The following is a 141,780-nucleotide window of genomic DNA, read 5'->3' as shown; positions in this document are numbered from 1 at the left end:
GCAAATGATCAATACACTAGACTGAATGAAGAAGAAAACATTAAATCCCAGTGGTTAATTAAACCCAGCATTCCTCACTAAAGTAAGCATATTAACATAAACCCTGAATGGAAGGAGCTAGCCACAAAAGACACATACGCTGTGTGGTTCCATTGATGTGAAATGTCCAGAATAGGCAGATCCACAGAGATAGGAATTACATTTGTGGTTTCCAGGGGTCAGGGGTCGGTCAGGGAGAAAGACTGGGGAGAAATCACTAATGGACGCAGGGTTTCTTTGGGGGCTGATGAAACTATTCTAAAATTGGATTGTGGTGAAGGTTGCACAATCCTGTGAATATATTCTAATAAAAGCTATTAAATTTTACATTGTAAGTGGGTGCATTTGATGGCATGTGAATTAAAGCTCCATGAAGTGATTGAAACAAAGAACAAACACAATAAAAACAAAAGCCTGGCCTAGTGTTAGAAACCAATCATCTGCCAAGGCTCTGAGATGAAGGCCTGGTTTGCCATGTCACAAAGGGAGATAACAGCGGGGCAGCCAGGAAAGGGAATGTGGCCAGGGTGGAGGCAGCCTCTTGGGCTTCTCTCCTGGAGAGCATCAGCAGGATTCAGAGAAATGGAAAAGGGATGGGCTGATTCATTATGGGATTCAGTGCCATTTAATGCCTGGCCTGGTTTCAGATGATCATGAGCACCCTAAAAGTCATCACAGCAACTGGCAGAGGAGAAACATACCAGCAGCCTGCAGAACTCCTAGAGGCCAGCAGGTGGCAGAACTGAAACCTCAAATTCCAGGTGTCGAGGGGTCCTCAGCAGAGGGAAGGATCCCTGAGTTTGGAGGCCATGGGTCCCAGCCCCCTCTGACAGTGGATCTGAATCTCTCACAGTGGAAGAGGGGCTCATGTCACCCCACAGGGGAGGGCGACACTCTGGTGCCCTGGACCCAGAGGCTCCAGTCCCGGCAGGAGGGCCCTCAGCCCTCCCTGGGAGCAGAAGAAGCCAGTGGAATGGACTAACCGTAGGCACTGGGTGCAGTGTAAATGCTTCCTCTCTGAGCCTGGGTTTCCCCAGCTCTACAAGACTGCCCTGTCTTGCCCCCAGAAAGTCTCTCCCACTCCAACCTGCCACTCCTGGGACGCCCCCTTGCTCCCTGTCTGTTCCACTGCCCCTCCTGTATTGCTGAGGTCTTCCAATGCCAAGACCCAGGGAAGGGCAGTGGGGAACAGGAACCTCATGAGCACACCCCCAAGGTCCCCTCGCCCCCGCCCCCATCCTGACCCAAAGCCTGGCTCCCCCACGGAAACTCACAGCCTGCTGCTGGTTTTGTCTTTGGCACAAAGCTTAGACAGTGGGGCCTTCGCATCTCCCGGGGAGGGAGGGGACCCGCTCTGTGGCAGCTCTGGGACCATCCAGCCAGCATCTGGAAGACCTTGGCTGTCACTCAAGTGAAGATTCTTGGAGGGTTCATGGCTACATTTTGGGATCTGGGTGAAGATAGTCCTCTGTACCCAGTGGGGAACCCCAGCTTGTAGTGGACTCTGCCTGGGCTGAGGATCCTGAATCTGGGTTAGTGAGCTTCCTGGGAGACTAGTTCGGCTCATTTGGGGTCTCCTGGACTGACCTCTGCGCTGCGGTTTTCCCTCCCACCCCCACTCCCCACCCCACCACATCCCCCACCCCCTGGTAGTGGAACACTCTGCTCTCTGAAGTGAACTACCTTCTGGCCTCGGTGGGCACGGAGGCAGCACTGTCTGTCCGAAGCTTGGGCGAGGGCTTCATCACCATTAGGAGCAGGGACCCAGGAGCCAGGGCCCCAGGTGACTCAGGCAGCAGCTGCTCCCGTCCTGTAGAGCTGAGTCAGAGCCGTTAGGCGATAGGAGATGAATTTACATTTTGAATTAACTCGGATCATCAGAGTGCTTCCTCTCGACCCGGGGAAATTAAACATAAAGTCAGAGGGAGCTGTGGACTGGGAGCAGGGGCTCAGCCAAGCGTGCCAGATCAGTGTTTCTTTTTATTTTTTTTTCAACAGGCTGCAGGCGAAAGGGGACAAGAGGACACTGCCTGCCGCAGAGTCAGCTCAGGAGAGAGAAGATGGAAAGCTGAGATATTCTTTCTCTCTTCTTCCTTGGGCAGAAGCACAATAAATCCACATGGCAGAATTAAATTCTGATCTGTCTGATTTCCTCCATCTCTTCCTCCTCTAATAATGGTTATTTATTGAGTTCTTATTATGTGCCCGGCAGTTAGCTAAACACTTTAGAGATAAGGCAGAAGTGAATTTGTACCTTCCCTCTCCCCGGATCCCTTTCTTTATTTCCTGGCAGGGAGGGAGTCTGAGGGAAGAAGAAAAGAGATAGTTTTATTAACAACACAAGGCTCAGTGACTTATGTTGGGAAGTTTTCTTTGTTTTTTCAGATGGATCACTGGGAGGCCAGAGGCCCACAGACCCCCTCCCACAATGAAGTGCACTGAAACCCACCCTCCTCCCCCCGAGTCACTGTGAAGGGTGCCCCCTGGGGTTGTGCAGTGTAACCTTCTCTCAGGTGCCCGGACAAGAGTCTGTAAGACTGTCCAAGTCAGAACAGACCTCAGCGGGCAAGCTGAGGAGTCTGTACCTTCCTGGGACCTCTGAGCCTGTCTCCAATCAGCACCCATGGAGGTTTATCCTCCCAGAAAGGAGCTCCTCACTTTGTGTGGAGGAGGCCTGTTGTCACTCTGTGCCACGATCACTCCATAGGGTGGCCCTTTATCTATGGGGTCTTCCAGGCTTCACAAGCAGATTGACTCCTGAAAACAGTTTATAACTCAAGTTGCCTTGAATTGACTTGGCCCAACCTCAGGTCCTTCATGTCTGAACCCAGATGGTCAGAGCTTCAACCTCCTGAAACTGCGGATGTTGGTTCTCTTTGAGAGGCAAGTGCCCCAGAGCCCCTCTGACACATTGGTTACAGTCACTGCACAGATGTGGGGGCAATAACTGAAAACTGGGGTCTGGGCTGGTTGCTGCAGGACAAGACTTTCCCGCCACTCAGAGTGAGGAAACGAGCTCCGATGGGCTGTTTCCAGCTGGCTGCCCCGCCTCGATGGCAGGTCTCCAAGATCAATTCGTCACTTTCCAATGAGCAGTTATTGAACGCCCTTTGACTCTCTGGCACTTAGAGTCAGCCCAAGTGCTTAGAGGAGCTGATCAGGATGGTCCTTCCTAATGAATTGGTCCCATGGGAGGCCTTGTCCTTTCCCCAGGGTCACCGAAAGACTTCAAGCCTCAAGTTATCAGGAGCATTATTTTCTGTGAAAAAGAATCCACAGGTTTGTTTTCTTCTCCGTTCAGAATTCCTGGGTAGTCAGCCTCCTAGGCTGTCCCTCAGACTTTGTAAATCTTCCTGGAAGCTGGGTTCATCTTCGGCCCTTCTTCCCTCTTTCCCTTCCTTCCTTTCACCAATCCAGCCCTACCCTTCCATTTAATCACCCACTCGCATCTTCCATCTATGACCCCATAGACCTTCCATCTGAACACCCATCCAATAGACCATCCAACCTCCACTCAGGGGCTCACCTAATCTCACGGTCAACCAGCCGTAAACTCAGCCTCCATCCCTGAGCCACTCTTCCATCTTCTCACCAAAGCCATACAGCTATGACGCTGTGAGAGCCAGGATTTGAATCAACTCAGCCTGAATTCTCTCTAGATGGCATGCCTCCAGGCCAGAACAGCTGCTCAGCTGGATGGAGAAGAAGAGCCAGGTGCCCTGTGGGTTGAAGACAGGTTGCTACAAAGGTTCAGAGAGAGGGGAGGGGTGAAGAAGGAGGTCTAGAAGAAGCGGCATTTGAGCAGTGTTCCTAGGTCAAACCAATCAACCCTAAAGGAAATCAACCCTGAATATTCATTGGAAGGACTGATACTGAAGCTGAAGCTCCAATAATTTGACCACCTGAAGCAAAGAGTTGATTCATTAGAAAAGACCCTGAGGCTGGGATAGATTGAGGGCAGGAAGAGAAGGGGATGACAGAGGATGAGTTGGTTGGATGACATCATCGACTCAATGGACATGAGTTTGAAAAAACTCTAGGAGGCAGTGAAGGACAGGGAAGCCTGGTGTGCTGCAGTTCATGGGGTCACAAAGAGTAGGATATGACTGAGCAACTGAAGGTTTTCCTAGACTCCTGTCAGATTTGGAAAACCAAGATCTAAAGGGCAAATTGAGGAAATCCAGGTGGAGTGAGGAGTGTTAGTGAATGTCAGGTTGGGTCAAGGGTGGAATATGTTTGCCGATGGGTGGAGGGTGAAGAGAAGGTAGATACTATGTGGATGGTTAAAGGTGGAATGGATGGAGTGTGGCCTGGGTGTAGTGAAGGGTATGGATGGTGGAAGGAGGGAAAGGCAGGGTAGGTCCCAGGCTGGTGCAGACTACAGAAAGCCAGGCCGTGGAGTTGGCTGGGGTTCATTTGTTGGCACAGGGAGGTGGGAAGCCTCTGGTGATGGGGAACATCCAGTGAGAGGAACCCAGACCAACAGTAGACTCTGAAATTGTGCACTATCCCCTTTGGGGAGGGGTGTACCGGTGGCACTAGCCTTCTCAACCTGGGAAGATGGGCGCAGGTTGTCAAGGAGTACAGTCCTAGACCATCCAGCCAAGGCTGAAGAGGGGCCGGGGGTGAGGGTCTCTCCATTCAGCTCTCACAGGATGTGAAGCAACTTGAGCCAGAAAACAAGTTGCTGTCAGGAGCTTGGCTGCCTGCAGTTCAGAAGACGACGTCTCTGTGTCATTTCATAATGGCCTGGTTTTTCACCAAGAACAAAGTGGCAGAGGAACCCAAACAACTTGCCAGGGTCTTGCCTCTGGCAGGGGAGAAATCCATCTTTTATGGTTTCTGACATAAGTGCTAGCCTGCTGTTATGCTAAAAATCTCAGCATCTGAAAAGTTTCAAGCTAATTTTGAGGGGGGAAATTAGATGCCAAGCGGCTTTTAAAACCCAGAGGATCTTGGGTTTAAAAACTTGGTTGTCAAGGAAACCCTTTCTCTGATACTTCCTTGCCACCACGTTATAAATTAATCCCCCTAACTGAAGGGTAATTCAGGTGATTGGTGGCACAGCTGCAGACAGAGGAGATGGCAAGGGGGCCCCCAACATTTCAGGAGACCCCCACCTTGGCCCTGGGGAACTTGGACCTATTAGTGCCCTGGGGGCTTGAAGGCACCTTTGGAGGAGAACGCAAGCCAGCAAACAGCTGCACACCATGTTCTGTGAAAGGCGCACAAGTGATTGCTGAAAGGAAACCTTAAATGTCACGCTGCTACCCCGTTGGCTTGGAATAGGCGAAAAGCTTTGTGAGCCAGTTAATGAGCAGATTGTGCAGGCTGAGGTGTTCCGGCCCCTGTGGCCTTGTTCATGGCTGTGGTGCCAGGCATTAGCTGAAGCAATTGTTATCTCCACCTTCCAGGGGGAGGCAATTTAAGTGTTCGCTTGTGGTCCCAGCCATCCAGCAAGTTATCTGCCCATTCATCTCTCTCTTCATCTGTTCATTCATCTAATTGTCCATCGGAATGTCCATCCACCCTTCCTCTATCCACCCACCAAACCAGATATCCACCCATGCATTTATTCATCTACGCATCCATCTGTCTACCTGTCCATCCACTTTCTGCCCCCACAACCGAGAGTTGGATGGAAGAATGCATGGATGGATGGATGCAGGGATGGGTAGCGAATAAGTGCATATTCACCCTCCCAACCATCTACCTCCAATTACTTATCTAGGGGTCTACTTGCTTATACATTCATCCATCTATCCTCAGCCCACCCTGTCATCCACCCACCCATCTACTTAGTAAACATTTACTGAGCGTTCATGGTCCAACAACAGTAGCTTCTATGGAGTGCTTAAGCATGCCGAGCACTTGCAAAGCACTGCGTCTTTGGTTCCTTTGCTCAGTGCTGAGGCTGGGAAGTTAATGTTGTCCCCATTACATAGATGAGGCACTAGAATGGCTAGCCAGGATGGGACTTGGATTTTAACTCTTCTCTCCTCCCTGGGGGCAAATCCCCAGAGAGGAGGGTGGTGGGTTTGGCATCATCCATTCACCAGCATTTCAGCCCTAAGTGCAAGACGTGAAGGATAAGGGGACCAGAGAAGGTGAAGCATCAAGAGAAAAACCACAGCCAAAGTTCCAGGGCCCAGAGGCTCTCAGGCAGGGTCCCGAGACTGGCTGCCCTGGCTCTGATCTCCTGCCCCAGTGGGTGTGTGTGCGTGTGTGTGCACACACACACACACACTCGCCCCCCATATCTGGCCTTTCCCACAAGGTAAACACTGCCAGCGTGGTCAGGGAGCTGGTGCCAAGGTGAAAAGTCCACGGGTCAGAAACCTTAGAGGCTGAGGCCAAGCCCCCCGGGAAGTGTTCCCAGAAGCGGAGACCTTTCTCCCCGTGAGCTCTGCCCTGTTTCGGAGGATGCCCAGTAGACAAACTGGTGCCCTTGGCTCTGGCCTCTGCCTCTTCCTTCCCTCCTTGCGTGGTACCCCATCCTCAGAATCAGTTTGGTGGTTGGTGGACTCCTCGGCCCCCTGACACCTGACGCATGGGGAAGGGGATTCTGGTCCACAGCAGAGGAAGGGGGAGGGGCGGACATGCTGGTCAAGTGGCCCCCGCAACCCAGGATTGTCCTGGGGGCTCCTACTGCCTCTTGGTTAAACTGCCAACACCCTGACATGGGGCTGGCCTGAAGCGGCTCAGAAAGCCCACACCTCCGAGAGGCCTTGGCAGGGCACTGGAAGGGTTGGTGATCCTCAGTCGGGCGACAGGTCACTGTCCCAGGAGAGGCAGCCTCATTGCAGAGACCACTGGGAGCCGGCACTTGGGGAGGGGGGCCCCCCTCAGCCTGTCCTCGGGCACAGGTATTATGAATATTTTGTGATCCAGAGGGATGCGTGAATATTTGTTGAGTGACCCGCAGAGGAACAGACCCCCAACTCGGCACCCAGTACAGCCTGGTGTCAGGAAGACAGTGAGCAGATATTCCCAAGGGCTCGTGGGGTGGTGGGGGCACTGACAACAGGCTGCCTCTCCGAGCCCCCCAACAACCCTCTGAGGAAACTGTGACCCCAGTGTCTGGCTTTTGAGGCTGGGATGGGGGTCAGGCAGTGCCAGACAACCCTTGAGGGTTGCTGGATGCTGAGGGGCAGACCAGCTTTGAACCCTGGCGTGTCTGGGTTCAGAGGGGTTCATCCACCATTCTGCCTCCCAGCTACCTGCGGACCAGGATGGAGCCAGGCAGGGGCTGATCCCAATGCTTCTGCACATGTCACCAACGTCTTGCTTGTTGGTGAAGGTTTGCTCAGCCCTGGGACCACTTGCCAAGTCTTGTCCCCATGGCAAGTGCTGGGGGTCCTGGGTGAGCCAGACTGGCTAAGGCATGGGTAGCATAATTCAGGGCCAGGAGTTCCTGCCTAGGAGTCAGCTCTGCAAACCCTTGGGGTTGCTTCTGGAGCCCAGAGCTAAGTCTGTGAGATTTGTTCCTTCCTGGACAAACATCATCACCTTTACTCCCTATGGACAGGGGCGGGGGGGCCCACCTGGAGGCCTCCGAAGTCCTGGAGGGAGATGCTCCCTTGGTTCCCACTCTGTTGATAAGAACACCTAGGGGAGCTTGCTGCGAGGACCACCACCTCTCTCCTTCGGTGAGAATCTTCAAGTCAAATCATAGCAAGCATCTTGCGTTCGCCTGGGTTTGCCCACCCGGCTGCCTGCCTCAGCCCCCTGCCCAGGTGAGCAGACAGAGGTGATGCTGAGCCCCCTCTGCATCTCTGCAGGCAGGGAAACTGGGGTTGGGAGCTGGGAAGGGGCTTCTCTGAGGGCCCCCGAGTTTCTCTTCCTGACTGCAGACAGGCTGAGGGAGTCATCCAAGGTCGCCCGAGCTGCCAGGCGAGGCGGCAGCAGTGTTTTGACTTCTGGTCAGGTCCTTCTCCACCACGACGCGACGCTTGGGGGAGGGAGGTGTGGGGGCCGCCAGGGGCCTCTTTAATTCATGAGTTACTGGCAGCAGCACAGTCTCGGGGGAAGATTGATGACCGGCTGCAGGTACTGGTGGGCGGATTCATAAAGCTGTCGGCAGCCGGCCGTAAATCAGATGAATATTCAAGATTCCGCCTGGGGAGCAGTTCTCAGGCTCCGGCAATAACAGGATGGATGTGGCGCAGGCAGGCAGGCGCGGTGGCCTCAGGAGCCCTCGGCCCTGGAGTGAGGCACTTTCCACCTGCTCAGAACTTCCGCCTTCTGTCTGGGAAACTTGGGCAGCTTGGAAGAGAGAGAGGAGGGGCAGGTGTGGATCCCAAACCCACCTGCAAACCTGCAGACCGGGTCTGCTGTTTACTCAAGCATATTTTACCTGCAGCAACACTCACAGGTCTTAAGTCGGAAGTGGGAGCAGCTTGGACCCCTGTGTGTACCCACCACCCAGATCAAGATCCAGAACATTCGATCTTCACCCCTGAAAGTTCCCTAGTGCCCTTCTCTATTAACCCTCACCCCCCCAAGCCCTAGGGAACCACTGATCCTTCTGTCACTAGAAACAAGGTTCTCCTTATCCATGGCAGACAGAGTCCCGGGTCGACCTGGGTTCACCCTCCGTGTGCAGTTTTGTTTTCTGCCTGTTTTGTCCTGAGTCCTCACCGGACTGCACTTCCAGAAGCCCACCCTGGTGCTTGGTCCCAGGAGAGGCAACCTCATTGCAGAGACTGCTGGTAGCTGGCTGTGTGGTTCTCCACTGGGAGCAATGAGCACAGTTGGTTGAGACATTCCCCTCTCCATGGCTGCCTTGTCTGTTTCCAGTGCTGCCTGTTTAGGATAAGGCTGCTATGAATGCCTGTCCTGGTCCTTCCTTCAGGGCATTTTCTCTTGGGTAGGCACACACAGCTTTAACTTTTTAAGGAACTGTCAGGCATACTTCCAAGTGGACAAGAGGTTGGCACCCTGGCCAGCACTCAGAGTGGTCTGCTATGTCTGTCCCCTCCCCTAGCAGATGTGTGATGGTGGCATCTGCCATAGGGCTCCCCTTTATTTAATCCACAAAGTCTCCATTGGTCTGCAGGAGGGTTGGCTTTCTGGGCTCCCTCTCCCCACATCTCGGGCCACTGTCCCACCTGTTAACCAGATCTGGTCCTACGCCAGGGCCTTTGCACTGGCTGCTCCTTCTGCCCCAAGAGTGAGGGGCCTCCCTTGGAGATGTCTGTTTTCTCCTCTCTCACCCCTGTATCCTCTGTAGCTGCTCCATCCTGGGGTCCCACAGGCTCACTGGGGGTTAAGCACAGTCTGCAGAGAAGCCCCTGCCACCTTCCCATCTGCCAGCTCCATCTGTCAGTGGACGCATGTCCAGGGGGAGTCACCACTGTTTTCTGCAGCGAGGGGCTTGCTTGCAGGATTAGGTGCCAGGCAAGGTCACTGCTAGTGGGCCCCTTGTGAACAAGCCCATCAGACAGACCAGGACACTGAAGTCTCCACCATGTCCACAACCCACTCCGTCTCTAGCCCATGGAATCTGGCTTCCCTCAGGGAGGAGACCCTGAGCAGTCTGGGCTGGCTGTGGGCAGAGACTACACTTGATGAAATGCCTTCCTCTTGGGATTCACTTCCTCCCAGTAGGGCAAAAGCAAAGTTCTCGCCTTTTCTCTTCAGAGAGCATTTCGCATCTCCTGATTCTCATGAGATGAACTTGTTTGCTAACTCTGGGCTCTATCTTTGCTGCTGCCAGCCAGCATGGTAGGTGAATGTTCTGTGGATTAGGAACCTTTATTTTTTTTCTTTTTTTTTTTAAATTTTTTTATTAGTTGGAGGCTAATTACTTCACAACATTTCAGTGGGTTTTGTCATACATTGATATGAATCAGCCATGGATTTACACGTCTTCCCCATCCCAATCCCCGCTCCCACCTCCCTCTCCACCCGATTCCTCTCGAAACATCCCACCCTCGCCTTCTCCCACAGAGTTCAAAAGTCTGTTCTGTGTTTCTGTGTCTCTTTTTCTGTTTTGCATATAGGGTTATCGTTACCATCTTTCTAAATTCCATATATATGTGTTAGTATGCTGTAATGTTCTTTATCTTTCTGGCTTACTTCACTCTGTATAAGGGGCTCCAGTTTCATCCATCTCATTAGGACTGGTTCAAATGAATTCTTTTTAATGGCTGAGTAATATTCCATGGTGTATATGTACCACAGCTTCCTTATCCATTCATCTGCTGATGGGCATCTAGGTTGCTTCCATGTCCTGGCTATTATAAACAGTGCTGCAATGAACATTGGGGTGCACGTGTCTCTTTCAGATCTGGTTTCCTCAGTGTGTATGCCCAGGAGTGGGACAGTAGTACCTGCAAGACCTTCTCTGCCCCAGGGTCACCTCTACCTGTCTAGTGCTCCCCTTGGCTATCCTGGTATAATGTCAGCCCCAGGACTCATCAGCATGCCAGGTCAGAGCCTCCAGAAACTCAGAACAAACTTTGCCCCTGGGAACTGCACCCCTCTGTCTCCTTATTCCATGCTGCAGGGGGAGGCTCTGCCCCAGGTAGCTCTCTTACCTCCCCACAGCTGAGAGAACTAAAACCACCCCAGTCCTTAAAGAAAGAAAACTGTCCCCAGGTTATCTCTTGGGGGTCCTATAGCAGTTTTGATTTCTATTAATGAATATTGGTGCCAGACATCAGCCCCTAAAAATCAACTCCCCAAAAGGCAGTCACTCCAGATGTCCCCCCACTGAGATGAGTCTTCTGTCTTATACTCTCAAAGTCAGAGGAAGAGCCTTAGCAACACAGTCACGTCTGCTGGCAGACACGTCCGTCATGGAAAACTTAGAGGCAGCTGATTGGCCCACTTCTGCCGCAGCGCGTCAAGTCCCCGAGCACTTGAAAAACAACATAATGTATTCCTGTCTGTAGCTCTGAGCAAAAGCTCATTTCATGTCTTGTGTTTCCATTTCCTGAGGATTAATAAGTGTGGAAGGGGGACTCGGGCTTCGTGCCGAATATTTATTTAGTCAATATACACATCAATTTAGCAAATTAGAGATTGCAAGCCATTTCTAAGCAATGCTGTAAAAATAATAGCTGTACTTTAAACTCGTAATGGATTTTGGTATGGGGGGGGGGCGCGGGGAGGGTGATGGGGGAAGTGGCAAATACGTGCCTGGCACTTTATAAGCAAAAGTTTATTTCTCCCTAAACTACAGTGAATGTCTGAGTCGTCACTGAAGTGGGTGTTTGTTGAGAAAGCAGACACCTAAACCCCATTGTCTGAAGGACACAGAAGGGGTCTGGGGTGGGGATTCTGAAACCCATCAGGAGAAGACAGAGTGGACTTTGGATGAAGTGTCCCTGCATTTAGACCCTGACTCTGTTCCTTCTGGCCAGGTGACTGCAGAGAGTGGGGTTTCTCAGACTCAGCATTGCTGACTTTTGGGGTTCATGATTCTCTCTTGTAGAGGGCTGTTCTGAGCATTGCAGGATGTTTCTGGTCTCCATTCACTGGATGCCATTCACAGCAGGCCCCCCCGCCCCCCGCCCCGCTCAGCTGTAAGCACCAGGAATGGCTCCAGACATGTTCCCTAGGGTACAACCCCCCTCCAGTTGAGAACTACTGGTCTAGAACCAGGTTCTTTGGTCTCTGTAAGCTTCATTTCTTCATGGAGATCCAGTTCTGTGAGCAAGATTCCACCCTACAACCCAGTGAGAGAGTGGCTACTCTTCACTTCACAGAGGAGAAAAGATAGGCTCAGAGAGCTATTGGGACTTGCCCAGGGCTGCACAGCAGGCGCACGGCCCAGTGGAGGCATGCAAGGCATCTCCTGCTTCTTTGAATGGTCAGTAGCTCCATTCAAATGTCTCCTTTTCAGAAAGGCCCACTCTGTGTTCCTCGGCTTGGGTAGGTTTCCACCCCCTCACTCCCCCAAATTTGCTGCTCCTTCTCATCACTGTTATTCTCTTCACAGGGCTTCACTGCCACCAGCTCATGTGTGTGCTGACCTGATTCTTGTCTGTCCCATTCTCTGGAGTGTGGGTCCCATCGGTCAGTAAGCAGGGCTTTCTTCATCTTGCCCCCTGCTGTTTTATCCATGACTGATAAATGTGCAATCACATGCTGGCCAATGAGTTATAAGCAGAAGTCTTATGTGTGGCATTCTGGGAGGTGTCCATATTGGGAGAGAGCAAGCTTTTCTTCATCTCTTTCTTTTAACTGATGGTTGGAATGCAGACACGATGGCTGGAGCACAAGCCACTATCTTGGACTATGAAGTAGAAGATCTGTGTTGAGGAGAGAGGGGTAACAAGGCAGGAAGGACCAGGCTTTGTTGGCTTTTGCAAGGTGCCTTACTCACCCCAGACATCCTTCCTCTGAGCTTCTCCTACAGGAGGGTAAATAATCTGTTGCTACTCTTTAAGCTGCTTTTACCTTGGTTTCTCTGCTCTGAATTCTAACTCATACTCTACTAGGCTTTTGGGAGTGCCCAGGACAGAGGAGGAAACACATGTTTTTGGCCCTGTCCAGGTTGTCCTCAGATCTATGGGTCTCACCCTTGCAGGAGGAGTCCCCCCTACATAGTCATGGTCAATGCCCCCACGTCCCACAGTGAGGGGTATTAGTGATCTCATGAGACAAGCAATACACTGAGGGTCAGAGGGAGGACACAGGGGTGAGGAATGAGCTGAGATTCAAGCCTTTCGGTGCCAGCTCAGGAAGCCAGTTTCCTTAGATGACACTGCTGATTCTCTGCCTCTGAGGCAAGTACTTCTAGTCATTTATTCACCTAGTAAAGGCCATTCTGTGCTTGCTAGAGTCTGGGGACAGAATGGTAAACATGACTTTCTGGAATTCAGGGTGAGGTAGATAGACAGTTGTCTCCAGTGGGAGACAGACTATGAACCAATAAACAAGGAAATGGATGTGGAGGTTCTGGAGTAGGTGGGCTAGGCTGGGAGTGAAAGGGGAATGGGAATTGAGAGGGATGTGTTGGTGGTGGTGGGCTTTACAGGAGAAGTAGGGAGGCACTCCCCGAGCAGGGGATGGTGTTGAGATGCAGGGAGGAGGGGAGAGGGGCCATGGGAGCTGGGAATGATGCTCTGGGCGGAGGGTGCCGCCAGGGCAAGGGCTCTCAGGCTGGGCATGTCGGGGGAGCAGGAAGCTGGCCAGTGGGGGGCTGGCATGCGGGCAGCAAGCTTGGAAGGTGATTCAATTAGGGCTCAGTTCAGGGGGTGGTTACAAGGGGAGCTGGAACTCCATGAGCTCTTCCCCATGCCCTGTCTGCCGAGGCTGGTATTTTCAGGATGTCCTCATGTGCCCCCAGCTCTCTCCCAGCGGCAGCTGTGACTCTGTGTGCTGGGGGCTTTCTGGGGCCATGGGGCTGCTCTTCCCACTGTGGGGCAGGCTGGTTACTCTGCCCTACATCCTGCTGGGGGCAGCCATCAACCCACAGCTCCTCCTGTTGAATAAACTCCATCTCACAGTTACCAACAGTGTGTCTTGCCCGGGCTCCTGGAGCCCCACCCCCCACCATAGGGCCAAGCCCAAGCTGCCCCTGAGGATGACCTATCCCGTCCAAGCCCCTGCACTGCCTACCTCCTGCTTCCAGTCTCCTTTCCCTACTCCTCCCCCGGGGCTTCCAGAGTCACTCCCATCCTTGTCTCTAGTCTGCTCATGGAAGAACCCAACCCAGACACAATGCTAGCTCATTCAATCCTCACAAAACCCTGGGAAGGAGATGCTATTATTGCCCCCATTTTGCAGAGAAGAAAACTGAGCTGAAACACAGAGATGTTAAATCATTTGATCGACACACAGAAAGTGGCCGAGCCAGGACTTGAATCCAGACAGTTTGGTTCCCGAGTCTGTGCGCTAACCACTGCCCAGGCGGGTATTGGACGTGTGATTCTGATTTTGGTTTGAGGTCAGCACAGAGCACTTGGGAACTCGTTACGAAGGCAGCCTTGGGAGACCCACTCCGGACATGCTGAATCAGAGACTAGGGGTGGGGCCCAGGACCACTCCCCCCATTCAGACTCTGGCCCACACTCAAGTCTGAGACCCACTCCCAGGTGGTGCTAGTGGTAAAGAACCCTCCTGCCAATGCCAACCCAAAGGACTCTGGTTTAACAGAACAGGCTTCCCTGGTGGCTCAGAAGGTAAAGAATCTGTCTGCAACGCAGGAGACCCGGGCTTGATCCTTGGGTCAGGAAGATGCCTGGAGAAGGGAATACTGGGCAACCTATGGCAGTATTCTTGGAGAATTCCATGGACAGAGGAGCCTGGTGGGCTACAGCCCATAGGGTCGTAAAGAGTCAGACATGACTGAAGCGACTTAGCACACACAGTGCAGACAGTAGTGTAGACGGTTTTAAAATGTTCCTTCTGGCTGTCATGTGGGAGGTGGGTGAGGGGGACAGCAAGGGTCTCCATCCTGTGAAGGAGGGGCTTCAGCAGAGAGAGGAGGGTAGAAAGAACGTGTCAGATTCAGGCGACATTTAGGGTTGGACCGCCAGCCTGGAGATGGATAGGCTGGTGGCAGAGCACCAAGAAAGACCAAGGATGCTCCCTAGATTTTTGGCTTCAGCCAGGCTGTGGTATAAGTTCTAGAGTGGAGAACGCTGCAGGTGAGGCTGGCTGTACCCCTGCTCAGAAAAAAACTCAACAGCCATGTCGCACAGTTGCATTCCAAGCTTTAAAGTGGTGATTGTCCACCTAAACGTGGAGCCCTCCAAGGAGGACCACATCCTGGCAGTCCCAAGGTATGAAGGGGGCTTTGTCTGGGACACCGATGGGCTCACCGTGAGTGTCCACGTCAGAGAACAGAGTTATCCTGATGCCAGAGCCAACGTAAAAACCAGACGATTACTTTTATTAAGTGCTGAAAAATAATTCCATTATCTTCATGCTCAGGAAAACAATGTCTGATGTGGCCTAAGGGTGTTCATCCAGAATAGAGAGGAAGGAAGAAATGAGCATATTTGGGACTTGCAGAAATCTGGAATTAAGTGGAGAGCGGTGACAAAAGGCAGATGTGCAGGAGGAAGCAAGGTGGGAAGGACCACATTTGGGGACCGACAGGCCTGGTGGCACCCTGAGCTCAGAAGATGCCTGGGGATGGGCTGCAAAGGGAAGTTCAGGTTCCCTGAACACAGAAGCTCAGAAATGTCAGGCAGAGGATGAAAACAGATGCTCATCTCTGGACAAGGCTTTGATTGTACATAACCTGATCCAACACATATTAACTGAGCACCCACAAACTTTATCCATGTGTAGATAAAATGGGGGAGCAGACAGACACAGCCCTGTCCCCATAGAGCACAAGGTCCAGTGGGGTGGCCTAGCTAGGGTCATCATACGAGGTCATCCTTGAGAAATGACTCCCTGGGAGCAGGTTGAGGGCACCCCAGGGGCCTCCAATGTCCGCTGGGACAGCTGGGAGGCATCTCAAGCAAAGAGGACTGAACGGTACACCTTGTGGATTCTTCCAAAAGACACATTCTTGCTGCCATAAGGGACATGTTTGCCTCCCTGCCTCTTTCTCCATCCAGGAGGAGGCTTCTCAATTTGGGACTGACTCTTGGAGAGACAGAGGACAGCAGGCCCACAGAACTCCTCCTTGGGTGTCCTTGTGCCTGTTTCCTATGTTAAGAGTGAGAAGGTGATGGACAGGATTTAACCTTCCTTTTTGGTTGGAGCAATTCCGCTTCAGCTCCAAAGTGCAAGTGAAAGTGTTAGCCACTCAGTCTTGTCTGACTCTTTGTGACCCCATAGCTGGTACATAGGATTGTATACATAGAACTGTAGCCCGCCAGGCTCCTCAGTCCATGGAATTCTCCAGGCAAGAATACTGGAGTGGGTTGCCGTTCCCTTCTCCAGGAGATCTTTCCGACCCAGGGATCGAACCTGGGTCTCCTGCACTGCAGGCAGATTCTTTACCTTCTGAGCCACCATGGAAGCCCTGCTCTGTTAAACCAGTCCTTTGGAGCCACGGCTGCACCTCTTTAGAAGCAGCTGTAGGGGGCGCTTTTATCATCCAAACGCATCTTTGGAAAAGAGTCTCATCTTCAGATCAGTCAGTCTTGAGATTTCTTGCAATCACAAACACATTCTTCCTGAGAGGAGCCCTAATAAATAGGAATTTCTCCAATCTGTCACATTCCCACAGATGTTCTAGCAACTGGGGAGTTGTGGCTCAGAGATGTGTCTCAACTCATTCCTTAATTGGTTTCTAACTTAAACCTAAATCCTTCAGCATTTTCTCCCCTGACGTCTCTTCACCACGCTATGCACTTGGTCATATGTATCAATACAAAGGGCTTCCCAGGTGGCTCAGTAGTAAAGAACCCACCTGCCAATGCAGGAGACATAAGAGACACAGGTTCGATCCCTGGGTGATCCCTTGGAGGAGGGCATGGCAACCCACTCCAGTATTCTTGCTTGGAGAATCCCCATGGACAGAGGAGCCTGGTGGACTACAGTTCATATGGTTGCAAAGAGTCGGACATGACTGAGGCTGCTTACATAGAACATATCAATACAAAGTCATAGACTTGTGCAATTTAGGCCAGGAAGGGACCTCTAAGGAACAACCAGCACATGCAGGGTGCTGCCTGAGGGAACCATCAGTTCACCTTCTTACCCAGGCAAGCCACTGCAGGACCATAGACAATGGTGTGTACATTCCTTGCTTGATTTCCTCCCAGGATGGGAAGCTCCCTCTCTCCCAAGTAGCTGCAGAATGGGGCTGATCCAATGGGGTCAACAACCAGAAGCTTCTCTGCATCCTCAAGGGCTTTGTGTCTACGTCCCAGAAAACACTCCGGTGGTAAAAACAACCATTAATGAGCCCTGTGGTCCCTCCTTAGATCCTGCGGTCGCTCCTTAGATCCTGGTGTGGGTGGCCCCGCCCTTGTTTACCTAACACAGTGCCTGAAACAGACCCGGTCTTCCAAGGCAACTTCTGGGGTTTAGCCTGCAGCATCCCTGGGTTGCTTCACATCAGTCAGGGAGTAGGAAGAGGCAACAGAGGGAGAAGGGCACCTACCTCAGTGGGCTTAGACCCTCGGGCTGAGGACACTGGTATGTCCTGGGGTGGGTGGAGGAGATAAGTAAAATCTATGGTCTCACCTTGGGAATAGTGACCCGGGCGCCCATGCAAGGCACTCTCTGTTGCCAGGAGTGTTTTAGCCTCTTAGAAGGACTAAGCCACATGCTCTTCTCCCATGCCTGGGGAGGTGTGGCCCTCCCTCCCCACACCTGCACTCACTAGATTGTGGTGAGAATTAAATGAGATAATACACTCTTGAGAGTCCCTCGGACTGCAAGGAGATCAAACCAGTCAATCCTAAAGGAAATCAACCCTGAATATTCATTGGAAGGACTGATGCTGAAGCCCCAATACTTTGACCACCTGATGCCAAGAACCGACTCATTGGAAAAGACCCTGATGCTGGGAAAGATTCAGGGCAGAAGAAGGGGACGGCAGAGAAAGAGATGGTTGGATGGCATCACTGACTCAATGGACATGAACTTGGGCAAACTCTGGGAGATAGTGAGAGACAGGGAGGCCTGGCGTGCTACAGTCCATGAGATGGAAAGGAGTCGGACATGACTGAGTGACTGAACAGCAACAAATATACGTGAACAGTTTAGAACAGGGCCTGGTAACTTCTAAGCACTTGAGGAGTGCTGACTATTACTATTTCTGTCTAACAGAAGAGGAAACCAAGGCCAGAAAGCACAAGTGGTTTATGATCAATATTCCTGAGCCCTGGGCTGAACCCTAGATATTAACTCTGGACACTAACCCAGACCTTCCAAGGAATCGCAAGCACATGAATGGTGAAAATGAGGATGCTTCTGGGGACTGGCCCCAGAGTTGCTTTCAGAGCAACCCCCATAAGAGGAGCTGTCATTGTCCTCATTGCAAACGGGGACACCATGACAGGGGAGACTAGACCTGCTTGAGGCCATATAGGGAGGCAGGATTTGAACTCAGGTCCCAGGAGGTGCTAGTGATAAAGATCCCGCCTGCCAATGCAGGAGACATAAGAGACAAGACTTCAGTCCCTGGGTTGGGAAGATCCCTTGGAGGAGGACACGGCAAGCCACTCCAGTATTCTTGCCTGGAGAATCCCATTTACAGGGGAGCCTGGCGGTCTACAGTCCACAGGGCGTCAAAGAATCAGACAGGACTGAAGTGGCTTAGCACAAGCATGCACTTCCAAATAGCAGAGTTCCTGTAATTAACAACCACACAGTGCTATCCTTACTACTTCCTCCTCATGGACAGAAAAAGCAGGCTCCACCCTGAGCCAGCATCCTTTACACTGACACCAAGGGCATGCCTAGAGGTGGCTGTAATGCAGACAGCATCTGCAGGAGGGCAGAGCTTCTGGTGATGGCCGGGGCGGGGCGGGGGTTCATGGACAGATATGTGGACAGCATTCCTGCAGGGCTGTTCCCCAGCTGCGTGATCCGTGACTAGTGGTCTCCCTGTTCTGAGTGCAGCTCCCTGAGTTGGATTATTGCCCATTTTTTAGAGACCACCATGGCACAGCTGGGGTTGGACCCAGCCGGGAGAGGCTCCCAGTCTGCTTTGGCTCCTCCCTACCACCCTGCTCTTCCCCTAGGGCTGTGGGGAGGAGGAACTGGGGTAGATCCCAGCTGGGCACACAGCAGGCCTGGCCCAACCTGGCACTCTGAATCAGGACTGTGGCCTCAGGGGAGAGCTCAGAGGTGGGCTTCCCAGTGCAGAGGGCTGAGTTGGGGGAGCCAGGGGTCCCAGCCTGCAAATGAGCTACCCCTCCCCAGGAATGGCTCCAGGTTCAAAGCTAGTCAAGGAGCACAGTCAGGACAAAGGATTTGAGGACACAGTCTCCCTGCCCCGCTGCCCCTTGGATGCCACCAATTCTGAGGAGTTCTGCTTTCCTGGCAGGTAGGGGGAGGTTCCCTCCTCCGGTGTCCCCTGCACTGCCCTCTGCCCTGCTAAGACAGGGCTTTGCATGCCTGATTTTGCTTTACCAAAGTCCTGGGCAGTGGGGGGCAGACCTGCTAGGGTGGGTGCGGGCTGCCACAGCTAATCCAAACCACTGTCTCCAAGAGCTTGGATGTTTCCAGCCAGAGATCCAACCCCAGCCGGCTCCATTAATCATTCCCTGTCCATTGGAGTCCTGCCTGAAGAACTTTCCAGGCCCCAGGTGGCCCAGGCTCCAGCATCATGCCTGGTTGTGATCAGTGCCGTGGGGTGTTTTGTGACCTGCCCGAGGAAGGGGGATCTTTGGGGTCCGTGGGGAAGGCCTGAGTTCCTGTGGCTGGGGTCACACCGCTTCACACTCCTTCCAGAGCCAACAGGCAATAGGATGAGATTAGATGAGAAACAGGGGCTGGGGCACAGGAGCTGGGCAGCCCCAGAGACCGCGCCCCCCACTTCCTGTCACAGCCTGTAAAGAGGGCCAGGGTCTCCTTGGAGCCCTGGGGACCATTGTTTATTCACTAAACACCTGCAGAACACCGGGTGGTATGAGACACCAGGTGCAGACATAAATATGAAAATAAAATCTTGGTAAAAGCATCCTTCCTGAAATTAACAAGGAAATGCTCACATTTATTGAGCTTTTACTACACATCAGGCTTATTTCCAGGCTCTCAACAACTGCCCAGCTCACACTGGGCCCCTGGGTGGGGGGATCACCATCAGCTCCACTCCAGGGCAGCCTGAGGCTCAGAGGGGTCAGCCCCCTGCCGGGAAATGGCAGAGCAGGTAAGCTCTGAGCCCCTCATCACCTGTGAGCCAGTTGTGGGCAGGCCTGGGATGGATATGGACATGGACATGTTCCCTTGGCCGACGGCCAGCTCCCCAGGAGGTGGTGTGGGGGTGGCTGGGGACTCGCTGACTCGCAGACCCAGAGGGGTCACCGGGGGCAGGGCTGAGACCCACTACCATCAGCTGGAGTGAAGAGCTGAGCAGGGGGCACTTCACTGGAAGGGAGGACTTCGCTGGGAGGGGACCTGAGCAGCAGATGGAATATGTCCCCATGAGCCCCTGGCAGGAACTGGATCCACCCACTCTGCTCTGTCCTGGGGACACCCACAGCCTCTGGTCACCCCAGGCCCACTCAGCGAAACACAGCTGCCTCCAGTGGAGACTGGAGGCCTAGTGCCAGTCCCAGGGCCACATGCAGCGCCAAGACAGCACCTCTGCAGGGAGAGTGACAGGAGCCTCCTGTCTGTAAAGAGACATCTGAGCTGAGCCACATGAAGTGGGAAGGGCGTCCCATGAGAGGGAATAGCCTTGTGCAGAGTCTTGGAGGCCAGGGTGAGGCTGAGGCATATGGGGAAGAGAAGTGATAGCTGGGGGTGACTTGCAAAGCTGGGGGTTAAGCAGTGGGAAGAAGAGGCAGGGGGGTTGGACGACTGGTTCTGGCTGGCCTGAGGGCCAAGTTCGAGGGGGCAATCGAGAGCCACTGAGGGCTGCAGCGGAGGAGGAGCAGAACAGGAGTGGCATTTTCCAAGTCTCCTGGATGCAGGGTGGAGAAGGGGCAGAGAGGTGAGAGAGGGGAGGTCAGTGAGGAGACTTCTGGAGTGTCTGTAGAAAGATGGTGGCATCTGGCTCAGATGGCTTTGGAAGCAGGGGGGTCTGGTGGGTTTGAAGGCTCTACTGGGTGAATGTTGTCAGGACCCTCCCTTGGGGAGACTGCTCAAGAGAGATCTGTGGGGTCCTGGGAAGGATGTGATGAGCAGGGGTTGGGGATGCCCAGAGCCGCCTGGCCAGGCCCTCCCCTACTCCCAGCGAACTGGGAGGTGGAGATCCAGAGTGCCAGTCCTCACCTTCCAGGGACTTCTGTCTCACCCAGGAGGAGCCAGGACCACCTCAGAGCAGTGGGAGGGGCAGGGAGGCCTGGCTCAGCGCCCCCCCCCATCCTTCACAGGGAAAGGGCAGGCTGGAAGAGGGGGTGGGGGGTCAGCCTGGAGGAGGGCAACAGGGTCAGAGGAGTGGGGGCAAGAGGGAGGGCAGCTTGGCGCCAAGGGCAGAGAGGAGGTTTGGTCTGGGCTTTGAAAGCCAGAAAAGGAGAAGTTGGGTCTGGGGTGGGAGGGCAGCCCCCACCTCGAGTGGAAAAATTCTGAACTATTTCGGTCATGTCTAGCCCCAGCAGTTCCCTCAGGTGTCCCCTGTCCAAAGCCGGAATCAGCCAGGACCATCAATGCTTAACCCAATGGGGACATCGGCCCCGGTGTCAGCACTTGGACCAGGCCCGGGGTCTCTGTAAACATCCCAGCCCAGAGCGAAGTCCCAGCCCAAAGTCCTGGCCCACCAGTGGGGTTCAAGTCCACCTGCTCGACTCTGTGGGGTGCTTAGCAGCCAGGGCCCAAAGAGTGGCAGGTGCAGAGACTGTGGGGTTCCCAGGGCACCCAACCTTCCTGCAGTCTGACCGTGGTCCCCTGGGGAATCTGAGATGCAGTCCTGCTGGGACGGACTCCCCTCATAGGGTGAGGGGACAGGATCGTCTGGGACTGTGCGTGGGGACAGGGCCCCAAATGATGGCACAGCGGCTGTCCTCAGGATCTCACTGTCCAGTGGAGGGAACAGGCACTGAGCTAAGTCCCTCCCTGCCGTCCAGGGGGGAGGTGGACGGATGAGGGTCCCTGTTACGACCTCAGAGGGTCACCAGCACACCCGCCTCTCTGCCTTGTGTGTCATACGGGGACCGGAAGAGTTGCCCACTCTTCGGACGGACTCTTTCTTCTTCAGTAAACGCTCTCGCTTCTCTGAGTCAGGCTGGTTCAAGAGCGTCCGGTGTCTGGGCTCTCTGAACCACCACAGCCGCCTGTGAGCTCGGTGCAGGCTGGAGACCGGCACAGAGAGGGTGTGCATTTGCCCAGGGCTGCACAGCCTGGGAGAGCGTTTGCACTGCCGAGGTGGCTCCGGGACAGAGCGCCTGACCGTGGGACAAGGTGGGCAAGGAGGCCTCGATTTCCCCTACTGCCCTGGGTCCTGCAGAGGGCAAAGGGCAGAGAGCAGAGGGCAAGAGCTGCTCCTTCTGGGTTCGGGCTCCTGGCTTGAGAAGACATGAGTCACTGAGGTTAGCCAACCACAGCCCACACCAGATCCCGGGAAGCAGGCTGCTGATGCTGATTCCCAGGCCACACTCATCCTGTCCCTCTTCTTCAGGGGCCCTGGAGCCAGCATTTCTATGGAACCAACACAGGGGTCTGAGGATGGTCAATATAGGCCAGGTGCCTGGCGGGGGGTGGGGGGTGCTGCTCCTGGAGAAAACAGCAAAAGCCCTGAGAAACCCATAAAGCATAGGGTGGAGTTTATGGGACAGAAAGATAAATATTGACTAAAGGAACAGTCCAGGAAGGCTTCTTGGTGGAGTCGGAGGTTGGGTGGGGCCTTAACAGTGAGTTCTATGGGCAGAGTTGAGAGAGCACCCAGGTGGGGGGCGCTGCCCAAGCCAAGGCTTGGGGGCTGCAAAGGGTGACCCTGGAGTGGAGTGATCAGGTCTGGGGAGCACCTGGGGGAAAATGCAGGGAGTGAAGCCCTTCAAAGGCCCTGAAAGGCGGGCTAATTGACCAGGTCCCAGCCCTCACTGGGCATCAGTCACCTGGGGGTGTTCACTCATTCATTCATGAATTGCAAACATATTATGTCCCTATTTGAAAGTCAGATATAGTTCTTGATGCTGAGAGGATCACAGACAAACTGAGACCCGGAAGGAGAGCCAGTCGGAAGACACAGACAGGAAGCTGGAGGGAGTGTTTGTGCAAAGGCCCTGGGGCAGGAGGTCTGGGGTAAATTCAAGGCTGTGCGATTTGGGGCCAGAGAAGGAGAAAGAGGAGGAGAGGAGGGCGAGGGGCTGGCAGGGCCAGGTCAGACCCGCATCCCAGGCTGGCAGGGATCTTGAGCAGTGAGCTCACCATAAAGGTTCTCAGCTGATGGGATTGGCATGAAATGCTGATTCCAGGGTCCACCCAGACCTGCTCGCCTGATTTCTCAGGGTGAGGTCTGGTAGTCTGCCTATGCAGACACTGGACTTTGTTGGACAGTAAGATTTCATGTGGTAGGACTGGATGCTGAGAGAGAGAGACAGAGAGAGGAAATCAGACAGAGATGCAGAGAGAGACAGGCAGCCGAAGACAAGAGCTGGTGGGACTTCAGGCGTGTACGGGGTGTGACACTGACCAGAATGAGGGGGTCAGTGAGGGCTGGGAAGGGGCTGGGACAGGTGGGGTCCCTACAGGGACTGAACACAAGGTCACCTGAAGGTCACTTTGAGGACACACACACCTCTGGGCAGAGGGAAGAGATGTGCAGGGTGGTCGCCTTGCTCTACGGAAGAACTGCTGACTTGGGTGTGGCGAGTCCATAGAGACCCCCCTACCCACGTCTTAGAGTCTGAAGCTCCGAATCTCAGGACCCAATCCCGACCCTCAGTGTCCTGGGCTCACTAGAGGCAGAAAATTGGATCCCATGAGCACTTGCCCCACTGCCCCATTAATTCCAACCTTGGGCTCAATTTGCAAAAGAAGATCAGGGGCGCCACCTCGTGGTCAGAGCCCTGGCCATGGCCCACCTCAGGGCCCACAGGGTCGGGGGCCCAGGAGGCCCTATGACAGATGTTTCCTTTCCTGTAAGACCCTCGGTCGTGTCCAACTCTTTGCAACCCTATGGACTGTAGCTGGCCAGGCTCCTTTCTCCATGGGATTCTCCAGGCAAGAATAATGGAGTGGGTTGCCATGCCCTCCTCCAGGGGATCTTTCCAACTCAGGGATTGAACCCGCATTTCGCGTGTCTCCTGCATTGTAGGCAGATTTTTGACCACTAGTGCCACTTGGGAAGCCCATGTTTATATCTACCCAATTAATGCACTCGCCCTGCAGGTAAATCTGAAGACCCAGGTAAAGCAGAAATAAACCAGGCACCTGGAGTTTCAGCCAAGGAGAGCCTTTCTTCATGTATGCATGTACACTGACTTTCTTCTGTCTCTTTCCCACGCATCCAGAAACTTTTTATCCAAAAAGTGCATCACCCCTGACACGGAGCTCTGGGACCTGCTGGGATTGTCCCCACACACTGTGAGATACTGGGTCTCCTTCTGTGTCACTGAAGGTTCTTTCACAACATAATCTGAGCAGCTGCACATGCCCTCTGGGTGTGGCCAGGGGGTGATTCGGGCTGGCTGAGCACTGTAGGTTGGATTTATTACAGCAAAGTGAGTTTTTCAGAGTTTCTTGTCCCTGGAGGAAGATTGAAACTTCAAAGCCCTCAGCTCTGTGATGAGAAGGGAGTTTTGACAAATCCACATTTGGACACACATCTCATGGCTCTGGGGATCAGGTCCACCCAGCCTCCCAGGGTCAGCTACGAGTCACCCCATGACCTGCCCCTGCTCTGCCTATAGTTGGAGGGTCCTGACCCACCATGGGGGCCGGTCAGACCGGGATTTGACCTTGCTTTCCTGGGTCTCAGTTTCCGTATCTGTGAAACGGGCAAAATTTCTTTGTGCATTTCTTAGGGCTGGTGTGAGGGCTGAATAGGTGACGTCTGTGTGGAGGGACAGCTCAGCGGTCAAACGCAGATTCACAGGTTATGGGATGAGGCCTGGCCTGCTCTCGTCCTCTGCAGACGGGGTCAGGATACCTCCTAGGAGGGGCCTGAGCAGCAGATGGCATTAAGTCAGAGCGGCTTAGGCTCACCTCTTGCTGTCACTGTGGCCACGGCTGTGGGGGAAGCTGTGGGCACAGGATCACAGCAGCCACATCCACAAATGTCCACGGAATGCTCACTGCACACTGGACGCTGCCACGGAGTGTGTGCTAACCCTCTGCTTTGCAGATGGGGAACCCGAAGCTCAGATAGACTACATAGCATTTCCAGGGCCAAGCCTCTGCTAAGACTATGAGCCCTGATGGTCCCAGGCCTGGTTGCCCCTGGGTAGGCAGGAGGAAGTGATGTTGCCCAGGGACACCGAAGTGTAATGTGTGTGTGCGTGTGTGTGTGCTGGTGGGAGTGGGCTTCCCTGTCGGGAGGGGCACCCCTTCTGTCCTGGGCACTGAGCTGTGTGTGCAATGGGGAGTTGAGGTGCTGAGACCCAAGGTAGCAGACCACTCAGGGTGAGTCACAGCCCAGAGGGTGAAGCTTCTGACTGCTGGGCCTGACGGGGCTCACTAGGGGTGGTGAGGCTTCTGACCATCCTATCCACACTGATGTCGGAATAAAACCAGGGGCTATACCAGCATTCGGAGCAGGATGGAGGCCTGTGGGGCAACTGGGACACATGTTGCCGGTGTGGGGCAACGTGGAAAGGGGTGGCCTCTGAGATGTGGGTCGTTTAGGGGGCTGTGTGGGAGGGCCACACTTATCAACAGCACTGCCACAGGGGCTCCTGGTTCCTAAGAACCAGACACTGATTTCATCCTGCAAACCATCTTGTGAAGGAAGAGCTATGATTAGCCCATCTCACACATATGGAATCTAAGGCATAGACAGACTAGACATCTGCCCAAGATCACACAGCAGGAGAGGGAGTGGCTGAACTTAGAAACGGGGTGGCCCTGAGCTTGTTCTCTTCAGCCCTATACTGTTGCAGAGACATGGGCGCATTCACCTGTGTGTGCCTGTCTGAGGACAGGTGGCCTGACTGCACTCAGGTGGGGGGAAGGTGGGAGCCACCCTCACCTCCCAGACCAAGGCATTGCCCAAGCATGTGGGCCTTCCACGTACAGAAGTTTTATTTCACACCCAAGGGGCAGTTTTTACCCACTTTGTCCCCTGGATTGGATGCTGGCTGTGTGACCATGGGCAAGTAGCTTAACCTCTCTGTGACTCAGTATTCCCACCATGTGAAATGGGATGAGAATCCCTTTCTTCACAGGCTGGATGGAAGGATGAAGTGAGTTAGTACAAGTAGGAGTTCCACCAACATCAGGACTCAGGGCTGTGATGCTACAGACCAGGTCCCTGGAATTCCTGCAGAAGTTGGGCTGGGGCCTTCTGGGGTGGAGGGGGGAGGGTGGGTCCCCAAACTTATAGGGGTATTCCTCTTGAGGAAAGAGAATCCGCTTTTGCGGGCACTGGGTTGATTTTTGGGGTGCTGGCATCTGGGGGAAGGGAGGGCAGTGCAGGGACTTAATATGGGGGTCTGTGGACAAGTTTACAGTGTGAGGCAGAGCCCTGGATGTAGGTCTGGCTACTTTAAAGGGAGGGAATGGTCCCAGCCCACCTCACCCCAGACTAGGACCCTCGAAGTTCACAAACCCAGCTTGGTGGGGGCTGCAGCCGGCCGTGGCCAAGTTGTCTATGGCCAGCAGGTGGCGCTCAAACCAAAGCAATGAAAGGCTGAACCCGACTCCTCCACAGCTAGCGCTCAGGCTGAGGGCCACCTGGGACCTGGGACCTGGGACCCTGAACCTGGCTGGGACGTAGCTTGGGGTTCCTCTCCCTCTAGATGCTCTTCTGCCACAAGCCAGAAGGTGGTGCTGGGTGAGGGGTTTCTGCGGTCCTAACAGCTGTGGTCTGTTGGCATGCTGGGTTTGTCCAACTAGAGCCTGGCAGAGATATCTCAGCCCCCAAGGGGCTCCTTGGGATCACAGAGGAGCTTTAAAAAACACACCCCAGCCCAGGCCTCTCTCCGAGAAACTGTCATCAGTCGATTTGGGGTGGACTGGGACTCAGCATTTGTTAGATGCTCTGAGAGCTGAGAATCACTGTGCATGATACCCTTTCATCCTCGCGGGGTGTGGAGGTAATAAAGGACCTTGAGGGCAGATTATCGTGGATGGGCAGAGTAATCACAAGGTTCTTAGAAGAGGTGGAAAGAGGAGGGAGGGCAGCAAATGGAAGACATGATGCTGCTCAATCTGAGGATAGAGGGAGGGGCCGTGAGCCAGGAGAGCAGGTGCCCCTGGAAGCTGGGAGAGGCAAGAGAACGGGTATCTGCGGAATCTCCGGAGGAACCGGCTTTGCTCACACCATGACTTTCACCCAGTCTGCCTCCAGGACCTGATGCTGAGTTTGTGTTGTTTTAAACCCCTCACATGCGGCCGTTTGTTACAGCAGCAATGGGAACCTGCTCCCCCTGCCCGAGACAACCAAGTGTCCAGGTGAGTAGCCACCCCTGCGCCGACCACGACACATAACTGCCATTTCCTTTCAAAACTAAAACTAGAGCTACCTTTCGACCCCACGATCCCACTCCTGGGCACATATCTGGAGAAAAACAAGATCGGAAAGGATACATGCACCCTAACGTTCATTGCAGCACTGTTTACAGTAGCCAAGACCTAGGTGCAGCGTAAATGTCCACTGACATGGGAATGGATACAGAAGATATGGTACATATGCACGATGGAATATTACTTAGCCATGTATGCAATGGGATATTACTCAGCAAAATAATGCCACTTGCAGTAACATGGATGGACCTAGAGTTTCTCATACTGAGTGAAATAAGAAAGAGAAAAAGACAAATATGTAACATCGCTTACACTTGTGATCTAAAAGAAGGGAACAAATGAACTTATCCACAGAACAGAAGTAGAGTTACAAATGTAGAAAACAAGCTAATGGTTACCAGGGAGTAAGGAGGGTGGGGAAGAAATGAATTGGGAGGCTGAGATTTACATATAAACGGCACTATACATAAAATAGATAACTAAAAAGGACCCACTGTATAGCACAGGGAACTCTGCTCAATATATTTTAATGGCCTATATTGGAAAATAATCTAAAAAAGAGTGGATATGTGTTTATGTGTAACTGATTCACTTTGCTGTACAACAGAAACTAAAACGACATTGTAAATCAACACTAATAACATTTTTTTACAAAGAAGGAAAATAGAATTGTGTGTGAGCAGGTCATGGTGATTTTGGAAAATCACTTTTAACTCAAGTAGGAAATTCTTCCTTCCCCATCCCAACCCCCACCCTATCCCACTCCAGAGGCTTCAAGTTCTGTGTGCACACGAATCATTGCAGAAGCTGGGGCGATGGGTGAGCTAGTGAGAGCAAAAGGCTGGGGGATAGATGGACTTAATCATTCTTTGCATTAATGGTAGCTAGTTAATTTCGTTCCTGAAGAGACCAGCTTTGACCTTCACCTCCAGCCCCAATTAACTGCCAACAATGCTCTGTCAGCGTGTTTACGACAAATTAATCACACAGAGAGGTGAAATCTTGCAGGAAAATTGAGTGCTCTGACTTGGGCTGCAGGTGGGAGCTGAGGTTGACCTCTGAGATGATTTTGATCACCCGCCGATACAGGCCTGGTTAACCACAGACGCCGGGCAAACTTTGAGGCAAGCACTTAGTTTTTAGCTCACTGCAGAGGGAAGACAATGCCAGAAGCAAGGCCCCAAACCTGATTTCATGGCCCTGACATCCTGGTGGCATGTTTGCAAACTGGTTATCCCAGGCAGGAATGATTTGGGGGCCCCAGATCACCAGACAAAACCCTGCCTTCCTTGTAATGAAGCCAACTTCCTTGTTCTCTCTGAATGTTTGTGCAGGTGGAGCAGTGCTTGTCCAGAGCTCAGCATCAAGTCCAGATTCCTCTCCAGCTGATCTTCCAGTTGTGTTTTCTTTGCATTGGGTTTTTCAGCAACACTCACACTGCTGTGCTGCTCTAAGTTGTCTTGTTCTGAGCATCGTATCTTTGCTCAGGCTGAGCCCTTGCCTAGAACATCATTCCCTTCCCAACCCCCTCCTTCTGCCAGGTGCTGAAGAATGAGTTCCAGAGCTATCTCCTTCAAAGCCTCCTAGCCCTGCAGATGGTGTCTGGGACCCTCTTCTGCACCCCCTTTATTCTACATGGTCATTCCTGCTCAGGACTCACTGCCCAGGCCTGGGCTGCCTCTCCTGCTGACTGTGAACTGCTCCCCAAGAGCAGGGGCTTGGTCTTCCTGTCTCTGCAGCCCAAGGGTGTGGTACGCAGGAAACGGTCAGTGTGGTGGGAGGCGGGGGCCTGTCTAGCATCTATTGGAAGTTCAAGAGCGAAAAGACAGGGCCTCTGTGCCTAGTGAGTTCACCGGCTGGTGCTGGGGAAGATGCAACTGGCTTCTGAGGTTCTCATCTGTCTTGTTCAGTCACTCAGTCGTGTCTGACTCTTTGCAACCCCATGGACTGCAGCACATCAGGTTTCCCTGTCCTTCACTCTCTCCCGGAGTTTACCCAAATTCATGCCCATTGAGTCGATGATCTGGGAGTTTACCCTTTTCTGGTAACATTAGGGACTGACCCATCCCTAGCCTTCAAGGTCAAGGTGGGAAGGTTCTAGAAAGGTGAGTTGGTAAAACCATCAGGGGGCCACGATAGGCCTTGAGGAAGTCAAGTCTTACACGAAGAGCAGAGTGGGTGGTTCTGATGTTCAGTGGACCCAGGAAGGCGCCCCCTGGCAGGCTGCTCCTGGCCACCAGAGGCCCTGTCTGTTGAGTCCTGCCCCCAAGGCCACAGAAGTGGGGCCCAGAACCAAGGTCACCTCAGAAGCTGACTGAGTCCCTTTGTAACTTTGCGGAAAGTCTCCGATCATCATTAACAAATTTCCTGACTACCAGCTAGGCAAAAATACCCACTGCAGTAAATACCCTATAGTATCCCAAGCAATCACCTGGTGAAAACCATCCAGCAGGAATTTTCTTTGTCTTGAGGCTATAAAAATCGGCTATTAACCCACAAAAACTGTCAGCTCTCCCTGGCCTGTCGGGAGTTGTCGGCCTGCTGCCAGCGGCCACTTTATCTCTGCTCTTTGTTCTCAATAGGGCTCAGCTGGTAAAGAATCCGCTGGCAATGCAGGAGACCCCGGTTCAATTCCTGGGTCAGGAAGATCCTCTGGAGAGAGGATACGCTACCCACTGCAATATTCTTTGGCTTCCATTGTGGCTTAGCTGGTAAAGAATCTGCCTGCAATGTGGGAGACCTGGATTCGATCCCTGGGTTGGAAAGATACCCCGGAGAAGGGAACGGCTACCCTTCTCAGCAGCCGAAGGAGGCCCCACGGGGTGGGAAGCCAGCACCGTCCAGGCAAGTCCATTTTTTTTTTCCCTACTGCTGCCACACGACTTTATCTGTGAAACCCCAGGCACAGCCCAGATACACACAGAGTACACGGGAAAAGCACTATGTGTCACAGGGCGCCTCCAGCCCAGCCCAGCCCACGCCCCACCACCAGTCCTCAGGCATGATCGGACCCTGTCCCTGCCCTCCCCGGCTGGACATCCAGCTTTGTCCTGCCCAGATGCCCCCTCCAGCACGGCTCGCAGACATCTCAGCAGCCAGAGGGGGCCCCGTGGGGAGCGGAGCCAGCACTGTCCAGGCCAAGTCCAGCTTCCAGACCCTAGTGTCTGCCCCCTGGCTTCTCTTCCTGTCCACACGCTGTGGGTGCCAGTCGTGCCTTCTGCCCCCCACCTCGTGGCCCCAAGCAGAGCAGTCTCTGCTCATCAGGCTGAGGGGTCACACAGCGGGGATGGATGGTAGGGGCAGGGGTGGCTGGAAGAACTGGGCCTGGTGACAGGAAGCAGAGCAGCCATCGAGCCAGCAGCCCCAGCCAGGGCAGGACAAACCCGGCCACAACACAGGGAGGGGACGGCACTGGGACAGCAGCTGCCCAGGCCTGTCGGGACTTGTCGGCCCACTGTGATCGCAGTGCCCACTTTATTTCTGCTGTCTCTTCTTAATAGACAGTACTTTCTGCAGAACTCTGTGTCTGGAAATTCTATTCCAAGCTGCACTTGGACTGCCGCGATGCTGCCTTCACCCCACGTCGGGTCCAGCCCAAATGCTGACCCACACTGGTCATGTGTCCGGAAGCAAGAAGGTAAAAAGTGACATTTATGGCAGCAGAGAGCTCACCCGCCCCCAGACTCTTTCTGTGTGAGTCTGCCTGCAGGCTGTTTGCTCTGAGTCCCACCCCCCGGGGACATGGGCTCTGCAGTTCCATCACTCAGCAGGTGTCTTCTGTGCTTTCAGAGTCATGCTTCTCAAGGGTCATAGCTGCCAGCTCTTCTGAGATGAGCGTCTCAGTGCTGACGGGGTCGGCCTGACTGCCAACAGGAGGGACCTCGCTTTTGAATGGTGCGTCTCGGTGGGGAGGCTCTGGGGAAGAGAGGGGACCCCAGGAACATGTCAGCCACCTCCCCATGAACAACTGATCAACCAAAGTGACCTGGTCCATGGGTGATGAAGCCGCTGCCTGGGGTGCAGGCTTCACGGGTGGGTGACCTCATGTTGCCATCTGCGAAGCCCTATCCTTTCTCCCCCAGACCAGTGCTCCCACTTCCTCCGCCCCCTTTGATTCCAGATTATCTTTGGTCAGACTTTTAAATTGTGCCCCACTTCATGTTGCCCCCTGCTCCAGCCCCCAAGGCCTTCCCAGCTCACTTCAGATATGACCCAGACCTTTTTCCTGGGCTTCCCAGCAGGGAGAGACCCAGCCTTGCCCATTGGATCACATCCCTCTGCTCCCTGGGCTCATGTGTGTGGTTCTGGACCTTGTTCCCATCTCAGGGCCTTCGCACTTGCTGTTCCCTCTACCTGCAGCGCTCTTCCCACATCTGTGCTTGTCCGGTTCCTCCCTTCCTGTAGGCCTGGTCTCAGATGCCACCTCATCCTGAGCTTCTCTGTCGGCCTGGCTAAGGCACGTCTACTAGGTCACAACACTGCCTACCTGCCGCCTCCCCTTTAATAGTTCTTTTTAGTGCTAGTCTCAAAAGGCTAGTCTCTAGTCACTACTGGACTCTGATCTCATGAATGGGGTGTATTTGTCTCTTTGTGCTCTTAGCTGTATCTCCAGGGATGGGAGGGTTTGAGTGCAGGAGTGGGGCCAAAGTGGGAGAATGAATGAATGAACGACTTCTTCCTAACAATTAAAGACGTGGAAGAAGCATAAGGTGGCTACAGCATTATTGGTGGGGAAGAATTAGTGAGCTGGGTTTCTAAGAATAGAGGAGGGATCGTGTTCCAGAAGGTTCCAAGGCAGCCCAGCCTCATGGTATGTGGCTTGGGTGGTCACACAGGCCCTGCAGATGGGCCTGCGTTCAGCTTACTGCTCTCCTGTCTTTGTCTTGAAATTCTTCCTAAGTTTTGAATAAGAAGCCTTGCTTTTTCTTGTCTCACTGGGCCCCACAGACATGTCACTGGTCTGGTCCAGGTGTCGCAGCAGTGAACGGGGTGTAGCCAATCCTCCCCACAGCCCGGGGGCCATGGGCTCCTCTAACCCTCAACTTATAGATGGGGAAGCAGAGGCTGCCAGCTGAGTATGGGTTAGGTGGACTCTACTTCTGCCATGACTCTCCTGCTTCCCAGACTCCAGGAAACGGGAGATTCATGACTATTGAGTGAATGAGAGAGAGAGCATGGGGGCCCTGCCCTGCCCCCCACCCCGCCCCAGGCTCACCTACGTCCCCTCCGGGCTCCCTAGGCTTTTTGACTCCCTTGACATCAGCTGCCCCTGGGTGGGCCATCATCCTGTTGCTGTTGCCGACGGTGGTGTCCTCGAGGAAGCAGGAGCGAATGTGGACTCTCTGGGACGTGACCCCTTCAGACTGAGGTCCTGGTTCAGGGATTTGAATTTCGATGGAAGCTTCTGGGCTGGTACCCAGGACAGAGGCTGCAGGTCGGTCATAGAAAGGGATTTGGGGAGGGAAGTGTGAGCAGCTGGACAGCAGGCCTGACCTCCAACCTGGCTCCCAGGTCCTCCATGGCTGACCATCCTCCTGGAACCTCCCTGCAGTGGTCCATGCTCTGCTCTATCGTTGGCAGATACGTGGCCTCACGTGGTATCTCTGCATGTTCCTTTCACGTGCCTGGGCTGCCAGCTCTCTCGGCCCCTGGGTCTGCCAGCTTGAGTTCCCCTCTTCCTGCTGCCCATCCCCGCTGACCTGGTCCTCTGTGCCTCCCCGGGGACTCACCCACTGCCCCCGCGGACCCCTGCTCCCTGTCTCTCTGTGGCTGCCTTCTGGCAGCTCTGGAACACCATCTCCATCTCCACTTAGAATCTTCACATGGCCCCGGTCCAGTCCCCAGCTCCTGCCATCTTGCTGCTGCCTCCCCTGCCAAACTTCAGAAGAGAGCTGTCCACACTCTGTCTCACCTCCTTCCACTGCCCTCGCTCCTTCTGTCCCTTCAGGTCACTGCAGATCCCTTGCTGCCAGACCCCGTGACCCTCCCTTGATCTCACAGCCTCTTCTCCTCTGGACATTGTACCCTGGCATCCCCAGGGCTCCTCCTCTCCCAGGCCTCTCTGCTGCCTCTCCTCCAGCCTGTCTCTGGATGCTCAGTGCCAGGGAGGACATAGCCTCAGCCCTCTGGTCAACAGCACCTAGGTGGCTCCTTAGATGCCTTTCCAGTCCAGCCATCTCCTTTGTCTCTGCTTCATCTGACCCAGGAAATGATGCCTGCCCATTGTAGAGATGAGAACATCGAGGTTTCCTAGGTGGGTAGTAGGAATGGGAACCCTCGTGCTAACTCTGCCAGACCCCCTTGCTCTACTCTGTGGACAGCCTCCTGGTGGGATGGGAAAGAATTTCTCCCCACAAGGACTGGCTCAAGTCCCATGTATTGAGGAGGCCAGATGGAGTGGGGTGGGGGCAGGATGGCAGCCCACTGTCGCATTACCTGGGGGACTGTCACAGCCACCGCGGGCAGAGCCCTTGGCTGGGTTGCTGTGAAGTCTCATCTCATTGCCGTGTCCCATCTGAACTCGCCTGAGCACAGACTTCTCCATCCGGATGTCCTGGGGCCCCCAGGATCCAGCCAGGGAATCCAGAGTTGAGGGATCAGCAGGAGCCATTGGAGAGAGGCAGCAGGGAGCCGTGGAGCCTGGTAGAGGACATGGAAACATGACCCTTAACCCCCACCCTCTGATACTGCTCTTCCCATCCCCTCCTCACCACGCACACAGATAAATCCTAGCCAGACAGAGGAGACAGGACTCTGAATTCTTTCTGGACACCAGCAGACTGGGAGTGACTACTTTAGGCTCTGGATTGAAGAGCAGGAGGATCGGCAGAACAATTAGCGTGGGTTTCCAGGGTTTTATAACTGGGATGCCTGGGGTGTCAATGGGGCATTGCAGACCCAAATACTGAGCATGCCCTCTGTTTCCCAGCCATTCTCACCCCTCTGGGCCCATTGGGAAAAAGTCTCCTTGGGGGTTAACTTGGTGTTGACCCAGAGCCCTCTGAGACTCTGGCATTGTTTTATTTTCTCAGCATTTCTTTTCATGGTGACCTTTGCGGTTTTCAAGGTAATGCTGTAAAAGTTTACTTTAAAATGAATTTGAGTAGAGTAAAAGGTAAACCATTTAGCAACACTGAGTAAACAGTCAGCCAGGGACTCAGCCAAAATTATGGAGGTGGAGCTCAGAGGACTGAAGGTGGTGAAAGGTTGATTTAGATTCTAGAACAAAGTTCTTCCTTTCACAATTAGGGAAACTGTGGCCCAGAGCGGGGTAGGGCTCTCTCGAGGGTCACAGGGGGTGTCCCAAATTTGGGGTCAATGCATTCACTCATGTCTCATAGCTGGACTGAGAGGTGGCCCTGTCCCCTCTCCCCACAGTGCCTGGCGTGGAGGAGGCACTCATTTGCTTCCTGTTATTTCATCAAAGCTAAGATGCACCCAGTAAGAGGGATCCCAGTTTATGAAATGTTAACATGAGGGAAGAAATAGTGTCTTGGAACAAACACAATGTTACAATGACACCTTGTGACATCTTAGTGAGAGAGAATGAATGAAGTTATTTCTTGTAGAAAATGTGGCAAAAGATGGCAGGGTAAAAGGAATGCAGGAGGGGTTTGATCCAGGCACAAGGAGAGACAGCCTCATTTTTGGGAAAGCCAGAAAGGACCTTGGAAATCTGATAGCTGCCCTTTCTCCCTGGAGAAACGTCCCCCCACCCCCACTCTTTACCCCACCCAGATGGACAGGTCCCCTCTCCTAGGCATCTCAGAGGACTCACCGTTTTCCCCAGAGCCCATTTGTCTCACTAGGAGATTCCCGTGTCCAATCTGGATATCTTCACAGTGCTGGATGGAAATGTGGCTGTTTGGTCCCTTCTGACAGATCATGTTGACTGGATTGTGCTGGTAAATAACTGGGGTGGACTGATTTCTAGAACCTTCTGCAAAATAATATTCTGCTCAATCCCTTTGTGCCTCTCAAGGGGTTGGAAGTTCCAAATACTAGTCCACAGCACCAGAATCTCCTGGGCGGGGTGGGGGCTGGTTAAAACATGAATTCCTGGGGGCCCACCCTGGGGTTCTGAGTCAGTAGGCCCAGGTGGGCCCCAGGAGCCAGAGTGTTTACCAAATGCTGCAGGTAAACTTGTACTTTGCCCTGCAGGCCACCCTACCCGTGTGTCCTCTGCCTCCGAGGGAGGGCGGCAGGTGCCTCGCTGCTTGCACCCTCTGCCCCCTCCCACTGCGAGGAAACCACAGTCCTAACCTCTGCTTTCCTTTAGGGACCTTTCCTCGCTCCTTTTAGGGAGCTGTCCACGGGCTGCTTCTAACCATGGGGAAAGCTTTGTTTGGTTCACAAGGCATTTTAAAGAATTTGGAGTAGTGACCACTGTTTAACGTCCAGCATTTAAGATGCTGAGGCCCTCCTTTGGTGCCATAAGCAGGGGTATCAGCTCCACATGGGCTCCACACAAAGGGCCATATTCCCAACTTCGTGGGCCCTTGGCTCTTGTGTCTTTGTGAGCCCCCAACTCCGTAAAAACTATTTAAAATGGCATTTTATGACTGTGTTGGGGTAAAGACAAATATAATCTCAGCTGAAATCATTATTAGATATTCATTCTTACTATGATATCCATTTTTTTCTTCCAATTTAAAGAGAAATTGGAGCATTTGGTGACCCCCTAAAAGTATTGGAGGCTCTAGGCCTTGGGCCTGCTGTTTATAATGCCTGAGTCAGTTCTGGGACTCCACCTGTGGGTATGTAAGCCCAGCCTAGCTGACTCCTTCAGCAACTTTACAACTCCAAGTTGGGCAAAGTGCTTACAGAAAACTGTTAGCAAACTCAGATTGAGACCTGTGTCTCAGGGCTGATACAGTCAGGGATGGACCCCACCTCCAGGAAGCCCTCCCTGGTTACTCCTGCCAGCATTCCCCTCCCTCCTGGAATCCCCTGTCAGAGACAGGTCAGCAAGACTCCAGCTTCTGACAAGGTTTGGCATCCAGAGTACTTAGTAGGAGCCCAGCAAGGACCAGGGCTTGAGTGTTACAATTTCTCTTCACAGCTCTGCCCTCTGCCCTGTTCAGAGTAAGGGCCTACCTGATCGATAAATTGTCCAAGAGTTTGATTTCTGGTCAAAGTCCAAGAGGTGCTTGTCCCTCATCGCATACAAGTCTGGGTTGACTTCCTTTGCTGTCTTCATCCCCAGGGCCTTGGCGATCATCAGGGCTTTATGGGGCCCGTGGGCTTCCAAAAACTGATAGATCTCTTCCTCTGGGAGGCGAGAGGCCAGTGGTTAAACAGGACCCTGGAGGGCTGGATCTGCTCCCCTGCTTACCAGCCCCTGTGCCCATCTTCCTCATCTGTGAAATGGACACATTAATAATACTGCACCACAGAGGTTGTTCTGGGAGTTGGGAATTCTCATCAGGGGCTCTGAACAGTGCCTGCCCATGCTAGGTGCACAACAAATGCTAACCATTAATCAGACAAATGATTTCTCAGTCCCTTAGTCTCTTTCCCCAAGAGACAAAGCCTTGCCTCTGAACACTGTGTGTTCAGTGTGGGGACCTTTCAGTGGGTGGGGTGGTTGTCCCTGGCCACGTGTAGCTTCCTAAGTGACCGTGAGAGTCTGGAGACAGAGGGAACCGGTGCTGAACGAAACCAGGATGCTTACGCTGTCCACTGAGCTCTGAGCCAGGCTTCTTCGGAACTGCAACTGCGTCTTGCTGGGGCCTCTCCGCTGGAGAAAGAAAGATGGTCAGGGGCTGAAGGGACAGGAGAGGGGACGTGGATTCTACCAGACAAAGGTGGGCTGCTTTGTAGAGGCCCCAGCACACGGATCTCCAGATTCGGATTCTAGAGTTAAAGGAACTTAGCTTCAAATCCTGCCCCACCCGCTTCTGGGCTTCCCTGGTGGCTCAGACTGTAAATTTGGGAGACCTGGGTTCAGTCCCTAGGTTGGGAAGATCCCCTCGAGAAGGGAACAGCTACCCACTCCAGTATTTTTGCCTGGAGAATTCCATGGACAGGGGAGCCTGGTGGGCTACAGTCCATGGTGTTGCAGAGTTGGACACGACTGAGTGACTAACACTTTCACTTTCAGCCCCCCTCCCCCAACCCTGGTCCTGCAATGGCTTTTTGTAAGTACTTGACACATGTCAGCTATTTAGGTCCATGGGCTGCAGAACCAGAGAAGTGGATCTCGTGTGATGCTAAGGCTGTTCGATTATTATCGTATCATTGGTACTGTCATAATCATCATTAAAGTTTTGCTGAGCATTTACTATGTGCTGGCATGGGCTTAGCCCTTTGCATCAAATCCTCTCGCCTCCATTGGCCAGAGAAAGAAATCAGGATGCAGTGAGAAGACGGCATGCACCCTCAAGGGCAGAGCCTGCACTTGAACCCAGGTCCAACCCTGGGCTTGGCCACTGCCAGGACCACTCATGCTGGGTCCCGCACCCCCACCTCCCCGACCCACGGTGACAGGTTACCCCGCTCTGCGGGGACCACTTCTTTGGTCCTGCTGTCGCCCAAGCACCACGTCGCAGGGCCTGCGAGTGTGACTCCTTTAGACTCCTCTTTCATCTTGTGGAGAACCTGGTTGAGCTTCTTCTTGGGCACTTGGCATTTCTTTAACAGCTGAGCGGTCTTCACAGGGGAGCCAGCATCCCTCAGCACCTCCAGAATCCTCTGCTCAAGGTCTGGGAGAGGGAGACAGGGGCAGAGGCAGAACTGAGGTACCCACGACCCAGCCTGGGCCAGCGGACTCCCCCGGAGAGGAGTCCAGGGCAGAGGGAGGAAGAGAGGTCAAAGCAGACATCCATCAGTGTCTCTGTTCAGGGAGGGGCGCATGGGCTGCTCAGAAATGACCCGGGCCGGACAGCCTGGTGGCCAGAGGAGCTGCCAGGCCTTCCGAGTGTCCCCCGCCTGTGTGAGCACTGGAGGACAGGTGGGAACAGTCAGCTCTCAGGTGTCCTCAGAGCAGAGGAGGCGGCAGGATGCAGGAGGGTAAGGGCAGAGCAGAGGAGTTGGGGGAGTGAGGCCTGTCCCTGGTGCTCTCCACCCCCCATCCACCCCTCCCTGTGGAATCTGCTCCCGGGGCTCACCATCCACAGGGGGCAATGTCACTGTTCATCCCTGCCAGAAACCCAGCAGGCCTTCAGAAACGGAGGTTTCACCCTGATGCTCAAACATGGAGTCCTGGTGGTACCGCTCCAGACTCTCTCAACCCCTTCTCCTTTTCTCTGCCTCCACTCCCCACTCCTTGTCAGCATACCCTCGATGACAGCAGTTCCACCAGCTCCAGGTTCCTTCCAGTCCACCTTCCCCTTCGCCAGTGGAACGGGTTCTGCCAGCCTCACTTTTACCCATCCTCAACTGCCCTTCAGGTGCCAACCTGTTTGAATTCCTGTCAGCTGCGCTCACCCCAGGGCCTTTGCACATGCCATTCCCTTTCTCAGGCGGGCTCGTCCTCTGTTCCACCTGTCCACTGTCAGTTCTCACTCAGACTCCAATGCTGGGGGGCTGTCCTGAGTGTCCTGAGCAGGTGGGCAGCTGGTCCTGTGTGGGTCTCCTGCAGAGTGTCCCCAGGGATCCCCTGCTGTGATTGACAGGTTCACTGTAGTGGTTCTGTGTCTAGCCATGGGCCAGGCACACAGTAGGGTCTCAGGAAATATTAACAGCATTTGAATGGAGGAGGGACTGGATGAAAGAATGAGTGTCCGCTACTGGGTAGGTGTCTGCTCAGATGACCTGGGCAGGGGATGGGCACTCCTCCAAGGCCTCTGTTTCCACCTCCCCTCTGCCAGAGTTAATGGTCCTAAGCAGGATTCCTCGAGGCTCAAGGAGGAACTTTCCAAGTGGCCCCTACTCCTCCCAGGCAGGCTCCCATAAACCCAAGCCAGCTGCCCTGCGGGGAGTGAGGGACCTGCTGGATGTAGAGCCAGCAATGCATGGAGCTGGGAGGGAAAGTGTCTGCCCCCAGGACCCCGTGGGGATGCAAAGCAGGGCCTTTCTTGGGAAGACCAGGTTACTCTTCCAGGGCAGCAGCCCAACCCTTTGACTTCTGGGTTCTTCCTGGATTCCGAGTGGGCAGCACTAGGGAATGACCTGTTTTCCAGCTCTGCGCTGGGCACTGTGGCCTGCTCTTGTGGGTGGAATGTTTGCATCCTTCTGGGGGCAGGTGATATGCATTAAAACCCCTGGGGTCACCCAACCCTTCACTTGCTAAACACTATCCCTGAAACTGTCATACCCATTCAGCCCACTGATGCTTTGCCTAGCCTTGAAAAGTTTTTTGATTCCCGAAAAACCTGCTCCTGGGTGAGCCTCTCTCTCTTCCTTCTTCTGCAGTCCCCTGACCCCAAAGAGGAAATGGGGTCCGTGCAGTGAAGGCTGGGCTGGCCTCACCCACTGAGTCTTCTGGCTGGTGAACCAGAAATTGCAAAATGGGATGAGGTGTAAGTGATACGTCAGGTAAAAGGAAAACCCGCTGGGGAACAAGTTAAATTCAGTTACCCAACGCTCTTGACGTGTCTGCTTGGGAAAGTACAACAGGAACCTGGGAACCAACCAGCCTGGGATCCTGGGCCTCTCCCAGTTAACCACACCAGCCCCCACCCCCCTCCCCCGCCGACACAGCATACTTTCCTGGGTTTGAGCCAAAGCTCTGCCACCTACCAGCTGTGTGACCTCTCTGGGTCTCCATTTCCTCATCTTTGAAATGGTGATATTCATGACTACTTCAGATCGTGGTGAGGTTCAGATAGTTACGTATCACAGAACAAAGACAGACAAAAAATGCCTCAGCCCCCAGCCCACACACTTTCAGTGGGGACCCTAGAAAACAGCTCTGTTCAGTATCAGTTAAGTTTCTTTCTTGTTACGGTGGTGCCTTCAGATATTAGCCTATCACGGTTGTCATCTGAACCAAGAAAAGGAACTAGAAGAAAAGCTAAGTCCCACCCAGGCACTCCCATGGGTCCTTAGAAGGAAATAAGTACCTGTGTCTCCCAGGTCGGCAGGGAGCTCAGCCATGCTGACAGCAGCTGCAGGAAGCCTGGGAGACTTGGAGTCAGCAGCAGGCTCTGACCCTGGGGCCTGCAGAAGGTGGGTCCGGTCAAGGCTGGGTGTACTCTTGTGGGCCAGGCTGGTGCCTCTAGCAGCTGTGAAGACACTCCAGCTTCATCCGGACAACTGTCAGCTGTCAGCTGTTCACACTCCGGAAATGGGGCCCTAGGCAGTCTCTGGAGAAAACGAAAATGAAACTTCCTTGTGTGGTTTTTGAGAGAAACAAAATCGAAAGTTGAATTGAGCAAGACACAGGCCTTCCACTAGATATTGGTAGGGAGCTGCTGAGATGGAGGAGACCAGAGCTCCTTCTGGGGCTGGGGGGTTTCCCACTGCTGTCTACCTTGACTCCCCCAGCCACAGGCCAAGATATTCAGGTAGGTGGGTGGCTGAATGCCTGTGATCATCAAAACCACGTATGTGTGTGCATATCAAACCGATGACAGTGTTGATGTATGGCAGAGACCACGACATTGAAAAGCAATTATCCTCCAATTAAAAAAAAAAAGAGGACTCTCTTTAATGAGTACCTTCCATATGCTTTCCAATCTCATATGCCCCTGACTCATCTACAGGTTAGGGTCTAGTTAGGGTCTCTTTTCTCAGGAAACTGGGGCTTGGATCAATGAGGCCACTTGTCCAAGGTCACAGAGATGCTCAGGTTCTAACTCAGCCCCACCATTTACTGGCTGTGGGATCTTGGGCAGGTTATTTTACCTATTTATGTCTTAGTTTTCTCATCTGTGAGATGGGCTAATAAAAGGAGTGACCTCAAGAGGTGGTGGCGAGGACTAAAAGGGTTAATTCAGGCACCTCTACAGCTATGAGCACAGTTGGGCACCCACTGACCTGGTTCTGGGAAAAGGACCCATCGCTTCTGAAAATTCTTACAGGGGCCATTGACCTCCCCAAACAGTTCAGAGACACTGCTCAGTCCAGGTGACAGAAGGGGAAACTGAGGCCAACAGAGGTGAAGGGCTTTGTGTGAGGCAGCCCAGAGGGTCAAGGGCTCAAGGAGTGGGTGCCAGTCCCGGGCTCCCAGGGGGACACTATCCCCAGCATTTCTACAAAGGGAGGCACTTGGGAACAAGTACAACCATGGAAGGGCCCCGAGGGCTTATCTCAAAGTTGTCTTTGTGTTCCCCAGTCCAAGTTCTACTGGCTCACTGCACAACAGTGATGCCAATGAATCAGAGATGAGGTGTTGAGGCAAGAAATACAACTTTATTTGGAGAGCCAGCTGACCAAGAAGATGACACACTATTGTCTTAAAATAACCATCTTATGGGGTCTGGATGCCAGATTCTTTCACAGATCAGAGGTGGAGGGAGATGAGGAAACAAAGTAACAAGGCCATTAGTCTTGCAAACATCTCCTAGAATGGCAAGCCTCAGGCAGGGGATGTGTTCATTTCTTCCTGCCATCTACAGGTGGACAGGGTTCTGAACAAAGGCACTTGAGTTTAACAGTCAGACTGGGGGCAGGATTCTCTGAGGCAGGCCATTATGTATGATTATAATAACAAAAGCAACAGAGAGGAAATTAAAGAAACAGTTCCAACATGGAGCCAGAATTAGTTTATCCCTGCAACATTTGCAGAGCAAGCAGGAAAAATCCCGATGCCCTGTCCACTCTCAGACCAATTAAGTCCCCATAGTGGGAAGGAGAGCTGAGAGTCCTAGAGGACTTCACTTGAACCAGAGGTGAAGTGTTGGACAACTCAATAAAAACAGGAAGCCGCAATGATGCTTCTGCTCCTTTTTAATGTAAAAAGAAGAATCGTGTGTCTCTATGTGCGTTGACAACGTTAATTTTAAATGAGGGTTAATTGGGTGTATTGGGAGAGATTGTCAGGTGTCTTCTGGGCTCAGGCTCAGGCTGAGTGACTGTGGGCGGCTAGGAGGCGCCACTCCGTGATTGGCCACTAGGTGGCGCCCGCTCACCAACCTGAGTCCTGGCTCCCCTTGCCCAGTTCCTCTAATTCAGAGGGGGTGGCTCTCACCCGTCCCCCATTCTAGGATAACCCCAACTCCATCTGACCATATTCTGGCTTCTCAGCCATGTTGATCTTAGTGTGGACACTCCAACTTGGGCCTAGACCTGGGTGCTTGGTGGGTTTGCAGGTCACACTAGAGTCTGTTCTGAGGGTCAACTGCTTCTGGTCCGTGTCTGTATACACATGTGTCCCCATTACCCACCTCTGAGCTGCAACCCTTCTTCTCCCTAACAGTGAGTCACTTCCTCTCTGAGCCTTGGTTTAATTATAAAACAGAAATAACAGATAAGAACAAGCATGTTTATCTGACACTTAGTAGGTGTTTACAAAATTTGCATTATTTAGAAAATGCCATGTGATTGATAGAGCTCCATAACATAACTTTAGACACTGCTGTGCTTAATTGCTCAGTCGTGTTTGACTCTTTGTAACCCAATAGACTGTAGGCTGCCAGCCTCCTCTGTCCATGGAATTCTCCAGGAAAGAATACTGGCGTGAGTTGCCACGCCGTCCTCCAGAGGATCTTCCCAACCCAGGGATCGAACCCAGGTCTCCTGCACTGCAGGCGGATTCTTTACTGTCTGAGCCACCAGGGAAGCCCAAGGATACTAGAGTGGTTGGCCTATCCCTTCTCCAGGGGATCTTTCTGACCCAGGAATTGAACCGGGGTCTCCTGCATTGTAGGCAGATTCTTTGTGAGCTGAGAATGCCAGGAAAGCCCAAGTTTAGACACTAGGTGAAAAAAAAAAGCAAGTGAGAAAGAGGAAGGAAAAAAAACAATTTAATGTGGGTGGGTTCCACCTTCCTTAGCATTCCGTGGTACACCTGGAATTCATGGGAACCATGAACCTGCTGTGAACATCTTACCACATTGAATGGGATTCTTACTTTTAAAGTTTTAATTAGCTTACATTTCCTCTCCTCTACTTAAGAGATTTTCAAGGTTATTTTGACTATAAGGATAGTCTTTCGCTGAAATATCAGTGACTTACACTATACAGAAACTTCTTTCTTTCTCCTATAACAGTCTGGTAGGTAGCCCAACACTATAGTGATGGGACCCAGGCCCCTTCTATTTTGTTGCTCTGCCATTTGTGGGCTTTATGTTCTAAGATGGCTGCTCAAGCTCCAGCCATTGCAACTCCATTCCTTACAGGAGGAAGGAAGCAAGAGAAGAAGAATAAGTATCTCTCCTTTAAGAACACTCATGAGTTGCACAGACATTCCCCTGACATCCCTCAGTCTCAGAGCCCAGGAGAGAGGCTGGGAAAGAAGGTCTTTATTCTGGGCCATCATGCTACCTAGCTAAAATTGGGAGATTGATTAACTTCCAAATAGGGGATAAGATATTGGAAGATACTTAGCTGTCCCTGCCATTTTGAAGCTTTCTTCACCCCCAAGAAAGGAGCAGGGAAACCTCCTCTATGCTTTGAAGTATATCTGTTCAGCAGAGCTTCAGCAGAGCAGGTCTGAGGCCGAGTTCACAGGTGGTTCCCACATTCTCAGAGACTCCCGTCCAGTGTGGAAGACAAAAGGGGAGAGGATGCTAGGGGCTCCCTACTCTCCCTGGGACGGACCTCAAAGGCCACAGGAGTTTCAAAATGGCGCCACTGCCTGCTGGAGCCCAGGTCTTTTTTTGCCTTGAAAAGCACACACCTTTTTCATTGCTTGTGTTTTTCTGGAAACTATTAGAACTCTCCGCCCCAACCAGATGATAATTACATGTTACTGATCTTGAGTCTTTAAATTTCTCTCTCTTTCTCCCTTTTAAAAGAGAGATATTTTTGCTGCACATTGTGTTGGCAAAACCCAGTCTCCTTTCTACCAGGCAGCCTGAATGTTATGATCATGGTTCCTCTGTGAATTCACCTCAGGGGGTGGGAGTGGAAAGGTCTGAAGGCACCAAGGGGGGACAGTAATTATTGCCTTTGTCCAGGGGCAAAGGTCAGAGAAACAGAGGTGGCCAGAGGGAGACAGAGATTACACAAGATCTCAAGAGCTATGGTAGAAAAAAAGGTGAAAACTATGGCAAGGAACAAAGATCAGACCAGGGGCTACGGGAGGCAGTGGGTTCTCTGTGCAGCTTCCAAAGGTTCTGCCCCTAAAGGCATCTTCCCCAGGCTCCATTCACTGCCCTTCAAGGAACAGGTCAGGGAGGCTCCTTGGGCCATCATTGTCTCCTGGAGTTGGACAGACTTGGGATTCTGATCTGGGGTCCTGAGCTCTTGGCTCTGTGCCTTGAACCCCTTACTACTTTTCTGAGCCTTGATTTCTCCCTTGGAGAAAGGGGATCGTAGCAGCTGTGCCAGGGGTCTTTGCAAGCTTCCCTGAGATGGTGCTCTGGAAGGTCCCAGCAGAGCACTGGGAGCAAAGTGTGTGCTCCATGAGCAGGCACTGTTGTGTCTTCATAATGTGACCTCCATCTGTTCCTCTCTGAGTGACAAAGCAGTCCCATTCACTCATCTGGTTTTGCACCAAGCAATTCCTTGGGCCTCCTTTATCCCAGACTGCGTGCTGGGTGCTGGAGCCGGTGGGGAGCGGGGGGTGAAAGTGAGTCCTCCCCTTGCTGGTTCCTGGTTCCACTTCCCATTTCGACTGCAGAAAAAGCCAATCTGCTCAGTTGAGGCACTGATGGGTGACTCAGGCCAAGTCCTGAATCCCCCACCACTCCTGGAAGTGTTGGCTGGTAAGAGGAGTTGAGCAGCGCAGTTCAATTCAGTTCAGTCACTCAGTTGTGTCCGACTCTTTGTGACCTCATGGGATGCAGCACGCCAGGTCTCCCTGTCCACTCCTGTCCCAGAGTTTACTCAAACCCATGTCCATTGAGTCGGTGATGCCATCCAACCATCTCATCCTCTGTCGTCCTCTTCTCCTCCGGCCTTCAATCTTTCCCAGCATCAGGGGCTTTTCAAATGAGTCAGCTCTTCGCATCAGGTGGTCAAAGTATTGGAGTTTCAGCTTCAGCAGCAGTCATTCCAATGAATATTCAGGACTGATTTCCTTTAGGATAGACTGGTTGGATCTCCTTGCTGTCCAGGGAACTCAAAGAGCTTTCTCTAACACCACAGTTCAAAAGTATCAATTCTTCGGTGCTCAGCTTTCTTTATAGTCCAACTCTCACTTTCATGACTACTGGAAAAACCATAGCTTTGACTAGACGGACCTTTGTTGACAAAGTAATGTCTCTGCTTTTTAAGAAGTTGTCTAGGTTGGTCATAACTTTTCTTCCAAGGGCTTTCCTTGCAGCTCAGTCAGTAAAAAATCTACCTGCAGTGTAGGAGACCTGGGTTCGATCCCTGGGTTGGGAAGATCCCCTGGAGAAGGAAATGGCAACCCACTCCAGTATCCTTCCCTGGAAAATCTCATGGACAGAGGAGCCTGGTGGGCTGCAGTCCATGGGGTCGCAAAGAGTCAGGCACGGCTGAGTGACTAACGTTTACTTACTTTCTTGCAAGGAGCAAGCGTCTTTTAATTTCATGGCTGCAGTCACCATCTGCAGTGATTTTAGAGCCCAAAATATAAAGTCTGTCACTGTTTCCACTGTTTCCCCATCTATTTGCCACGAAGTGACGGGACCAGATGCCATGATCTTAGTTTTCTGAATGTTGAGTTTTAAGCCAACTTTTTCACTCTCCTCTTTCACTTTCATCAAGAGGTTCTTTAGTTCTTCGCTCTCTGCCATAAAAGTGGTGTCATCTGCATATCTGAGGTTATTGATATTTCTCCCGGCAATCTTGATTCCAGTTTGTGCTTCATCCAGTCCAACATTTCACATGATGTATTCTGTATGTAAGTTACATAAGCAGGGTGACAATATACAGCCTTGATGTACTCCTTTCCCGATTTGGAATGAGTCTGTTGTTCCACATCCAGTTCTAAATGTTGCTTCTTGACTTGCATACAGATTTCTCAGGAGGCAGGTCAGGTGGTCTGGTATTCCTATGTCTTTAAGAATTTTCCACAGTTTGTTGTGACCCACACAGAGGCTTTGGCATAGTCAATAAAGTAGAAGTAGATTTTTTCTGGAACTCTCTAGCTTTTTCAATGATGCAACAGATGTTGGCAATTTTGTCTCTGGTTCCTCTGCTTTTTCTGAATCCAGCTTGAATATCTGGAATTTCGTGGTTCACATACTGTTGAAGCATGACTTGGAGAATTTTGAGCATTACTTTGCTAACGTGGGAGGTGAGTGCAATTGTGCAGTAGTTTGAGCATTCTTTGGCATTGCCTTTCTTTGGGATTGGAATGAAAACTGACCCTTTCCAGTCCTGTGGCCACTGCTGAGTTTTCCAAATTTGCTGGCATATTGAGTGCAGCACTTTCACAGCATCATCTTTTAGGATTTGAAATAGCTCAACTGGAATTCCATCACCTCCACTAGCTTTGTTCGTAGTGATGCTTCTTAAGGCCCACTTGACTTTGCGTTCCAGAATGTCTGGCTCTAGGTGAGTGATCACACCATCATGATTATCTGGGTCATGTAGAACTTTTTTGTATAGTTCTTCTGTGTATTCTTGCCACCTCTTCTTAATATCTTCTGCTTCTGTTAGGTCCATACCATTTCTGTCCTTTATTGTGCCCATCTTTCCATGAAATGTTCCCTTGGTATCTCTAATTTTCTTGAAGAGATCTCTAGTCTTTCCCATTCTGTTGTTTTCCTCTATTTCTTTGCATTGATCACTGAGGAAGTCTTTCTTATCTCTCCTTGCTATTCTCTGGAACTCTGCATTCAGATGGGTGTATCTTTCCTTTTCTCCTTTGCCTTTCCCTTCCCTTCTTTTCTCCGCTATTTGTAAGGCCTCCTCAGACAACCATTTTGCCTTTTTGCATTTCTTTTTCTTAGGGATGGTCTTGATCACTGCCTCCTGTACAATGTCATAAACCTTCACCCATAGTTCTTCAGGCGCTCTGTCTATCAGATCTAGTCCCTTGAATCTATTTCTCACTTCTACTGTATAGTCATAAGGGATTTGATTTAGGTCCTCCCTGAATGGTCTAGTGGTTTTCCGTACTTTCTTCAATTTAAGTCTGAATTTGGCAATAAGGAGTTCATGATCTGAGCCACAGTCAGCTCCCAGTCTTGTTTTTGCTGACTGCATAGAGCTTCTCCATCTTTGGCTGCAAAGAGTATAATCAATCTGATTTCAGTATTGACCATCTGGTGATGTCCATGTGTAGAGTCTTCTCTTGTGTTGTTGGAAGAGGGTGTTTGCTATGACCAGTGCATTCTCTTGTCAAAACTCTGTTAACCTTTGCCCTCTTCATTCTGTACTCCAAGGCCAAATTTGCCCGTTACTCCAAATATTTCTTGACTTCCTACTTTTGCATTCCAGTCCCCTATAATGAAAAAGATATCTTTTTCGGGCGTTAGTTCTAGAAAGTCTTGTAGGTCTTCATAGAACCATTCAACTTCAGCTTCTTCAGCATTATTGGCTGGGGCATAGACTTAGATTACTGTGATATTGAATGGTTTGCCTTGGAACTGAACAGAGATCATTCTGTCATTTTTCAGATTGCATTCAAGTACTGCATTTTGGACTCTTGAGCAGGAGGACACAAGTCACGCGATGGGCAAGGATCAGGGCATTGAAGGCTGTGATTTGCAACTTGTGATTTTCCCTGAAGGCAGAAGAAGCCCCACTGAAGTGTTCATCCAAGGTGAGCTGGGGATTTGGAGAGGTTGCTGGGATGCTGGAGAGTGTTGGCAGGAGGTCAGCAGGGGAGGGGGCTGCCACCTTGATTGAGGCTGTGTGAGTCCAGGTGAGGGGGCTTAGCCAGCATCAGGATGTTCTCAAACCCTTCCTCCCTGTGCCCATGACTCTTTTTAGAAAGTCCTTCCCCACATCTCCCCCAAAATAGATTGAAATGAATTCACATCTAACTCATATATAATCATCTAACTTGTTTATAATCAAAAGATTTTTTGATAATGCTGCTTCTAAAACGTTTTGCCTACAAGAAATTCATTTAATTATAATTGGCCACAACTCCTCCACCAAGGGTTCGGTATTCTTGGGCATTCTGGCACAATGAAGAGATCTCACCGATAAATTTGTTTCAGACATAATGAAGTATCCTGAAATTTTTATGGTGACTAAATGGAGCAATTAATGAACCTGACACAATGTTATGTCTTCTAGATGTTTAATTAAACATTTACTGATTCTGATTTTGCAAGGTTTTCCCCCCTTATTCTGGAGCTCAAACATTTTCATGGGCTCTTGAAGCATCCATAGGCCTGAGGTGCTAAGACTTCTACACCCACAAGATAAAATGCGGAAATGCGGGGACTTCCCTGGGGGCCCGGGTGGCTAAGATTCCGTGCTACCAATGTAGATGGACCTGGATTCAGTCCCTGTTGGGGGCAGCTAAGGTCCCACATGCCACGGTAAGACCTGGCACAGCCAAATAAATGAATACATTTTTTAAAAAAGGGCTTCACCTTTAAAAAATAAAATAAAATGAGGAAATTCAGAGATAGACCGTGAGGGCCAGGGTTCCTGGTCTTCGGGGGATCATGGCCCCAGGTGAGTTGTGCCCTGGGGTGTTGTCAAGTATGAGATAGAAGATGGGGCAACAGCAGAATCCTTTTACATGTTAATTTGTGACTTCTTTTCATTTAAAAAAAAATGGGAGGAGTATGTGGGAAATATGCAGGTAGAATTTTGTTTTTTAAAGAATGAGTAATTTAAAATGTGCTGTTTTAAAGGAGGGCTTAGTTGAAATTCCCAGGTGGCTCAAGAATCCACCCTGCGGTAAAGAATCCACCTGCCAATGCAGGAGTGGCACGTTCCATCCTTGGGTTGGGAAGATCCCCTGGAGGAGGAAATGGCAACCTACTCCAGTATTCTTGCCTGGAAAATCCCATTGACAAAGAATTCTTAACAGACTATAGTCCATGGGGTCATGAGTCGACACGACTTAGTAACTAAACCACACCCTACAATTTTGACCCAAAGGTGTTTCTTAAAAGACTTAGCAACTGGATAGCAGCTGATTTATTTAGTGCTTATCATGGACCTTACTTCCAGTGTTTTACATTATTTTTTTCAATTCTTCTAGCAATCCTATTGTTGTATTTGTTCAGGCACTAAGTCGTGTCCAACTCTATGACCCCATGGTCTGTAGCACGCCAGGCTTCCCTGTCCTTCGCTGTCTCCCTGAGTTTGCTTGAACTCATGGTCATTAAATCAGTGATGCCATCCAACCATCTCGTCTTCTGTCGCCTCCTTCTCCTCCTACCTTTAATCTTTCCCAGCATTCCATGAAAAAGTGAAGTGTTAGTCACTCAGTCATGTCTGACTCTTTGCAAGCCAATGGACTGTAGCCCACCAGGCTCCTCTGTCCATGGGATTCTCCAGACAAGAATACTGGAGTGGGTTGTCATTTCTTCCTCCAGGGGATCTTCCTGAACCAGGTATTGAACCTGGGTCTCCTGCAGTTCAGGCAGATTCTTTACCATCTGAGCCACCAGGGAAGCCTTGTTCTTAGATGCTGTCTTCTCAATGTGCCCTCAGCAGATGGGGGTGAGGTGGAGCAAGCTCTCCTGTGATTCTGTTACAAAGACACTAGTCTCAGGATTTCCCTGGTGGTCCAGTAGTTAAGATGCTGCCTTCCACGGCAGGGGTCAGGGCATGAGTTCAATCCCTTGTGGGGAGCTAAGATCCCGCATGCCACACAGAGAGGTCAAAAAAATAAATAAAATGAAATAGCTTTTTTTTTTTTAAAGACATTTATCCTATCATGGGGGCTCCCCCCTCATGACCTCATTTAATCCTAATTACCTCCAAAAGGCCCCACCTCTTAACACCATCACGTTGTGGGGTAGGGTTCCACAAATGAATTTATTGAGGGGACCCAAATATTTCAGTTCCCAGTAGTGTCCATATGAGCAGAGCACTGTCCTAAGTCCTCAGGGGCAGAATCCTGACACGTTAGTAAGAAAGAGTCCGATATTTAAGACTGTTGTTCTCATTAACAATTTTTACATTCTTTCTGTGTTGAAATGGTATTTTGGAGATATCTGCTTGAAAACAAAACTTGGGGACTGTACGTCCACACCTGAGCAGACACACACAGCCCTGAACACAGACACACAGACACACAGACACACACACACACACACACACACACACACACACAGGTCCGTCCATGCCTTCCTCACAGGGGACCCTTCTCTTCAAGGTGCTCTGACCTCACGTTATAGTTTGGTGTCTTTGCCAGCACTTTACAGTTTGTTGTCTGAGCCTGGGAGCCCCAGAAGCACACCCTGAGGCACAGAGTTGAATGCAAGTGATTGTTTGGGAGGTGATGCCAAGAAACCTGGGAGGGCAGTGGGAACCTGGCGCTAGGGAACAATGGACCAATCGCCAACAAGCAAGCTGCCTGGGTACTCTTGGGGGTGTTGGGAATGCTGGGAACATGGGGTGCATCTTCTTGGGGTTCCCCACAGAGGGCGGGGAAGCTGGTGTGCTCACCCTCCACTCCCATCCCTGGAGGAGGCTGCTCACAACCGTGTCAGTCCCCCAGGCTATCTGGACTGCAGCATGGTAGGCAGAGAAGCTTTTGGACCAGAGAAAGCCTCAGGCACCAGGGCAGAGGGGTGTTGGCTGGAAGCTGGACCCACGTGGACGGACATGGAACTGGCGAAGCAGTTTTCCATACAATGGGGAAACCAGTGGCATTTGCTACAGTTCTCTGGACAAGTCACTTTTCTTGGGACTGAGGCCCCAAGGGGTTAACCAGCTGGACAGGGACAAGGGCAGATCAGATGATTACAGAGCCAGACCCTGACCCCATCCTTTGCAGCTTCCCCTGTCTTTGCTCACGCCTGAAAAGAGCAGGCAGGAGTCTAACTCCATGAATTTTAAAAATTCATTTTTGCATTTGCTCACTCGATCAAGTTAGATGCTTTTAAAGACAAATTTAATTATTTTGAGCTCAATAAAAGCCTTTTAATAAGCTGAACATCATAGTTTCAGCCTTCTGCTTTCAGGGTTATCAGTCACGGCAAGGAGGGGGCACGAAGGTGGGGGGAGAGAGGTGGTGGAGGGACGTGGAGAGGGAGAGGGGCAAATCACACACATGGGCATGAGCACACACACACACCATTCACACATACACACACGGATGGATATTTATTTTAAAATTTTATTTGCACATGTAAACACATAATTTGTTCTAAATCATTTGATTGTATAGCTTTTATAATATTTTGTTTTATTTTTAGAAAAAGTTCTTTTACTTCGGGACAACTGAACAAAGTGTTAAAGAAAATGTGATGCTGGTTTGGCACAGACTTCTTGTGTGTTCTGTCTCCCCCGTTGGCTCACACATTCTTCCTCACTCTGAACGTTCCGTCTATGCCTGCGACTAAGACAGGAAGCCAGACACACATGCTGAAATAATTTCAACAAATATCAACTCTAAACCAACTTCAAGCAGTCAAAATGGCAGGGCTGGTTCAGGCACTGCTGCCTTCTCCAGCCTGGTGCAAAGGAGATGGCATGGACCACACAAGGCAAGAATGTTGCCGTGTTCATAAAAAGCTTTCTTTTTTCATTATTAATGCATATACTTGTCCATCCAGTGTAATGGCACCTGCTGGTTTTGACTGCCCAGCACCCAGCCCCCTTCTTCTGACACAATCACTCCAGGTTTCCTTTGGTGAACTCCCTCACTCCCATCTCATCCACGATAGATGGGAGTAAGTTGACCTCAGCTCCAGGTCCAGAGCAGGGCATACAAACCAGGCCAATCAGAGCACTCTCTTCTTGTGACTGCAGTGATTGGCTGAGAGATGCGGACATGACCTGAGCTAGCCAATAGGATTCTATTCTGGGACTTATGATGGAAGACTGAGAGCAAATTTCTTCTCACTTGACTTAGAGCTGTCAGGAAATGAATTTGGAGAAAAGTCAGTGAGAGGATAATCTGCCTGAAAGAGAAATCGGGAGAGAGGATGACCAGTTTGACGGAGCCAAACACTTTCCTAACATCATGGTGAGTACATCTGGACTTGGTCTAGCCCTGCTCCCAGCCAGTTACAAGAGTCACCAATTCCGTCTTCTGCTGAACACAGTGGCAGTTGGTTTGGATCACTTGTTTCTGGCCACCTGCATGGCATGCAGGATCTTAGTTCCCAGACCAGGGATTGAATCTATCTACCCTGTGTGGAAGGGCAGAGTTTTAACCTCTGACCCAGGGAAGTCCCTGTGTCACTTATTATATAAAGAATTAATGAGAACATACATTATTATCAGACAGAAAACTAAAATAATGGAGGACCTGATTCAAGGCCACTTGGTGGACATCTAGGGATGGAAAGCATTTTTGAAGGAGGATAGACAAGACAAGAACCCTTTTGCCACATGCTTGGTATATGGTCTCAGCTTTTTCACCCTCAGTTTGGAACACTCTGTTCTATAATAACATTAATATTAGGTGCTTCTTTCTTTTATCCTGATGAGATAATATTACCTATTGTATGCATGAACTATTCATCACAATTTAGTTTATAAAGCTGTTGCTGTTCAGTTGCTCAGTTGTGTCTGACTCTTTGTGACCCCATGGACTGCAGCACCCCAGGCTTCCCTGTCCTTCACTATCTCCCAGAGCTTGCTCAAACTCATGTCCATTGAGTTGGTGATGCCATCCAACCATCTCATCCTTTGTCGCCCCCTTCTCTTCCTGCCCTCAGCCTTTCCCAGCATCAGGGTCTTTTCCAATGAGTCGGCTCTTTGCATCAGGCGGCCAAAGTATTGGAGCTTCAGCTTCAGTCATTCCAAAGAATATTTAGGGTTGATTTCCTTTAGGATTGACTGGTTTGATCTCCTTGCAGTCATATATATATATATATATATATATATATATATATATATATATGAAGGAATTATAAACCTAGATGTCCAACCAAAGAGGACCAGTTAATTTGGAAATCTGTACAATAGATGTTCTGGACGTATGAAAAAATGTGATATATAGAACTGATTTATGGAGAAAAGTGTTCATATTATATTAAAGAAAGATGTTTATAAAACTAGAGTGTGATTCCATTTTTAAGTACATGTGATTACGTATAACACAGAAAAGTGCCTAGAGAGAGTATGGATTATCTTTTAGCAAAACATAGGTGATTTGTATTCCATATTTTCTAATTTTTTTCTACAATAAATGTGGATTGCTTGTATGTCTTGTCCTTTGGGGCTGCCATAACAAAATATACAAAGGAATGGTGGAGAGGAGGTGCTTAAAGAACTGAAACTTGTTTTCTCACAGTGCTGGAGGCTGGAAGTCTGAGATGAGTGTGCCAACCTGGTTGTGTTCTGGTGAGAACTCTCTGCTTGGCTGACACATGACTGCTTTCCAACTCTGTCCTTGGAAGATTGAGTGAGAGAGAAAGAGGTAGAGAGAACAGGAGGTGGGAGCTTGAGGGAGTTCTCTGGTGTCTCTTCTTGGGCTTCCCTGATGGCTCAGAGGGTAAAGCATCTGCCTGCAATGTGGGAGACTGGGGTTTGATCCCTGGGTCGGGAAGATCCCCTGGAGAAGGAAATGGCTCTTCTCACAAGGACACTAATCTCATCCTGGGAGATCCACAATCACCATCTCACCTAAACCTAATTGCATCTCAAAGGCCTCATCTCGGGGGTTGTTTTTGTTCACTTGTTCAGTTGTGTCCTATTCTTTGTGACCCCATGGACTGCAGCACACCAGGCTTCCCTGTCCCTCACCAACTCCTGGAGTTTGTTCAAGTTGATGTCCATTGAGTCGGTGACACCATCCAACCTTCTCATCTTCTGTTGTCCCCTTCTCCTCCTGCCCTCAATCTTTCCCAGCATCAGGGTCTTTTCCAATGAGTCAGCTCTTCGCATCAGGTGGCCAAAGTATTGGAGTTTCAGCTTCAAAATCAGTCCTACTAGGGGCTCAATATTTGAATTTGGAGGTGAGGGACAAAATTTAGTCCATAGTTCTTTGTAATAAAAAATAACAAAACAGTTCTTTTTACTGAATGAGACTTTGCAACACAATGAGCAATATACACATAGTCACAACAATGTAAAGAGCATTTACTGAGTTTCAGTTTTAGGATCAGCTCACAGATAAAGCACAGAGGACTGAATTATGATAGAGGGCAGAATAGAAATGTCACTTGTCTTGATAAGTTGGAAGTAAGAATGGAGAGAAGTCAGGTGGAAAGGAGGTGAAAGAAGGTTGGGAAGAGGGGGTAAGCTACAGACCAGGCCAGCGCAGCACAGTCTCAACTTGCCAGGTGGGGAGTCCAGAGACCCTGTCCCCTAGAGGGAGCACAAAATAGTGTAGGTAACAATAGTTCAAGTCACAAAGACAATCATAAAAGGAACCCAAAATGAGAACATTTCTTTATTGCGAAATAGGGAGATGTGTCCATGTGTTAGATCCTCGTCTGTCAAAGCAAGAAGCCAGGAGGCAATGTCTAGACTTTGGAAAATCACAGACTTAAGAGGTAGAAGATTATTGTTTTGATGATGAAGTGGTCATTCTCAGAAGGAAGAGGTCTAAGGACTGTCATCACCTCCAAGAACTGGGCTGTGAGTTTGGGAAAGATGGAGCATGGGCCATCGCTTTGGACTTGTTGCTTTCCTTTGATTAAAAATGTAAAATATACACAATTTAAAATAACTATAACTTCACCTGTTACAGATGATAAGGGGGGTTCTCAGTGAGGGGACAGGACTCACTGACTCACTGCCCAGGCCTGTTTCCCAGAGGAAACTAGGATTCAGATTCATAAAACAACCCATGTCTGCAGGACCTTGGGGGGTGGGTGGTGGAACAGGTGAAAGAAGCCTAGGGGAATTTTTCAATACAGTGAATCTCTTGTGTATGATACTGTACTGGTGGATACATGACACCATGCATGTGTCAAAACTTGACAATAATATAAAGAATGAATCTTGAGGTACGTGAATTAAAAAAGCATTTAGGAGGTCAGAGGATCTCAGGATGGAAGAATGCGGCAAGACAATGTAACTATCTGAAAATGTGTGTCACAGCCTCAGGGAAATGGGTTTGGGGAAATGGTGCTGACCTGAGTATCTTTGGAAATGTGTGACCAAGGGGTTGGGGGAAATGGTGCTGACCTAAGTACCATTTCTTTGAAAATGTGTGACCCTTGATAGGATGTGATGAGAAGGGCACTTTACCTCTGGAGTCTTCCTCCCCCAAAAATCCATCACCCCAGTCTAAACCATGAGAAAACATCAGTCAAATTCTGATACATCAGACATCCTACAAAATACCTGACTAGCACTCCAAACTGTCAAGGTCATCAAAAACAAGGACAGTCTGAGGCACTGTCACAGCCACGAGGAGCCTGAGGAGACATGATGAGTAAAAGTCATGTGGTGTCCCGGGTGGAATCCTGGACCAGGAAAAGGATGGTATGGAAAAGCTAAGGAAATCTGAGTGAAGTTTAGACTTTAGTTAATGATAGTATATCAACATTCATTAATAACTGTAGCAAATACACCACGTTGGTACAAGATGTTAATAATAGGTGAAGCTGGATGTATGGAAACTCTACTATTTTATCAGTTTTTCCATCAACATAAAAGTGTTATAAAAATAAGGCTTATGTTTAGCTTTATGTTTTTTAATAAGATGCAAAGAAGAATGGGATTCTTTTTTACCTTTGAGTGTGATGCCTGGAGCTGCAGCCATGTGATGTTCTAAAGCAGAGACTGAAAACTTTCCTGTAATGGGCCAAATAGTAAGTATTTTAGGCACTGTGGACCATTTAGTCTCTGTAGCAACTCGTCAATTTTTTCATTATTGCACAAAAGCAGCCATAGATGATACATAACTAGACTGATATGACTGTGTGCCAATAAAATGTTATTACAAAACCAGGCAGATGGGGATTTGATCCATGGATCATAGTAGGGTAGAAGGCACTGGCTTTGGGTCATGCGGCTTCCCTGGTGGCTCAGAGGGTAAAGTGTCTGCCCGCAATGCGGGAGACCTGGGTTTGATCCCTGGGTCGGGAAGATCCCCTGGAGAAGGAAACGGCAACCCACTCCAGTATTCTTGCCTGGACCATCCCATGGACAGAGGAGCCTGGTGGGCTACAGTCCATGGGGTCGCAAAGAGTCAGATACGACTGAGCGACCTTGCTTTTTGGGTCATGAGGATGGTGGGTGATGAGGTGACCAGTTGGCTTGATTTTTAGGTAACTGCTAAGGCTCCAGTCTCCAGGAGGGCCCATTGCCTGCCCCCGCCCCATCCCAAGTCAATGTGAGACCTGCTGGAGGCCAGGGAGGGGCTCCTCCTGTTTCTTGCAGCACACACCAGCCTTGGGGCTGCAGAGGGCAAGATGTGTCTTGTCACCCTGTGTCCCTGGCTCACGGAAGGTGTGAAATATCTGCTAATCAGATTGTCTCTGAATGAAACTTTCACGCCTCTCTTGGTCACGTGGTCCACCTGGTTTTGCTAACCCTGCCGGATTTCTCTGTGTCCCCACTTCCACCCTGCCCCTGCTCAGCCTCCCCCCTTCCAAGGCGTCACATTGCCTGGTGAATCCCCTTGCTGCCTCTGTTCATGCCGTCACCTGGTTTGGTCCCTGCCATCCTGGGCTTCCTTTCTCATGTCCCTAAACTCCAAATCCAGCCTTCATAAACCTCTCCTGGCTCCAGACAGCCCAGTCTTCTTGTCCTCACTGTACTGAGCCATCCCAGGCTGTGACTCTGTCTCACTGATTTCAGGGTTGGGTCTGATGCACTGGCAGGCCCCAGCAGTGCTCAGAAAATGCCTTTTTTTTTTTTTCTTTTTCTTTTTGCAGGGGCTGAAGGGCAATGAGTGCAAGGTGGAGCTGCCCCCTTCACTCAGATCTTAGCATCATGCTTGGCAGCTTGTAGATGCTCAGTAAGTATTGTTGTGTCCCATTCTTTTGTGACACCATAGGCTGTAGACCTATTCTTTTGTCCATGGGTCTCTCCAGGCAAGAATATTGGAGCGGGTTGCCATTTCTTTCTCCAGGGGATCTTCCAGACCCAGGGATCGAATCCAGGTCTCCTGCGTGGCAGGCAGATTCCTTATCACTGAGCCACCCGGGAAGCCCTTCGGTAAGGAACAGCTATAGTGGTTTCAGCCATTATTGGGCCAATACAACAATGTCTGCTTTAGCTAAACTCAAAGTGGGGAGGGGTGTCATCTTTTTGGTTAGAACTCATGACTCCCCTCTCAGGCGGGGGACAAGCTCTACTCTGACACTACGGCTTGGGGAGGTGGTGTTGTCTGTGTGCTTGGGACCTGAAAACTAATCCAGAAGCTTCGAGGGATATTAAGTATTATGAAAACTGTCCCAGAGAGCCTGTTATTAATAAGTGGCTAATACTTACGTCTGCCAGGCACCCTTTGGCATTATCCAATCAGACCCCGCCTCACAAGCACTGCTGTTAACCCATTCTACAGACCAGGTGACCGAGGGTCAACAGGGGGCGTGGCCACCAGTGAGAGGCACTTGGGTTCCAGAGCTGGGCTGGGCACAGCACCGTGGTCCCCGCTCTCACCAGCCAAGAGTAATGAGCTCTCTTGGTGTCTCCCCAGTTCTTTATAATCTGAGGCTTATCTTCACTAGATAAGGGGAACAGGTAAGGCAGAGGTGTGTTCTGATCATAGGGCTCTATGGCCCAGAAGATTACAAAACCCTGGAATGAGGCCAAAGTGTTCATCCCTGGAGATCAACTCAGTTTTGGCAGATTAGAAAAAAAGAAAAACAACTTTGACCAGACATGAAAAGTGTTAGTTGCTCAGTTGTGTCTGACTCTTTGCAACCCCATGGACTATAGCGCGCCAGGCTCCTCTGTCCATGGAATTTTCCAGGCAAGAATACTGGAGTAGGTTGCCATTCCCTTCTCCAGGGAATCGAACCTGGGTCCACCCACATTGTGGGCAGATTCTTTACCATCTGCACCACCAGGGAAGTAATAAGAACAGTAAGTGTAGTGGGCACTGCCTCACCCAGACCCTCTGGCATGTCATCCCTGCTTCCACGAGTGGCTGCTAAGGGTCTGCACCTGGGAACATCTTCAGGGGGCCACCCTGGGACCTGGGGGACCCCTTTCTGCCCCACCTCTTAGGCAGGAAGAACCAGGGCATCTGAGAGACTGCCTCTCCTGGGGGGAGAGGGCATGGATACGCATCTCAGAGCTTCCCACAGATTCCCTGGAGATCAGCCTGAGGCTGGGGCTTTGCCTAAAACAGTCCCCCTTGCACAACTTCTCCCTCTGCCCTTTTCCTGACTCCCTTCATTGTTTCCCTTGGGAGCACAACCTTGATACGTATCTTCACACAAGTACACACCTCTGGGAAGAGCCCCACCTGAGACAGTTTCTTGCATCCCTTATCAGTTTTCATCACTTTCTGGCAGATGATACCCCAAGAGGAAATATACAATGTTTTGCAAACTCTTTACCCCCATGAGACCCAATGCCTGCCTGTGCAAGTGCTTTCACTGAGCACCCTGAATGCTGCCTGAACTAAAACAGAGAGGTTGATGGAATTGCTCAAGGCCACACAGCAGCTCCGAGGAATGTGCTTCCTGCCCTCGAAAGGCACCCAGGATTTGGTGCTGAGGGCAGCAGAGGGGACAGGGGAAAGCACCGCAGTTCAAGAAAGCAGAAGAGCCTGGCTCCAAAGAATTGTAAAATTTATTGTATAAGTATTGCAGCTTTTCAGAATGTCATCATTGCCACTAATGATTACTGATACACAACAAGCGATTTCATCAGGCCTGTGGATTGGCATCCAAATACAGAGTCTTACGCAGCAGCAACGTGGGCACTGCACCCAGCGTGCCACGGAGTTTACACACATGTAACTTGAACAGAACTCGGGAAACGGGGCTGCAAAAGAGAGCGGTTCCAACACCAAGGGAGCAACGTAAAAGCGTCGCCATCAGCACAACCACCGTGGAATCAGGCAGGCAAATGAGGGTGCAGCGGGTCCTTCTGAGCTCTATAGTACAGCAAAATTTGAAGTGCAGTTTCCGGAAAACCAAACTGAACAAAATATTTTTCTCTCCTTTATCACCAGGATGTTTTATGGATCTGGAAGCTTGGTGTTGCATGTAGAAAAAAAAAAAAATTCTCTGAAACGTACAACTCACAGAGCAGACAGACAAAGAGGGGAATGGGTTCGGTCCTCGGCCTGCCCCGGTGTTCGCTAGATGTGGCGGGGAGTCACTTTCAGCTCCTGGCAAAAACGTGAGGACGCGGACGGCTCTGAGTGCACTCTGCTAAGGCCGTCTGTGTAGACCTGGGCTTTGCGGGGGAAAGTTTTCCTCCAGAGGAAACGTGATGATGGACAAACAGGGAAATAACACGAGTAGAAAAAGCTGAGCTCCGCCACCTTCTCTGAGCCCAGCCTGGTCCCCCTCCAACCAGCCACTGCCGAGCACCCCTCCCCTTCCACCTTCTCCTGGAAAAGGGGGCCCTCCCAAGGGATGCTCAAAGGCTTTTTAAGAATAAGAGCATGACTGCCAACACCAAGAGGAAGGATGTATCCTCAGGGCTCCGGGTTCGGCAGGGAAACCAAGAGCTCTGCAGAAACACACCCATGGTCTTCTTGGGAGGTGCCCTGGCCCCGACAAGTTGCTCCAGCGTGAACTTCTGCAACTGTCGTCTGCTGGGCACGGAGCCCAGGCATGATGCTGTGGCATTGAGGACTGGACTGCAATACTGGGGCACAAGGAGGGGGATGCTCTGTCCTCAAGCCAGCTGAAGTCAGTAACCCCCTCCCCTGCTTCCTTTTCTAATTCGTTGCCCATCTGGCAAATGCAGACCACACCTCCCCCGCCCCCAACCCCAGCAACAAGATGCAAGTTTTGGCTCAAGAGGAAGGACCTCAGGGGGACCTTGGGGACACCTCGGTCTGGCCTTCATCTAACGCTAATAGCAAGGTCCGCATCTAGGTTTTTGACCCAGATGGGAGTTAAGTACAGACAGGAGGCTGGAGGGGTGGCCTGCCCAAGGGAGGCACAGCCAGGGTGGAGGGAGGGCGGGTGGGACACGCACGAGGGTGATGGGTGTGTTTTTAAAGCAGTCACCTCTGTCGCCCATGAGTGGGAAAGGCAGGCCCAGGTGAGTAGGGGCACTGTCCAGGAACGCTGCTGCCTGAGGACAGAAGGGGTCAACCGCTTCCTCAGTAAGGCACTAGGGAGATGCTTCACATAAAGGAAAGATACGTTTTTTTTAAAAACTTTATAAATGTGTCCCTGTACCTTTCAGGACAAACTCTAGGGATGTCTCTGCATGAATGACCTTTACAAAGAATCTTTGAGAGAGAGAGGCAGAGGTTAGGCTGAAGACCCCACAGAGAGGCAGGTTTTATTTTCAAGGGACCAGAACTTTCTGACAGGCTGGTGAGCAGGCACTCAGACACCTCGGTCACCTATTGGTCACCATGTTCTTAAAAGGTACATGATAGAAATAGTTCAAATGGTCAGAACTTCAAAACTGTTCTCAAGTTTTTCAAGTAATAAAAAAGGTTGTTTAAAACAATAGTTATTGCCTCTTATCCTTTTCTGTTAACCGGCTAGTTGGGATTCTGTTGAAAATGAAGAGACAGCTCTGCAGGATGGGCGGGCAGGGTCGGGGGGCTACTCTCTTGCCGGGGGCGTCACCCCATGGAATATGAGCCCGTCCTTGGTGGCAGGAAGGACTCTCATTTGTTCAACTCTCTCCCCATCATCTCCATCTGCACACACGCACGCCACCAGCGAGGGGTCCCACCAATATCTAAGCGGTAAAATCCTGGTAAACAAGAGTTGTGTCTGACAAAGACGCTTGTGAAAACACAGACACACAAAGACACCAAAAACGATGGTTTCCACGGGGAAGGGAATGAAATGCGAAAAGAGAGGAGAAGGGGAAGAATTCTGCTTCTACATCCTAAAGCTTGAGTCTGTGTTGGTTTGACGGTTTTTCTCGTTTTCACCCTTTCGCAGTGTCCTGGGAGAAACCTGGGCATACCGCTCTTTCGTCTCTGGTCTTCTGGTTATGGGCCTGTTACGTGAGAACCGATATAAAGACAGGGGTGAGGTCACGTGGCTAGTCCTTTGGGCCTTTCCTACATGCCAGCAGGCTGCACCCACCTCAGCTGGGGCAGTGTGGGGCCACTGAACTGCCAAAGTATCCGGCATGCCTGAGCCACCTAACTGCCTCTGGCAGGGCCCTGGCGATGCAGGCAGGGAGCACCTTGGCAAGCCCCTTCCTATGGGGACCTTCATGGTTCAAAAAAGAAGAGAGAAAAAAAAAAAAAACAAACTAAGATTCCTTCAGTAACAGTTAATCTTCATTTCGGGAAGAGCAAAGCCCACCTTCCTGGAACTTGGGGCCTGAAGTTAACTTTTCCTATTTCATTTGCGATCCAAAGGCTGTCGTGGCCCAGAGGAGGGCTAAACACGTCTCCTTCAGGAGGGAATGTAGACCGAGGTAATAACCTATCACTAGATGAAAGCTTCCACTGTGCAGGACGTCAGCCCTGGGAAGCCTCTCTCCAGCCCAGCGTGGAGCCCACGCTCTGCCTGAAGTCGACCGGGGAAATCCCGACATTTCTCCCTTCAAAGTCTTGACACACGTGGATAGAAGTTTCCATCAAACAAGCACTGACATATTTATATTAAAAAATAGTGCAAAAGCTCAACATTTATATAAATAACTCTAAACCCCTGCTTTGTAGTTTTTTTTTTCTTTACAAGGTAATACACACTTTCTCAGTTGGCACTCAAAAATTGCCATTTTTTTTTTTTCTCTCCTAGTTCAGAAAACAACTTTTTTTTTTGTAATAGGCCTCTTCTAATACAAAAATACTCCTGCCCTCGCACATACAGTTTCTCTTATTTTATATATATTTATATATATAATATTGCAGATCTTTAAACAAAGGTTTTGTGCAAATATGTCTTTAAAGTTAAGTGAAATCATCATAAACAAACAAAAGAAAGTAAGCATTCACGCACGCAGCTCAACTAGAAACAGAAAAGACTAGTGTAGAATATTTTTTTTTTTCTTTTGCCTTCAAGACACAGCTCAACAAAGAAACGTGGGGTGTGTTTTTTTTTTTTTTGCCTTTTTTTTTTTGCAAGCTTTCTTAGCTTGTGCATTCAGACCAGACAGAACACGTAAATATTTATACACAGAGAGGTGGGGGAGGGGGGAGGAGGATGGTTACGCGTCGCATTTTCTGTGTGTCGCCCCGGCCTCCTCTCTCTTTTCTTTCAAGAAGTGCGGAGTGATTTGCGGTTTTACCTACTGCGGCCCCGGCCCGCCCTCGGGACTCCTAGAGGGGGTGTCCCTTCTGTTTATCCTTCTCTTTGCTCCAGGCCGCTGTGCTCTCCAGGGGGGCGATGTGTGCGGGGTGCAGCCGGGTGCCCTCCAGCAAGGAGGCCGGCCCGCTGCTCTGCTGGTGCTGGAAGGTGGAGGCGCCGGGGTAGTGGCCGATGACCTCGCTGTAGGTGGGGGGCGGTCCCTCCATGCGCCCACCGCCCCCGTAGCACGTGGCGCTGATGCCCGAGTTACTGCTGGGGGGGCAGGGGCCGCCCAGCATGGCACTTTCCATCAGGTCGCTGTCGAAGATGGTTCTGTTCGGGGGTGCGCGCACCGACTCCCGGTTCAGCTCCAGCTGCTGCTCGGGGTCCCGCAGCTGGAGCGTGCAGGGGCCCTGGTAGGGCGGGGGCTCCTCCCCGTCCGACAGCGAGATGGTGGGTGGCAGATCGATCTCGTGCTGCAGGTACGGGTAGGTGGGCTGGAAGCGGTGGAAGCGGTCCCGCTGGGCGAAGGCGGGCACAGCCAGGCGGTCGGTGGCCCGGGGCGGGGCATACACCTGCGGCTGGAGGACAAGAGCCAAGTGAGGGTCCCTCCCCCAAGCGCAGCAGGGCCCAGCCGGGGGTGGGGTGGGGGTGTTGTGGTGTTGGTGGGGGTGCTGCCTATGACTCAGCTCTCTGGGGAGTGAGGATGGGGGTAGGGAGCGGAGCCCGGAGTCCAGTGCCTGATGGCTGGAGAGCCCTGAAATGTCACACAGTGGCGAGAGGGGCAGCCCAAGTCCTTCGGTGTCGCAGAGACTGAGGGCTGCTTGCTGGGGGTGGGGAGCGCACAATGTCCCAGCGGGGACCATCCCAGCTGCCCAGGAGGATTCTTCAGAGAAGAGTAGGAGTGGGCCTCAAGCAGCCACTCTACTAACAGGGGAGGTGCCTCCAGCCTGGGGAAGGGGAGCTACCGGGCAGAGGGGTGTCCACGACAGCAGCCTTGGGGACAGGGGACGAAGGGAGTCCCCCTCCATCACTTGCGGGAGTGATGGAGGGTAGGCAGCGCTAGGACTCACCTCTGGAATTCCATTGCCTGACACCGTGCTCTCTGAGGGCCAGAGGCATCCTTCCTGTATGGGTAGAAGGCCACAATCAAGATAATGAACGTATCCATCACCCCAAAGTTTCCTTGGGGACCTGTTTTCTTGAGGGTCCCCAGGTCAGTCGGTTATCACCTGCAGTCTTGGGGGATGGGGAGCGGGGGAAGCTGCCTGGAAGAGTGCAATTTCGTATGTGGCCGCTAGGCGGCTCTGTGAGTCTCAAAACCGTCCCATCAGGAAAGCAGTTAGCCGACACAGACTCTCTGGGGTGTAGTTTACTCCCGGTGTGTGGATACAGAGGGCAGACACATACCATTACTGTTAATATGGTCACCCAGGCCGTTTCGGTACTGATGTTAGGGATGCCTTGGTGCCAGACACTGTGCTCAGCTCTTTAACGCACTAACTCAACTCTCCTGACAAAACACGGTGTAGCTGAACGCCATCAGCCCAGCTGGTAAGAGGCAGGGTTGGGATCCAAACTTTTTCTGCTGCCTCCAGACTCATTCAGACTCAAGCCGGCCCTAGCAGGCTCTGTGGCCCCGGGTGGACCCCTGGCACAGCCCAGGGGCATCAGGAAAACAGAGGAAGCACACCCACCTGCTCCCCATTCAAGTTGGGAGCCCTGGAGAGCCGTGCAAGCAGCCAAGGTCAGCTTGGATCAATGTGAACTCGCCTAAAACCCCTCTGTGAGGCCCTCCATCCCAGGTTCAAACCATCTCTGCCCACCCACTAGCCCAGGGAGTCTCCACCAGGGAGCTTAGGAATACACCAGTCAATGCTGGGAGGCCCCACTGCAAACCCCAGAATCACCGCCATCCTTGTCACCTGACTAACCCCAACTTGTGCACTTGGAGGTCACCTCCTCCTCCAGGGAGGCCTCCAAGGACCACCCACCCACCAGAGGCCCCTCCCCAGGCTCCCACAGCATCTCTGCTCCTGTGCCAGCCCGGCCCCGCTGTGAGTAACCCAGCATCAGCTTGCTGCCCTGCACCTGCCCACCCCGGCTGAGTCTTAACTTACCCTGTTCCCTGACTCAGTGAATGGCCCTGACACCTTTACAGGTACCAGTGCCAGACCCACATGCTGCTTCTGGCAGCTCCTTCTCTCGCCTCCTCCACTCCCCAACACTTCCTTCTCTTCCTAAAAGCATCCCTGGAAAGCCTGTCCAGCCTGCCCATGGCTTCCCCATCTAGATCAGGGGTCGGAAAGCCGACTCCATCAAGGGCCAGGGGGTCTGTCACGCCACTAACAAGCCTGCTGCTGGGTGAACGCAGCCACAGTAAGAGTCCATGGGGATGAGCCAAGAGAACCTGATAGGGTGGGCAGCCGGCCCAGGTCTATCTATACCCAGGTGACCCCCGACCTGCCCTCAACTGCAGACTTCAAGCTGCAGTCTGTCACTGCAGTGGCTGGCATCTCCGTTGTCATCATCATGCGGTATTTTCTAGCTTCTCTGGTGCAGCGCCAGCTGGGACGTGCAGTCTCAGGGCACAGGGCTTACCTCAACATGAACCCCACCCTCTGACAGATGAGGAAATGAACTCCCAGGGGTCACCCTGAAAAGAGGCCACAGCAGGACGGCCATGCCAGGGGTGGGCCCTGCGCCAAACAGACAACGGCTGTCTCTGGGTCTCTCTGGGAGGTCATGGGGCCCCAAGACTCTGCAGATGTGCCCTGTCTAGCAGGGGCCCCAGGGGAGCCGCCACACCTACTTCAGGTCTAACAAGCCACTGTGTTTACCCAGCCGGGCATCCCCAGGGGCCCATGCAGGTGGCTGGTAGATGTCGAGGGGTACTTTCTTTTAGCCTCAGATGTTCAGGAACCAGAAAGAACCTGGATCCTGGCCTCCATCTGGGCACGAAGTCCCAGTGCTGCCCACACAGCTGTCCCCTTTCCATGGTGACCAGGATCCCTCACACGGGAACCTCTGCCATCTCCCCAGCTCTCACCACTAACATCACCCTTCCTATGACCGTGTGGGGGGCGGGGTGCAGGAGAGAGGCGAGCCCCTCCCATTTTACAGATGTGCACATTGAGGCTCGGAAGGGGTGAGATGCTGCCCTGGAGCACAGCTCGGGCTGCGGTCTTCCCGTTTGTCCAAAGTGCCCTCTTCTGCACCAGGACCTGGCAGGGGTAAAATAGGCCTCAAGCTGTCGCTTAGAAGTTGTGTGGCCTCAGGCAAGTGTTCCCACCTCTCTGAGCCCCAATTTCTCCTCTGTAAGATGTGGCAGTGCAGCTGCTGGCACCATCACTTGGGCAACAGCAAATAAACCCACAGGTGAGCCTTAGATGCTTCCAAGCAGTAGCACAGCGCCCTCCGGGCACACGGGGCCTCGGGGTCGGTGCACCCCGTGTTCCCTCTCGAGGGACCTGAGCAAACACGCTCCTCGCCCTGGCAGCCTGGTGATGCATGGAAGCCTGACACAGGCGGAGATGCCCGAACCTGCCAGGAACAGGCCTGCCAGCCCGACTCGGCTCAGTCCCACAGACTCTGGGCACCAGAGGTGTCCCTCGGAGCTGAGAGGCCACACTGGCCGCCCAGGCCTGATTCTATCACTTTCCCCCAGCGCCCGGCCAACACAGGCTCAGGGACACGCTCCCCGCAGAGCCCCCGGGCTGCCCTCTCTGTGATCCGCAGCCTGCCGGTCACAGCTGCTCCTGTCCAGGTTGTTACGCTCCCCCTCACAGGTGTGGAGATGGAAACTGTTTAGTAATGGACTCTGCACCACCTCCTGCTGCATCTGCTGAGGAACGCCCGCTGGTGGGCAGGGGCGGCCCGAAGGCGCAGGCGAATGACGGGGGCCGTGGGTGCTGAGATCTGGGGGAGGGCGAGGTCCCACCCTGCCGGGAGCCGCTGCGTCTGCCCCAGTTGTGAGCAGTCAACCCCAACACCACGCACACTTGATGGGGGCGTCTAGGCCCCTGGAAGCTCAGGCACTCACCGAGGACAGGGCATCTTCCCTCCTCCTGCCCTGGCTGTGCCGGCCAATGAAGGAGCGAGCGGACAGCTTGTAGTGGCTCAGCAGACACGTGATCACCACCACCATCACCATGACCACCACCACGATGATGGTGATCTCAACGAACTCCAGCTCCGCTGCAAGACCAAGGGCACACGTGAGACCCTGGGGACCCCAGAGCAGGCAGGGGCTCGGGGCAGTTTTCCTGAGCACCCACCCACCCCAACACACACACACCCCAACATCCCTGTACACCCCGACACTCCGACACACCCATACACACAAACACAGATAACACACGCACGCATAGACATATTTATCATACACACAAGACGCACAGAGACACCACCCTCGATCAGGACCGGAGGGTATGAGGGCCACCCCCACCTCCAGGAAGAGGCCTCAGAAAAACCACATTCTGGGAGGTTGCAAACACTGCAACTCTCATTTCTTTTTTTTCGGGTTGTTTTGTTTTTTTCCCCCCAGAAAGCGGAAAAACCCTCAAGTGCTGGAAAAGGAAAGAGGTTATTTTGATCCTGCCAGAGTCGGGCCGGTTTCTGCTGACTCGAGCGGGTCTGTGTCGGGGCCGATTGGCAGCTGGCCATGCGCCATGCCAGCAGAGCCCCCAGCAGTGAGAGGCTGGGGGCCTGGGCAGTGACCTGGCTGCAGGGGGCGGGGCGGGGGGCACAGCCAGTCTCCCCTGGTCCAAGGCTGCCCATGGATGAGCCAGGAAATGTGCCTCCCCAGATCCCAGAGGGCAGGCAGGAAGACCCTCCCCCCCGCCCCGGCACTGACAGGCAATTAGCCGAGGTCTCCCCAGGGGTACAGGTTCAAGCTCGGGGCCACTGACTCAGCCCTTCCTCTTAGACAGACACACGGAAGTTGGAGGAGTGGGGGCGGGCGAAGGTGGGGCCTGGGAAGCAGGCAGTGAGGTGCGCTGTGTCACCATGTGCCATGTGCCACTCACCCGGGGCCCAGCCAGAGCCTGCGAGGGCAGCCCCTCCTGCCACCAGCCTCCGCTTCCAGCGGGAGATCGACGCGTCCCGGGTGGACGTTCCTGCTGGTTCAGTAGAACCCCTCCGCACACAGCCCGCCCACAGCCTCTCTGGAGCCCTGGGCACCCCTTCTTCCTACCCAGGCTCTGCAGGACACCCACGTTCTCCCACCATGTTAAACCTTTTTGCCCAGACGTGCCAAAGTCTGCCTGATGCTGTTAGTTGAGTGGGTCTGCCCCCTAGGGGACACGTGGCAATGTCTGAGGACACTAGTGGCTCAGACTGGTGACACTAGTGACACAACTGAGGGTGCTCCCAAAATCTAGAGGGTGAGAGTCAAGGTGCTGCTTAATATCCTACAGTCCATAGGACTATAGGGACAAAGAATGTGCCAGAGCTGAGCATCTCTGTGCCGGGCTGAGCGTATATACGGGTGCTTTTTCATCATACCGTCTCATAGGTGAGGGGACCCAGGTTCAGGTCATGTGACAGGCTCCTCGCTGCTGACTCCCTCACTGGATGTCCACCGCTGCACCCAGAATTCCATCTGGAGCCTGGGCCCTGGCTCCAACCTGGGGGGTGGGGGTGGGAGCCACATCCTTATCTTGCCCTGGGAGGGACCAGGAGGGACAATGAAGTAGCCAGGGACTTTGGTGAGTCCTTCCTGATGCCTGAGAAGGCTGGGCCCCGCCTGGCGGGAAATCAGACAAGCCTCAAACCCTCAGAAGGACTCGTTCCCTTTCCCGCCAGGAGGGTGCGGGGCCTGAGCTGGCAAAGGCCAGGACGTTGGCCTGAACCCAGTGGCTGTGGCCACACCTTCTGCCTCCCCAGACAGGCTGGTCCGGGGCCTGTGCGCTAGGGCCTGGGATAAAGCTGCCCATTCAGGGGACACACAGGCTGGCTTTGTGCAACACCCACGCCCCCTCCTCAGAGGGGCCTGCAACCCCTCCCCCAACAGCGTGCACTCTTCACCCCGGCCCGGGCCTGGGGGTAGGCACCCTTGCCCTCCTCCACCCGTCTCCAGGGGCGCTGCCCACGCCTGACCTGAAGCAAGGGAGGTGTCTGTGTCTCTGTCCCAGGCCTTGTGGCCTGAAGGCTCCCAGCCAGGCCGCTGCCCTCCTCCAGGTGACATCTGGTGGTGAAGGCAACTGGGCTGGAGGCGCCCAAATGGGGCAACAGATGAGGCCCCACGGGCTGAGTGGGCGTGAATACAGCCCACAGCTCTCCCGACCCCCAAAGAGCAGGAGGACCTGATTTTTGGGGTGAAGTGTCAGAGAATCACCGCCAGAAAGGAGCCCAGGGTGCTGAAGGCACTAATGCGACCACACTGGTTCCTGGGCCACAGCCGCACACAAATCCACATGGGGGACGATGGGGCGAAATTCTCAGGAGACCACGAAGCGCTTCCAGGCTCTATTCTGGAAGCCAGAGGCCTGGGGTCGTGGCCAGAAGGGAGGGGAGACTCCTAAGGGTTGCAGAGTCCCTGAGGCGGGTCCGGGGCCGGCACAGCACTCCATGGGGAATGCCCAGGCTGGCTCTGTGACCCTCACTCACTCTGAGTCCATACCGGTTTCCCCACGTGGAAGGGGGAGGCTGTGTGGTGGCCCACATGGCCAGCACTCAGGGAACCATGAGTTGAACCAAGGTGACCATGGTTAGTAGGGGCTCCCTAGCACACCAGCCAAAGCAAACCAGGGCAGTCCAAACCCACATGTCTGAAGAGAGAGGGTCAAGCAGGACCCAGCTGGATATTCCAGGGTGTGCAAAGACACAGGGTCTTCCTAGGTGGTGTTAGTGGTAAAGACTCCACCTGCCCATGCAGGAGTCATAAGTGATGGGTTTGACCCCTGGATCAGGAAGATCCTCTGGAGGAAGGCATGGCAACCCACTCCAGTATTCTTGCCTTAAGAATCCCATGGACAGAGAGCCTGGCAGGCTACAGTCCCTGGGGTCACACAGAGTTGGACACAGCTGAGCAACTGAGCATGCACAAAGACACGGAAGCACGGGGACAGGGGGATTGAGGGGGTCAGGAGAGGCCCCCCAGCCAGCAGGTGATTCATCCAACCCATAAGGCAAAAATAAGCCTAGGCTGGGTGTCTTGACCTTGGCCATAGGGTGAGGGGGCTCTGGTCCCCTGGATAGCACAGTGAACTTTCATACCCTGAGTGTGAAAGTCTGAGTCTCCTTCCTGGAGACTCTGCCTTCAGGGGACATGAACCCACCTCTCTGGGACATGCATCAGAAAGTTATCTGCTGGAATACGGGGCAAATGAGGGGCCTAAGGGCATTTGCATCCATAGTCCCGTCCCATCCAAAGTAACAAACAGAGCTGTGGGTGGCCCTCTTAACACGGGCTGTGCTGTCCACTTGCCCCAAGCTCCACCTGGGCCATAGTTCTGCTTGACCTCACCTGCCTGGCCCCTGTGGATCTTTATGCCCAGTTCCTCACTCCTGCTCCACTGCAGGCATCATTAATCGAGCAAGAGCTCCTCCTCATCAGGTCCACAGAGTGCTCCAGACATGCACTGCTAGCTGAAACCCCAGCAGACCAGACAGCCCCAGGCAGGCTGGGCCAGTGCAGCCACAACTGCCAATCTCTCCAGAACCTAGAAACTGTTGGTGAAGCCGCCTGGCCTTTAACGCTGGCAGCATATTCAAAGAGTTTTAAAAGCAACGAGCAGCCAAAGTCTGCAGGATGGGTGGCTTCTAGACTTCCAGCCAAGAGAGGAGCCCCCAAGACGCAGAGCCACACAGATCCCGCCTCAGCGTCCTCGGTCTCACAGGCTTCCCTTTACCTGGACATGGGGCCAAGTGCCCAGCACACTGGCAGAAGAGATAGGTCCAACCGCTGCCCCCCACTCAGTTCAAGTCTCCTGTGACCACGGGGCTCACAGCAAAGCCTGGTCACAAATAAAGGGGAATCAGAGCAGGAGGGGGTGGCGGGCTGGTTCCCAGCCCAAACTCCCTGTTGTCATAGCAACCACTCACTGGGACTACAGTCAGGATGCTAACATGTACAACATGTGCACCGCCCTGCGCTGAGCCCACCTCTCACACATCACCATGCTACTGTGCAGACGAGCCAACCAAGGCACAGACAGAAGTCCCTCCATATCAAAGGGCAGGGCCGATCCCAAATCCAGAGCCTCCTTGAGGGAACGAGAGGGGAAAAGGCCTTTATCTCCTGCTAAATGCTCCCAGCTTTCCCGAAGTATCTGTCAGTTCCCCCTCCTATGGGGGAACACCTCAGAAGATGCCTGCATCTGCCAGCTGCTGGCCGTGTGACCCTGGGCATATGCACCCCCGAGAGCTCCAGGAGGGCTCTGAACAGGGCAGGAGTCAGTGGGTGATCCACTGTTAGCATCGTCACAACCCTCTACATGCCTCTGGGGCAGCAGGCACCCCTCATCCAGGCTGATGCCCTGGAAACACTGAGCATGCTTTCACGGGCCTCTGTCCCAGGGTCAGGCAGAAAAGGTCACCCAGGGTGGTGGCTGGACTTACGGGCACCGGTCCCCGCTTTGAGGACCTGTGCAGAGAACAGGAGCCTTTGGGGAGGAAACATCACACTTCCCTCATTCTGTTCCGGGTGTCAGGCCCGCTTACCGTGGGGGAGCAGTCCTGTCCTTTTTCTTGGTAATTTCCCCCTTGGGGTCGGTGATGGATGCGGCAAGTTCTCTGGGGGTGGCCAAGCCCATCTTCCACATGCAAAGTAAGGTCACTCTAATTTAATTGAGCGTCTTCTTTCCTCGTGAGTAACTTCAAATTAACAGATTCGTCCGCCTCATTGGAGCAGCCTGACTCTGCTTTTGTGTCTCCTCCTCCAGAGACGGATGCAGTCACTTTGAGGTGTGCATACGGGCGTCTCTGGTCCTTTCCCAGCTCGCCTGACACTAGTGAGGGGTAGCGTCTGGGAGCCCCCTCAGGGCCAGGTGTGGCCCGAATCTCTTTGGGTGTCATCTTATTGAACCCTCAGTGGCATTCTGTGAGATAGACACCAATATGACCCCCGCCGCCAACTTTACAGATGAGGAAACTGAGACTGCGAGCAGGGAGATAACTGGCCAAAGGCCACACAGTTCAAGACCCCAGACCCCCAAGCCTGTGCTTTCAGGGATGGGTTAGGCCGACAGCCCCACACCCAATGGTCCTGGGTACCGTGGTCCCAGAATGTCAGGAACAGTGTTGGTTCAAGTCAGGCGCTCGTGTGGAATGGGACTGGTTGCCAGGGTAGATCAACACTGCCTAGAGGATCACTTGCCACGTTGTCCATGAAGCCAGTATCTTGGCCAGTGGTCCCCACCTCCCCACCAGCGCAGAGGAAAGTCACAGGATGGTTGTTAGATAGGCCTTGTGCCATGCATTTGGGAGAGCTCTGGGCACCTCCCACGAAACTGCATAAAGACACAGCTGCCTTCTCCTCTGTCTCTATCTGAGTGATAAGCACCTGCCCAGGACAGGACATCCCTCCCCACTTAGTCCCCACAAACTCCCGAGGGGCAGTTTCAGCTCTGTCAGGCCAGGAGTCAGAGTGCAGTCCTGACCCCATGGCTTCCTTCCCCGGCAGCTGGGGGAGCCAGGATGAGCTCTCAGAATGCACATTTTAAAATAAAATTAAACTGAATAAAAATTCATGTGAGGCTTTAAAAGGAACCCAACTCTATCAAAATATAGTTCTCAAACTCTGAACCAGACTTTCGATATAGGAAGAACATAACAGGATCACCCAAGTGACCTGGGATACTATCACATTAAATGCGACCCGGCAGGTTTCCATGAATAGGAAGTCTGTGGTTTCTACCGGCGACCAGACTGCAAGTAGCTGCTGATGCCCTGTGGTTTGGTACCTATGTTCCTGTTAGGGGTGATTAAGGTAAAGAGGCAATTCTTTTGCAACCAAGTTTATGGCCCCCTGTTCTGAGTGATGGAGCCAGACTTAAACCAAACGCAGGAGCCTCAGTTCAAACCCCTGGCTGGCTGCTTCTCGGCTGTAAATGGGGAGAGGGCTGGTGCAGAATTTGCCATGCACCGTGTGGGCACAACCGTCACTGTGTTTTCAGTTCATCGTCGGAGAAGCAGCCGGATGCGGGAGATCTTTTCTCTTTCCCTGGCTGGAGAGCTGGGCCAGAGTCCACCCAGCTCCTGCCAGCCCACAGGAGGTTTCCAGACCAGACGACCCCCCCGACCGCCCCCCGCCCTGTGTCTGCTCCGGGCGGAGGAGCAGCCGGCGCGCTCCCTGGTTAACAAGCAGTCCGTGCAGGCGGCCCTGTCTGGCCTCCTGGCCGCACACTGAGGAATTAGGAATTGGCACTGTCTGAAATTTATGAAAATCTAATCTCGTTAGGCCTGCCTGGATGAGACTGGCCGGGGCAGGCCTCATTGTCATTCTGAGGAGCCCCAGCCAGCCTGGGGTTCCTGCCACTTCATTTACTGCCCCTCCCCCGCCACTGCATTTGAATAAGAACCCAGCTCCTTCCCCCCCACCTGGAATTTCAAATAAAATTGAACCAGACGTCAAAGGAATAACTTTCTGATCACTCCTGGTGCCATTTCAAACACCCCTGACGGCACATTGATTTTCTTAGGGTAAGACCGTTTGTAAGTAAAAGAACGGATCTTTCTCTTAAGGTTCGGGAGGTGGGCAGAAATCTAGGACAGTTTTCTCATTTTTAAAGACAGACTGTACGCTTACCCAGCCCCTACTCTGTGCCAAGCATGCAGCTGGGCGCCAGGCGCCTGATAGCGGAGCACATAACCATGAGATACTGTCCACGACGCTGTCCAGTGTTGTGTGTGGGGGGGCGGGGGCAAGCCTTGCACTGGGGCCCGGGGCTCCACGCATTGCTGCCCATGGCAGAATTCAGGGCACTGATTCAGAACACGAAGTGTGCCCCCAAGATTCCTGGGTTCGAATCCCAACTTTGCCACTTTAACTGTGACCTCAGGCACATCACTTAGTATCCTCATTTCGGGGCGAGAACAAGGAGGGCTGACCCATTCCCCATCCCATGTGGCTGTGGTGAGAACTGTGTGGGTCAGTTTGCAGCCAAAAAGACTCAGGCTGACAGAACCTCTGCAAGGAGAACACCCGGGAAGCCTCATTATGTGGAACCCAGAACCCCAGGCCCTGGGCCACACCTGTCCTGAGCTGCGCGGTGGAATCACAGTGGCTGGAGAAGACCCAGCAAGGTGGGTCCCTCTGCCAGCACCATAGCTGATAGACAGTGCAAGCTGGGAGCATCTCCGAAAAGCAAAGTAACAATCTCTCAAAACTTTGAAGCGACAACCCCTGACCAGACAAATCACCTCCTGGGTATTTATCTCCACATGCAGGTTTCCTGGGATTCTCTGCTGTTAGCTCTCTCTGCTCTAATGAGAATTTTGTTCTGTGCTCTCTGAAAAAAAGTGAAAGTGTGAGTCGCTCAGTTGTGTCCGACTCTTTGCGACCCCATGGACTGTTGCCCACCAGGCTCCTCTGTCCATGGGATTCTCCAGGCAAGAGTACTGGAGTGGGTTGCCATTCCCTTCCCCAGAGGACCTTCCCGACCGGGGATGGAACGAGCATCTCCTGCGTTGCAGGCAGATTCTTCACTGTTTGAGCTACCAGGCAGGGAGGGAAGCCCCTGTGCTCTGTAAGGGGCCCAAACACAGCCTACCCCAGGGCCTTTGCATGAGCCCCTCCTTCTGTCTGGAATGGTCTTACCCACAAGCCTGTGCTTGCTCCTTCCTGGTCTCCATTCCAGTGTCACTTACTCAGGAAGCATGCTCACAGGAAGCATCCTGTCTGCATCAGTGTCTGCCCTGGTCCCTGGGACCCATGCCCCAAGCCTGCTTCACGGTTCTCTGTAGCTCTCATTAGGGGCTTGCACCTCTCCCTCCCAGAATGCCAGTGGTCCATCGCTCATTCTCTGTATCCCCAGCACCTTCCCCAGAGCAGGCACACAAGAAATGCATGGCATAAAGGATCACAGCATTCTCAAGTATAAAGAGGCATGCAGGAAGGCCCACTGCAGGTGAAAAGGCAAAATCCCTGGGAACCACTTAAACGTCCCCCCTCCAAGGGGCTGACACAACCGAGGAAGGCACTGCCAGCAGATTTGTGTGCAACGACAAATTGTACACAGATCTGTGCTTCTCCCTGAGCAAGAGAAGCTATCCAATGATACAGGACCATCCTTGTTTAAAAGCACAGACGTGTATATTTTAAAATAAAAGTGATCCGGGTGATGCATACATACTTCTGTGAGTGACTACATGCACCTACATGGCCCAAGGGCCAGGCATGGTTACCCTGGGAGTGACTGAGAGGGGACGGCTCCTTCCTTGTAATACACACTCCTGCACACTCACCTTCAAGCACGTGCAATTACATTGACAGTAAGAGACAAAGCGTCTGTCGGTCTCCAAACCAGGCGGCTGATCCCTGGAATGGGGCTTCCCAGAGGTCCTGGCAAAGATGCTGTCATCTTGGGTCTGGCAGCACTTCTCAGGGGATGAGGGGAGGCTGGGTCAAGCCCCTCAGCCTGGGATTGAGGGCAGTGGAACCCTGGCCTCGGGTGCCTCTGATGGGCCCTGGGAGTTTAGGTGCTGAGCTAGGGTTGCTCTTTGTGGGGCAGGCGAGGGCCTGACCGCCCCTCCATGGTGCCCTGGCTGAGGAGCCCAAGGTGATACCCAGGTGCCAGGTGGTCATCCAGTCCCCTCGCCTGGAAAGAGGACACAAGTGTGGCTGAACACAAAGCTGCCCTGTGAGACTGTCTCCTGTCTCTCTCCAGCACAGGCTGAACTGACGGCCACTCTGGGGATGAAAGTGTTGTATGGTAGAGCAAACGAGATGACAGAAGATGGGCCACAGTCACACCACTCCTTCCGTCCACCTGAGCCACCTCCAGCTTTTCCTTGCCTGGCTGACTGCTTCCCTCCCTTCCCTCTTCCCCCGCTGGACTGCACCTGCGTACAAGAGTATGCATGAACACACACACACTTTCCTGCTGGGCTTCCCCCTGATCCCTCCCTGAGCTCCCCAGCATGCAGGCATCACCCTCTCAACACTGGTCTACCCAACTCTGCTCAAGAGCATCTCAGGATGGGAGCACAAGATCTCAGCTCTCTAGCCTGTCCAGCAGAGCCTAACAGAGAAGGCTCCACACTGGTCTGTCCCAGTGTCGGTGGAAGCATTCGGAAGCCCAGGGGACCAGACAGTCAAGGTGCACTAATTAACCAACAAATACAGGGCCAGGTTTAAAGGATGTGAACGATAAGTCATCAATCCCACATACCCTTCTGTGCTGTGCATCTCCTTTAACCAGTAAGACGCCTAGTCCTGCATGTAGGCAAACTGCCTTCTTGAACCCAACTGGCAAAGTGTGCAGCACTTCACTCATTTTTGGGCTTCAGCCCAGACATCCCGAAGTCACCTTGCAGGAGGTCACCTGAGAGAGGGCTGCAGCTGGGTGATGGGTGAGCCCTGAGTCTCAAAGTGTGTGTGGGAATGGGGAGGTAAAATCAACTCCAGGGCGAGCAGAGGGCCTGTGTAATCATTTTAGAGCCTCGTGATTAAACGCTCCTTCAATAAGGAAAGACAAAGCCGTGCCTTTTATCTTTCTTGCTATTACCCAAATGGAAAGAACTAATGGGATTTTTTTTCCTATTGTCACCGACATCGAACATCTTTAAACACCCACTGTCAGCAAAATATCAATCACCGTTCGAGAGTTATTGGCGGAATGGAGTGAATTTGCGGTGAGAGAGAGCGGTGTCTGTCAATGGACACGGAGGTGCAACGGAAAGTTATTTAAAATAAATCAAATGCGCTTTGTTAATTGAGGAGAGGAGGCGTGGGTGAGTGAGCTGTCTGCGGTGGCAGCGTCAATGACCGTAATCAGCTTGGAGGGCGGCGTGGCAGGACCTATCAAAATCTAAAAGGCACGCTACCTTTCCAGCTTGCAATTTTAACTTCCAAGGTTGTATCCAACAGAAAAATCCGCAGAAGGACCTGAGAGCATACACGTATAAGGACACTTCTGCAGGGTTTTTTGTGACTGTGAACAACCAGAGACCATCGAAATTCCACTCAACTAACCATCGTATATATGTATCTCACTGTCTTGCCATTATGTGACCCAAAAATCCCATTCTTGGGCATGTATCCAGAGAAAAACATAGTTCAAAAAGATGCATGCACCCCAATGTTCACTGCAGCACTGTTTACAACAGCCACGACATAGAAGCATGTCCACTGACAGAGAAATAGATAAAAAAGACACGATACATACATACAATGGAATACTACTCGGCCATAAAAAGGAACAATATAGTGCCATTTGCAGAGACTTAGATGAACCTAAAGACTGTCATACAAAGTGAGGTAGGTCAGAAAGAGAAAAAGAAATATTACCTATGCATGCTCAATCATGTCTGACTCTTTGCGAACCCATGGACTGTAGCCCACCAGGCTCCTCTGTCCAAGGAATTTTCCCGGCAAGAAGACTGGAGTGGATTGCGATTTCCTCCTCCAGGGGATCTTCCCAACCCCAGGATCAAACCCATGTTTCTTGCGTCTCCTGCATTGGCAGGTGGATTCTTTGCTACTGTGCCACCTGGGAAGCCCATATCACTTTCATGTCAAATATAGAAAAATGATACAGATGAACGTACTGGCAAAGCAGAAACACAGTCACAGCCGTAGAGAACAAACCTATGTGTACCAAGGTGGGAAGAAGAGTGGAATGAATTGGGAGACTGGGATGGACATATATACACTATGTATAAAACAGATAACTAAGGAGAACCTACTGTTTAGCACAGGGAACTCTACTCAGTGATCTGTGGTGACCTCCATGGGAAGGAAATCTAAAAAAGAGTGGATATATACATTGGTATAACTGATTCCCTTTACTGTATAATAGAAACTAACAACACTGTAAAGCAACTAAACTCCAATAAAAATTACACACACACAAAAAGACAGGTAAATCCGACAGTGGGGTTTCCCAGTCTTGGTGCTACTGAGATTTTGGGTCTGCGGTGGGGCCTGTGCACTGTACAATGTTTAGCAACATCCCTGGCCTCTGCCCACTAGAAACCAGTAGCACCATCACGGTCAAGTTGTGACAACCAGAGGTGTCTGCCGACATTGCCCAGTGTCTCCTGGGGAACACAGAACCATGCGTGGCTGAGAACAGCTGACCTATATAGGTTTGAGGAGGGATGGCTATTTTTGCAATTATTGCCAAGCAGAAATAATGAAACTGGAACAGTATCTATAATATGCACCCATTTTTATAGCAAAAACAAGGATAAAAATCAAATTGTTCATGATGATGACTACTGACAGAAGGCATCTACCCTTTATACTTTTTGTATTTCTATATTGTTTGCATTTTTTATAACAAACATGGACAGCTTTAGTTTCACCAATCCTAATTTACATACCAAAGAGACCGGGGCGCGTGCGCTTGTGTATGCGTGTGTGAATTTCCAAACGTGGTGACAAGGTGACTCTGGCTTGCCCTCGCCACTTGGGAGTCACCGTGTGCTCCTTGGAAACCAGCAGTGTTTCTCTCAATTACTGATTTTCAAGAGCCTGGTGTTTCCCAACATGATCTCGGAGGGGCTTGGGGGCAGCGCCAGGAGAGGGGAAGTGAAGGGGGCTCAGTCTCCAAGCCTCTCTGACAAAGAGCTCAGCTCTGAATCGGCCCACAATGCAGCTGGGATTGAGCCACTGCTCAATAGCTCCTCCATCAAAACGGCGGCCACATGCTGGGGGCCTTCAGGGTTGGTGGGACCGGTTTGGTCAGGAGGGGTCTCAGCGCCAGCCAGGGGTGCCCCTTTCTGTTAGGACCACGAGGGGCCCAGCTATTCTAGGTCTCACCCAGGGTAGAGGCAGGAGATACAATGATGGTCAAGGTCACATGGCAGGAGAGGCCAGAGAAACTGTGAGGGCAGAATGGGTTTTCCTGAACCCCTGGGCTCTCTGGAACTGAATCGGATTCAGCAAACACCAGGAGCAGGGTGAAAGAAGCCCTGGAGCTGGCTGCCTGGACCCAAACCCCAGATCTACCCATGGCCAGACGTGTGACCTAAGGACATGGCTAAATTCCTTATCAAGCACCCAGTACATGTCAAGTAGCCCGTAAGCATCAGCTGTTATTCACAAGGACTAGCGTGACCCTCTCCTGGGACCCTGGCCTCCCACTTTTCACGCCAATTGCCTCCTGACAGCCTGCATGGTCCTCTCGGCCCGGCAGTATCTCAGGTGCCCTCTGAGCAGAACCTCAGCTTCCCTCTGGCGGGGCCTTTGCCCAGGCTGATCCACCTGCCTGGGACGCCCTCTCACTTCCTCTTCCTCCTAATCCAGCTTCTGACCCCAGCTCCAACTGCCCCTGCGGCCACTTCCTTCTCTGGCTTTCTCTGGCAGTTGTAAGCTCTCACATAACACCCAGGTTATCTGCTATGACTTCCAAGAAAATGCATGTGTCATGACTTGGACTGTGTCTTACTGTCACTGTCCGTCTGCCCATCAGCATGCGGTCTCCTTGTCCTGCAGCTTCCCCAGAGCCAGCATGAGACTGGCAAGCAGGAGCCTTTCTGCCCAGTCTTTGAAGGTCTCCTCTTCAACCCTCAAAGTCCAGCTATGGTTGCTCCAGAGCAACTTTTACATCCTATTACAGTGCCAAACCCTGGCCATCGCCATGTGGGACTCCCAGCTCCAAGGAAGAAGGCATCCCCTTTACTGGTCTCTCCCTGGTATCTCGCCTATCCTGGGGCTCAGGCAGCAAAGAAACTTGCATTGGTCAACACACAGTCAGGCAAGCAGCCAGGAGCCTGGAACCTCCAGAGCAGTGCAGGGGCTCGAGATGTAGACCTACAGTGGGGGGCTGGTGCTAAGATCAACCAACAAGGAGTGGCAGTTCTTACCTGCCTTCCCAAATCCTCTGCTTGGAGCAGAAGCGTACTTTGTATTATGAACTGAATCTGTGTCCCCCCCCAAAATAATACATTGAAGCCATAACTCCCGAGTGTGGCTGTATTTGGAGATGGGGCCTCCAAGTGATGAAGAATAACTGGGGTCACAAGGGTGGAGTCCTGGTCTTATAGGATTAGTGTCCTTATGAAAAGGGACATCAAAGGGAATTCACTGGTGGTTCAGTGGTTAGGACTCAGAGCTTTCACTGCTGGGGCCTGGGTTTAATCCCTGAGTTTGAGCAAGCTCCGGGAATTAGTGATGAACAAGGAAGCCTGGTGTGCTGCAGTCCGTGGGGTTGCAAAGGGTCAGACACGACTGAGCGACTGAACTGTGAACTGCACCCGGGAACTAAGATCCTGCAAGTTGCACAGTGCGGCCAACAGAAAAAACAAAAAGGAAGAGAGATCACAGAGCTCACTTTCTCTGCACACATGCCAAGGAAAGCCCATCTGAGGACATAGCAAGAAGGTGGCCGTGTATGCCTGAGGAAGAGCCCTCACGGGCACCCTGAACTTAGACATGAGCTCACTAACACATCTTGAACAGTAGGAGCTGATGTAGGGAGACTGGCTGGCTGCAAGCTGTGGAAGGGGGGAACCTGCCCTCGGCGGGGGTGCAGATGACAGGGGAGGGGGGATGGGTCTATGGAGACACAAGTGCTCCTGTGGGGACAGCAGCAGTCTGCTTACAACCCCATGCACAACGCCCGGGGCCTGTGTGATCTTATTTTCCATGAGGGATGTTCTTTTCTGTGGTCCACTTCCAACCTCAGGACCCTGCTATCCCACACGATCATTCCAGCAGCACATTCACCAAGCATCTGCTATGTGTTGGGCCCAGACTCTGGGAACTGAGGTTTCTCAGGGTGATAAATAAACCCTACTCTCCACAGCAAAAGGGTTCAGGTCTGTGCTGCCAGAAACCTGGCTAAATTTATTTCTGGGACAGACGACTGACGGTCTGGACTCTCCCAAGGCCATTCATTCTAACAACACACCTACATCAGGCATGGCCCCAGCTGCCAGGGCCTCCCAGGTCTGAGCTGTCATCTCACGGACCTTTCCCAGCAGCTCCAGGGTTGGGGGGCTTAGTCCCATGGCACCCTTGTTACACAGACAGGGAACCTGAGATTTGGAACTCACACAGACCTCTACGTGGGGCCTGGTATCCTAACTGCTGTCCTCTGGACCAGAAACTCAACACAAAGCCACAGCACAAACCACCGCCTCCCGGCAGCCCCAGTTGAAGAGGTCCCTCACTCTGGCTCACTTCCTCTTGTCTCGTAGCAAGAGCAGCAGCTGGCAAAGGCCGATCCACCAGGGGCCAGACCGCAAGGTGACACATCCATGCTGGCCAGGGAGGTAGGATGGCTCATCACCTGGATGTGGGATGCAGGTCCAAGAAGAGTCCGGACCCAGGAGGAGGAATTCCTGGTGGAGAGTTTATTTACAGGCTTCCGGGGTTGGGTGGGGGCTCTAGGAACCAAGGAGGGATACACTGACAGGTGGCCACTGCATGGAACCCTGGCTGGGAGGAGCTCAGGTGGGGGGGGTGACCTCACCCCTGCAGAACCCCGCCCCCCCACACCCCAGCAGGTGGGAGCATCAGCGTCCGTCTCTGCCTCTCTCCAAGGGTCCGCAGGTCAGGGTCTGTCTGAGGGTGTCTGTGCATCTGTCTCCCACTGTTGACTTCCTGTGTCCGTATGTCCTTCTCTTTGGGCTGTCTGTCTTTCTGAGGGTCTCCTGTGGGTGCACGTATGCACATGTGTTTGTGTGTGTGTTTGAGACTGTCTGGTGTCTAAATCTGTCCAGTCTTTCCCTGTGGTGCTCATGAATCCCTTCCTCTTTCCTTTTCGGATGATGAACGAAACAAATCCCAGAGGGCAAGTGACAAGCCTCCCAGACACCAGACGCCTCCCCGAAAGCGGTTTGCCGCTCAATGGTCTCCACCCCATGGGTGAGGCTACTCCAGCCCTTGTATCATTTCCTCTTGAACATCTTCCAGGAGCAGAGAAATCCCAAACAATGGAACAAGAACAAGGTTCTCTGAGGGACGCAGAGGCTCATGGTAGGACTGAGATGTGGACCAGCAGGGCCATGGGAGGCAAGAGGCCTGGTTTCAGACTTGAGTCCAGACGTCCCACTTCCTGTATGTGTGACCTTGGCCCCCTGCTCTGCTTCCGTAACGTAAAAAGCATGATCAGTAACAGCATCACCTGCCAGGATGACTGAGGATTACCTCAGCCAGTGTTCACGGGGTTCTCAAGGCAAGCATACTGAAGCAGTCTGCCATTCCCTTCTCCAGTGGACCATGTTTTGTCAGCAAATTCTGACATTTTGAGCAAACTCCAGGAGATGGTGAAGGACAGGGAAATCTCGTGTGCTGCAGTCCATGGGGTCTCAAAGAGTTAGACACAACTTAGCGACTGAACAACACCACCTCTACCACCTCAGAGAGGCCTCCCAGTGGCCCCATCCCAAACATAACTCACGCCTTACCTTACTCTGCATCTCCCGACGGCCAGCCTTGGCCACGAGGGGCAACGCAGTGTTAAGTTAGGAGCCTGGATTGTCTGCTCTTTCCCACAGGGCTTCCCAGGTGGCTCAGTGGTAAAAAAATCTGCCTGCCAATGCAGGAGACACGGGTTCGATCCCTGGGTCAGGAGGATCCCCTGAAGAAGGGAATGGAAACCCACCCCAGTATTCTTGCCTGGAGAATCCCATGGACAGGGGAGTATGGCGGGCTACAGTCCATCTGACTGCAACCCCATGGACTGTAGCCCGCCACACTCCCCTGTCCATGGGATTGCAGAGTCGGATATGACTGGTTACACACGCATGCACCATGGCTCTAGGGGCAAAGGGCAGTCCCTCCGTGGTCTGCTCGAGGACAGTAATGTACCTGAAGAGTGCCCGGTGTGAAGGACAGTGCCTGATACGAGTAACTGTCTTTATTGACGTGCCTGCCTGCTGACTGCTGATCTCACCTCAGCAGCAGGAAAGCTCCACGCAAAGACCCTTGTTTATCTCATTCTCACTGAATCCCTGGAGGGCAACACCATGCTCGGCACAACATGCTGCCGTCAATTAATAATTGAAGGAGGAAGGAATTCACGTCCAAGGTCCACTCTCCAGGACTCACATCTCTCCCCCAGAGGCCAGGGGATAGATGGGTGTTGATGAAACGTGGAGGGTCTTTTCACAAAACGAAATCTGCAACTACCATACGACCCAGCAATTACGCTTCCGGGCTTGTAGCCCAGAGAAACGAAAACTTATGTTCACACAAAAACCTGTGCATGAATGTTCACAGGGTCTTTATTTGTCTCAGCCCCAAACTGGAAGCAGCCCAGATGCTCTAGGGCAGGTGAGTGGTCAAACTTACCGTGGGTGTCTCCGTGGCATAGAAACAACAGAAAGGAATGAACTATTGATACATCAAATGACCTGGGTGGATCTTTATAGAGTCATGCCAAGTAGAAAAAAAACCCCATCTCAAAAGGTTACATACGGTATGATTCCATTTATATAACAGTCTCAAAATGACAAAATTATAGAGATGAACAGATTACTGGTTGCCAGTGGTTCATCTGATAAAATTGCATAGAACTAAGCATGCACACAGGCACACACAAATGCACGCACACACATGCTCACTCACTCAGATGAATACATGTCAACGGGGGAAACTGGAACAAGGTCAGTGCATGTCAATTTCTGGTTGGGATACTGAACTATTACTATGGAAGACGTCAGCACTAGGAGAAGCCGGAGGATACATATAAGAGTTCTCCCTGTATCATTACTCACAACTGCATGTGAATCTACAATTATCTCAAAATAAAAAGTTTAAAAAGAAAAGTGAGGAGTATGGGGGCCCCGTCTGGTAGAGGGCAATACCAGCTACTTCAAGTGACCCTCGGGGTGTGCACAGCCCAGGACTGGTGCTGGGTGAGTGGTTTACTCGTGGGTGGGGGGTAGGAGCTGAAACAGAAGCTGCTCCCCCCACCCCGCCAGCCTCCCTCCGTCTCCCGCTCACAGCATCTGCCATCTGGCTGTTGCAGCCAGCCAAACGAAACCATCTCTCGGCTGTCATCTTTCAACTTGCAGGTCTGGCTCCCAGGTTTGAAGATTAAATTCTAAACATGCCATTTAAAATTTAGAAACGAAGAAAGAAGATTTTAAGTAACCTCTAAGCCCTGTCTTCCCACCAGCGAACAGAAAAGCATCTCCTACTTTCTTCCCAAAGGGAGGGAGAGCAGCTGGAGTTCCCCAAAGTGTCACCACATCTCCACTACAACCCAGGACCCCAGTTCTGCAGGTCAAAGTGTCACGTGTCCCCAAAGTAAAGCATCACTGCTAAGTGTCAATGTGTCACCAATGACGAAGTGCCTGCAAGCTCTGCTGCCAGTCACCACCTCAGGCACAGAAGAGTCAGGAACTGCAGGGGTCTGTGAGCAACACGGGCATCTTGGGAGACACCTGAGTGTCCTCTCAAATACTGTTTACCTGTCTTCTCCAGAAACTTGACTGGATCTGGAGTTGACCTGTCATGAGCGCTGGTCCCTCTTCACCTGGGGTTCAGCCCAGCCCTGTGGTAGTTCTGGAGAAGCTAGAACCCTCCAGTAGTCTCACCTGGAAATTTCCATGGACAGAGGATTCTGGCGGGCTATAGTCCATGGGTCTGAGTACACAATATTTAAACTAATTATGATGACAGGGAGAGGAAGGGGTGGACGCCTAAGTGGTTCAGAGAACCTTGCAGCTAAGGGGGTCATGAATGAGGCTGGCCGAAAACAAGCCTATGAGATGCTGGGCCTCTGGGGGAGGCAGCAGCTTGGAAATCCCCAATATGGTCAGACACAGAAACGACGGACCGCAGAGGGAGGAGGGTTGCTCAGAGTCACATAGCTACCTGGGCAAGGCTGGGGGTGGGGCCAGCACAGGCCTCCCAGTCCCTTAGATACCAGCTGCCCACACTGGCATACATGGCCGGGGTTAGCACAATGCACCACTCCAGAGAATAAGGGACATGACCCTGCCTGTCCTTTCATGAGCCTGCCTCATAGTCACTGAGAGCCCCAAGGAAGCCTGGTGTGATGAATTAACAGCAGGCATGACTTCTGCTCAACAGACACACCAGTGGGGAGCGTTGTAGCTTCTATGACTTGGCTGGGCTGTGCTTAAGCTTTAAATGCGAGCTATCTATCTTCATCTATCTACTTACCTGTCAATTACCTATATGTATCTATCGTTCATCGATCATCTATCTGTATCTATCATTCATCTATCTATCATGTCTATAGATCTATCATTCATCTATCATCCATCTGTCTATCTGCCAATCAAGGCTCCCAAGCAGGCACATGTTCTCTGTCATCGCCTACCTGGACAGATGCAGAGACCGCCAGCCTGCCCACACTCACGCACTACCTTGAGGACAGGCTCTGAGGGTAAAGGCAGCGGTTCTCACTGGGGACGATTCTGCCGCTGAGGGACCTCTGGCGATGCCTGCAGACATTCTGATCATCCCATCTGGAAGGGGCACTGCTAGCATCACGGGGGGAAAGGGGCCGGGGATGCTGCTGAGTACCCCACAGCACACAGGACAGCCCCTCAGAGAGGCATTATCCTGCCCAATGCTGCTAGTGCCGAGGTCCAGAGACTCTGGAGTCACAGTGCCTGGTACATAAAACCTGCTCCGTAAATAGCAGTCAGGCAGCACGCAAGTCCTCGTTTAGGCTCAACACGGAGACAGTGGCAAGGACGTGAGTTACACGTGGCTGGTTTAAGGACTAACAACAGCTCAGTCTGTAAATCTGATGTGAAAATAGACAAATGACGGGAAAAAGCCCTTGCTCCTTGAACACCCGGATTATACGTTTCTGAGGGTTAGAGATGGAGCAACTCCCTCTTGTCCTAGGTACACATAGTAGGTGCTTCATAAATGCTTGTGAAAGATGCACGTGTGCTCAGTCGCGTCCGACTCTTTGTGATCCCATGGGGTTCTCCAGGCAAGAATACTGGAGGGGGTTGCCATGTCCTCCTCCAGGGATTGAACCCACATCACCAGCATTGGCAGGCAGATTCTTTACCACTGAGCCACCTGGGAAGCCCTGTGAAAGGGTACATGAGTGAGAATGAGAGCAAGCAGTCTGTGTTGTTTCCAGGCTCTTCTCTGGAGGATGGAGAATGAACCGACCATGTGTGGGGCCCATGTAAGTGATAAAGAAGATCTTTAGATGAGACGTCAACCGTAGGAAAACCAGGGTTTCTGACAATGTCCGGCTTCCTCCTTTTACGCAAACAGCAGTCACTATCTGAGAGCCCTTTAACCCAAACACAGAGAGACTGTAAGCCCTGGTGCCTCTAAGAAACCCAGTGTCTTCATTCAGCCTTGACAGAGAGCTGCAATGCCCCGGGTGGCCCGGGGTACAGCCTTCAGATGTAAAGCAGGGCCCTCTGATGGCTGGGGAACTCGGCATGGCCATCTTCCTGGCCAGTTCTCCTGAGTCTTGAGCTCCTACTCATCCACCCCAGGTTCTACCACTGATGGGGTGAGGCTGTGTCCAGGCCTACAACAAAGTGTGCTGTGATCAATTAGTGATGTCTGCCCCAGGTGCCAGCAGGACACACAAGAGACACGTGTGGTTCCAACTTCCGGTGGTTACAAGAAACCCTGCCTCATTGGGATCTACTATGCCCTCCAAACCTGCTGCTTCCCTGAGACCCAAAGGGCACCCTGACCCTGGCATGGGTCTCCTTCCTGCCAGGGCAGTAAGGGGCAGTGGGCAAGCTGCCCTGAGCCTCTAATTCTAAACTCTACAATTTGCAGGTGAACTTAAGTTTTTTTTTGTTTTTTTTTTTCTTCTTGAGCCACAGTGATAAGGACACTCAGGGACCTGCAGCAGGGTGGTCCCAGCAATGAGAAGGGAAGGGGTCCTCCCAGGCCTTTCTTTTTAGGACAAAATTTTTATTCTGAGGATAACCGCAGATTTACATCCTATAACGAGATCTCCCTACACCCTTAGTCCAGGTGTCCTCAATGGTCGTTGTTGTTCTGTTGCTAAGTCATGTCCAACTCTTTGCAACCCCATGGACTGCAGCACCCAAGGCTCCTCTGTCCTCCACTATCTCCCAGTTTGCCAGTTCCTATGCAATATCGTTCTTTACAGCATCAGACTTTACTTTTACCACCAGACATATCCACAACACAGCGTCATTTCTGCTTTGGCTCAGCCGCTTCATTCTTTCTGGAACTATTAGTAATTGCCCTCCGCTCTTCCCAGTAACATATTGGACACCTTCTGACCTGGGCGGGGGGAGTGGTTCATCTTCCAGTGCCATATCGTTTTGCCTTTTAGTAGCATCCTATAAAACTGCATCATTTGTGGCTTTCCCAGGTGAATCAGAAACTTCCCTAACTTTTAGTCAATCTTTGCTTTATAGACCAAGGGCTAAAATGTGATTCCTCCCCGATTCAGGTTTCACAGCCAGAAGATCACCCACGCACTCACCATCACCCCTTCCCTGAGATTCTTTGCTCCATGTCTTTCCACTGCTGGCTGGGTCCCACCCTTCAAGTCCCAGCATGCATGTCAGCCCCTCTGAGAGGCCTCTCAACTCCCATCCAGCACAACCTCTGGCATGGCCATGTGACCCTGTTTTAGTTCCTCCCTGGCATTACCACTGTCTGAAATGACTACTTTCTGCTCTCCCACTAGAGCCTGAGCTCCGCTGAGGATCGGCACAGACGCTTTTCAGCCACCACTGTCCATCTACAGCTGCCTCAGGGGCACACACAGTAGGAGCTCGACCATCTGATGGATGCACACACAACAGTGTTCAGTTCCCCAGACACCGGGGTTGCCCCCCACTTCCCTCCACAAGCCACATGGACACAGGCACCAGGCTATGTTTAGCTGGGAGTATTGGTATGTGGAAGGCTGAAGTTGGGAATGAATGCTTGAGTAGAGTCTGAACAATCTGGGTCATTTCTGGAACCAGCCCCAGAGCCAGGGGACCAGCTCCACCATCAATTTACCACCTGACCTTGGGCAGGCTGCATCTCTCTGAGCCTCAGTGTTCTCATCCATAAAATGGGGAGTGAACACCCATGTTCCCCTGCAAACCTAAACATGAACTCCCCACTGGTACGCGGTCCAGGTCCTAGGTCTTCATATTAATGCCAGTTGCTTGCCCAGACGGGTCCCCCAAGACCAGCCTCCAACTGCCCTTTCTGACAGAGGTGCAAACAGCAACAGCAAAGTGGGGCTCCTTAGCAAACAGCCCACTCTGAGAAGACCCGATGATGGGGTGAAGCACGGCTGCTCTGCCACGCTGGCACCCCCCCATCCTGCATTAAAAAAAAATCCCTACCAAGTACCCACTGCCTGCAAGAGTCAGTGTTGCCAGTCGCCAGAAGAAACCAACTTCTGGAGGAAGAAAAGTTCAATTGAGGAGCTATAAATATTTCTGTTCAATTCTGTCGGGGAGCTGGGCTCTCTGGCTGAGCAGGCCCCACTGAAAAGGAAGGCGGCCCACCAGATTTGTTTCGAATTATGAAAATAGATGTTGTCTCCCAGCCACATCTGTTTTGCCTGACAAATGAGCAGCGATTCGCCTCCTAAATAAAGTCGCACACCAAGGCAGTCTTGAAACTCCAGCTTCCCTAAGAAAAGGGAAAAAAAAAAAAAAAGGCCAGGCCTCCCAGATTTGAGACTCCGACACGAGACTTTTTTCAATCTCGTCTCTCAAGCTGCAGGCTCTTGGGGCGTCTGAGCCAGGCACACATCCTTAAACTCGGCTTTCAAAGCTCACATCTCCCAGTGTGAACAGAAGCTGCTTATATTAGAGGGAATGGGGTTCCCGCTGTTCTTTAAAAAGAAAAAGAAGACCAGGAGACATATGATCAAGTATAAAAATGCAACAAAAAAAGTCCCCCCCAAACTCAAGCCAAGAGTGCATTTTTGATGTGCTGAAAAAGGCCAATTTTTGGAGCGCACATCAATAGCAGTGGCACTCGTTTCTCTATGCCACGCTGGCTTGGTGACTGGGTTAATATCATCATTTTGCTTTAATTACTCCAAGACAGACCCAATTAAGTGCATGTCTGCCAGCCCAAGGATCCGATATTTAATAGCCCATCCTTCTTTAAGGACCATCCCTGCTCAGGAGCTTGGTAAGGGGAGTGGGGCCAGCAGTGTGCTCGGGCGCAGTACACACTTGGTGATGCTGTTCTGGGCTCTCTCTCTTATTTTTAAAAGAGGCCCCTGACCTTCCTTTTGGGTCCTTCTCCTTCAAGATGGATGTTATAGTAATGTGGAGGCACGTAGAGACCCCAGTGACTGTATAACTCTAAATATTACAATTCAGTCGCAAATCAGAACTTACAGATCAGGACTCAGAGACTTTCAGGCTGAGGTGACAAAGAGGACAGACCGCCCTCTTGTTCTCCTTCGGCACTGTGTTCACCTGCCCCCACAAAGCCGGTAATAAACCAGTGCCAGGCACAATGGGAGATACCGTGTCACGGGCCACTCCTGCCTGTGGGTTTTGTCTGTACGGGGGAAGAAATAAAAGGACTGGGCCAAGAAGCCAGATCTCCCATCTCTTGCAGATGAAATGTCCAAGCCCACCCACCGCCCCCTCCCCAACCCGCCCAAAGAAGTAGATTGATGTGCTGGATCTGCTTGGCCTGGCAAAAATGAGATGCAGTTTAGGGATCCCAGGAGACATCTGGTCGGCTGGCCGCCCCCAACCCCCTCCTTTTGTGCCCCCTACATGTAAAACCCAGAGGGCAGATTGATGAGTGCGGGGTGGAGGGTGAAAATTTACAGCTTGGCAGCCAGGTCAACAGTGATGACAATGGTTCTGGAGGTGGGGGCAGTTGGGTTTGGATGGGGGAGGAGCGGGAGGCAAGGCAGTGGGCCCTCCATCCTGCAGCTCCCACTCTAGAGGGGAGCTCTGGAGTCTGCCTCCCTCCCAGCCTTCCAGCTGGATGGCAGTTCCACTCCATTTCCTAACTCCTGGACCTTGTGGCTGCCCCAAAGGGGAGGAGAGTTTGAGAAGACTCCCCAAAACACACCCCAACTCGCACTACAGGGTTAGGAAACCAGAGCGGCCACTTGCAAATCACTGGCAGGACAATGTCTATTTGTAGGTTCAGGTCCTACAGGGCTGGCGATTGGCGTCTGGGGGCCAAAGACCCTCCAGCCTCACACTTCACCGAGGCAACAATCACCTAGTCACTATGGCAACGAGGTTAATACATGCATCTATTTCGAATAACTAAAACCCGGTACCCCATTCAAGTTGCCCTGATATTAATGTTTTCATCCTCAAAAAGCTAACCTCTGGTGTTTCATTAATCTATATGTGCCACCAAAAAAAAAAAAAGAATGCAAAAGAGTGATAAGAAGTGGGGGAAGTTGTAGGGAGGGGGTGGGAGGGGTCTCCGCTCACTCTTCAGAGAGGAGAAAACCTGGATGTCACTTTCTCTCTTTTTTCGGTGATGGTATAAAATTAGCACAGTCAAGTAAATGTGTTATAAACACAAAGACGCTGCCAGAAGGCGAAGTGCCTTAATTTAAGAGAGGGAAGATGGCGGAAGAAGAAGGTTCTGGGCAGGGGGGGTAGAGGGGGTAGGGGGGAGAAGGGCGGTCAGATGGTGGGAGGGGCTGGCGTCTACAACCTTCCTACTCAGCGTCCCGTAACCAGAGGGAAAAGCCATTCCCCCCGGGAGTGCACATCTGCAGGGCGTCTAGACGGTCATAAAGAGGACAATTAAAGAAAGAAAAAAGCTGCAAGCCCCAGTCACCCCTCGCCTCCTCCTCTCCAGGGCACCCGACTGCAGCCCGCTCACTGCCCAAACAGGCGAAAAATTATAAAAACAAGAAAAGCCAGCGTGGGCGAGGGGGAGGCCGGGGCGAGTGGGGGGGGGGGGCGGGGAGGGGGGAGTCTGGGCCGAAAACAGTTTATGAGCAAGTGTTTTGAAATTCTGCTTTAAATAAGCCGGTAAATGAATTCAACCTTGTCAGATCTCTCTCCCTCACGCAGACCAAATATCCCGCTGGCGTGCTGTCTAGACACAGATAACAAAGGACTTTTTACGGCGCCCAGAGACGCGCTGACAAAGTCGCCATTTAAAGATGCAGTGTTGCTTTCTCCGTCGAAACCATTTGTCAGATGGACTTCAATGGAAACGCTAAGTTAACGGTCTGGTTCGGGGTCTGCGGGTGGACGGGGCGGGGAGCGGGGTCAGGCTGCCCCAGGAGAAATAGAAAACGCATCCTGTCTGATTGGGCCGTCCTCCAGGTTGCGCAGAAGAGGACTGTTTGACTGTCCGCGGCCCACTGGCAAACGATTCTCGATCTTCTTGTTTGAAGGAGCCGGCTGCTGAAATGTGTCTAACACCCAGGCTGGGCAGATTCTGTGCGCCTGAAGGGGTGGCAGAAAGGGTAACGGGGGAAATGCCGGGTCGGGGCTGGGGGGCCGGGGCGGTGGGATGAGAACCTGTCTCCACCCGCCTCTGGGGGGCACTGAGAAGGGGGAGGGGGGAGCTGGAGTACTTCTGACTGCGCTGTGCAGGTGCGCCCCTGCCCCGCCGCAGAGTCGGCAGGAAACAGGCAAAGGCAAAACGTCCTCCCTTCCCATGCTGAGACGGGATGGGAGTGGGCTAGCCACAGGGGCGCGTGCCTGGCACACAGGGTACTCCAAACACGACCAGAAACCAGGAGACGTGTCTACTCGGCCAGGCCGCGTCAGAGGGAGGAGACACCGCACCTGAGGTTTTGGGCCCCTGCCCAGGGTGTGGGCAGGACCTGGGGGGCCAGACGTGGGGTGGGGGGTGGGGGGGTCCCTGACATGGGGTCTCTCGTCTCTTCCATTCAGATTTGCCAACCTCTAGAGGAAGGCCTGTCGCCCACTGGGTGCCCAACAAAGAGTCATTCTTTCCATCAACCTTCACTGCCTTCTCTGCCAGGGTGCTGGGGTTCTGGTCTCTTTGAGCCTCAGTCTCCCCACCTCTGAAAGGGGGTCCTGGCTACCTGACCCAAAGGGCCGTCCTGAGTACTAAATGCCCCCGCCACCGGCCCCACACCCTGCAGGCCCACTCCCCGGTCTGGGTCTTGCTGCCCTTACCTGGGAAGTGGGTACAGCCTTGCTCATAGGCAGAGAGGGGGAGGAAGTGGGAACAATCAGAATACCACCAGGATTTTGGGTCCCAGAGTCTACACCATTCACTGGGAGGACAGTGTGCGGATGACAAAAAGCCTCAGTGGCCTCCCCTGCTGGCCCTTACAGGGATCCCAATCCACTCAAATAAAGGGGGGGTTGATTGTGGGCTACATGTCAGAGGACTCATGACAAGCACTTCCCCCTGTTCTGTTTTTGGTTTCCAGACTCATCTTTAATAACTGCTTTTAAGAGGCTGCTTCTAATCTCTGCTCCTCCCAAAGTGAACAGCCCACGGGCTCCGCCGTCTGTGGGCAGAACCCCTGGTTTCACCCAGACACACGGATGTGAAGGTTCTGGAAGACACCCACTGCTGTGGGGGATACGACGCTGGGGTTTAGAACAGTGCTCTCTCTGGTCAAGGGTTCAACTGGAGCAATGGGAAATGGGAGCCCATGGTCTCCTGTGCCTGGGGCAGGGCCAGCGCTTGGTCAGCACTGCTAACAGCTGGACTCCAAGGCTACTGGCGATGCGACTTGGCCTGGTGACCTACCCAGGACTAGAGAGAACCCAGATGCTTCCTGCACTTGTGAGTTCCTCCTAAGCACACCTGCTGCCAGTCTCATCCCGCAACCACAGCAGACATTACTAATCAATGACTGCACTTCCCCCCACCCCCCGGCCACTGCCCCCCACCAGCCCAGCTCAGGCCTCGGGGAGATTCCTGTCCCCAGAGTCCCAGGAAGTTAAGTGAAGCATTTTTTTCTGCAAACTTTTCTCCAAACACAGACGTGGGGAGTCTTTGAAAGGAAATGATAAAATATGGGGAGTAACTAGAAGTCCTGAAGGACAAGGTCTAGTGAAGCTGGGAGGAGCACTGATGGACTGACCCCAGAGATTATCACAAACACCCAGACACATCTCTCTGCACCTTCGCCCACACAGGCTCCTGTTCTGCCTGCCTCTCCATCCTGTTTTGCTTTCCCAGACACATCTCAGACCCTCAGGCCTCCCAGATGCCTCCTGAGAAGTGGGAGCAGCTCTTCCCATGAGTGGAGGAAAGTGTCCAGGGGACAAAAGCCCAGTTCCCCTCACCACGGCCTCTGACCCTGACCATCCCAGGTCCTCTGTCCCTGTCTTGCTCTCAGCTGTGACCACCTTGAGGTCAAGCTGGTGGTCCAGGGCCTTCACCATAACCTTGACCCTGCCTTCCCTCCCCTTACACCAGGTCCAACTGCCATCCCTGGTACTCTGGAACATGGCAGGACCACCTCTGCCCTGTCTCAAGCCCATTCTCCATGCTGCAGCTGGAGATGGGTGTCCCCTGGACCCTGTTACCCCTCCCCCTCCAGCTCTAAACCCTTGCAGGGCTCCCCAGTACCCCAGCATCAACTCTAAACTCCCCTGAAACCTGGCGAGATCAGGCCCCATCCTCTGAGCTCTAAGAGCCCCCGCTTCACCCCTCAGCTCCAGCCATCCTGATGGCTTTGAAGGTCCCAAAGGCAACGCACAGTTTCTCTGACCTCTGCGGGAACTCTTCATCCCTGGGATGAAATCTTGCTTCTACTTCCCCAAGGCTGCACCAACAGGTACTGTGGCCTTAACGGGTGATGGGTACCATAAGGCACCCCAATTCTAGTAGCTTCTCCCCAGCACAGCAGAGCTGGGAGGGGTCATTCAGAGCAAGCGACTGGCTGCATCACAAGTCCTTGGCAGGGCCCAGCCCCACTGGGCTGATTCTCATCCTGGGCACATCACCCCCAACCCAGCCCCGCTTCCCCAGCTGCCCCCACTTCCCGATGCCATCCTGCAGCCTAAGATGCTTCTCTTCCTGAGTGCCATGGCCTCTGCTCAGGTTGTCTCCTGGCCTTGAATTCACCAGGGGGGATGGGGGGCTCTATCCCAAGACGAACAATGTCACAATTACCAACGTCAAGAGGGATGCCACTCAGGGAGTGTGGGTTAGCTCATGTTTGTCCCAATTTACAGATGAGGCAGCTGAGGCTCTTAGTGCCTACAGACCTCACTAATTAAGAACCAGGCCTAGAATTAGAGCTTCCAACTGTCTCTCTCCTTGGTTAGCACCAGCTCCCAGGCAGAGACGCCCTGAGCTTCCTGTCACCAACGGTCACAGACAAGGCATCTTAGGGACATTTTGGTCTACCCCCCCCCGGATGAAGCACCCAGACATGGGGAAAATACAAGGTGGACAGAGGCTGGAGGCTGGGGGATGTGGTACAGCCGTGTCTCTTCCCACGGGGTTTCTTGGGCTCGGGCCGGGCCAAGCGCTACCCTTGGGATCCGGCTGGCAGCCTGGCCCAGATCTCCTGGCACGGGCTGTGGGGTTTTATTTAGATGGTGTCTACTGGGCAGCTCCGGGCACACAGGCCCAAGTGGGCGTAGCTCCATTGGGTTTCACGGCGCGTCTCCGCTGGGAGCAGCCTCCAGCATTACAAATCAGTGCATGTTTTGCTGGGAGGCTGGTCACTGGCCGAGGAGGGGAGACAATGGGCTGCCTCCTTTGAAACGGGTGTCCCTTCACCCTTCCCCTCTCCTTTCTTCTCTGGGGGAAGATCTCTTCCTGCCTCGGCCCAAGTCCCTCTCTCTGGGGCCTCTCTCCAACCCCTGACCCTCCAGAACAAAAGGGAGCGTGAGCGTCTAGACCGCCAGTCTGAACGTGACAAGAGGGCATTGTATAACCAGGACGGAGCCCTGGCCTCCCCGGTGGAAAGGTCGGGGCACAGCAGTGGCCGGGAGGGGTGTGTGAGGGCCCAACATCTCTGGGGTCCCAGGCACTGCCTGCCCTCCTGGGGGACAGGGATGTGACCAGAGCCCAGCCTCGAGGATCCGGCTTGGGTGGCTGCCAAGTTGGACGTGCCATCTCCAAATGAAATGCAGGGAATCCCTCGGCCCGTCGCTAAAAACTAATTCACTCGAGGAACTAATTCACAGGAAGCCCTAGGAGCAGCGCCTGAATGCAGGTGTGTACAGAAATGTCAGGGGCTTCCCAAGTGGTTCAGTGTGTAAAGAATCCGCCTGCCAATGCAGGAGACACAAGCAGGCACAAGTTCGATCCCCGGGTCAGGAAGATCCTCTGGAGGAAGGCATGGCACCCACTGCAGTATTCTCACCTGGAAAATCCCATGGACAGAGGAGCCCAGTGGGCTACTGCCTGTAGGGTTGCAGAGTCAGACATGACCAAAGTGACTGAACATGTACACGCACGCAGATAAAATAAGTCAGCTGTTTATCATGACCAGTTTAGAAGCTTCAAGTGTGTTCTGGGCTGAGGTGGCCAGGCTGGGGAGTCCCGAGCAGGGACCATGGAGGTGAGGAGTGTCTTCGTGCATCTGGAAGACCTTGCTTCGAGTAGCAGAGGGGATGTGTTCCTGGACATCTGGGCAGCAAACGCTGGCTGTGTGACTCCACCTTCCTACTCACCCTCTCTGGGCCTCTAGGACACCTTTGTAAAAAGAGGCTAGAGTAAGATCTGTGGTTTCTCAGACTATGTTTTACCAGGAAGACCTTTGATTTAATGGAAGTCTGACTCAGGAGTGTTGATCTATCGAATGGATACAGAAGCAGCACTGCTTGGCCAATGTGAGGGCTGGAGGTGAGAGACTGCACAACCACCCCCCACAGCGGCCGAGGTCCAGCAGACACCTGCTTCGTTCTGGGCACTGGCCCGGCCTCTCCAATGGGCATCAGCTCGTTTGAGACGTAAAGGCACAGGCTGCTACCCAAGCAGCCAGGATGACCAGGAAGTCCCCACGCCAGCCTCAGACCCCACGTCTCAGGGAGGAGACAGGGCACAGGCCACCCGGAGGGGATGTCTCCTTCCCCCTCCCCAAAACTGCTGGGGCGTGGTGGGGGCCCTGCACCCATCTCTCCAACCACTGCTATCCCCCCTTTATCAGCCTGCATTGCAGGTGCCTGGAGACAGGCCTGTGGAACGAACTAATCTCCATGGGATGGGGCTGTGAGCGTTTAGACGTTTGTCTCTGTCATTTATCAAATTCTTTGAATTTTTCTTAAATAAAGAGCATGTATCACTTTTTTCTATCAGAAGAATCAGGGTATGTTCACTGTGAAATTATCATTATCTCTTTAGGGTGGGTAAACATTGCTATGGGCATTCCAAGAGGTCTTCATGGAAAAGGCAGAAGCCTGAAAAGCAAGCGCACGGGCTAGCCGTGCTGGGCCTCTGTCCTAGGAAACGCTTGGTGAGGGCACAAGGGCTTCAAGGCCAGTCCTGACCCACCACAACTCCTGGGTGGGAGGGGGCCCTGGACGCCGGCATTGCTGGGGATCCTGCTCATCAGAATCCAGGACCGTGGGGTCTCGAACCTGTATCTCCTACAAGAAAACATAAAAATGCTGACTCCTGGCACACCCCCAGTTTCCACATCAGCACCCCAGTGGGCAAGTCCAGAAGTTTCTCTTTTTCAGTTCCACGTCTGAGTTAAGAACCCATGCATCTGATAAAACGGGTTGCACTGGTCCCACGGGACATCCCCATTTACAAGGTTGATGGAACCTTTACAAGCAGAGGAAACAGAGAAAGCCAGCCCTGGCCTCCAGGCCCGCCTCTCCCATCTCTTCCTGTGGGACTTGGGGAAAGCTGTTTCACGTTTACTGGTTTCCTTACTTCTTGTCTGCCCCACTCAAGTGGGGCTGCCTTTCTCGTGGCTGTGACCTTCCAGAGCATTAGGCCCAACACACAGTAGGTGCTGAGTGTGGTCCCCTGTGTGTGCTCAGTCACATCCGACTCTTTGCGACTCCACAGACCATAGCCCGCCAGGCTCCTCTGTCCATGGGATTTTTCAGGCAAGCATACTGGAGTGGGTAGCTGTTCCCCTCTCCAGGGGATCTTCCGGAACCAGAGATCGAACCCAGGTCTCCTGCCTTAGCAGGCAGTTTCCTTACCAGCTGAGCCACATGGGAAGTAAATGTGCTCAGTAAATGTGTTGAATTCACGAATGAAATACTGAGGCAAACTACCCATTAGTGAGGCTCCTACATGAGCACAAAATAATAGATGACACACCCACCCCAGCCTTCCAGCACACCCGTTAGTTAGGATGGGCTGAGGGCTCCTTTCCTGCATCCACAGAAGGGCTTTGAGTGGGGGGGTGGGCACAGGCCTGGGGCAGGCTCTGAAGGGGGAGGGGCAGATTCACGGGAGTCAAGGTCCTCTGCCGTGCTGCAGGGCTGGGTCACCAGGGTCTCTTGGGAAGGATGAGACAAGGGTGAAGAAGGTGCCCGGGGAGCCCAGGGAAGCAGGCCCATGGGCAGAGTCTGCAGGGGGGTCCCCTGTTAGGCAGCAGCTCCCATTCCTCAGAACTCTTCTCCTGGCCCCTGGGGGGAGGGAAGAGGGAACTTTCCCCCAAAGAAAGCACTCCTCTGCGGTGGAAAATGAAACGGGTCAGAGTGGAGACTGGTAGATGCCAGCACCCTCATCCCTCCCTGAGCAGGGAAGACACTGGCCTGAGGCTAGAGAGCAGGCTGAGGCCAGGTCCACAACTCGCGGTCTGGGTCTCGTCCATGATACACCTACAACAGGTGGCTCAGACCACCTCGCTGGTACCCACAGCCTCAGTTCTAATGCCACCCCCACTGTGCCTCTACTTCCTGTGGACAACGGGGTAAAGAGAACCTTGAATGTGCCTGGGAGGGGCTGGTACCTCTAACCTCACAGGAGAAAACTTTCCCTGGGTAGAACTCCTACGCATGCCTCAAAGCCTTGTCTAACTTTCCCCACTGGAGCCAAGGGCTCCCACGCCACTCTTTCCTCCCTTCTCATGGGCAGGTCCTAGGATTCCCAAAGCCATCTCTCCCTTAATACTGGCCACGTCTTAACCATAGGAGAGGCTGCACTGGTGGAGCATCTACGAGGCACCCGCCACTCAGTTGAGCAGTCGTCTCTCCCGCAGTCCTCACTATGACCCCATAACGTGGGTGGCTCTCACCACCCCCATTTTGCAGAGGAGGAAACAGAAGCTCAGAGAGCAGAGGCAGCTGCCCCAAGGACAGTCTCCTAAGCTTCAGAGGTCGGAGCCTGGATTTCTTCTCCTTGGATCTGGGTCTGCTGCCTGCTCAGTCCCCACACGCCAGGCCTGGCCTCAACAAGGACTCTGAAGGCTGCTCCCCTTCAATGCACATCAGATGTGCCCCTGGAACCACAGGGCGGGGCTGATACCCACAGGGCAGCCAGGAGCAAGGGCCTGGCCCCTCCCCCAGAAGCCCCCCTCTTCTGCTCCTTCAGGAAAGCTGGGTGTCCATGTGGCCTGAGGCCGGCAAGGGATGGACACGGCCACTCCTAGTCGCAGAAGAATTCCTCGAGGGCCGAGGTTGCCAGATGGAGAAGAGGCAGGACGGCTCTCCCATGCCGGCTGGCACTGCTGGCTTGAAACCCACTGATGGGGTGATCCATGGAAGCTGGAACCAGTCAGCCTGGAGTTTGGGGCCCCTCTGTCCACTGCCACCTCACCTGGACACTCTTCAGAGTCGAGAGAAAGGGCAGAGCTCTGCGACCCCAGGCCACCCTGGGCTGGCCAGGCCGGTCCCTCCTGGCGCTGAATGGCAAGGCTGATCAGATCCACAAGGACCATAACCATTCCCTGGCCAAGGCTGTAGCCCACACAGATAAGTGTGGGAGCCAGGCTGCTGGGGTGCAGGGCCCGGCCCACCACTCACCAGCCATGAGCCCTCAGGCAGCACCCTCCCAGCCTCAGTGTGTGCGTGTCTATACAAGGGACCTAGTGATCACAGTCCTGCTGATCACAGTCCTGCTGGGGGCGCCGGGAGGACTCCACATTACAGGCAGAGTCCTGGCCCTTGTTCTCTGAGACACAGTGCGGCTGCCTAAGAGCTCTTACTCTTAGGACTAGTTTCCTGGCTTTCACACCTGATCACAATCAGCTCCTGATTCAGCCCCTGGCTTGGGTTAAGGTCTCGGGGGAAGTGGTCAGACCAAAATCTACCCAGAATCAAGGAGGTGGGACCAGGGGGTGCAAAGGCCAGATGGGCCCCTGGGCAGTGGAACTGCGTTGGCCCAGCTCACCGGTGAGCAGGCCAGGGGCTGCTGAGCCTGCATTCCCACCCAGGGGCCAGGACCCATGGGTCTGACTCCTGCCACACGCCCAGGATCTTCCACATTCCAGCTGAGCTGCAATGCCTCTGTGGGCTGCAATAAAAATTCCTAGACAGGTAGTCAGGGAGGCGGCAGGCCCGGATGAGCAGAGGGCAGGGGAGCCGAGGCTGTGTGCTCCCACAAGTAAGGCCAGTGGGTTGAAAGAGCGGCCTCTTTGCCCTTTCCTCTCAGATCTTTCAGGCTGGCCCCAGGCTGGGATCTGAGACTGGGGGTGCAGGGGCAGGAAGGTTCGAGTCTGAGGCTCTTTGGAAGGAAGCCCAGTTCTCCCCATCAGACCAGCCTCTCCAGTGGGGCCCACCAGGGGAGCTGTGACACCAGCGGAGACGCTCAATGCCAGCCTCAGAAGGGGTCTTCAAACAGCTCCCTCCACCGTCTGTCACATGCTTTGACTGTTTTGAAAATAGTCGAAATAAACACAGCTCTGCCAACCCCCAAGTCAGACAGGTGGCAGGACTTCCCCCAATGCAGGGGCGTATCCCAGACATAATCAGGGGATGGTGGGGGCAGTGCAGCAGATAGCCAGTCAGGAGCCCATGCCCCACTGTGAGACCTAGGACGGAGCTGGGACCCATGGGACTCTGTAATTCCCTTATGCCTGCCTCTCCCCAAAGCCAAAAAAGTGCATTAGGCACCTACACAATAAATCAGGTCTATTCTGCAAAATATCACATCATTCCAAGCACTGGAGGGCAATTAAACTATGGAGATTTTTTTTTTTTCTTTTACAAAGAAAGAACACAGAAATCTTGATTCCAACACATACAGAGATCCGAGGACACACAGCTGTGCGGAGCAGGTCACGGATGCCAGGGCAATGGGTTGGCTTCTCCCCACCTTCCTGAGCATAAAGCCAGAGCCTGTCACCTGCAGGAAGCTGCTTGGAGCTGTGTGTCTAGGGAAGGACGGGGGCTTCCCCCTGCATCCATAACTCCCTGCCCATGAACTATCCCCTTGGCTTCCCACCTCTGACATGACCCTGAGACCTTGATTTCATTAGAACTGAGTTGACCCCGACCTTTAAACGGCCGGCTGACCCTAGAGGGGCAAAGAGCAAAGTGCTGTGAGCCTATAATTGTTTATTAAAGACCCCCGAGGACTCCTTGGTAAGTGCACCTTAAACATCACTTCAATCAGCCTTCCTGAGCTTTGCCATTTCCAAATACCCTGTTACAGGAATTTAAATTTCTTGATACTTAAAAAAAGTAAATATTCAATCCCTTTGACTATGTAGCCTTGTTTTAAGCAACACTCATGAAATCAATGATGCACTTTGCTTGTCCCATCCTTCCTAATTTACATTCAACATCTTTTAACCTAAGAACATAACTATTAAATCTAAAATGCCCCTCCACATGCCATCTAAGGTTTTCTCACGGGCTGCCAGTCGGTTTGGGGTCTGTCAACTTCTCTGAACTTACAAGGTCAGGAGGTTATGACTCAAGTGGTGTCAAGGGGTCCCAGATCTAACTCAGCCAATTATCCTCGTGTGCCCTTGGGCAAGTGACTCCTGTCCTCTGAGCCTTGGTCTGTCTGCCCATCTGAAAAACAGGTCTAGTAACAGCAGCTCCTGCAAAGCTGCATGTAGCATGGTGCCTGGCATTCAGTAAATACCTGCAAGTGAGCTGTGTGTTGTCCCATGCAGCCCAGAGAGTCAGCACACTTACTAGCATCCCCATTTTACAGATGAAGAACTGAGGCCTGGGGAGTGACAGAGCTGTGATTCTAAACTGGCATTCTGTCTCTAAAGCCACTCTGCGAGGGTCCTTTCCTTCTTCAGGCAACACTTGAGTCCAAGTGTCAAGGACCCCTTCTGCCAGCTCCACACTCTCCAATGAGGCATGCCCAACCCCCAGGACACACAGCTCCATCCCAAGGTCCGAACTGTCTGTCGGCGTCAGCCAGCAGGAACTCAGCCTCAGTGCTCTCTGCCTCTGAGTAACCACCTCCCCAGACATGATTCACACCTGTCTGGGGTCACCCACATCCTCATTCTTTGCAGAGGAATGCGGGCCAGGTGAGGCAGGCTGGAGCACTGGCCTCTGTGGCTGGTGCAGTCGTGCCAGGCAGCAGCAGAAGTATGGCCCGCTAAGTTTCCAACGCCCCTGCCACCATCCTGAGCCCCCCATGCTGGAGCTGGACAGACGCCCAGGTCCTCAATGCCTGTTTACGGGGCTCAGATTCAGGTTATTAAACCTCTTCCCCATGAAGGCTCCTGGAATTCCACCGTTAAGTCATTCCTTTGGGTTCATGTGCCCCTTTGACGAGGCTTTCCCCTGTGTGAAGGGCAGCCCATGGTTCATCCATACAATGGAGAGCTGCTCAGAAATAAAGAGGAACCACAACCGAGACACACAACACGGACGGATCTCAAAGTCAGGAGGCTGACTAAAAGAAAGCAAACAAAAAGAACATACGGTGGGACTCCATTTATGCAAAGCTTTCCACTCGGAACATTTAATCTCTGGTGATGGAATCTGCAGTGACTGCCTCGGGGGGCAGGTGCAGAGGGGCAAGGGGCAGAGGGGCTTGTGGGGAGCCGGAAGGACCTTCCTCTTGACCTGGATGGTTGTCAGAGACATAGACACTTGCCCAAACTCATCTCAGTGTACACTTAACGTCTGTGCACTTTGTGTCTATAAATTATACCTCAATAAACACATCACAGCAGCGGAAAACACAGATTCCAAGAGGAAGTTTAACAACTGAAGAGAAGAGAAGGGGCAGCTGGTGAGATCTGACTGGGCCTTTGCAGTGTCTTCCTTCTCACAAGAACCCTGGGTTTCAATTAAGCCTGTTTTACAGGAACAAAATTAAGAAGGGAGGAGATGGGGAGAGACGGTAGGGGACAGAGGTTATGAGCAGGGCTCATCGGGGGTGGGGGGGCTTCAGTGATGGGAAAACCTTATGTCTGGAATATTCTGCCTTCGGCTACAAGCCCACCAGTGCCCTGTTACCGCCTCTGTGTGATGCCCCTTCAAGAAGCAAGGTGCCACCCCCAGTGAAGCAGAAAGCCACACAGAGGTAAACCAAGAATGCAGGAGGTAAAAGGAGGGGGCAGATCCAGTCAAAGGCCAGGTTTCAGGCCGTGTCTGGCAGCCACAGGGAGCAGAAGAGGAAGCCAGGACACTGGGTGCTCGTCCTCATCCTGGCAAAACCAGGCGCCCCACCGTTACCCAATAGACAGTAACATACAGCCCCTGGCTACCACTCCTGCCACCAGGCCCCAGACCACCCTCCTGCAACATGGCGGGCAGAGGCCTCAGGTGTTGCTTGGCTGTTCAAGCACCTGGCCCGGAACGCCAGATGGGTGCTGGAAGGCAAGGCCCGGGCCCCATGGGCCCGTCTGCCCGACTCACGGTGCAGCTTGCAAGCGTTGCTCCAGCCTGGCTCGCATGGAGTCCCGCCAGCCCGCTGTCCTCACGGTGATGACATTATTAGTGGCAGTGCTCCCATCAGCCACAGAAGGGTTTCATGCCCAGGTTTCCGGTACTTCCTCAACTGTATCTCAGTTCCTCTATCTGCAAGCACTGCCGAGTCGGGGCCAGCCCAGTGGGGTTTAACCCTAGCTGCACCCTGGAATTCCCTGGGGAGTTTTAAGAAGCCCTGCTCCCACCCTGGGGTGCGTCTGAGGGTCAGGGTTGCAGAGGCACTGTGGCTGTGGCTTCCACAGTCAGGAGAATGGAGAAGAGCAGGGTTGAGAAGGGGACTGGAGAGGGTCCTCGGTGGGAATGGTCTCCGGACCCTCTTCTCACCCTTCTGCCGAGGGCCCAGCACCCCACAGGTCATCATGACCCCTTTCTCCTGTCAGCAGCAATCCGACCCAGGATAGAGCCCTGCTCCCGCTGGCCCCAAGCCCCGGGATGGCTGCCCATGACCATTCCAAGGAGAGTGTGTGGAGGAGGGAGGAACAGGACGCCAGGCCAGCTGCAAAAGCCGGAGGGCAAAGGCAGGAGGCCTGAAGTCGGCCACACCAGCACACGGGTAACAGGTGGTTATAAAGCTGGGGGGTGACACTCTGGAGCCCCGCAGCCCAAGATCAAGTCCTGCTCTGCTCCTGGCTGGCGATCTCCGCACCCTGGCACGTGCCCTGGCTCCGCCTCCTCCATGCAAACAAGGCTGCACAAGGGCGTGCACGATGCTCAGTGAGCATCCGAGACCATCAGCAGGACTAGCTGGGGTTCGAAAAGCCACTAAGGCGATTGCCAAGAAAATAAAACAAACCAAGTCATTGGGAGCTCAGTCCCCAGATACTGACTGCCTAGCTTCTCTCCTCTCCTGCTCTTTTTTCTGAATCCCATCCCCATCTCCTGAGTCTATTCCAGAGAAGGGTCCAGAGCTCATTCTCACTAGAGTGTAAAGGAACTCCACAACGCACATTCAAGGTGAAAACAGAGGTTTCTGTGATGTTTGAGTTGGTGACCCCAACTGTAAAGAAAGACAACTGAAGTACTGTCTGGGGGGGTGAGAGTAACATGGGTAGGGGTCTTATTCCAGATCTCACCAGGAACAAGTCCAGAGAACTGTGAGGAACCCAGGCTTGACAGCTGAAGCTGGGATTTGGGTCACATCGAGGTGGCGGCACAGCTTTAGATCTGACAGTAGGGACGGTTCCTGACTTGTCAGGAACCCAAGGGCAGCAACCCTTGTCAGCAGCCCAAGGGCCTCCGTGTAACATGCCGAGCAGACGGGGAGTATCGGTGGCTGCGTGCAGGAGTGATTCCTCCTCTTCCAGGATTTCCGCAGCCCTTGCTGCTCCCCCATGCTGGGATAGATTAGCAATGTCTGTCACGGGCAACAAGGGGAGTGCTGGCTCAAATGCCATGTACTCATTCTTGATCCACACTGTGAAAGTCACAAAGCAGCTCACGAAGTTCCAGCTGGATTCTCTTCTAACTATGTTAAAGACATAGAGGAGCTGGGAATCCACAGATACCTGAGCTGATGCAGAGGACAGGAAACAATGGAACAAGTCACACAGACAAAATAAACCGGACAAGAGGACATCGGGAGAAAGGGCCGCAGGAAGAAATATTCCTTATCTCAAAAGACCAACTTCTGGATTATGCACTAGCAGGCAGGGCCTAGATTTATGTGGACGATTGGAGGTTGGAATCATAATTGTACCTCTAGGCCACGTAGCAGGTGACTCTAATCACACTCCGGATGGGAGGACAGTGACATTTTTATTTAGGGCCAAAAGTAACTAATAAAACTAAACACAATAGCAGCTCCACGTGTAAGTCTCCACATACTAAAGGTTAAGGCAAAGTCTTGACAACTGCAAACATCTAATAACTATCCTCGTTAGAGAAATGGAGGGGGGATAGGAGTGGCCCCTGGCCCTTGCATGTGTATTGTGTGTATTCAGTCACTAAGTCATGTCTGACTCTTTGCGACCCCACGGACTGTAGCCTGTCAGGCTCTTCTGTCCATGGGATTCTCCAGGCAAGAATACTGGAATGGGTTACCATTTCCTTCTCCAGGGGCTCTTCCTGACCCAGGAATCGAGCTTGCCTCTCTTACATTGGCAGGCAGATTCTTTACCACTTGAGCCACCTAGGAAGCCCCTTAAGCCTGGATATTTAAACTGTTCCATGGTGGACCCAGTGCAGAGACTTTTTAAAAAGGCAACATTCTCTGCCTTTGTGGCTTTTGGGTTGAAACTCTGCTCGAGGCTTGATGGGGGTGTCCTTACATGTCAGCCTGCTCAGAGATCGGCATCCATAAATGTGGGAGAGATATACCCAAGATAGGAGTGCATTTAGCTGTGGTCCATCAAGGACCATCAACAGTGGCAAATGTAGGGATGCTCAAAGGGCTGGCCGGTGTTATTTAATTGGTTATACTCACCAATGTAATTGACACCCTCCCCATCACCTCAATACAGCCACCTCCCTCTCCCATACCATAAACAGATTAGGAAAAATCGTTTCCCTATGGCCGTGACCCCCGTCAGCTGCTCAGTTCAGCCCCTTATGAATCACCCTGGGCTCACCGCGACGGCATTCTGAAATGACTACACGATAACGGGGCAGCACAGACACCAATAAATGAATCATGCCTTCCCCAGGACCAAACCTTTGGCTTTTACAGACACCAATTACAAAGGAGAAAGAAAAGAACAAAGAAATTACTCAGGGTGTTTGCGCAAAGTTGATTCATGGGTTTACAGAATTATTACCGACTAAACTGTTTTCAGGAAGGCAATTAGACCTATGACCAACCTGAATTCTCAGACTTGGGAATCTGCAAAACGGGGGCCCTGGCAGTCACCAAATTCCTGCAGGGCTCCCCAGGCTGAAAGGAGCCTCCCTGCCCCCACTTCACTTTCTACTTTCTTTTGGACAGTTGTTTAAGATCTTAAAATGTATAGCCACATGATCGATGTCTGGAAGTAAGCACGTATGCACTGAGTCTTACCAAATGTCTTGGTATTAACGTTTATTTCATTTATCTAAGTGTAGCAGCCACAACAGACCATACAGATTCTCCTTTCCCTGGTCAGGGTTTTGAAACACATGACCTACAGTCACCCAACTCTTCTGTCACTTCTCAACTGACATCCACTGGAGGAATATAAGCTACTCTACCTGGTATAAAATTTGGGTTGATTCAGAAACAGCTTGTGGTGGCCACATGCAAATTCTGAGCTTCCCCAGTGGACGTGTAGCCTCTGGGACCGATCACCCCACAAGGGCTTGGGTTAATGCTTATTGACCAGACATCTGAACCTTCTGGGGCAGCTTTTATTATTGTTGTACTTTAGTTGCTAAGTCGTGTCTGACTTTTTTTCGACCCCATGGACTGTGGCTCCCTGCCATGCTCCTCTGTCCATGGGATTCTCCAGGCAAGAATACTGGAGTGGGTGGCCATTTCCTTCTTGAGGGGACCTTCCTAACCCAGGGATTGAACCCGTGACTTGATGCTTGTGGGCCAGGCATCTGAACCTTATGGGGCAGCTTGAGCACAGCAGAAAGCATCCCCCTCAGCAATGTCTGACTCTGGTGGGCAAAGTCCCATGAGTGAGAATAAACCTGAGCTCACCCCTGGCTGATACTCTTGGGCGGCAGCCCGTCTTACCAGCAGCTGCCTGGACCATCTCGGGCAATGCAGGACAAGGGGGCAGCGGGGTCATCCTGCAAAATCCACTCTGGATGAGCAGTTGGCAACCAGGTACCCAAGATGAGTGGGGCTGAGAAAACCTCTTTAGAGAAAGGACAGTTTCTCTGCTGCACATGTGCAGGAAAACGGACTCAGCGACCACTTCTATTGCTTCCGAGGACAGAGCCTGAGAGGCCTGATTTTGTCTCCAAGGGAGCCCAGGGCAAAGCCAAGGAAAGCCTCAGGTTCAGTCCTGAGCACACCTGCAGGGAGAGGTGGGGAGGTACCCCCATGGCCTTGAGTAGAGGGACCTCAGAGATGTCTCCTAGTCTTGGGTGGAATGCACCCATCTTAAAATTTTCTGCATGTTTTATCCTATAAATATATCTATGTGTATTTCTTATATCCAATGATACATGGTTTTATGGGCTTCCCTGGTGGCTCATTGGTAAAGAATCCACCTACAATGAGCGCCTACAATGAGAGAGACATAGGAGATGTGGGTTCGATCCATGGATCAGGAAAATTCCCTGGAAGAGGGCATGGCAACCAACTCCAATATTCTTGCCTGGAGAATCCCACGGACAGAGGAGCCTGGATGGCTACTGTCCACAGGGCCAAAAAGCATCGGAAACAACTGAAGCAACTGAGCAAACATGCATGAACATGGTTTTATATATTAAAGCATGTATTTCTGTATCCTTAACCACAGACACCCAAACAGATTCATGGCTGAATGTGTCACTTCGGTCCCCACCTGCAAAGCCAGGAATGGAAACACCAGCTCCTCTAGACCTTAAGGACCAACAGAGACTCTCCTGTTCCTAAAGCCTGACATGACCTGCACGTGTTCCCCCATCTGTATGGTCAAGGTTGGCAGGCAGGCCAAGGGCCAGGAGTTTACAGAACCTCACTGTGGGCTCCCAGTGGCCCTGGGGGAAATGAAGGAACATCATAATCTACTCTTTCACCCACTGTTTCACTGTTTATTGAACATCTACTCTGTGCCAATATCATGCAGAAGTGGTATCCATCCCAAGTAGAATGTGGCACTGCTGCCAGCCCCCATCACCACCAAAGTCCGTATCAGGGACAAAAGATACGGGACCACTTCTCCAAACATCGAAGGGAGGCTGGTGCCTCAAATCCACATGGCTGCTTCATGGTTCAGTTGTACCTGTCCAGCCCTGGGGAGCCGAGCACCGCTGCCACGCGTGGAGCACCAGGAGGTGTTTCTAGAGGACGGTAGACAGTGGGACATTAAGAGCTGGCTTGTGGAGGTCAGAGCCACTCAGATTTTACACTCATTACCAAATAAGTAAAGCTCTCTTTTCTGCCAGGAGAGCCGTTTCCCAAGCCCACTGATACAACAGTACATTGACTGTAGTTATGAATATATCTGATGGCTTCCCTAGTGGCTTAGATGGTAAAATATCTGCCTGCAGTGCAGGAGACCCAGATTTGATCCCTGGGTCAGGAAGACATCCTGGAGAAGGGAATGGTAACCTACTTCAGCATTCTTGCCTGGAGAATCCCATGGACAGAGGAGCCTGGTGGGCTACAGTGCACGGGGTCACAAAAGAGTCAGACACGACCGAGTGACAAACACTTTCACTTTTTCTTTCCATAAATACATCTGAAGGGAAAGAAGAGAAAATCAGACTCCACATTTCCCGATGCTTTCAACATCGGAGCAAGTGTACTGCAGAGGCTCCGACAATAAGTCCAGAGACTTATCCCTTCTTCCTTCCACCCCTACCAATGAAAAACAAATACATTATCAGACCCTGCGGGAAAATTAGGAAGATCCAGTCACTACCTGGAACCTCACAGTAGCTGCCTCACCCCTTCCAATCTACGGGTCTCACAGTCACGTTGGAGCCAACGCCAAACGGAAAGGGCAACCGAAAAACACCCCAAGTCTGAAGCAAGTGTGTGCAGAAAAGAGTTGCCCTGGAAATCCTCCTTCTGGGGATGTGGGGCAGGTCCTGGTGATGTGCCTTTGTCACTTCTAAGCTCTTGCGTGTGTGCTCAGTCGTGTCCAACTCTTTTGTGACCCCATGAACTGTAGCCCACCAGGCTCCTCTGTTCATGGGATTCTCCCAGGCAAGAATACTGGAGTGGGTTGCCATTTCCTCCTCCAGGGGATCTTCCTGACCCAAGGATCGAACTTGAGTCTCCTGCACTGGCAGGCGGATTCTTTACCACTGCACCACCTGAGAAGCCTAGTAGCACTAAAGTGACACCGGGAGACCCCCAACCTCCCTGGGCAAGGCGGCGGTGGCAGGGGCGTGTCTGCGTGGGCTTCTGCACCTGCCCCCACGTGCGGCTCTGAGGTCTTCAGGAGAGATGGTGGGAGGAGGATGGAAGGGGGCACAGCTTCCTGCCCCAAACAGTGGAAATCTCTCTAGTATTCAAAACTGCATTTTGTGCCAGAGGTGCTTTTGATTGCTGGGCGACTGTCTTGACAATTTCTGAAGTGGGTGTTAACCTGCTCTCTGTTCTGCAGAGGGGCAAGTGGAGGCCCAGGATGGAACCCCAAGAGGATGGTCTTGCAGGTCTACATCCTGACCACAACCTGTCCTGCCTGGAATCTTTTAGGAGTCTGCCTGTCCGGCCCCACTCCCTTCCATCCCCCCTCATACACAAGGTACCAACCTGTTCAGGATATAATGAACAAAACCGATACTATCTCCAACCTCTTGGCACTTGGTAGCCAGAAGAGAGAGAGATGACACAACTCATTACACAACATTCAACAATACGGACCGGTCTGGAAGGAGAGATCCACAGAGGGCTCTTGGAGCCCAAACAGGAATGACTAGTCTGGGATGCCCTGCTCCACGAAGGTCCCCTGTAAAGTCTAGATACTCACCATTTCACCCTGGCCAGAAGGCTGGCATGCCCAGACCCTGGACGACCTGGAAATCCTGGAGAAGTAGATATGGCTCCTCCAGGGACAGTCCTGGGTGACTTTCCAAGCCCCTGACACCAGATAGGATGGTGGTAGTTTGGAGGTGGGGGAAGCAGCTGGAGACAGCGACAGCCTGATGCAAGACACGTGTTTCATGCAGACCTTTCCAATGAACAGTCAGCCAGTGCACTGTTAGAGTGAAAAGGACACAACTATGTGCCCTGAGATTTGTTGGTGCTTCTCCCTAATGAATGGGAGTTGGCGTGGTGTCATGGGGAAGAAATCACAGGAGCATGGGCTCCAGGGCCAGGGAACTGAGATGTGAATCCCAGCAAAACATCAGTTCCTGGCTGTGTGACCTGGAGCAAGTGTCTTACCCTCTCTGATCCCCACTATTTGCATCTGCAAATTGGTGACAGCAACAGCTCTTACAGAGTTGTTTTGAAGATGGAGAAAAATGCGTCACTAGTGCCTGGCACATAATAAGCTCTCCATATCCAGCTAGGAAAGGGAGTGGAAACAAAAATCCATCAGTCACCCTGGAAACAGAAGACAGAAGCTGCTCTGTGGCTCTGGGAAAGCCTGGGGATGCCCCAAACCTTTCTCAGCCTCTCCCGGGGTGCTGAAGCCCCAGCTCCTGTTGGCCAGCCACTCCAGGCCAATTCCCAGCTTGCCAACAGACACCTCACAGGTGCCTGAGGAGGCCCTGGCGAGACCCCACGGTGTCAGGGTTTGGTTTTGTGCTGTCGCCCAAAAGAAAGAGAAGTTGATGCGACTTCAGACGCAGGTGGCTCAGAGGCTGAGACGTGAGGATCTGCCCCACCCCGAAAAGAAGATTGGAGTATCTTTATGATGGACACCCCCCGGCCCCCGTACAGTCACTTGTTAAAAGTGGAAATGAATTTTCAAAACAAAAGCCTCACACCATTTTGAGTCTCTGGGCTGTGAGCTCCCATCTTAAGGAATGGATCCAGTGGGTATTTGAGGTCAGAGTGGTGCTGACTTCAGGGCCTCACACAGCCCCAGAGCCCAGCTTCTGCCTCCAAAGTGGGCTGTGGGCTCCACGAACCCAGCAGGGGACCCTAAGAGATGTCTGGAGCTTCTAGACCAAGGGCGGATGTGCTAGGGGTTTGCCAGCCAGGGACTATGTCACACACAAATATTCAGTCACCTCCACTCTCAAGGTCATGGCCCCGCGAGGGCCTGTTCATTCCAACATTCCCAGCCAATTCTGGCACCCCAGGCTCAGAGTGGGGAAACCCTCTTCTGAAGGTCTTCTCAACAGGTGAAGGGCCAGAGTGTGACCGCTGGGGACAGGACAAGTAGGTCATTGGGCCAAGTCCACCACTGTCACTGCCGACCCCCAGGAACACAGGATGCAAACAGCAGGCCAGACTCCTCGAGAATTCTCACAACACCCCAGCACATGGGAGCTGTTGTCACCTAGCCTGACAGATGGGCCGAGGGACAAGGGACATAGCCAGCATGCTGATACGGGGGCGGAGCTTCCATCCCTCTGGCTCCGAACCCACTGCGGTCCTCCGGCTGGAAAGGGTCTGCGAGCAGGTGAGAAAACAAGGAATTGCTTGTACTTAAAATCCAGGAGTTTTACAACAAAATCTAGCTCAGTCCCCTGAAACTGGGAGATCTGGCCTCACGGGGTCCATGTCCCTTTCGGCGGCACTTCTGTCCTTGGTTCTCTGCAGCCCCCCCTCCCCTGCCCCGAGGACAAGTTTGCCACCCTGAGCCGTCCTCTTCGGGCCTCGGGAAGCCCTCAAGCAGCAGGTACATCCTTTCTGCTCCACAGGCACACAAAGACGAAGGGGCATGCGGCACACACAGCACCCAGCCCTACCCCAACCAAGGGTGCCTCACACGCACACACAGGCACACGTGCATACAACACCTTTTAAAAAGCACAGAATGGGTCCTCAGCCTTGATCTGCTACTCAGCACATGCGCCACACAAGAGCCCAAGGCCGGCAGGAATACAGCCTGCAACACTCAACCTGTCAGAGCTCCTCTTTGTTCAGGATTCCAGGTGCCCAGCTGCCTGCCAACTTCTCTCTGGGTGATAACACGGGAGGAGACAATGCCACGTGGGCCCTCCTGGTGGGGGTCCACCACCAGCACCCTCCTCTCCAACACTTTCCTATGATTTGACAATTGCCGGAGCCATAAGCATTTAAAAACCCTGGCCCTGGGCTAGATGAGGTGGGGCAGGTACAAGAAGGCGGGTACCTAGGCACACCTGAGCTGGTTACTCTGGGATTACTGCGGTGCACATGGATCTTTCACATCTTGCAGTCCCAAACATAAGAAGTGCCCCCCCACTCCCTGCTGCCAGCCTCCTCTCCCCTGCAGCCTCACCCACAGCTCCGTCTCCCTTCTCTTTTGAAGGGAGAGTGCATATATTTGCACAACTCATCGGGGAGGAAGCGTGTGTGCACTTTTTTCCTTTTTATTTTTCTCACATGCCCAGAAGAAGCTGTAACCATTCCCAACCCCAAGAGAAGCTGGCAGGAAAGGCAGAAAGGGGTAGCAGCTGACTATGTGAACCCATATGTGTGTGTGTGTGTGTGTTTGCATGCCGAGGGGTGTGTGTGCACATGCACGTGTGTGCCTGTGTAAGTATGTGTGCACAAGAGCCACTAGTTATTCTGTGTTTTGACAAACACTAAGCTCACCCCTGACCTCAGGTCACCCTGGGCGACGTAGCTGGCTTGACCCAGGCCTCCTGGGAAGCCATGGCCCAGGGCCTGACCTGAGATCCAGTCAAAATTCAGCCTCTTACAGCACCTCAACCTAAAACCCAGACAGAAAACATGTGGGTTAAAAGTCCCAACTGAGAGGGCCCATGGGTATAAAAGCTGGTGTTGAATCAATAGTTTAACCTGAAACCTGAAATATCTGTTTTCACGGCTGCCTGCGTCTTTCCTGGTGGTAAAAGCAAATTCAAGGTGAAAACCGGAAATTTCATCAAGAAGGAGCCCCAATCTTCCAGGTGTGGCACACAACAGGCCCTCAATAAAGGCTACGTGGATGAGGGGCAAATGCCAACTTGGGCTTCATGGGGACTGGTTTCGGAAGGAAATTGATGATCATCTCTGCCCTCCTCCCCAACCCAGTCCCCTTGGAAAAGCCAGTAACTGATTAAAACAGTGATCTTCAGCCAGGGATAATGTGCCTCTCAGAGGGCACCTGCCAAAGTCTGGAGACATTCTTGGTTGTTGCAACTTGGTGGGGGGAGGACAATCCTATTTCTGATCTCTAGAGGGTAGAGGCTAGGATGCTGGATGACACGCCAACACCCAAGACAACCATCCCTTTCGTCCCAGCAAGGAACTGTCTGGCCCAGGCATCCTAGAGCCCGGGTTGACATTCCCCGGGATTCAAGTGTTACACATGCACAGCACACGTGCCACACAAACTGCCAGAAAATTGGGTTGTCCTATGAGTTTCTGAGTCTCTAGTGCCCAAGAAGATTTTCGGGATCAGAGGAAAGGTCAGAGAAGAGGAATCAGAGGCTCATGATGCCAGTGTTTAAAAAATAAAAGCTCCCACATTAGACACTGCTGCAGAGGTGTAGGGCACAGCCAGGGCAGGGGCACCTCCCAGGATCCTCCCGAAATACTGCCACCAGAACCAACAGCTGGTTATTGTCTGGCCCCACAATTCAGCCTGTCCAGAAAGCAGAGCGAGCACCTGTCTGCCCCCAAAAGTCTCAAGCAGAAGCTGGAGGAGAAAGGGGGTGATTTCTAACAGACGCAGAAGAACTAAAAAAAGGTCAAAGAATGCCAAGAAAAATGCAAACGTGTGCCAGGAGGAATACTTTCCTCAAAAGTCAGTGCATCTGACTCCTCAGCGATCACCTCTGGTGGGCTGTCACTCGAGCTGACTGTGTCTGATTCCAAGACCCCTGGCTCATTTACAAAACGGGTGTACTTTTTCAAGGGGTGTGTTCTGGGAACAGTGAATTCCCATCAGACTGCAGCCCTCCTTGAGGCTCAGAAAAGATGTGGGCCCCTGGAGAGTCTGGGCAGTGTCTTGTCAAAGTCAAGATGATCCTCAGAGCCCACCCAGTTCCCAGTCTCCCAGAGGCAAAGGAGATGCTGTTGATCTCCAGCCCGCAAGGTGAAGGTGGGTGGGCTGCTACTCTGGGGCCCCCATTCCATATTCAAGATGGAGTGTGCATTCCACGAGTACCTAAGTCTAAGCATTGACTGCGGGCCTGGGCAAAGTTTTTCTCATTGTCACTTCCCTGCATCTCTGAATTGAGGGTATGAACCCTGAGTGTGAAATCTGGTGCCACTGAAGTCCACACCAGGGCCCAGCACTATTCAAGCCAGACTTTGGAGGGGAGAGGTCTCATCATGAAAGATGGTAGAGTTTGTTTGTTTGTTTTCAACCATCACGGTGTCCTTTTTCAGATGAGAGAGCTGAGGCCCAGAGGACTTAAGGGCCATCTCTTCTTCTCTAGAAGCGGAGCCACCTGGACACTGCCCTTCAGCCCACCTCCAAATCCAACTCTGACCTACTTGAACCCCCAACTGAGACCACGGGAAATGCACAGTGGCCACTGTCAATTTCTTTCCTTCCTTTCATCCTTCCTTCCTCCTTTTTGTATAAAGAAACTCCAGGCCTTAAAGGCTTCCTCATCAGACCATTTCCGGGAAACCTGATTAGCACTTGCAACAAACTGTTATATTATACCTGTGCCTTACAGACCGCTTCCCTCCCTGCCCTGGGCTTTCTTCCAGGAAGCAGGGGCCGTGTGTAAAAAATACACGGAACATGGTGACTAATGGGCCACCTCGGGGCCAGCTGGAGCAGGCCTGGGTTCCAGGCGCTAACCTCAAGGGTCCCTCTCGGATGCCGACGAGCAGAAGTCACAACAGGCAAAGACTTAACAGCCCTTCCGTGTCAGCCAAGATACCGTCAGGGCTAGTTGGCCCGAGAAGGCACAGAAATAAAAATGAATTTTTTAAAAAGTCCTGAACACAAAGGAAGAAGAATGGAATGTCTGACTGTGCCCAGCCCTCATAATGGATAAGTTCTGGCTGCCAATGCCGACCTCTGGTGGGGCAGGGGGAGCTCCCTAAGGCAGCTTTACAGAAGGGGGAGAAATAAGGCACCACTGAGGGAGGAGGTTCTCCAAACGTGTGCGAACATATTTTAATAATATCCTCGTGCATTTCATTAGCCTCCTGAGTTCACAAAGGGCCTTTGGAAGCAATCTGGTATAGTGCAACTCAATTCCGTAAACGCTGGCTCTGGGCAGGTTCTCCTGGCATCTCACTGGCCTGGCGCGGGGCAGCTGGGAGGGGTGGGGTGGGGGGGAGCAAGGCTTTCAATTCCTGGACTGGAGGGTGGGGTGGGGGGGGCCGGCAGATGGAAGGACCCACCACCAAAGCCAGCCAGCCTGCCCCAGCCTGGCCGGTCACGGGTTATTTTTACCTCTTGCGCTTCACTGTACAGGCTCAGGGGCCGAAAACTGTGGCAGCCGCCTGCGGAAACTGGCTTATGAGTCACCCAGTGACTGCCCTCGCCTTGGTGGCGGCTGCTTCTGGACTCCTGGTCCCAGCTGGAAGGCTGGCCCTTGCGGGGAAGGGCTGTGTGCCACCCCCGCCTGGGGTGACTGGGAGCAAAGATTGGGAATGTGAAGCTCAGAGAGGCAAGAGGTCCCCAAAAGGATGGGCGGACGAAGGGGGCATAGGCTAGAAGGCAGTCCCCTGGGGGGTGGCAGTTAATTCACCACCTAGACCAAAGCCCACCTAGGTGGGCTACGGATGTTGGGACTCCAGGCTTATTCCCCGCTCAACTTCTCCGAGTGCAGGGCGAGTCAACACCAAGCTTCAAACACTCCCCTCCCCACCCTAAGTCTACCTCCCCCTTTCGGAGCAAGGCAGTCCCAAATACAGACAGCCCCAAACTTTGACTCATTTGTAACCACCGTCCCAGCCAGACTGAGCCAAGCTGTCCAGACAGAGGCTATTTATAGGTGCGTCGGGGACACAGACACTCACACAATGACACACACTCAGGATCCACGTCTCGCCAGCGCTGAGCCCTGGACTCAGAAACCTGGACACAAATGGTCCCCAGACCCTCAGAGAGACGCACACACTCAAAAGAGGCACCCAGACCCGGACACCGAGGGACCCAGAGACCAAGAAGGCTCGGGCACACACTCCTGGGGCAGCCAGACACAGAGAGGGAAGTCGAGACCCAGACAGAGACACACAGTCACAGCACACTCCACGGACGGCACGGAAACCCACTCACATAGACCGAGACCCACAGCGCCACGCACACTCCAGACACACACCCGGAGCTCCAGACACCGCGCAGGCCAGACAGTGTCTCACACGCCCGACTCTCCCCCCCTGCCCCCAAGCCAAAGTTGATAAAGAGCCGGCCTAATTGCTCCGTTGCGACTGCCCCTTAGGGAAATAAAATGGAAACTTCACGGATCCACCCGCCCCAGCCCTCCCGCGCACGGCGCCCTGCCGCCCTCTGCGCCGCTCGGCCCCGGGTCCGAGTCCCGGCGGGCGGGGCGCGGGCAGCGGGGGCCGTGCCAGGCTCTCAGCGCCGCGGGACAAAGCCGGGCCGGCCGCCAGCTGCCGCGAGCCGGGAGGGCGCGCCCGGGGCGCGGCGGGCGCAGCCGGGGCGCAGGGCGCACAGCCCGAGGGGGCGCGCACGGCCCGGGCCCCCGCCCGCATCTGCATCTCGATTCGGGGTCCGAACCTGACGGGGCCTCCGGGGAGGGGGGCGCGGGGTCACTCACTGATCTCCATGCTCTGGAACAAAGAGCGTTTGCAGTTGCACGTGCAGGAGACATTGGGCTGCCCGGCGGCGGCGGCGGCGGCGGCGGTGCTGTTGACCCCCATCAAGCGGTGCATGGACGGCGCGGCGGCGCGGCGCGGGGCGCAGGGGGCTCGGGGGCGGCCGGGGGGGGCTCCGGCCGGCGCCCGGCGCTCGGGCCCCGCATGCAGGAGGCGCGCGGCGGGGAAGGCGCGCCCCGGCTCGCCGGGCTCCGGGCGCTGCCAAGTTACCGGGGCGGCGCGGGACTCAGTGCTCGGGGCCGCGCTCCTCTGCGCCCCCCCGGCTGCCCCTCCGCAGCCCCGGGGGCGTCCGCAGTGCCCGCGGGTGGCGTCCGGGAAATGGGCTGGCAGCCGGGGCGCGCGCGCTGCCGGCGGGGCTGAGCCTCTGCTGCTAGCTTCCCCCAGCCGAGCGCCTCCGCCGCCGCCGCCTCCTCCTCCTCATTCAAGTCCAAGGAGATCGGGTTTCGCTCCGAGACCGCGGTCGGAGGCAGGCAGACGGTCTGACGTCAGCGCTAGACGGGGCTGCCGGTTCCCACCGCGCGGGGGCCGGGGAGGGGGCGCGCGCTGCGCCAATCCCCGCCGAGGTTCTCCCGCACCCCCTCCCCGGACCGCGGGGCGGGGTGACGGGGAAGGGGGCGGGCTCTTAAAGGGCCAGAGCAAAGCGGTCCGCGTAGACCCGGGACCCGCGCGGCGAAAGAAGGGTGCAGCGTCCCCTCCCAAACGGCGGTCAGTTTGGAAGCTCTGCCCCGCACAGGCCAGGCCCGGGAGAGCGGGATTGGGTCCCAGCCTTTGTGGGTGCGTTCCCCCCAACCCGGGATCCTTGACCGAGGCTTTGGGGGGAAGCTTGTCCCCCTTCAAAGAAGCACGAGATCCCTCGGACTCGGGGCAGGGGAAATTAGGGAAAAGCGGAGAGTCCTTCAGGTCATCCGTTACCTGATTTCGCAGTCAACTCCCCGATTCCAAATCTGCAGCTCCAAGAGGCCCCAAGCCCACTGCGCCCCCCGCGCAATTTATCTCGACCCAGAGGAGGTCGACTGGGGAAAACCAGAACTCCTGTAGACAAGCCCCGGACTGCTCCGAGAAACGCCCAGGAACCCTTGTCATGTAAATACGTGTCGGGGACTTGTACTGTCCCGGCCAGCGAGGCTCGGGGCGAATCCACACCCTAGGTCTGCTGCCCAAAGGGCCACTGGCCTGCGGTGGGCGAGGTGGGGAGAAGCGGCTCCGGAGTTCTAAAGACGCGGGAGGAAGTGCGGGGGTGTACTTTTATTTCAAGTTTTAATTACACAAGTGCTACAAGAACACATTCTCCTGGAATTAAAAAGATATTAAAATATTATGTAAGAGGCCCCCCTCCCTGGCACATCTCCATCCTCTCAACAATTCGGTGTGTCCTCTCCTAGACCCTGCCGTGAGTCTCTATTTATTTAACAAGTACTTACTGCCTTGTGCCAGAAACTTACCAAACAAGAAGGCCATCTGACACCTACTCTGGGGGGGCAGGTATATTATTATTCCCATTTTACAGACACGGAAGCTGGCGGGGTGGGGGTGTCACACAATGGAGGAGTTCTGAGCTGAACCCAGGTCAGACCCCCTGCCCCAAATATTTTTAGTTCTTGAAATATCCTCTGCACATCCCTGAACTGCCTGGAATTTTCTTAATAGGCAGAGACAACTTTTGCATGGGGGGGGGGCGGGGAGGGGGCGGGCAGCGGTGGTGGGGGGAGGCTTAAAAGTTATGGAACCATAGCTGCATCTCGCAGAACTCAGAGAAAGCCAGCCCAGGAAGTGGTGAGGTCTCTTCTGCAACTGGGCACAGTGATGCCTCTTGCTTTCTTAGCACAAGCCGGAAGCTTTTTCTGGAGGGTTCAAGCTCAGGGTGACTTGCTGGTGAGGAAGCCAAGCCCAGGGCCCCGGAAGGGAGGGCCTGCTCAGGACCTACCATGGAGGGGACCCCTGTCACAGACTCAAGGCAGTCTCAGCCCCTCCCTTGAAGAAGAGGCAGGTCTCACCAACATGCCTGCGGAAGGAGGGGGAAGGTCTTGCTGCAGTTTAACTTCAGCAGCTTGGAGGAAAAGCAGGAGAGTCTTAAGCATTCCTTGAGGACAGGGCTGGGGGTGCGGGGGTGGAGTGAGAATGTTGTCAGGGCCTGGGAATGACCTTGAGCCCCATTCACGTGTCAGGCCACAGGGGGTCACCAGCATTTCCCCTGCTTTCAGCCATTCCTCCAGTCATTCAAACAACAGACATTCCCTGAGCTGTAGTGAGCCCTGAGTGCCAGGAATTGGCTGAGGCCAGGAGCGGCTGTCTCTGCCCTCCTGAAGTCTCTTGCAGCTGATCTGGCCTGTCTGGCCACAAGAATCACACAGGTTGATTGTCTTGGAAATGGGGCAGCATTTTATACAATCCAGGTTAAACCACTGGCCGGCAAAAATAACTAGTTAATTCAGTGGATAAAAAAAACAAACCCACAATATCAACCTCTGGTTGATCTGTCTGGGAGAACAGCACGGGAACATTTAATGAGCACCTACACTGTGATCACACTGTTTTGATGGTGTCACCGGGGATGAGTTATTGGTTTCCACCCTGGTTCCAAAGTGAGTTTTGCCTGGAGGCCTGATGCAGGGTGTCAGTGTGGTGGTGGCAACTGCACCTCCAAAGATGAGCGGGACACAGTCATGTGACTTCAGTGAGTACCTTCATCTCTCCGACCTCAGTTTCCTTCTCTTTAAAATGGGAATGCTAATAGTGCCTTTGCCTGGGGTGATCCAAAGAGGTAAAGGAGGAAGTGGCTTGGAAGTAGGTAAGAAGAAGGTTGAATATATATTAGGGTGCATGCATGCTCAGTCACTTCAGTCGTGTCTGACTCTGCAACCCCATGGACTGTAGCCCACCAGGCTCCTCTGTCCATGGGATTCTACAGGCAAGAATACTAGAGTGGGTAGCCATTTCCTTCTCCAGGGGGTCTTTCCAATCCATGAATTGAACCCAGCTCTCCTGCATTGCAGGCAGATTCTTTACTGTCTGAGCCGCCAGCAATCTATATATTAGCAGTTAGGCTAGTTAATCCTCATAGAGTCTTGGGAGCGGAGGAACTGGTATGATATTATTTTCTCTTTTACAGATGAGGGCATTGACAACTGGAAAGTCTTCCCACGATGACAGGGCCCCTGGCTGAGTCAGAAGCAGGAAAAGACAGAGGTGCTCTGGAAGAAGCATGCACCTGACTACCCAGACTCATGGAAGTTCATGAGTGCGTGGGGCTGCCAGATCAATGTGAATGTCAGACAAACCATGAACAGCTTGTTGTATAAGTGTATCTTGTGCAGTATTTGGGACATACTAACACTAAACATTTATGTGCTGCTTATCTGAAATTTAAATTTAATTGGATGGCTTGTGTTTTATTTGCTAAATCTGCAACCCTATGTGTGCCAGGCACAGCCCTATGTGATGCTGGGAATTCAGTGATGAGGAAGGGCAGAGCCCACTGCCGGACCAGGCAGGGAATGAGGTGATGTGGGCGGGGTGGGAGAATTCGCCCTCTTGGAAGCAGGAGGTGGCCCACCTCTGTGGGACCAGCCTGAGTCCGCGGGAAGGAGACTGAAAGCTGGGGAAAGAATTTCCTACCTTTATGCCCCTCTTCAGTGCCAGGCACTGTGCTGGGTCTAGTAGACACAAGGCAGCAACCCAAACAAACTCCTGGGGCTTCCCAGGTGACTTGTGGGTAAAGACTCCACCTTGCAATGCAAGGGACTCTGGTTCAGTCCCTGGTCTGGGAAGATCCCACATGCCATGGAGCAACTGAGCCCAAGCACCACAATTACTGAGCCTGTGCTCTAAAGCCTGGGAGCCAAAACTATTGAGCCCACTTACCCTTGAGGCTGTGCTCCATAACAAGAGAAGCCACCGCAATGAGAAGCCTGCACACCGCAACCCGCTTGCCGCAACTAGAGAAAAGCCCACACAGCAACAAAGACCCAGCACAGCCATAAATAAATAAATAGAAAAACAAACTCCCCACCCTCATGTGACATCCTGGGGGGTGGGCAAGACAGACTAGACAGGCATGCAAACCCATAGCTAAACTAAGTTACATCAGACATGGTAACATTGAGATAGAGGTTGAGTTAGTAATCAGGGTAGTCCACTCAGAGGAGGTGGAGTTTCATTCAACTCATCTTTATGGAGCATCTTCCTAGGGGCCTTCTGAGGCTCAGATGCTTGCAGGTGAGGCAGACAACAGATTTGTAAACATGTAAGTCCAGGCGATGGTTTCAGAGGGACAAGAGTTGGAAAGCAACAAAGGGACTCAGCCTGGATGCAGCTGGATCCCATGGGGTTAGGTGGCCCCTCTGCAGAATGGGATAGCAGGGAAGGAGCCCCAGGCTGGGGGCAGCAGGTGCCCAGGCCAAAGTCCTTAGTGGAAGAGGAACTAAAGGAAATCTGGGACTTAGAACACATTTCCCAACCCAGTTACAGGTGGTGGGATTGTGAAATGGGTGTGTGTCTCCAGACAGCCGCTGGGCACAGGTGTTTCAGGGCCTCCAAACAGCACATGCTGCTGTCTGCCCTGAGAAGGGGCTGGATCCACCACAAGGAGGTTTTCAGATAGAAACTGTGTGGTCCAGGCCAGTAAGGAGGCCTCGCTCCCACTGCAGGGCTGGGCTCCATGCACACAGCTTCACGGGTGTGCAACCCAGCCAGGTGCCAGCATCTCATGCTCAGAAGGGCCCCATGCTTGGTTTGATGTTTTATTGTCACCATCTTGAAATTCTTCATAATTGATCATTTTTGAACAAAGGGCCCAGCAAATCCTGCAGACGTCCTGCTTAGGTGCCAGGCCCTAGTTGGCAGCCAGTCGGGGACCAAGGAAGCCAGCGTGGGTTTTGGCTGTGGCTGAGGGTGGCTGGCTGTGTCCTGACTGTGCCTGCCGGGGCCTGCTTTGACAGCGGACAGAGGGGACAAGGCAGATCTCAGCCTCTGCGGTCCAGCTCTGCCCTCTCACCTCCTGCCACCCCCAGGCCTGTGGGACAGAGCTGCTTTTCAGAAGCAGTCTCTGACAGCCTGAAGTAGTTTAACCACTTCTACTCCCAACTTACCACCTTTGGAAACCCTTTCCAGGCTGAGTCACTTTTTCCCCTATCTCCCTACCCCCTAGTCCTGCTGGTGGTTTAAGGGGCCTGTTGATGTTCCCAAGTTAGCATTTTGGGACTTTGTATTTTTATGATTTTTTTGGTCTTGTTTTGCTTTTAAACACTAATAAGAGCATTTATTGGACACTGCCTGTGTGCCAGGACCTCTTCTGGCCACTTCATATTTGTCCATTTAATCACTCGACAAATATGCATCAGGATCCTACAGGGAGCCAGGGCTCAGTTCTCTGGATCCCCACAGCAGTCCCGTGAAGTATAAGCTAATGGCATTCCCATTGGGCGGGTGGGGACACTGAGGCTCGTGGATTCAGGAGGAAGGTGGAGTGAAATGTGAATTCAGGGACTTTGGCCCCAGAGCCTGGGGACTGACCTCAGCAGGTGGTGTTTCTGCTCCCCTGCCCCATCCTCATTATCTCTGCTTGGGTCTGCCCTGCCTTTCCCACTGGACTGGGTCACTACGGCTCCCTGGGCTTCATACAGGCTTCCTTTGCCTGCTGCCGAAATCCCACTTGGATGAACTTTGCAGCCCACATCTCCTCAGTGAAGCCACATTTCATCTGCCCCTAAGCGGGGAAGGAACAGGATTTCATAGGATAGGGGTCCGGGGAGTGTTTCAAGGCCTCAGCACAGTGACCAGCAGCATTGGACACATGTTTGCATGTTCACTGTCTGGCAACTATTCACTGTTCACTGTTCACTGCAATGCCACACGGGCCAGACTGTGGCTTGTCCCCCATGTGACTCCGGTGAGTCCATCGGTCAGGATCTGGCATGCAGTGGGCAGCTGGCAAACCTCTGCAGAGTAAACGAGCAGTATCTGCACCTGTGGGGCTTCCCAGGTGGCATTAGGTAAAGAATCCACTTGCCAATGCAGGAGACTAGACTTGGGTTTGATCCCCGAGTCAGGAAGGTCCCCTGGAGGAAGGCATGGCATCCCACTCCGGTATTCTTGCCTGGAGAATCCCATGGACAGAGGAGCTTGGAGGGCCACAGTCCATAGTGTGACAAAGAGTCGGACATGACTGAATCGACTTAGCTCGCACGCATGCACCCGCATATGTAAACAGATAAGTCACACTTGAGGCCCCCTTCCTGACAAGCTGTCTCCTCAGCTTGCTCACCTGCTCTACTCCCAGTCTCCTTTTGCCCACCTACTGACAAGCTTCTAACTTAGTATACGGAAGCCAGAAACCTGGTCTGTGTCTACCAAGAAAGAGTGCTTGCCTGGTACGAGAGCCAGATGTGGTAACCAGAAAGATGTGAAGGGACTTCCTTGGTGGTCCAGCGGTTAAAGGGGCACGGGTTTGATCCCTGGTTGGGAAACTAAGACCCCACACTCCACAAGGTAACTAAGCCTGAGTGTCATAACAACTGAGTCTGCATGCTCTGGAGCCTGTGCACTACAACTAGAGACAAGCCCCAGGTCTCAACGAAGATCCTGCATGCCACAATTAAGACTTGATACAGTCAAATAAAAAAATAAAGATTTAAAAAAAAAAGATGTGAAGAGCAAGTGTGTGTGTCTGTGTGGTGTGTGTGGTGTGCGTGTTTGCATTTGTTGCACATGTCACACAGGGGTGTATCCCTGAGCATACTCGTGCTAGGAGGCGTATGTGTGTGTTGTATGTTTTGTTGGTTGTGGTTTACGTGCTTAGCTGCTGATACAGGAGTTCAGCTCCTGGACAGATGTCACATCATTGAGCTCTCAAACAATAAGCCAAAGGAGCCCTGCAAAATTGGTCACCGATGCAACTAGAGGGGTCACTTCTTTCTCTCCTGTCCAGTTTCTCATTTCCCACAGGGAACTAGTTTCCATAGAGAAGGCAGGGCTTTGGGGCCAAGGCAAGGAGATGAGGTGTGGGCTTGAAGGAAAGGACAGAAGGAAACATTTGAGTTAAGTTGTGTCTTCTGATAGGTGGGTAAACTGAGGCCCAGGCAGGGACATGACTTGGCTAAGGGCAAGCTATTGGAGCAAGGCCAGGTTGAGCCAGCATCCTGCTCCCAGCTCCCGGCCCTGCAGAACCTTTGGTTACCTTAAATAGCTTAGTATACAGACTTCCCTGCCGCAGGCTGTGCCTGAGAGGGGTTTGGAAGATTCCAGATGTTCAACTCATGTCTGAAACACTTCCAGAAAGAACTGTTTGTCATTCAAGTTGATTTCATGGGCCAGAAATACCGGAGCAGAAATGTTCTGTGTCTCTGTTCTCAAGAGCGATACATTTTACTGTTGTCAGGAGTGATTAATAATGTAAACCTGTGATGCTTGGTGGCATAAAAGGCCTTTGTGCCAGGTTGGGTGGTGGCACTCTGCTGCTGGGTTTGGGGGGTGGGGGCTGGTGAAGAAGGAAGCAGGTATGAGGGTATCGGCCAGGCTAGTTGCAGAGGGTGCCGGGAAGACTGTGTCTGCCTGGCTGGGCTGGGCTGACGATGGGCACCCTACCTGGCACAAAGGGACCATGCCACAAGGTGCCCATGGCAAGCCAGGCTCTGCCTGGGCAGAGTTTACCCTCTGGGGGCTCAATCATTCAGTGATTCATTCCCCAAGGACTGGACTCTGCATGCCCAAAACTGGGGTCACATTAAGTATAGGCCACCACTGCTAACTGCAAGGCCTTGATTGGGAACATTACTTAATGCATCCAGGCCTCAGTTTCCTCACCTTTAAAACGGAGACCATCAAGGAACTTATAGCACTATTGGGAGGATTAAATATGAAAACTCCCAGGCTTGGCTGGGAAGAGGCTCTTGAAAAAATTTAATTATTATTATTTTTTTAATGTAGAGCTTTTTTTGTCTTTATTGAGAATTTCTTACAATACTGCTTCTGTTTTATGATTTGGGGGGAAGGGGATTGGCCACGAGGCATGTGGGATCTTAGCTCCCCAACCAGGAATCATACCCATACCCCTTGCATTGGAAGGCAAAGTCAACCCCTGGACTGCCAGGGAAGTCCCCCAAAGTTAATCGTTGTTATTACTTCATGCTCTGTGCTGCAGGAACTCCCTGTTCCATACAAAACCCCAGTGAACCCTATAATACCCTCCTTCCCTTTGGAGAAGTTAGCCCAAGTTGTAATTTTTAAATGAATTTGTGAGTTGCTTTGTTCAGTGTCTCTCGCTGGACTGTCCCTGCATATCCCCCAGGTTTGGTCCCAGGAAGGGATGCTCAGAGGTCCCTAAGACCTCCGGAACACCTGATAGGATAGGAACTGTTGGAATCCAGAGGAATGGGGCATCATGATACCCCAATAGCCCTCCACCACCCAAGGATGTGGGACCCAGAAAATGCTCTAAGCCTTCCATTTGCAGACACTATGCTGGAGCTGGAGACAGAACCTCTTCCCCTCTGCACAGGGAGCCCTAGGCTCAGACACATGGTTTACGAACACAGTGCTGGCTTCAGAGGTGATGAAACTGGCACAGTACTTTTGAAAGAGGTGTGGGTTACACATGTCTTGTTCTTTGCTGTATCCACAGCAGGAACTGGCAGGTATAATGGCTCAGTACATACCTGCTGAATGTATACGCAAGACAATTTTGCAATATGCATCAGGCCTTCAAGGATGAATGTCCTCACCCTCTAGTTCGATTTCTACAACATATTTTAAGGAAATAATCAGAGAACTTGATTCTATTTATTTTCATTTGGAAAAGCAAAATTCAATGAAATTAAGAAAAAATATATGGGATTGGTTGACTCAGGAAGGTCAAATATAACACAACTGTTTAAAACATGTTTTCAAAGATTATTTGACAATATAGAAAGAAGTCCTTCATAAAATAAATTTTAAAATGGGCTTCAGAACTGATCCCAGTTTTGTACAAATAAAATTATATTTTTAGAAAAAAAGACTACATGATACACGCCAAAATGTTAACAGCAGCTAGTTTTATGTAATGGATTAAGTGAAATTAACATTTCTCTTATATGGTTTGCTGTGTTTTTTACAATGAACATTATTTTTTAAAAAACATTTAAAGATTACTTGTAAGTGCTTCTGAAGCAACTTGCACGTCTTCTCCGGTGCGGCTCCTTTAACTCCAGTTAAGACGCGGAAGAGGCGGGGGCGCCAGACACCGCTGACGTCAGAAGCAACCCGAAATGACACAGCGGACGAGCCAATCCCAAGTTTGCATTCTGGGAGCAGCTATTCGATTGGACACAAGTGCGCGCGGCCTTGCCCAATGGCGGAAGAGGGGCAGGAGCCGGGTGGCCGCATGGGTTTTAAATCCACGTGGTGGCAGAAGGGAAGGGCGGTGGCGGCGACTGCGCCTTAGGGGAGAGAGCTCTCTACCCTGGAGGGTGTGCATGCACACCCTCCACGCCTCCTGCGAAGTGGGCCAGGTGCTCAGCCTCACCGCAGCTGTTTGTATCAGCAGGTACCTTATAGGATCTTGTGAGTATCCAGTGGCGTTCGTTCAGTGGACTGATGTTTGCTACCCTCTATCGTGTTGCCAGGCAGGGCCCATGAGAGACACCCAGAGAATCCACGCTTCTGTGTAACTTCCAGCAAGTGGTTTATCGCTACCTCCATGCTGCTCTTCTCCATAGCGTTTACTCTGCTCCTCTAAGATGTGAGCTTCACGGGACAGTGAGTGATAAGAGGAGATCTTGTGAAGGGTCCGCCCCACGTTCATGTTCAATATGTACTTGTGGAGTAATTAGTTCAAAGACCAGTTTTTAGCACAGTGTTTGCCACATAGTAGGTTTGACAAATGGTAGCTATTTGTGGAATAAAGAACAATTGATTTTAGCATTGATTAAATGACTATTAAATGCATTCTGGGCATTAGCTGTGTATTACTTCATTTAATGGTTACAAAATGACATGTCTTATGTAACTTGATAGTCACAAAAAAGTAGGTTAAGTACCATTATTATTCCCATTTTACAGATATGGAAAACCAAAGCAATGGGAGGCCAGGTATTTTCTAAGATCCTATAGCTAGGAGGTGATAAGGTTAGATTCAAGAGGCCCTGATCTTAACCACTGTGCCATCCCAATATTTATCCAGTACTTGTCTTTCTTTCCTAAGAAAATTCTCATAAATCATCCCTGTGCTCCTGGGAATCCAGAGAAAAGAGAGGAAGTAGGAATCCTGTGGGCATGGCATAGCCAGGTGAGCTGGCATCCTGCCATGCACAGAATTGCCCAGCTTTGCTGTGTAGCAGCGGTCAGAGAGGGGTGAACAGAGAGGCTGCCTTTGGGGCATGTCAGGCCCTGTGCTGGGCTGGGCCATGGGTACATTGATGAACATGACAGACCCTCACGGGGCTGGTAGTCTAAACCAGCAACCACTCACTGGTGATCTGTGGACAGCCTGCAGAAGTGCTTTAGGTTTTGCCTGCCTAATGTTTGTTACAATTTTTCTAAAATTTTCTAAATTGCCATGGTGTCCACCCCTCTCTATTGTGTCACACATGTCTGCCTTTTCTAACATGTCCCTACCAGCACCTGAGTATCTCTAGCCCCTTGTTTAACCATGAAGGCAGGCCCCAGGTGAGGCCTGGCACCTGAAGACCAGCCTCCTTGGGCTGGCACTCAGGTGAGAATTTCCACCTTGAGCCCTGAAGTTCTGCACCTCCCAAAGCTAAAAGGCCTTCCACTGGCTCCTGAGGTTGTGCAGCCCTCAGCTGGAATTTCTGAAAACTCTGGCGGTGGATGCCAGTGCTGGCTTAGTTAACCCTGGATTTGAATCCCAGCTTCACTGCCAGCCAGCTGAGTGATGCTCGGCCAACCTGCTTCTGTTTCCTCTTCTGCAAAATGGGGATAACAACAGTCCCTGGTCACAGGGTTATTGTGAAGAGTCAGATGATGCAGGGAAGATGCTTGGCACTCACTAGGTGCTCATCAAACAGGCTGCTGATCTTTCTTTAGGAGACACTGGCACTGGCAGGAGGTTCTTCCTTACATCAAGCTGAGTCTCAGTTGCTCTATAACTTCCTTGACTTCATGCTCCTGACACCAAATGTGTGCTTCTCTTTCCATGGAACAGGCTTTCAGAAATCAAGGACCCAGATACACATCACAGCTTCCCATTCAAGATGTGCTACATAATTTGTGGAGCCCAGTGAAAACTAAAAATGTAGGGCCCCTGGTTCAAAAATTAGTAAGAATGTCAAAGGGATGACTGCAGAGTTCAAAAACTCCTTCTCACTGCACTCCTTCACACCCCATGGAGTGGGCCCTGCTCCCATGGGTGGTCCCCAGTCCTGTAATGTCCTGCAGATCTGCATATTGCAATAGGAGGTCTGCCTGGACCAGGACAGAGTGAGGAGCGTTTCCAGCTGTGCCCAGAGGAAGGCACCCACAGGCATGGTCTATATTTCCTTGGAAGTCCTGGTTCATAGACCCTACCCAGCTACCTGCCCTACATCTATCTTCTGGCTCTCCACACTTGACTTTTTGTCTGTTATGATAGAACATATATCTAGAACAAAGTGCACAGATCCAAAGTCTATAGTTGAATGACCTTTTATGTTGGCTTCCCCAGTGGCCCAGTGGCCAAGAATCTGTGAGATGGGAGTTCAACCCCTGATCTGAGATGATCCCTTGGAGGAGGGCATGGCAACCCATGCATGGCAACCCACTCTAGTATTTTTGCCTGGGAAATTCCGTGGACAGAAGAGCCTGGTGGGCTACAATCCAAGGGGTCACAAGGAGTTGGACTCGACTTAGAGGCTGAGCATGCACACTCATGTAACCACCATCCACCAGTCCAGAAAGTTCCCTTCAGTCCCATCCTGGTTCCCAGCCACCACCCCCGGTTGCAGAGGTAGCGGTCAATCTGCCTTCTTCCTCTGAGGATATGCTTCAGTTGTTTTCAGACATCATATAAACAGGATCCTACAGTACACACTCTTTTGTGTCTGACCTTTTCACTCACCATTAAGTCTGGGAGCCTCATCCTCATTGGTGTAATCATGGTTTGTTCCTTTTCATTGCTCTGTAGCAGTTGTAACACACCACAGTTCTCACGTTGATTCTCCTGTTCATTTTGCTTGTTTTCTGCTGTTGGCATTACAGGCAGGGCTGCTGTGGGGAACTGGAACTGTCTCGGTGTGCTCACTGCACACGTGCACTCATTAACCTGGGGTCATTGCCAGGATTGGGGATGTGGGTCAGAGGTGGGCCTGTGTTTATTGCCAAACAGTCTCCTGAGCTGGTTGTACCAATGTGTATTCCCAGCAGCAGTCACGTGAGTCTTGCCGGGATTTCACAGCCTTGCCGACACTCCACATTGCCCCTGTTTTAATTGCACTCTCCTAGTGACGTCACGCTTGACTTTTGGAACTGACCTAAGGAAGTTGAGTGCCAGAACTCACAGTTGCTGTTCCTTTCTGACCACTGACATTGAACCCTGGATGTTCACACACCTGCCCCAGAGCTCCCCTCCCCCTTGGGATCACTTGCAGATTTCACAAGCATGAACTTCATCTGAGTGACTGTTGAGACTCGGAATAGGACAGATCTCAGAGCAGGGAAAACCCCGGCTTCTTCCTGGGCACTCCTTTCCCAAACTGGGTTTTAAGTCCTTGATCTCTCCCAACATGATCTTCATTTCCACATCTTGCACAGGAAGGTATTGGATCTTTTTAAAGTCACACAAACTATGAAGAACATCTTTGAGGGGGTGGTGGGGTTCAGATTAGATGTTAAATGGACACAGTGATTGTAGGTTGCAGCCAAATGTGTGAATGATTGTGTGTGTGCTCAGTTGCTCAGTTGTGTCCTACTCTTTGCCACACGCTGGACTGTAGCCCGCCAGGCTCCACTGTCCATGGGATTTCCCAGGCAAGAACACTGGAGCGAGTTGCCATTTCCTCCTCCAGGGGATCTTTCTGACCCAGGGTATGAATGATTAAAATATGCCAATCTCTGCTGTCTTCAGGTGGCCTTTTTTTTTGTTTGTTTTGCCATGCCAATCTCTGCTGTCTTTAGGTGGCCTTCTTCTTTTTTTTTTTTTTTTTTTTAAGGATTTTAAAAAATGTTGTCTGAGTATTTATTTATTTGCTGGTCAGGGATCAAACCTGTGCCCACTGCAGTGGATGTGGGGAGCCTTAACCACTGGACCACAAGGGAAGTCCCAAAGTGACCTTTTAAGGACACCTGTCATCTGATTTAGGACTCACCCTAACCTGGGTTGGGAAGATCCCCTGGAGGAGGTAATGGCAACCCACTCCAGTATTCTTGCCTGGAGAATCCCATGGGCAGAGAAGCCTGGGGGGCTACAGTACATGGGGTCACAAAGAGTTGGACACAACTCAGCTCATAATCTTTCCTAATCCAGTAGGACTTCATCTTAGCTAATAAGATCTGAAAAGACCGTATTTCCAAATATGGTCACATTCTGAGATTGTAGGTGGACATGAATTTGGGGCCACCATTCAACCCAGTACCACCCAGTTCTCTTAAGAGATCCAGCCCTTGGTTTCTGGAATGGAACACAAGTTGCAGTGGCTATGCACTGTCACACAGGGCTCCCTTTCCTGGAGAAGGTGTTCTTGGATCCATGGTGTGTAGCTCGCTCCCTGGGAAAGCCTCTGTGAGTTTGTTTTGAAGACCACCCGCACGGCCACAGCAGACACCAGAATCCACTGTTCCTCCATTCGTTTGTTCATCCATGTTCGGGTCTCTGCTGATTTGGTTCTGAATGGAGCAGATGCAGTCTCTGACCTCATGATCAGAAAGGACTCCTGAGTTCCCCCGACTCTGCTCATGCCTCCAAGAGCAGATGTTGTCAGGGAAACAGACAGAAACACAAATGCCCGTTCTGGACCAGATTTCAAATCTTACACCCTTTCCTCCTCACCCAAAGCCTGACAATGCAATCAGATTCCAAACGCATTGCCTGTGGATGAGAAGATCACCTTTCTCCCACCCCAGGTTGAATCTTGGGGACAGATGCAGCCTGCTGTCCACCAGGGGCCTCCAGGAGCACCAGGTGAGGAGTCACCTGGGAGAGGCCGCTGCAGTGTTTAGACACTTCCTCTTGCATTTCTACAAAGTCTGCATCCAGAGCTGGGCACTTGAGCTGCCCGTGACCTGCCCTGTGTGGTTTCCTCCTGCTGCTTCTTGCTGAGTATCCAAAGCTACATGACCTTGGACATGACCCCCAAACGCCCACCCCAACCCAAGGTCTTGGCTCTTGTGTTCCCTTTGATGAGCATGGCCTTCTCATGGCCAGCCCCTTCCTGTCATTCAGGGGTTCAGCTCAAACATCACCTCCTCTTGGAAGCCTTCCCCCGGCCTCCTGTTATGTCCTACCCCATCACCCTGTTTCCCTTGGGCCACCAGCAAGAACCCCTGAGTGTTGGTGTGTGTATTTGTTTGCTGTTCATATCTTTACCTCACACCATTAGCCCACTGTAAGGGACCTGTCAGCCTTGTTTGCTGCATGATCCCAACTTCCTGCCGGGCACGGAGAAGGTCCAGAAGAGCTGCCAAATGACTGTGTGTCAGCTGAACTTGGGAGGAGGCAAACTGGCCTCAGAGAGGATGTCTGAAGCCTGCCGCCTTCTCCCGTGGGGATGGGTCATCCTGTTTGGAATGCCATTTGCTGTGGCCACTTTGGTGAGGTCTCAGGGTTCAAAGTGACCGGGGAGGATTGTGTAGGGGGATGGGAAACACCTGTCTGAGGTCAGCAAGGAACCAGCCTTGCCCATTAGTCCTGGAAGGCTTCTGAGTCTAGAATCCAACCAGCAGACAAACTGCTTCTTGGTTTGACAACTGGGGGCTTTTTTTTTCCTTTGGTTCTGCACAGGCAGGTGGCCCGGGCTTCCTTTTCCTGGAGGGTCTGGTTCCTTTTGGGGAAGGTCTCAGTTGGTCAGTGTAGAAGCTGTACTGTGTCTGCCCACAGGGCCAGTCAGTGCTCCTTGGTTCATGGCCAAGGACAGCCTATGGCTCCGGCCTGTGGGTCCTGACATCCTTTGGTCACATGGACTTGGGAGGGAGGGAGAGAGAAGGGCAGATGGCATTGTGGAAAGAGTGTGGGGTCTGCAGTTGGACAGGCTGGCTTATAGTCACAACAATATCAACTGTGAATTCAGTCTGTGTTCCTGCTATGTGCTGAGCACTATTCTCAGGTCTCTACCTGAGTTATTGCACAAATAATTGTGACCAGCACCAGCTGCCCAGGAGAGTCTGGGCCCTGGGGCAGCAGGGGAGGGCAGGCCCATCTAAGGGGCAGCTCCCTTGGCTCCAGCCAGGGTGGGCATGGGGGTGTGCTGGCTCAGGATGTGTCTCCTTGGCTGGCCAACAGCATGTCTAATGGTGCCCAGTCTGTGTGCTGGCCGCCGATGCCTGAATACCCTGGAGATGATGCAAGCAGTTTCTAGATTTGGGGCCTCCCTCTGTGCCGACGCCCCATGCCACCTTATGAGGCATCTTCCCTTTTGCTGAGCAGAGAAGGTAACTTCTCAGGGGCTCAGGGAGGTCAGATAGTGCACTTAAAAACTGTCCTGGGGTCAGGATTGGAATTCCGACCCGTCCAGCCTCGTTAGCTGCTGCACTGTCCTGCCATCAGAACAAAGAGAGAATGAGGCACTTGTCTGTCCCGGGAGCCTGGGGTGTCATGTCTTTTAAGATGACGAGTGATCCTGACAGCAGCAGGGGCAGTGACAATGTCCCGTGGCTTCTTTCTCGCAAATCTTTTATTTTTGGCCTGAGACAGCTAATGCGTGGCCAACGTATCCAAGGAAACCAGGATGCTTGGAGCAAGCTGTACCAAATCTCCATGCTAAAACCATCAGATGGCTAATTCGGGCCTCTCCAGTTATTTATTTATTTTTAGACCCCTGTGTATCATGTTACACACCCTCCTGACAAGCTTGACCAGCAGACACACACGTTCAGGGCACGTGACAATGTGCCTGTTCTTTTGGGGTTGAGGGGGCAGGTGTGCTCTTTTCCTGGCTTGTGAGCTTCCCAGGAGAGGCACGCGCTGACCTAGGTCTCCCTCTGCTGTCTCTTCTCACCCCGAAGAGGCAGATTCAGAATTTCAACCCCCAGGGGACTCCCCAGGTGGTGCTGGTGGTAAAGAACCTGCCTGCCAATGCATGAGACATAAAAGACATGGGTTTGATCCCAGGGTCAGGAAGATCCCCTGGAGGAGGGCATGGAAACCCACTCCAGTATTCTTGCCTGGAGAATCCCATGGAGAGAGGAGCCTGGCGGGCTACAGTCCATGGGGTCACAAAGAGTCAGACATGACTGAAGTGACTTAGCAGTCATACACACACACACACACAGAAGTCTACCTCTAGACTGGGGTCTGTCACTGTTGACATTTGGGGCCAGAAAACTGTTTGTCCTGGGGAGCTTCACCTCCCCCATTCCAGATCCACGAGTCTGGGGTCACTCTGATACCTCCTTCTCATCCCTTATCCCCATATCCAGACTATGGGAAATCCTGGGTTTTTACCTCTATTCTAAAAAGTAGTTTTACTGAGTCGTAGTTGACAAACAATACACCCCAAGTATTTGAAATGTGCAGCGTGACCCATTTTGACCCAGGGATCCCCCGCTGGTGATACCATCATCACAGTCATGAGACCAGATATCTCTGTCCCCCTGAGAAGTTCTTGGTCATCTCTCTCACCCCCTTCCTGCTCTGCAGCCACTGATCTGCTTCTACCACCATAGATTACTTTGCATTTTTCTAGAGTTTTATATAAATGGAATCATACAGTATGTGCTTTTTTGGGTCTGGCTTTTTTCACTCAACAGAATTAGCCTGAGATGCAGGCATGTCGCTGTGTGGAGCGATAGTTCACTGCTTTTGCTTTCTGGGTATATATTCCATCATGTGGACAGACTGAGCTCCATTCACCTGCTGATCAACCTATGTCTTTTCTTACAATGTGATTATTTATGGACATATAACATATATACGGGGCTTCTCAGATGGTTCAGTGGGTAAAGAACCTGCCTGCAATGCAGGAGATGCCAGAGATACGGGTTCAATTCCTGGGTTAGGAAGATCCCCTGGAGGAGGCACAGCAACCCACTCCAGTATTCTTGCCTGGAGAATCCCATGGACAGAGGAACCTAGCAGGCTGTGGTCCATAGGTCGCAAAGAGTCAGACACCACTGAAGTGACCCAGCACAGCACAGCACAAAATGCATACAGAAAAGTGTACACATCCTACTTGACCAAATGAGTGAATTTTCACAGTGAACACGCCTGTGCAGCTAACACCCAGATGGAGAAGCAGGAGAGGAGCAGCAGCCTGGAAGACCCCTGCCCCCCATCCAGGGGGTCCCAGCCTGTTCCTGACACATAGATAAGCTGAAGTTCCTGGAGCTTCATGTGAATGGATCCGACAAGATGTTCTTTTCTGTGTCTCTGGCTTTCTCAGTCGACATTGTGATCAAAGCCTCCGTCCTTGTCTTGTGTCAGCAGTTTGCTCCTTCTGTTGCTGAGTAGCCCTCCAGCGTGTGAATACACCGCAGTGTATATCCCATCTCTTGTGAAGCACGCGGCGCTGTTTCCAGCAATCAGCCATTATGAACGATACATCTGCGTCCAGCTTTGCTTATGTGAATCCCTTTCCTCCCTCCTTCCCTTCCTGCCCCCTTCCTCCTCTCTTTCCCTGCCTCCTTTTTTCTCTCTTCCTCTCTGCCTCTTAGGCCACAACCCCCTTGAGGGGTAGGACTATATCTTACTTACCTTTGTAACTGGGTGCCAAGAGTCACAGACCCTCAGTCACGTTACATGGGGGTCGGGCTATCCCCACTGCCTGGGAGGACATTGCATGTGAAACGCCAGCCCTCATGGTTGTGGCTGGGAGCCCTGGAGGTATGTTCCAGGTATGTTCTGGCTGGAGTGAACTGACATGCAGACACACAGGGGCGCTTCACTTGAGGAACAGCGATGTGATGTTGAACATCTGGGGTTATGAAAGAGGAGCTTGGGGTTAGGTCCTTGTCTTTACCTGTCTGACCTTTCACGGCTGTTCTCAGAGTGTTCTGGGTTTGCTGTGCAGACCTTTCCAGAAGATAAGAGTATACACACAGCTCTCCACTGCTGGGGTCTCTGGTAGGGGCGCCAGATAAAAGAAAGGACATTCAGCAAATCTGCATTTCAGTTCAACAGTGAATAACTTATTAGTGTACATCTACCCCCAGTATGACAGAAGAGAAACTCATAGCACAAAATTCTTCATTGTTTAACTGAAATCCAAACTTGACTGGGCATCCCATGTTTTGTTTGCTAAAATCAGACAACCCTGTCTAGCAGAGCTGAGTGGAGTGAATGAATTACCCGGTTTGTTTTAGTTCTCTTTTACCGCATAACATTTCGCCATAAACAGCAGCACAGAACAATTCACATTCACACTACCATGTATAAAATAGACACATAACAAGGATACACTGTCCAGCACAGGGAATGACAGCCATCATCTTGCAAGAATGTTTACTGGAGTATAATCTGTAAAAATACTGAAGTGCAATGTTGTACACCTGAAACTAATTAATAAACTATTAGAAATCAGCTATACTTTAAAAAACAATCCTCATTCATCATCTCACAGTTTCTCTGGGTCAGGAGTCGGGTATGGTTTAGCAGGACTCTGTCAGGATCTCACCTGGCTGAGATCAAGGTATTGACTGGGGCTGTGGTCCCACCTGAAATCAAGGGTTGAGACTGGGAAAGAATCAGCTTCGGGGCTCCTTCAGGCTATTGGTGGAACCGATTCCCTTGTGACTGTGGTACCCAGAGCTGTTTGCTTCTTCAGAGACAGTAAGGGAACCAAGCATTAGGAGGGAGTCTGGTATTATAGCAAGACTGTGCTCAGAGCACCATGTAAGCATGGCAGCAACACGCTCTCAGCTTTGCCATGTACCATCACAGGGCTGACACCCCATCCACTGACTGTCCCTATGGGAAGGGTTGATTAAGTAGCAGTCCCTCCATACTCCAGAGCAAATGCAGCAATCATAAAGAAGACTTTCATTTCTATCTGTGGGTCCAGAGAGGTGCCCACACGATTTCTCTTGAAGTACAGAAAGCAAGTTGTACATTTTTCCAAATGAAAAAGAGCTAAATCAGGTTTTACATCTCTGCCCGCCCCCAATTATAAAAGCAATACATGCTCATGGCAGAAAATAGAGAAAACAGAAAATTATAAGGAGAAAGAAAGTGGAAAGAGTCCAGAATCTTACTGCCCAGAAACACTACTTCAAACATTTTGATGCATTTTCTTCCAATCTCATTTCTATGCATATTTGCACACACAGATATATATGTGTATATATATATATATTTAATATATACTTAAATATATATTGAAGCAAAAATAGACTCGCACTATGAGTGCTCTTGAGTGGCTTGCTTTTTTCTACTTAGCTGTCACAGCTTTCCATGCTAATGAACATAGATTTCTCATCATCTTTCATGGCAGCAGAGCATCCAGGCTTGGGTGCATTATATGTGATTTGAGCAATCCCCAGTGGATGGACATTTAAGTTGCTTCTGTTTTTTTTTTTTTTTTTTATTACTGTGTACCTGATGCTGCAGAAAATACTGTCTTCTGTGTAGTTATCTGATTCTTGTCTCAGGATAACTCCCCACCCATGAAATTGCTGCCTCGAAGGGTATTGAGAAATTCAGTTCAGTTCAGTTCAGTTGCTCAGTCGTGTCCGACTCTTTGTGACCCCATGGACTGTAGTACGCCAGGCTTCCCTGTCCATCACCAACTCCTGGAGTTTATTCAAACTCATGTCCATTGAGTTGGTGATGCCATCCAACCAACTCATCCTCTTTCATCCTGTTCTCCTCCAGCCTTCAATCTTTCCCAGCATCAGAGTCTTTTCAAATGAATCAATTCTTCGCATCAGGTGGCCAAAGTATTGGAGTTTCAGTTTCTGCATCAGTCCTTCCAATGAATATTCAGGACTGATCTCCTTTAGGATGGACTGGTTGGATCTCCTTGCAGTCCAAGGGACTCTTAAGAGTCTTCTCTAACACCACAGTTCAAAAGCATCAATTCTTCAGCGCTCAGCCTTCTTTATAGTCCAACTCTCACATCCATACATGACTACTGGAAAAAACCATAGCTTTGACTAGAAGGACCTTTGTTGGCAAAGTAATGTCTCTGCTTTTTAAGAAGATATCTAGCTTGGTCATAACTTTTCCTCCAAGGAGCAAGCATCTTTTAATTTCATGGCTGCAATCACCATCTGCAGTGATCTTGGAGCCCCCAAAAATAAAGCCTGTCACTGCTTTCATTGTTTCCCCATCTATTTGCCATGAAGTGATGGGACCAGATGCCATGATCTTAGTTTTCTGAATGTTGAGTTTTAAGCAACTTTTCACTCTCCTCTTTCACTTTTATCAAGAGGCTCTTTAGTTCTTCTTTGCTTTCTGCCATAAGTGTGGTGTCATCTGCATATCTGAGGTTATTGATATTTCTCCCGGCAATCTTGATTCCAGCTTGTGTTTCATCCAGCCCAGCATTTCTCATGATGTACTCTGCATATAAGTTAAATAAGTAGGGTGACAATATACAGCCTTGACATACTCCTTTTCTGATTTGGAATGAGTCTGTTTTTCCATGTCGAGTTCTAACTGTTGCTTCTTGACCTGCATACAGATTTCTCAGGAGGCAGGTCAGGTGGTCTGGTATTCCCATCTCTTTAAGAATTTTCCACAGTTTATTGTGATCCACACAGTCAAAGGCTTTGGCATAGTCAATAAAGCAGAAGTAGATGTTTTTCTGGAACTCTCTAGCATTTTCGATGATCCAACAGATGTTGGCAATTTGATCTCTGGTTCCTCTGCCTTTTCTAAATCGAGCTTGAACATCTGAAAGTTCATGGTCCACATACTGTTGAAGTCTGGCTTGGAGAATTTTGAGCATTACTTTGCTAGCGTGTGAGATGAGTGCCACTGTGTGGTAGTTTGAGCATTCTTTGGCATTGTCTTTCTTTGGGATTGGAATGAAAACTGATCTTTTCTAGTCCTGTGTCCACTGCTGAGTTTTCCAAAAATTGCTGGCATATTGAGTGCAGCACTTTCACAGCATCATCTTTTAGGATTTGAAATAGCTCAACTAGAATTCCATCACCTCTACTAGCTTTGTCCGTAGTGATGCTTCCTAAGGCCTACTTGACTTTGCATTCCAGGATGTCTGGTTCTAGGTGAATGATCACACCATCGTGGTTATCTGGGTCAAGAAGATCTTTTTTGTATAGTTCTTCTGTGTATTCTTGCCACCTCTTCTTAATATCTTCTGCTTCTGTTAGGTCCATACCATTTCTGTCCTTTATTGTGCCCATCTTTCCATGAAATGTTCCCTTGGTATCTCTAATTTTCTTGAAGAGATCTCTAGTCTTTCCCATTCTGTTGTTTTCCTCTATTTCTTTGCATTGATCACTGAGGAAGTCTTTCTTATCTCTCCTTGCTATTCTCTGGAACTCTGCATTCAGATAGGTGTATCTTTCCTTTTCTCCTTTGCCTTTCGCTTCTCTTCTTTTCTCCGCTATTTGTAAGGCCTCCTCAGACAACCATTTTGCCTTTTTGCATTTCCTTTTCTTGGGGATGGTCTTGATCACTGCCTCCTGTACAATGTCATGAACCTTCACCCATAGTTCTTCAGGTACTCTGTCTATCAGATCTAATTCCTTGAATCTATTTCTCACTTCCACTGTATAATCATAAAGGATTTGATTTAGGTCCTCCCTGAATGGTCTAGTGGTTTTCCGTACTTTCTTCAATTTAAGTCTGAATTTGGCAATAAGGAGTTCATGTTCTGAGCCACAGACAGCTCCTGGTCTTGTTTTTGCTGACTATATAGAGCTTCTCCATCTTTGGCTGCAAAGAATAAAATCAGTCTGATTTCAGTTTTGACCATCTGGTGATGTCCATGTGTAGAGTCTTCTCTTGTGTTGTTGGAAGAGGGTGTTTGTATTCAGGAGAGGGAGTGCCTTGTGTATGTATGATTGTAACAATGGGTCCTGGAATCGAGGGCATGAGGGTAAATCTGCACTCTTTCCCTCACCAACCATTTTATCTGGATCATGTTCCTTAACCTCTCAGTGCCTCTGTCTCCTCATCTCTAAAATGGGAATTATAACTGAATGTTATAACTTTCAAACTGTGGTGCTGGAGAATACTCTTGAGAGTCCCTTGGACAGCAAGGAAATCAAACCAGTCAATTTTAAAGGAAATCAACCCTGAATATTCATTGGAAGGACTGACGCTGAAGCTGAAGCTCCAATACTTTGGCCACCTGATGTGAAGAGCCGACTCATAGGAAAAGACCCTGATGCTGGGAAAGATTGAGAGTGGGAGGGGAAGGCAGTGACAGAGGATGAGATTGTTGGATGGCATCACCGACTCAATGGACATGAATTTGAGCAAAGTCTGGAATATAGTGAAAGACAGGGAAGTCTGGCATGCTGCAGGCAATGGAGTAGCAGAGGCATGACTGAATAACAGCTGAAGCTGCTGGAGCTGCTGGGGGGCGGTCCATGAGTTGGAGAGTACTGAGGACTTGTGTTGGCTGGCCCCTCAGGGAAGCCAGGACCACCTTGGATTTGCCCTTGGAAAGGTGCTCTGGGGACTTGGCACCTTCCTAGAAGTGGAGAATCATAGTGCCATAGTGACAGCTGACACTGTGGGTGTTTCCTGCACAGCTCACTGCTCGAACCTCCTTATGAACTCATCTCATGCCCAGAGGAGCCCAGGACCTGGGTGCCAGCATCCATTGACAGCTGGGGGAAGATGAACTAACTGGGACTCCACAGTGGCATGGTTCTGGAGCCTCCATCACTACCCTGATGCTGGAGGGGCGTGCTTGGGATTAGAAAGGAGAACTGCTGTGGTTGGCAGAACCTGTGTTCAAATCCCGACTCTGTGCTGAGTGGCTGAATGAGCGTTCATCCAAAGGGTGGGGGATGTGGGAGGAGACAGGGAGTAAAGGGGCAAACAAGTGAATGACCCTGAATGATGGCAGATTCTGGTGCTCCTGGGGGAATGAGAAGGGAGCAGGAGGAGCCAGGGGCCTGCTTTGGATCTGCAGGTCTGGGAGGGCCTCCCTGGGGATGAGACCTCTGTGCTGAGGTCAGAAAGACCAGATAAGAAGGAGTTCCCTTTGGAAGGAGGCTGGGGTTACCAGGAACCCTCGGGCCCATGTAAGGGCAAGACCTTGGTGAGTTTGAGAAACTGGAGAGGGCTGCTCTGGAGCAATAGGAGGGAGGAAACACATGCTCTTAGCAGACGACACCAGTTCCTACCTTGCGGGATTCTTAGAGGTCAGTCATAATTATCTGAATGAGAGCTCCAGAAGGGGGCTGTGTGTAGCAGCCCAGGCCATTCCCTCTCACGAAAGGTGGTTACTATCATCTAACTCCCCATCATCTTGCTTGGTGATCTTGAAGAAGCCATGTTTTTAGAATAGCCCTAGTTTTGTTCAGAAAACAATAGAATGGGAACAATTGATCCCTTGATGTGCTTGCAGTCCAAGGGTGTGCTTCATGCATTTAAAATGCTACCTGTACTTGGTAACATTCAAGGAACGCCTCCTGCATCACCCAGAATTCCCAGTGGGAGGAAGGCAGCCTCCAGCTATGGGTGCCCCAGGGATCTGGGAGTGAGACTTGGAGCATCGTTTGAAAAGTCAGACTTGGAAATGACCTAAATTCCCTATAAAAGGAAACTGAGTAGGTAATAGTACAGCCACTCTGGGATACCTGGATACTGTGGGGAGCTATCATCAAGGGTGGGGCTGAAGCCAGGCTCTGCTCATTACAGCCCTAGGGCCAAGGGTGGTGAACTTTCTGTTGTTGTAAATAAAGTTTTATTGGAACACACCATTTATTTACATATTGTCTATGACAGCTTTCAAGCTGTAATATTGGAGTTGAGTAGTTGCCATGGAGACCACATGGCCTGCAAAACCTACAATATTTACTATTTGACCATTTTTCAGAAAAACTTTGCTAGATAAAAAACAAAACAAAACAAAAAGAGGGTGGAAGTCTCTCCAGGACTTACTGTCATGTGAGAAAAATACCTAAACTGAGATGTATGCATTCGTGCATGCTAAGTCACTTCAGTCATACCCTACTCTTTGTGACTCTATGGACTGTAGCCCTCCAGGCTCCTCTGTCCATAGGATTCTCCAGGCAAGAATACTGGAGTGGATTGCCATGCCCTCCTCCAGGGGATCGTCCTGACCCAAGGATGGAACCCGCATCTCTTATATCTCCTGCTTTGGCAGGTGGGTTCTTTGCCACTAGGACCACCTCGGAAGCCCTGAACTGAGATGCACCACAGCATAAATAGAATGATTTTAGTTCTGTAAAGAAGAGTGAAAGAACAATGAAACAACAAAACTTATAGAAACATGCATGCATATGTGGGCTTCCCTGGTGGCTCAGACGGTAACGAATCCACCTGCAGTGTGGGAGACCTGGGTTCAATCCCTGGGTTGGGAAGATCCCCTGGAGGAGGGCATGGCAACCCACTCCAGTATTCTTGCCTGGAGAATCCCCATGGACAGAGGAGCCTGGCGGGCTACAGTCCTTGGGGTCGCAGAGAGTTGGAGACGACTGAGCAGAGCACAGGACAGGGCATGCATAAGGTGCACAAAAGTCTGAAAAAAGAGATCCCAATCTACTGACAATGTTACCTCTGGAACTTAAGAGGTTGTGTACTTTATTGAGTGTTAACTAGGTGCTAAGCACTATGCTGAAGGCATAGAGTCTCTCACTTAATCTTACAACAAGACTTGGAGGTAGGGGCTATCCTGATGCCCTTTTTACAGGTGAGAAAATGAAGGCACAGAGAGGTGAAGTTGCTTGCCCAAGGTCACAGAGCTCTCGAGTAGCATGCTTAGTTGCTCAGTCGTGTCCAACTCTTTGTGACCCCATGGACTATAGCCCACCAGGGTCCTCTGTCCGTGGGACTTCCCAGGCAGGAATACTGGAATGGGTTGCCATTTCCTCCTCCAGGGGATCTTCCTGACCCAGGCATTAAACCCTTGATTCCTGCATTGCAGGTGGTTCCTTTACCACTGGCCATCAGGCACTTGAGTAGCAGAGCTGGGATTCAAGTGTGGGGGAGAAGGACAAACACTTTTGCAAGCAGGGAAAAGATAAAAAAAACACAATTCCTATCAGGTACCCTCTGCATCTCAGGCTCTCTCATAGCCCCCAGGGTGTTCTTCTGAGTGGGGCTCATGGATGACTGCCGGAGAGGTCTCCGGGAAGGATCCCAGGCCTGCTCGCGAGCTGGGGGGAAAGACTGGGAAGCAGCTGGGCTGGGGACAGATTCTAAGTGCCTGAGTAGCAGGGGCACCCCCGTTTAGCTTGGGGCCTACCAAGCTGAAGATGCAGTTCCCAGGCAAGCCGAGCACTCACCTATTCTGCCCAGATTTCCCACGGCATTGTGTTTCATGAGTGTTATCAAACGGTGATATTTCGGAGAGCAAGTCTTGGGGTTGTTGTTAATACTGATTTAACGGTGCTAAAATGATTAAGCATGGCAGGGTTTTAAACAATGAGGTTCATAAAAGGTGTTAATAACCTCTTAAGTGCCTGAATAATCTTCCTGCCTATCATAAACTGCTCCCAATTAAGCCTCTTCATTTCCCTTTAACCAAGGAATGAGCAGGTTTCCCTGGTGGCTCAGAGAGTGAAAAATCTACCTGCAATGCAGGAGACCCAGGTTCAATATCTGGGTTGGGAAGATCCCCTGGAAAACGGAATAACAGCCCACTCCAGCATTCTTGCCTGGAGAATTCCTCGGACAGAGGAGCCTGGTGGGCTACAGTTCATGGGGGTCACAAAATGTTGAACACAACTGCATGACAAACACTTTCCATTTACACACTTCCAAGGAGTGACCCACAAGTTGGCTGGATGGCCTCTCCTGCT

At 52.1% G+C, this 141,780-nt stretch overlaps 2 protein-coding genes and 2 long non-coding RNA genes across 8 annotated transcripts; 2 read left to right on the top strand and 2 right to left on the bottom strand.

Annotated features, from left to right (window-relative positions):
• Positions 1-27,706: 27,706 nt before the first annotated feature.
• On the bottom strand, positions 27,707-40,433 carry ZBP1 (Z-DNA binding protein 1). 2 transcript variants are annotated; one of them, XM_061126943.1, is made up of 8 exons: positions 40,200-40,433; positions 37,689-37,898; positions 36,869-36,934; positions 36,292-36,465; positions 34,973-35,131; positions 33,631-33,834; positions 32,411-32,623; positions 27,707-31,110 (listed from the first exon to the last, which is right to left on the bottom strand). In XM_061126943.1, exons 1-8 carry the CDS (start codon positions 40,231-40,233, stop codon positions 30,959-30,961), a joined length of 1,212 nt encoding a protein of 403 aa, XP_060982926.1. In that variant the 5' UTR covers positions 40,234-40,433; the 3' UTR covers positions 27,707-30,958. The 2 variants fall into 2 exon arrangements, with proteins under 2 accessions (XP_060982926.1, XP_060982925.1); XM_061126942.1 differs by having other exon boundaries at positions 34,973-35,134; positions 40,200-40,432.
• An 18,496-nt stretch (positions 40,434-58,929) lies between these two features.
• PMEPA1 (prostate transmembrane protein, androgen induced 1) lies at positions 58,930-115,832 on the bottom strand. Of its 4 annotated transcripts, none has more exons than XM_061126938.1 (4): positions 115,698-115,832; positions 66,589-66,743; positions 63,620-63,673; positions 58,930-63,127 (listed from the first exon to the last, which is right to left on the bottom strand). In XM_061126938.1, exons 1-4 carry the CDS (start codon positions 115,810-115,812, stop codon positions 62,579-62,581), a joined length of 873 nt encoding a protein of 290 aa, XP_060982921.1. In that variant the 5' UTR covers positions 115,813-115,832; the 3' UTR covers positions 58,930-62,578. The 4 variants fall into 4 exon arrangements, with proteins under 4 accessions (XP_060982921.1, XP_060982924.1, XP_060982923.1 ...); XM_061126941.1 differs by lacking the exon at positions 115,698-115,832 and adding an exon at positions 102,252-102,355; XM_061126940.1 differs by lacking the exon at positions 115,698-115,832 and adding an exon at positions 66,945-67,000.
• On the top strand, positions 90,539-92,509 carry LOC133044969 (uncharacterized). The gene is made up of 3 exons (XR_009690101.1): positions 90,539-90,785; positions 90,885-91,027; positions 91,970-92,509. It is a non-coding gene; the product is annotated as an uncharacterized LOC133044969 (long non-coding RNA).
• Positions 115,833-116,395: 563 nt separating the features above from the next.
• LOC133044971 (uncharacterized) lies at positions 116,396-119,133 on the top strand. Its single transcript, XR_009690102.1, has 2 exons — positions 116,396-116,529; positions 118,865-119,133. It is a non-coding gene; the product is annotated as an uncharacterized LOC133044971 (long non-coding RNA).
• Positions 119,134-141,780: the final 22,647 nt, after the last annotated feature.

The sequence above is a fragment of the Dama dama genome, chromosome 23, assembly GCF_033118175.1.
Source record: "Dama dama isolate Ldn47 chromosome 23, ASM3311817v1, whole genome shotgun sequence".
In the NCBI taxonomy this organism is placed as follows: Eukaryota; Metazoa; Chordata; class Mammalia; order Artiodactyla; family Cervidae; genus Dama; species Dama dama.
Note: the sequence above shows the minus strand (reverse complement) of the source record. Positions and strands in the feature narration are given on the sequence as shown.

Coding starts and splice junctions, on each gene's coding strand:
- PMEPA1 (XM_061126938.1), bottom strand. CDS start 115,812: ATGCACCGCTTGATGGGGGTCAACAGCACCGCCGCCGCCGCCGCCGCC. Junction 66,744..115,697: donor GTTCCAGAGCATGGAGATCA/GTGAGTGACCCC, acceptor TTGGTCTTGCAG/CGGAGCTGGAGTTCGTTGAG. Junction 63,674..66,588: donor GGGAAGATGCCCTGTCCTCG/GTGAGTGCCTGA, acceptor CTACCCATACAG/GAAGGATGCCTCTGGCCCTC.
- ZBP1 (XM_061126942.1), bottom strand. CDS start 40,233: ATGGCTGAGCTCCCTGCCGACCTGGGAGACACAG. Junction 36,935..37,688: donor AGTGGTCCCCGCAGAGCGGG/GTAACCTGTCAC, acceptor TTCTTTCTCCAG/CGGAGAGGCCCCAGCAAGAC. Junction 36,466..36,868: donor CTCAGAGCTCAGTGGACAGC/GTAAGCATCCTG, acceptor CTCGCCTCCCAG/AGGAAGAGATCTATCAGTTT.